General features: G+C 40.5%; 1 protein-coding gene across 3 annotated transcripts; it reads right to left on the bottom strand.

Annotated features, from left to right (window-relative positions):
• Window positions 1-47,887: 47,887 nt before the first annotated feature.
• Window positions 47,888-143,975, bottom strand: fgf13a (fibroblast growth factor 13a). Of its 3 annotated transcripts, none has more exons than XM_083914682.1 (7): window positions 143,734-143,975; window positions 141,671-141,833; window positions 99,752-99,919; window positions 72,252-72,362; window positions 65,542-65,645; window positions 52,916-53,114; window positions 47,888-49,785 (listed from the first exon to the last, which is right to left on the bottom strand). In XM_083914682.1, the coding sequence occupies exons 2-7, from the start codon at window positions 141,717-141,719 to the stop codon at window positions 49,649-49,651; spliced, it is 768 nt and encodes a 255-aa protein (XP_083770808.1). In that variant the 5' UTR covers window positions 141,720-141,833; window positions 143,734-143,975; the 3' UTR covers window positions 47,888-49,648. The 3 variants fall into 3 exon arrangements, with proteins under 3 accessions (XP_083770808.1, XP_083770809.1, XP_083770810.1); XM_083914683.1 differs by having other exon boundaries at window positions 143,793-143,975; XM_083914684.1 differs by lacking the exons at window positions 99,752-99,919; window positions 141,671-141,833; window positions 143,734-143,975 and adding an exon at window positions 75,084-75,276.
• Window positions 143,976-144,179: the final 204 nt, after the last annotated feature.

Raw genomic sequence — 144,179 nt, 5'->3', positions numbered from 1 at the left:
GCCCAGGCACCCTACACACCCACAAGACTTTTAATTAGGACAGACAACCACAGAGATTAGAGATCAGCCTGTAACAATGACTGTCCCTTTGAACGGGCCTCAGCCTCTGTCCCCACTGAGCCCATATGGAGAGCATAGTGCCATGATCACGCTAATAACGATCACCTCAGCAATAGCACACAGCAGTCGTCTCCACGCTGGACCGCATGCTCAGCAGATCCGGACGTCTCTCTTTGTTTAAATGCGAACATTGAAAAATATAGTGATAGCAGTCAGACACAACTAAACTTCCATTTGGGTAAAAGTAAAAAAAAGAAAAATCTAATTTTTTCCTTATCTAGATTTTCAAACGAGGATCAAAGCTACTTATGAGGTTTATGACAACCCAGAGTGGTTTCCTGTGAACTTTTCAGAATTCACTTTTTCTTTTCAGGTATATTTTCAGATGCTCAGACGTCTATCTGTGTGTCGAAGACAAAAACATCACGCCATATCTTGGCCTGTCAGGTACTGGTTTTCAACTAGTTCTGATGTCCGCTGATCTTTTTTTATTAGTTTCACACATCAAAACAGCGCAGTTTCCATGATTGCTGGACTCCAGATATAAGCTTTGATGCAGCCTTCCTCTAACTCTCCAAAGACCAACAGGAAAGAAGGCAGAGAGCAGCATCACAGCAACAATCCTCCTTAATTACAGTCAGAGCTATATCTAAAAATCCTGATGAAGGATACAAAGGCCTAAGTCTACAGAGGAGATTTCATTACTCGTTCCTCTCCTTACCTTTTCTGTGTTTGGAAAAGAAAAGGAACAAAGGAGGAACCCTACTGATTGAAAACTAGCAGAACAGTGAAACAACAGGACACAACTGATCGCTCATGCATGGCTGGGATTAGGATAAAAGTAGAAAGAGCATGGAGAAGAAAGAACACAACAAAAGGAACAGGGGACTGACAAACTTTTTTTTTCTTTTTCTTCTGTGGTGAAAAGGATGGAATGAAAGGTCTGGTCATATGAAAAGATAGAGATAGAACGATTACCAAACAGAGGCGGTCCTTTTTTAGCCTCTATACTACGCCTCCACTCTCGTTCCTTTTAACCAGCTACATGAAAGATGAAGCTCAGGTCTCTGGTGACCAATATGAGACAAACACACCAGATAAAAATGAATTGTTTATCACGATATTAGTATTAATTCATTCATTATTTCTTTACAGAGAAGGCGCTTACGTGCCAGCAATCTTCAATGTGAATTTCTAAGAGCACAAGAATGGAACATTGTGATTCCTATTGACCAACTGGCTTGTGAAAGTTGTTCATTACACACTAACTAACAAGACAGCACTCTTTTCAGCCCCTGCCTCCACTAAGTGGAGATCATCCAACAATACTTTGAGTGCCTCCCCTGCCTTTGGCCTCAGTTCAAATCGTATTCTATTCTTTATTTATCTCCCTCAACAAAAAAGGAGGGGAAGGCAAGTGATTAGAATTTCTGTCTTTGACTTCTTCTCATTTAAAGGGGTATTTGTGAATGTGGGGAGGTGATGGCTACGCCTCTGTTTCGGCTCGTTTTAAGTGGTGCACCACTCATCCTCCCTCAGTTTGGACCAAGGGTGAGTGGGGGGGCATAGTTAACTTGTCTGGAGGTGAATGAGGTCATGGTGAAAGTGTGAAGAGGAGCTCAGGCTTCCTAGATAGAGGATGAATAATTAACAGCCACTGTGTGCACAAAAGCAAATACTTAGCTCAGCTGAACACCTCATGTTGTTTGTGTTACATTCAGTGAAATGTTTTTATGCTAAATAATTGAGTTAAATTGTACTCTACAGTACACCAGATGCATCAGACACCTCTCCTTTTTTGTAAGATAATTCATTGTATTGTATAACTGATGAATTAAAATTTAATAAACACAAACTGGTGATCACAAGTCACAAAAAAAAAGTCACAGGTTCCCCACTCATAACTGAAGTATTTTAGGTGAAATTGCATAGCTACAGACATCTAATACGATGTAAGCGCATCATTGAAGTTTTTCAGAAGAGCCAACAGGGTAAACAATCCGTGTGTTGTGCTTACACACCACTGTGTGTGTGTGTGTGTGTGTGTGTGTGTGTGTGTGTGTGTGTGTGTGTGTGTGTGTGTGTGTGTGTGTGTGTGTGTGTGTGTGTGTGTGTGTGTGTGTGTGATAATAATAACAATGACTACAAATGTTTTCCTTTTTTCTGCCAGATACTTGTTTCTTTTTTTTCTGACCTTGTTAAAACCCAATATGTAGAAAAGTATTGAAGTGGTAACCCCTTGCCTTTAACACACACTGGCCTTGAGCAATTTTGAAGGTGCCAAAATACAGAAATGAACAAATATAAAAGCCTAATTATTACACCAAGTGATGAAAGATCTCATGTTTTACATATTTTATGGACTGTGTTTACTCAAATATATATATTTAGTTTGTTTGCTTAACAGAGATGTACAGGATTTTTTATCATAATTAATGATGTTATTTATGTTTGAGGTTGAGAGTTAGACTGTAACTTCCTCTTATGAGCAAACTGTTATAAAACATGCATAACAGAAATCCAAATACAGTTAATTGGGAGAGGGAGGGGTAGTTCTGTCAGCACCAATCACAGATATAGAGCAGATGAAAATCTATTGTATTTAACAATGTTTTACAGTTGAGGTCTCTGAGACCCAAAACAGAAGTAATGCGTCATTTTCTGTAGCGGGCTTCGGAAACATGTCATCGGTTCAAAATCAGGTTTATAAACAATTCTCATATAATTAGGAAATGTCATAAAGTGTTAAGCTGATATGTTTTCTGGGCAGTGACAGAGGGCCAGAGGTCTCCAGGTCCTCAGAACAGGGTTAAAATAATATGTTCATTATCACAGTAAATCCAGACAATGTAACGGCAGTGTGAGAAGCAACATTTAAGAATGACCATGGCTTGGATTTAGGTTATTGATGAGGTTATTGTGAGTGCTACATTTGGGTACAATCATAGTTGAATAGAATTAAGACAGCGGTTCACAATCCTTTTCTGTAAACTTATGACAAAATCTTTATTGGAATGATAAGGAAAATGGCAAAAACTAGGAGAACAAAGACTAGGCTGGAAATAACTACAAATGTCATTTAATTCTGTAAGTGTCTCTTGTGAGCATTGATGGATGTGGAAAAAGCCAACAATAGCTGAGAACTAAAACTCAGTTTGATAGATACTGTGTGCAGCCTCACATCAGCAAGCCTCTGGAGCACATAGAAATCCCAGAAATACAGTTCGGCATAAATGAGAGAGATGAGTTTTTAAGTGGTTGCTGAGAGAAAATAGTCTATCTCACTGGCCAGCTGTGCATGCACCAGCGAAAAATACACACAGGCGTATGAAAAGCAGTGTGTGGTTTCTATCTGCAAACTACAGGCTCACACTCTAAGACATTTACAAACATAAAAACATGATAATCGCAGAATGTTTTCTCAGCCCGACAACGACATTTTGTTAAAGAAATCATTAATTTTGTTCCAGATTATCCATGCGACTGTAAAGTGAACACCTGAATTACACAAAATGATTAATCAACTTTTTCTCCAGAAGTTGCAGTGTTGACATATCACTTTGTGCTGATGGCGTGGAACAAACATGCAGTATTAAACTAACAATCAACTCAAAAGTGAAGTACATAAAATCTCATGTCTCATGCAGCCACAAGGAAAATGTAGAATTACATCCCATTTAAATTCACGATCAAGTGTCACTGACTTGGAGCAAGTAAACCACACTAGAAACCACACTAAGCCCCTGTAAACAGCAAAAACAACACGCAGCCATGTGCACATACAGACGCAAACAAGAAACAATCAAAACACTTTCAGTGAACAGAACAGACATTGTCACATTATTCATGTGTTTGCTTAACTGCTTCTGTCTCTTTTGAGGGAGTCCTCGCTATTATCCTGAAATATAAACCATGCATGTCGTCAAAGTGGCTTTCTGGAAAACAATAGTGTCTGTCCTCGAATGCAGGGGTCCGTGGGGGGATATTTTGGTGCCACCCCCGATTCTCTCGTGTCTTGTAGATGGCTCCTCTAATCGCCATGACTGGCTGACCTTTAGGCCGGTCCCCTTCTGGGATTTACAGCTTTCACTGGCTTGACCTTTGCCACGCAACACTCCTACAGACACTCCCTTCACGTGAATCAAGCTCCGAAGCTGGACAAGAGAAGAGGTACTGCGGACCGGTGTGTAGGCTGCTACTGCTACCTCAGCATGTCAAAACCTCTCTAGGTGGTATGATTCAGTCGGTGGTTCATTAACCACTACGTCCGACCACCCCCTACCCCCTACCCCCTACCTTTATAAAGAAAGTTTCCCCTTTGGCCTGGAGCAAGGTAGACCTGCTTAAAGCTCGGCCTAATGACGTGTGCCATGGTAGGAGAGGCTAAATGCCACCACCACATGTGGGGATGATTACAGGAAGTGGAGCAGAGTTGCAGGGGACCTCAGGACTTTGGGGGTGGGTGTGGGGGACTCATTTGGGGCACAGAGGCAGTGAATTCCCAGAGGCCATTGTATGGGGCAACTCAGCAAAAGCCCCATCCTGGCCAGGTCACGCAAATTTAGGACCCAATGAAATTTAGGTCTGACGGGGGGTTGTGCTCTCTTAATCTTTAATTAAACAGCCCTCACACTTTGCCTCAGCAGATTTAAAACAAAACAATAAAAACAAAAAAATCAGTCTTCTTTTAATGATAAGTACATAAGTGGGGCGACACTGCAGTTTTTGGGCTTTTGAATAAATCCCACCGGGCTCAGTCTCAGGTCGGACTTCTTAGACTACAACTCAGCATAACACTCCCCTCTCGGAAACACAGTAGCTAAAGTAATACAGCATTTCCTCTTTGGGGGGCAGTTAATCACCCCTGAGCAAACGTGTGTACTGGTGCATGAAGGCACCATTTCTTGCACACTTCACAATGAACCTTGTTTTAGTACGCTGCTCCACCCAGCCAGCACAGCCAAACCAGAGATTGCTTTTCTGTTATTGCCTGCAATCATCAGAGGAAAAAAATGGTGCGGTTTAGATTATGATCAAAAAAAATAAGAATAACAGGTTTGCCCTTTGCCCAGCAAACTGTTTCAACAGGCTAAAGGAGCATCTTTGTCAGCTTATTAGACTTGTCAGAGTGAAGCTCACTCTTCCCGCTTCTCCGCCTGTAAGACTTCAAAGGTCACAAGTTATTATTTATTGCCTTGTTTGACTGTGGCTAATGAAATCCCCAATGCCTTGATAGAGCAAGTTGGTAACCTCCTACCCAATGAAGTGGTCTTTTCTCTCTTTTCTCACAGACAAACAAAAACAAAACAACAAAGAGAGGCGGTACATAAAGGAGCTTTGGTCAGATGGGTCACATGCTGTCCATTGAGTCTCTGGTCCATCAAGACCATTCAGCAGGCTCTATAAAACCGGCAGGCTGCTTAAATACCTGACAGTGAGAAAAGAAACAAAAACAAAGAGAAAGAGGGGGAACAACAGTTAAAATAAATAAGACAGCCCCTGTGACTGATGTGTATAGATGGTGCCGGAGAGTCACTGACAATTCAAGAAATGTGGCTGTTGCTACAAAAGGCGGCTGGAAAATAGTGAAGGAGCTTGCTGGGCACATTTTTTAGGCCTTTCCCACTTGGACCCCCTTTTGAGTCTTTGTCTGTGCTCTGGGTCCATGAGAAAAGTCAATCATAGACACTTGGCTGTGGATTCTTGGTTTCTTTCCTTACAGCAGTTAGTTCCCCAGTATTAAGCTGAAAGATACTCTATGTTTTGCGAAACTCATTACAGATGGAGATCTTTATTCCAGTGAAACAACAATTAAATTGAATGTAGAAATACTGTGCTTTTCCTGTCATACCCTGATTAAGATGTTACTCATATTTTAGCCTGAAAATATGGCAACATCAAAAGATGAGTGGAGAAGAAAGATAAATACTGGGCAGTGATTAAAAAACATATTTATGCAGCCCAATTTTCCTTGCAAGGGAATTCAGTGTGTTGGTTAGCTGGCTCCATTTGATCTGTGCAGAGAAAAGAGATGTCTGAACCTCGGGGGCCTGTGATCCCAGGCTAATGCATGGGCAAAAACAGTCAATTATATTATAAATTATGGGGAGAGGGGTGTCAAAATGTTTGAATGCTGCCGTTTTTTTATAGATAAAAAAAAATCTGTGGAACACAAAAATGCGAAAATAAACAGGTTGGATCAGCGAGCATTTGGAGAATCAGATTTATTTTTTTTACACTGACGTTTAATTACAGCGAGGTAATCACACAGTTCGTGCAACATGGAAGCTCTACGCAGGCAGACAAACAAACAAAAAAATGACATGGCCTTAAAATACCTCAAACCACACACACAGCACACAACAATGACATAGGATTTTTTTTCCGACACTATAAAAAAAAAAGGAAGTTTACATCAAAGCCTCTACAATCTACTTCTATGTCTGTGTTTCCTTTCCTGTCACAAAGAATAGGCTAAACCCTAAGATGTTGTTTAGATCTTTTATTTCCCAATTCCAGTCAAGTAATCCACCGAAGCATCGCCCCCTCCTTCTTTACCAGAGCCCCAGAAGATTTCAGGCTCTTCCACAACTCTGAGCAAAGATTTCACAGCATGCAAAAATAACAGTAGTAGCAAAGTTTACTCTTTATTTGAATGGGAAGTGTTTTCATGTTCAAGTCGAGGAATAGGAGTATAATTTCCCCATTGCCCCATTTTCTTGCAGTGTTTGCCATAAATCAGAGTGTATGTGCCCTTGGGCTGTGTGGAGAGTATTTACACTGAAATCCAGCTCAGCCCATGTCTGTAACCGCATGTTCATTCTGACCCAGCAGATATCCTGTAAATCAGAAATATTCACTTAATGCTACCAGTCTCCTGGGCATTTACGCTGCTTTCATCTGCATAGTCTGACCCTCCAATCCAGATTATTCAACAGTGAGACAAAAGCATCTCATTAATACTGTGCATGTTGGATGAGATGTTTTATGTTAGCTTTCACATCGATCATCAACACATGTTCGGTTAAAGCAATGCGTTTATCAATCAATCTCAGTGGTTATTGGTGGGAATTGTATTCTCACTCGTACATTATGTTAGAGGGAAGCATGTCTTTATGATTCCAATGACTGCAATGAAACACGAAATGATGCAAACAAACAAAATGATGCACAAGACAAAAAATAGCATGATGACAAGATATAATGCACAAGGTCTGCATCAACATTAGCCGCAACGAAGACAAATGATGATGTGTTCATACCTTCATGGCGCTATTTTGATTCCCTCATTCTGATGTGCATGCCAATATTGCAATTCCACTCTGTCACTGTGGGCAAAAACTAAACACCAGTTAATTCTCCGCTTGAAATAGCATATACATGCGTAATCATTTGTCGTAATCTTGGCAATGTTTTCCAGTAATGGAACAGATATTATGTTATTTCTTGCATGATGAAATGTGGTCGGCTCCCTCTTTGATCTTGTGCACTCGCCAGGAAGAGGTAGATTAAAAGGTTCATGGAATCCAAATAAAAGCTTGAATTGGTTTTTAGTGGGGCGCTTGCATACAAAAATTAGCTTTATGCAAAACATCGGGGGCATGTGCACACAGTGGCAATACCAACAGCTGTCTCATACTCATATAACCTGGTGTATTTCTGATGTCCCCATTTGAAATGCAGTGCCAGCAGCCAGCCGGGTGCAGTTTTATTAAGGGATCACGTGTAACCTGAAAATTCACACTTTTAGGTTATGCTTTTACATGTGCTCAGAGATCACAGTCTATAAAATAATAAGCATGTCTTTGGTCATATTGCTGTGTGGTCAGAGGAAAGATGAGGGCTCCTTTTAGTGCAGGGCTGAAGTCAGGAGGGTGGTTATTTGAAGTGAGCACAGAGAGCTGGGTTTGATTGGATAAATCTAGGGCTTCACAGATGAGCTGCCCCTGGTACAGGAGGGGGAGAGGAGATATATTTTCTTTTTTTCCTGTGGCATTTTTCACCATGCAAGAAAAAAAGATGGGCAATGGAGCTAGGCTGGAACGTGATCATAGGCCAGCACCAGACCAGAGAGCTCCCCATTAAGGTTTTGGGTTATAAACAGCATCTGTTTCAAATAGGGCTAAGAAGAGAAGAGTCCTCTCTCCCTCTTTCCCTCTGCCTGTGCCACAGATCTGGCACAAACTATCAAGTCTCTCTTCTCTCCCCTTGCTTCTCCCATCTCAACTCATTGCGTCTCTATTCTCCCTCTTCTTTAGAGTTTTATATGCCTCCTGCTCATTATGGCCCTAAAAGAAAAGGATTTATTTAGTGCATCAAGTAAAAGACTCAACACAGCATAGACGTGCATGCTATGTTTTGTTCAGTGCCATAACTTTCACATGCAGTGCTGCCTGCTGCTTATGGAGCCATAGAAGTGTCAACACAAACCACTAAATCACCAGTTTTCTTAACTGGTTTCTGTAGCCTTCTCCTTATTATCCCTGTAAGCACAAAATAAGACAGACCAGGGTATTTCAAGCACAACTGTAAATGACATGTGGCCCATTGATGAAAACAGTCCAGACAGGCTCTTTTAAAATCTTAGGTAAATAGCCTGATATTTCAGTATAAGCAGCTTTTCAATTGTCTTAAACTGAAAACAGTCTGACAGCTGAGGCTGCTTCTCTTGGAAACACTCTCAAAGAGGCTGTGTGCCGCCCTCTGCTGGACAAGATATAAAATGATGTTTGTCAGTGCTGTGAGATTTCACTTGAACATGAAGTAGACTGACTCCAATGTAATGGATAATCACATTTTTTCCCCCCATGATTTATATATTTATTTCCATTTCTTCTATCTATTTCTTTATGCATTTAGAGGGTCATTTACAAACAACTTCAAGTGAAAGAGCAGCATCTTTGTGTCAAGTATGTTGCATCCACCCTGAGACATTATAAAGCTCAAGGCAGGCTCAAGTAGCTTCTGCTCAGGATAAACAGGAAGTGTGTTATATTTACACCAAAACCCCACTAATCCTTTCTCTGCGGACTGGTATCATTAGGGACTAGCAAGAGAGTGTTCTTGGCAAGTTGCCTCTACAAATAACAGCTATTAGGGGGCTGCATCTTGCTTTTTTCCAACACAAATGGACATTCAGTGCTCAGTCTTTTTTTCCCAGAAAGAGCCATTTCAATTATTGTGTATTTAAATTTTCTGAAAAAATACTGCAGAGAAATGTAAATTTTAATAAACATTTTATTTAAATCCGGCTGCTCTTGTTGGTAACTGATAAGGTTTCTATTTGAAAGGCTGAGGAGAGGGTGAAGGTAGGTCTTTGTTCCCAGCTTGCTGAGTGTGTGTGCAGAGCTCTAAGCCGCACCTATCTGAACACTATGTATTAAAGTTTATAGCAGCTCGAAGCCCCTGTAGTGAGACAGAAAAGAGAGAGAGAGAGAAATGAAGAGTCTCCAGAAAAGAGAAGTCACAGCTTGTTCTATTCAGAAATGACATGACACAAAGTTGTTGCTTTGTTCCTCACCTTTCATGGTGTGACAGCTGAGCTGCAATGAGAAATTTGTATGTGGGAGTACATATGTACATTCAGCCACTCTCTCTGTCTGACACCCATGTCAAAATAAGCCCTTGCAAAACACATTTTTACCACTTTATTTCCCTTCAAATCATCCAAAAGAGTGAAAAATGAAAGCATGTCAAATGGTCCACTCTATGACTTAAAGGACTTTCTGACCAGACACGTCTACAGTGTGATAGATTGGCCATGCTGCTTGGCACGAAAGGTTGGGGGAGGACCGGCTTACACTATCACCGGACACTGTCTGGCCTGAAACTGGCCAACAGATGGTCACCTGGATTAATAGAGTCAATTAATTCATCCCATTATGTAATTAAGGATGGAGTCTGATGAGCAGAGAGGACCAGGCTTGGCTCTCCTTAAGCATCTGATTTATCTCCTAAAAATAGAAAACTGGCAGCAGTTATCTATCAAACAGCACCACAGTGTGGAAAACAACTCTGCAAAACATGAGCAAAAGTGATTTGGGGGAGGCCACCCCTTTATTTTTCCTCACACTTTGCTTGTATCTGCCATCGGGATGAAGATAGAAAAATATCATGAGTCCAGTTTAGTCAAAAATACACAAGTAACGTGAGACAGACGTATAGGCTCTTTGTGCCCTCCTTTAACCTCGCAGATAAGTCCGGTCTACCTGGCTGTTTTGTTCTTAAGAATAAGAAATTAAAACTTAAAAATAGACAATTTGCTTTGTCTTAATATGGCGTTTCAGTGCATTTCTTTGTATCCTACACAGTGATTGTCCAGAGCAAAGATTAAACACGATCACACATGCCTGTTTGCAGTGACGTCCCTTTATCCACTAGAGGGAGCTCCAGTGTAACAGCATCATCTCCACTTCAACTCTCTGATCTCCTCCACTGCATACATTGGCTTGATGTGAGTTGCAGAGTGGATCTGAGGTGAAAAAAGGGTTTTAGGGCACAGCTGATGTAATGTTGGATCACAGTGAGGAAAGGGATGACATGAAAGTCGTAATACTGTTCACCTCCTGTCTTCCTTCCCTCTGAAATCTGTGAGCACATCCATTACATCTGGATTCAGACAGAATTAAGTAATCCTCATTATGAGGCTTCCTGTATTGTTGCAAGTGCTTTTTTCAAGTGTGCGCAAGTCTGTCTGTGTGTTACATTGTTTAATAAATGCTGTATTTACTCACCTGGAAAAAGATTTATGATGAGCATCAGTCATGCAACAGTCAGTGTGAATGATTTCCTGTCAGGATCAATACATTTGATCTCAAGCTGTCACCACTTACCTCATGTTTCAATTATGAACCTTACTTCTACTCTGATGAAAGCTCTCCAACAACATGGGTTCTGAAATGGAGGATGAAAGCAAAGGAACACAAACATTCATAGAGAGAATAAAAGCTTACCTGCTGTAGCTTTATGTCACTCATAATAACAGTTCATTTCAAACAGAACAAAATGTTTTATAAGCCGAAACATGCACCGTACCAAGCGGAACATTTTAATCCTACAATTTATATCTACAGAAGTGTTATCGTGTTAATTTTGTTAAAGGGGCTATGATACAGAATAGCAGGAAACCACTCAAATAGGGACTTTGGCTAGACGACTCCCTGTAGGGAGCATGGCCAGTGGGGGGTATGTCCGGCTGAAGACCTCCTGTGAGCTTGAGGGTCACACACACATACACACACAGATACAATAATTTTGTAATCTCAGCTACTCCTATTAATTACCACTCTTTAATCTCCCAAGGTTTTCACACATATCAAGAGCTGGCCCTGTGCTCATTTAATTTAATGTAGGTTAGTACAAGAGGATAAGAGGCAGGACAGTTAAGCTCATCTCTCTTGCCCCCCACACCCCCCTCCCTTAGCATCCTATTGAAAACCCAGCCCAGCCAGAAAAGAGGATGCTGTCTAAGACAGGACTAATCTTGGCGCAAACTGTAAGTCTAGCCCGCTTATAAACTGTTTAATGTCTAAGAACAATGTTGCATCTGACTCTCCACTGACCTTTCTTTGTTTCTGCCCTAAAACACGGCCCTTTGGGACCTGGTGGATTAGTCTCTTTATGGGTCCATGGAGCCTCGAGGTCTGAGTGATGGAAGGAAATAGCTTGGCCCTCAGTGTGGCCGGTAGGGTGTGTCTCACTGCCCTTTGCTGGATTGCATTTGCTACATCAAAGAGCCTTACATTCTCCGTGCTTATCCAAAGAGCAAAGCTCTCCAGTATGGAGTTTAGTTCTCACTGGGGAGAATGGGGAAATGAGGTTAGTGCCGCACACTTTAGAGGTTAGAGGGGTGGGGGAGAGTAGAGGAGAGAGGAGAAGAGGAGACAATGTGCCAATAGGGTGACATCAAATTTACACTTTCACAAATTTTAGCTCCCACTGCTCAAAGCCAGTCTGTGAGATGCTGTAATTCAACATTTCAAACTTCAGTTGGCACTTTTTATTCCTAAAATAGAAACTTAACAGCAGCACAAAAAGCTTTTACTCACCTAAGTGGAACAGTTGAAAGTCAAACCTGTCTTCTTGTTTGTTTTGATCCTAGTGGGATGTGACAGCCATGAGTAGAGATGTATCTTTCAGCTTCCAACTTCCATGATGCCCTGTCGTACAGTACATATATATTCTGCACCAGGGGAGATAAAACACCTCACATTTCATTGTGTATTAATGTATATTTATCTACATTAACAGAAAGACACATGTTTCTGCATTTTCTTCTTTTTACTCGCACATCTTTTTGTTTGCATGGTAAAGGATGTTCCAACATAAATCAATTCCTTGTTTTTTTCAGCAGGTGGCAGCATTGCACATCAAATGCAATACACCGAAATAGGGACAAAAATCAGTAACGTGTCACAGGGGCCATAATTAATTCCATCTATCCCCTTGATGTATTTATATCTACTGCATTTTTGTTGTCGTCAGGCGACAAATGGCACAGGTTTCTTTTTTGGCAGCCAGATAATTTTTCATGTTCATGTAACAATGACAGAATTCAAGTGAACATGTTTTGACAAGAGTCTCATGGGATTGTTGTACCTCTGTCCCCTTATCATCTCCCTGTGCTAACATCTTTCTGAGAAATGCCTGCGAGCTGAAGCATTTATGTAAGATATTTAAATAAATAAATATTTTTAAAGTTGAAGTGCAGATGTGTTTGAGATCCCCTGCTGCATAAAAAATAACAGAAAAAAAGTTTTGGGCGTAGTCAGTTGTCCTCATATTATCTTCCCACTTGAAGTAAGTTGAGGCTTTGGTCTTGGAGCCAAATAGTCATAGGAGCCTTTACTTGCTCTTGTGTCTTATCACACAGGGCTGGTTGGTTATTGACTCTTCTGTGTGAATGTCTCAGTCTGATAGGCCGTAAAGCTACAGGGAACATTTCCACTTGTGAGGGCTAACCTCTGGATCCACTTTGTGAAAGCACTAATACAGGCTGTGGCTGGATATCTGCGGACGCCTAATGCACCAAAAAGGAAATGGGGGCTGAGCAAAATCAGGAAGTTGGTGCAAAAATGAGATGATGCGATGTGGCTGAGGAGGAGGACAACTGGCGCACTGAGCTAGTGGAGGAGGTGTGAAGCTGTTAAGAGAAACATGACCCCAGGGCATTTTCGAACTGCAAAGAACAGGGTAAAGTGAGATTACAGGGGGCATTAACATTAGAGTCTATGGTGTCAGCAGGTGATTGACCACGGTTAAGCCCAGAGAATATCACAAGATAATACTAAACATACATGGATCATCTCAGATAACCTCGAAGTGGCTTTCTGTTTCCTCTAGGTTCAAAACGTGAATCAAATTAGTCAGTGTTTCTGCTTTGGAGCATCTTGGCTCGATATTTGCGGATATTGTGGTTACAGCAGCTTATCAAAACATGGTTCATTTGAGCTAAAATACACATCATAACTTTTTGCTTTTAGTTAGGCACTGCATAAGTTGCGCATGCATGTGTGAATCCATAGCAATGTGCGTGCACAGTATGCTCAGACACTTGCACAGACATGGCTTGTTGCTGGCTACGGTACAGTATGGATTTAGTCTACCATGTAAGGTTAATTGCAAATGACAAGGCTTTGAGCATCTCCTGCGTGTACACTATCTTCATTTCTCCTGTGTCACAATTCATTCTGCCCTGGATGAAGATGAAAAGTACTGTAGCATCAAACACACTGCCTTTCTCCAGCCACCCACCCACCCACTGTGGCCACTTAGTTACAAGACTGAACTTCTATCTTCTCTGACAAAATCATTCACAGTGTGCACTAAAGGAAGTGCTGTTTCACATCAGCTCTTCTCTCTCATTTCTCTTTATCTTGACCCATTGCTCCGACCTTAGTCCACTTCCTTTGCTACCTGAGCTGTTATGCATCCCATGCCATTGACCTTAGATTGTTTTCTTGCTATTGAACTGTCAGAAATGAGCATTTGATCAGTACGTGGCATGATGTATACCCCCACCCTCCTCACACTTGCATCTCCAGAGATATTCCTGACTGATCTAAATGACCAACCTAATTTAGAACAAGGTGTAGACTGCTCTCAAGAGCTCAAGGAGGCTTTCAGGTTTATAAAAGATATATCTATATCCGCAGCCTAACATCCAACGCTGTCAGCCTCCACAGACCGAGCATGCTGTCATTACATAACCAGAATCTGAATATGGGAAAAAAGACAGGAAGGAGCAGACAAACTGTACAATAATAATTATCTAGCACTCCATCCCAGCACGTAAACAGCCTCTGATAATACTGGCTGTAATAGATCAGAGACACACACTTTAGATTTAGATTTCTTCCTTTGAAAGGTGAATAGATATGATATCGTTTGATGGTGACTCTAATACTAAAAGAGTCTCTCTGCCAGTGACAGTTAGCACATCTGCATCCTTTTTTAATAAAGGCTAATCTAATGATGATCATTATGCTATCTGACGGCACTATCAGTTATAATGAATGTGTAGTTATTGTAATAATAACAATGGGCGGATGATTCAAATCACAATATGAAGATAAGTCTTCATTTGTGTGAAACTCCCAAAAACCTCAGTGTCAAGTCAAATTCAGACAGTTGTACTTAAGCACAAAGTTGAGATGTAACCTTGACATCAAAGAGGAAGAAGTATCTTGATGAATCCTACATATATTTTCAATCCCCATCTATATAAAAAAAAAAGAAGATAGGGGCACTATTGATTTCTGAAGTTGAGTTTTCTCATTTCTGTTAGGAGCAGTTCATGTTTTCAGTTGTTTTTACTCTCTATTGATTCAGTATCTAGCTTTGTCACTTCGCTGAAGTAAAAATCAGCTTGCGATGCTGTTGTGGGAGATAATTTCACAACAGTTCAATTCCAAAGGTTTATAATGTGTGAACAAATGAGAATACAAGCTACTTAAACTAAGTTATTTCCATGCTCCAGAGCCGAAAGAATATAAACTTCATGCCTTTGGAGTTTTACACAAGGCAGAGTTTATGACACATTTGCCCCTCCAGGAGTCTTGTTTATAGGCCTAACTCTGTCTGATTATGATGTTGTGTCCTCCTGGGAGCAGGGAGGTCAGGGTTAAGTGCTGTCAGAGGTTAGGTTGGGGTTAAGGCCAGAGTTACATGACTGCACTTGTAAATCACAAGAAGGAAGCAGTGAGACAGAAAGAAAGTGAATACCAATCTGTGTGGAAGGGAGTCAAGCATTTTATGCCTCCTCTGCTAAGTGTAAAACTCTGTGACCAAAGGCTTATCGGTGCTGCAAAAGCTTAGAGGACCAGATGGAGGGAGAGGAAAGAACGGCTGCCCTCTGATGTGTCACTGAGGAGTGGACAGCACTGACATGGACCCCTGGTACATTCCCTGTGGAACTTAAAAGGCCTCGAAGTCAGTTTCAGTGCCATTAATCTCCATCTATAAAGCTGTAAGTATTGTAGGCTACTTGAACTGAAATTTGACTCTTGTTTAAAGTCAAAGGCATTGAACATGTATATACTGTACAGTGTTAGAACATACAATACAGATCTAATGCTTGTGGAAATGCAGGTGCAAATTGGAAATAATGTCAAATACATACATGAACAATTTGATTAAGACTACATGGTGACTGTTACTCATGTTGGCTCCAACACAACCATAGTGATGTCTTCCGTCCTACCTCTTGGCTCTCTGGCTAATGGTTGCATTCCATATTTAGCTGTTAAATTTTGTATGTGTCTGAGCATGCACTTAAACATGTTTGTGGTTGCAATAGTTGTGGCTCAGAATATTTTGTTAGTTGCCTCTCTGCAGACAGTAAACTGTAACCATTGTCAACCTTGCTCTAAATACAATTGCTACTGTCTGCAAAGAATGAAACACTGTTACTGAGTTATAGTAATCAGAAAGAATCCTTTAGTTTATTGCTTTTGTTTAGTAACTGTTGTCCCCCAACATGATCAGTCTGCAGTAACAAAGGCATCACACCACTGAAGCTAATTTTAAAACATTTCCCTTGTGACATCCTGGTTTCGGTTAAAAATACAGCTACGGAAAGAAAGTACTTCCATAATTTGTCACAGAACATTAGACGTGTTATTAAAGATTTAGCGCACTGCGGTGAAGAAGAACAAAAAGGTTTCAGGTCATCCACATGATGTCATGTTATTCTGTCACATGTGCTAATTTTAACAGTGTAACTGAACCAGAAAGGGTAGAGGTAATATCAGTTTAGGTATTATACGTTTCAAAATATACTTTCTTGTCACAGCTCTGTATTCTGTCTTTGTGTTTGTCTGGTATTTTGACTATAGGAACATTTTCTCTCCTACCACGCCCAATTCTCAATCTCCTACTGTCCCCCCCAACCCTCCATCCTCTATGCCGCCTGATCCTCCCACAGGATCAACCTCCTTCTCGGTGTCTCCAACAGTGGCTCCTCAGTTCCTGTGCATGTTGTCCTGGGTGACATGAATTAATGATAACAGCAGAGGCTTCACAGACCAGGCTCATCCATTACATAACCCTGGCAGGTCTGCTGCAGATCCACTCAGTTTTAGGCACTTAATGCACAGTATTGTACCGCACCTTCCACAGCTGACCCTTTTTACCCTCCTCTCTCATCCCCTCTGTGTTTGCTTCTGCACATGACATATGGTGCAGTGAGTATGCAGCCAGATGGCAAATGTCACAAGTATTTATCCATAACCTGTGCAGTGGTAGGTATATTTTTGAACACGATTCTTGGCTAGTCGAGCACTGCAGTATAGAAATAGATAACCTGATTTGATTTGTGAGCATTGAAGACTTTAGAGAGGTTTTTTCCCACACCAACTTTTCCCTAAGTGATAAGCAAAACTTCCACAAACAGGATATACTTTTCTGCAGTTACAGAAAAGGAGGCTCAATTGCTAATTAAAGGGATGGCAATCTGCAAGTCATCTCCCCAGTGTCACTACACAGCAGAAGTCTGTCGTGCGTGATCATTAATAGAAATTCATCTGCCTCAACACCCTAGGGAAGCCTGGATGCCATGGGTCCCCTCTGCACCTGGATGTACCTCATTACATATTATCTGTAAAGCCACACAGGAGATGGTAACTAGGCAATAAGCTCCTTTGCTAGAAACCACTGTATAGAAAAAAACAATTAATCTGGAAAATTCTTGATAACATCTTCCCTCAGATGTATTTTATTCAGAGGTGCTCACCCCCGCAGGAGGTGGGATTCGAGTATTCAGAACTTTGCTCATTCTCAATAATAAAATTCTTACTTTAACTGTTCACAGTTGTCCCAGTAAGATAACTGACATGATATACTGAGAATCCCTCCTTTGAAGAAATACTGTTTGTGAAGTTGTTAGTTTGCTTCATGAGAGCCATGGCTGAGGTGTTTGGTCTAACAGTTCAAATTAAGCTTTGTTTTCAAAGCTGCACCACTAGAGTTTTACCCAAAACCATTGTTTCTGTTCATCCGACTTGGACGTTCTGCACAACCTTATGAAATATTAAGTAACTCCTTGCAGAATAACAAACCTACATACTGCCTCTCTTTTGTTTGTTGCACTCTTTCCTTGTTTCTCACATGTCGGACAGAGCCAGTGCACTTCTATTGGGGATTACAAAAAGCATTCTGGATGTACTTTCCTAGAGGTTTAATGAACAGAATGGTGTTGGTTGCCTCACTGAGAATTATTCAGGAAACTGCTGTTAGCTAGAGAAGAAGGTATCAGCATCTCTAGGATATCACTTGTGTCAGTGTCAGGACTGTTAAAACGTCCCATCTCAATATATGATTTTTATGTCACATTACATGACAGTGACTCAGTGTAATATCTTAAATTATAAGGCACAGAATACAGTAAATTTCACAAATAAAGCACCATGCAGTGCTGAACCACTTCCCCACAGATTACTGCTTGAAGAGAAGCGGTCAAAAAATGCATCTGTCTCCTGTCTTTGTTTCTTTGATTGCAAGAAAGTCCGCTTGATAAAGTCTCACTGTCCCCCCACCCCAACACCACCTCTCTCTCTCTCTCTCTCTCTCTCTCTCTCTCTCTCTCTCTCTCCATCCAGCGCCACAGTTAAAAACTGCCATTAAAGCTGTGGAAAACCAGTGATAGGCCATTACTGTAACAATGGATTTACCATAACAATTCCATTTCCTCTTCCCCTGTGTGTAGTTATCACACTGTCAAATGCTCCAAACTCTCAAATGCTCTAATTATATGCTGTTTGAGTCATTGTCTCTGGACAAAGGGATGGGCTGAATCAACTGAATGCCATTGTCACAATGTCTGCAAATTACAATTTCATGTTCAGGGTACTGTACTGTATATTGTTACAATACTTAGAGCACCTAAATTGAGTAAAATGCAGAGTGGAATGCTAGTAGGTGTTGACACATTATATGTACTACTTTTTTATATTAATCTTTTTCAGGATTTAGTGTAAAGTTCTACACTGGGACCTAGGTAATCACAATCCAGAAGGCTTAGCTTTGAATATACACTCTCTCTCCCTCTCTCTCTCTCTCTCTCTCTCTCTCTCTCTCTCTCTCTCTCTCTCTCTCTCTCTCTCTCTCTCTCTCTCTCTCTCTCTCTCTCTCTCTCACTCTCTCTCTCTCTCTCTCTCTCTCTCTCTCTCTCTCTCTCACACACACACGCACACGCAAACTGATGGCAAAAAATGATCTTAATCACTTCTGAACTCTGCCATGATGGCAACTTTGCACAGCTGTTGAAAAAAGTAGGAAAAGCATGAAGGAGCACTGTGGCTGTAATGGAAGTGTCATAAATAGTTCATATCAGTTTTCCTGCAGGCAGCAGCACACCTTGAATCCTCTGAATTGCTGTTTGGTTTTACAGTGGGAACTCCTCCAGACTTACATAATGCAGCAGAAGTGTGTTTTGTTTGCCAATATGGTGGCACACATTGTGAGTGGTGCTAGTATTGCCTGGAATTAGTGCTCTCTTTCTCACTCTTAGACACAAAAACACACACACATTGTATACATATACACTACAAATAGTCTCTTTCCTTGCAGCTTTGCCCATTTAAGCTGTAAAAGGATATTTTCTTGCAACGATATGCCCTGCTCCCTGCAGGTCAGTCCCTCTGTCCATGCTGTCCAAAGTACAAAAAACATATCTGCGTTTGTTTGTGACAGCAAAGGAAGGTTATCTGGATTTATCTTTCCAATAAAATCTGATTTGTGAGATAGATATGCGAGTTATCCCAGCTGAAGTGCCCACTTCACTGTAAATGTCATCTCTGTGTATGCTGCGAAGGCATTCCAGAATCTAAGCTGATTATGCGGTAGACAACAAACTTCAAATGTAGCAGGAAGCTCCAGTGGAGGCTGAGCAGGAACACAACTGGTGAGCATGTAACCTCTAAATATTTCCATTAAACAAGCCCTTATTTAGAAATCACTTGGGAGGTGCTTTTTAAATGTTTGCCTGAAGGCTTCTTGTAAAGTTGAATCACAACTGAGCGTGAAAGAAGTTAATTGAAAAGTAGAGGGTTGTTGGGAAATAGACTGCATTGCCTCTGTCACCACCTATGGTCACCGCACACTGCTTCCCCCTCTTTGGAGGCTCCTCCCCGTTGCTGCCAGCACTGAATTGCCACAAACAGCTGGCTATTGAGATTCTGCTGAGAGTCTGGAAACCAGGATAGTAATATGAAACCAGTCTAGTCAAAGGCAGATCAAATTTGATTTAAAGTGACCAATCCTCAACATTTACTTTTGCAGGCTTGTTCAGACTGTGACCTCCAGCAGATTGGTGAAGAAAGGAGCTTTGGCATCTCCTGTTTACAATTGTTGGTGTGCCAGGCTGTCTTGTAGAAGACAGTGCTGAGTCTAAAGCACATAATTAATCTGTTTATCCATGCTCCAACCCTGCAAGTGCAAAATACAGTGAGTCTTCTTTGCAAGGAAACAGGGGGAGAAGCGCAGATATCCACAAGAAGCTTCAAGTAGATTGGCTGCTCCTTGACATTGACAAGCACCAAATTTCCCATCTGGTCTGCAAATTCCTTGGGATCCTCCGTGAATCACTTGAAATGATTTGGGGAGAAAGACATCCAGGCTACTTGACTTTTTTCCGCTGCCAACTCAACCCCCAGTCACAAATAAGCAGCATAAGACGTATGAATAGACAGATAGACAAACAGTAATCTATTATAAAATAAAAGTCACACTTATTTCTATAACACATTGTATATGACAAGTGTAGACTCAATGTGCCTTATTATAATGGACTTTAAGTTCAACATTTCTGAAAGATACTCTAGTACAGACATATACCACAAGACTGAATCTAAAGCATGTAAGCACTCTGATTTCTCCAGCTCTTCCTCAGCACCTTGCTATAAAAACTGAGGTGCATGATAATTCTCACCAACCCGCAAACTCTGGGATCAATACAGCTGGACTCATGCTTCGTGCATAAGGTTGAGCAAAAAACTGTACATTAGCAATATGAAAGAGAAAAAAAGCAAACAGTAGATTTGTGCTCTGGTTTTAGAGCTGGTTTTCAAAGGGCTGCCTGATAAATGAAAGAAAAAAGAGGTTAATAAGAAATTGCCCATTTCCATGTCAGCATTTCATCCCGAAACACTCTGGTCATTGATTTCCACATTAAGCAGACCTTTACACTAACATTGTTCCCAGACACTGCTCAGAGAGCTTATTGATTGTGGTGGACAGCCAGACACTACAGATGCATCCTCAATCACCAATAGCAAAATTAAAGATGTCCGTACGATAGCTGGATATCTAATACTAGTCTGAATTTGGAGGAGGTGTGAGCATTACTGAGAAGAGAAACGGAGAGAGAAGCCGATTAGAGAGGCAGATAGACCCTCCGGACTCCCATTGCTAGATAATGAGGTGAATTCCTCATTTATGCAGAGAGGGCACTGCAGTAATTCTGTGTGAAACGATAAATGGTTTCAAGCATCTAATGTAAAGATGGTGTAAAATCACTGATAAGAATTATGATACTCCAAACATAGGTAAATTAAAATAAACATCAGAGTTACATGCTATTCATAGTATAGCATGCATCCTCATTGTAATATCAATATAGAATTCCATCAGACATTAACATATTCTCGAGATACAGTACAGTATGTCAAGACTAGAAAAAAAAGTGTGAGGAGTCAACCATAGTCTCCATGTCTCCATGACAGCGAGATACGAAGGTGGGTGTTGAACTATTCACCAGGGGCCGGCCCCCGCAGTGTGACCCTGATCAGTGGAATCAGAGGAACTGAGCTACTCGCCTCCGTTGCCTTGGACCCGGAGCCAGGCTCTGGGATTCACGCTCTCCTGCTCCAGGCTACAGCCTTCTCAAAGGCATATTAAATCTTGAGTTGCTTTATTAGGGAAAACAGTCAACACACAATTATAGGCTCTTGCACGGTGTTTGGTGCGTAACGGAGAAGCCAGTGGGCAGAATGAGTGGGACTGGATCTGCATACTGTACTTGGCTCTCTGTGTGTGAGCATGATGTGGTTGAAATTGCTCTACATATAAAATATGCATTTGTGTAGAAGTAGGTCATGAAATGTGCAAAAAAATTTGATGGGCTTGCGGATGTATTCACTGTATGCATTTACTGTATGTATGTATGTGTGTATGTATGTATGTATGTGTGTATGTATGTATGGATGTATGTATGGATGTATGTGTGTATGTATGTATGTATGTATGTATGTATGTATGTATGTGTGTGTGTGTGTATGTATGTATGTATGTATGTATTTCATATATTAAACAATACAGATACAGTAACAGTTACACAGATACATGTACATACATGTACCTATCTATCTATCTATCTATCTATCTATCTATCTATCTATCTATCTGTATCATTTTAATGTATGTAGGTTAAACCATCGTAATGTAGTTTACAGTTACATGTCCAAATGACCTGCACTACTTATACATTATTTATATATTACATTTGCATTCATGTACTGCAGGATCACTTGATTTCGAATAGTGACGGCCAGGCTGTTCTACCAAAGTGAGGTGATCGACAGGGGTGCATTTCGACCCCCTGTTGAGGCGCAGCAGGAGGGTATGTAAAGGTGAAGTTCTGGGTCTCAGGGCCCACAAAGCAGACCCCCTGGGGAGGGTAATCACCATGAGGCCAGCAACAGTCAGCACAGCAGTGGCCCCTTGTCACAAAGACACTTCTCTCCAGAGACATGACTGCGCCTTTGTGCTCCCCCACACTCTGAGTGTGTCCCACTCCAGGGGGCTTGAGAGGCACCACAGGGTGCCCATTAAACCATTAGGAGTGGAGGACAGCCCTGACTGACTGATACACAAATACGCGCACACACACCCGTACAAATACACACATGCCTTTGAGATCCTAGACATGTACTGTACGTACGCAAATGCCCTGAGATGACGGAAGCAAAGCCTTAACTTCGCTTTCAGATGTTTAGAGCTTGAATGGCAGAACAATCTGTCACTTTTGTTTGTTTGCTTACTCACTCACTCACTCGCTCACTCACTCACTCACTCACTCACTCACTTCCTGGCTCAATAACTCAGTCACTCACTTACTGACTAACTGTTCAAGTTCAATATATTTATCTCTGTGTCACACTTGCACTAAGAACAACGACCATAAAAGGTTAACTATACAGACTATACAAGAATGATGATTGTTAACTTTAAGCGTACAGTGTATGGTTCTGTATAGTTCTGTAGGTTCTGCCTCGCAGTGAGAAGTTCAGTGTTTCTTGCTCCTTCGCATCTTGCCTGATGGGAAAAGGTCCCAGTAGAGTTGTTTCTGAATGGGACTTTGTTTTCTTCCTCGATATTCTTCTTTTGAAATGTGGAAAAAAGTAATAATGGAAGCGATTTGCACACTTTTTTATTGAGGAAACAGAATTTCGACAACTTGTTTCCTGTTAGATCAGCAGTTCGGGATACAAAGACTCAGTGATATCAACATCTAGCGACTGCAGCATGTCGGGCCCGTAACAAGAACAATAGTGGTCAACTCTGAACTGAAATCTTACACATGTGTGGAATTCCTTGTGTAGAAGAACTGAATGTATCTCACACAGGGCTAGTTACTTTAATGCAAACTAGCCAAGGACAACACTAGAGAGACGTTTACTGTACTAACCAACATGTGTCTTCTCATTACGGTGAAGAAAGTGGTGATGTTATTCTTCCTCAGGCACTCAAATAAGAACCTATACTTAGAGCAAGCAAGGACCTTGGAGGGTTGTATTGACCAATTAAAAAATTGTAGTGAGTTCATTAGCACAGTGCTTGGGGGTGGCTGTAACACACCGGCCCTGTAGCCATGGTGTTTCTGGCATTTGACAGAGAAGACTTCTGACTTCCTTTACTAAGATAGTATAACGTTGGTTGCCATTAACAAGAAAGGGGGCGTGGCTGGTGGTTTACATCTGTTCTAAATTTGCAGTAGAATCCATGAAAACAGTCGAGGAAAGAAGCATAGCATTTTAAACTAGGCTATGGTGCTTGGTACTGTGGTCTGTGATGTCTGTAATACTCGGCACCCTTGACATATTTGCCCTGAAGCTTATTCTCTAATTTGTCTTTGTAGCAAGCTTAAGATTTTTTTTCCCCCACAGCCTTTTGAAATTCATAGTTCAGAGGTTTGTACTGAACTATGATGTTGTTCTTAAAGGCTTCATGTTTTCCTCCCTGAGCCAGAGCTTGTTGTTGCTAAAAACAGTAAGAATGTGTGCGCTTTCGGAGACCTTTAAGTAAAAATATTAGTTTCACTTAATTATTAGTATTACACTATCATTGTCAACATCAATATCGCCCTCTCCGTCAGCCCTTTCCAGTCTGTGCTGTCTTGCATGTCAGGGTAGCTGTTTCCATCTAACATCGTACTCAGCTTCTATCATTCACCCTCATCAGTTTCACCAAATATGAGATGGTTTGTGTAAATTCAGTTCAATTATATCTGGATGCCTTTGGCTCCTCATGTTAATAAGTCGTGGTCAGAGACATAGTTTTGTCTCCTTGCAAACACAGATGGAGGGTTGTTTTGATTAAATATGGTTGATATTTAATTTCCTCCGTGTAATTATATTACAAGATTAAGGGCATTTACAGCATGAATCAGGATAAACAGTGTAGAAAATAATGGTTCTTGATTCAAGAATGGAAAATCTTTAATTTCATTTTGATAATGAGACAATTTAATGGTTGAATTTTACTGTATTTGGATGTAAAGATAATAGGTCTACAGCTTATAGTGTGGCTGGGTGTTGGCTCTGCACTTGTTAACTTTTTACATTGCTGTCAAAATGTCAACATAATGGATAGAAACCGGTGTTGTGCCGTATTCAGCACCCCTGCCGCGAAAAGCACCTCCTCACATTATAGGTGATATTCTGGATCAGAAGGCTGTTGTTTCCACCTATATGAGCAGCTTATACACAGGTAACCACATTAAAAGCACACACTTTTGAACCTATGAATTGCAAGAAAAGCTGGGATTATATTTAGGAAACGCTGAGTCAAATACATTCAACTTGCTCAAAAGATCCATTTAATTCATTGTGTAATTATGGCTGCAGTGTATTTCCACAGAACATGCAAAAAGGTGTTGTTTTGTGCTCGCTATTATCAAAGTTTGTGATTTTAAACTCTTTAAAATAGTTTAAAGACTAAGTAACAAATGTTCTGACCGCTGTGGGTTACCTGTACCTGTATATATATAAACTAATCCTATAGGTCGAAACAACAGCCTTCTGATCCAGAATATCAGCTATAATGGGAGAGGGTGCATTTCATAATGGGAGGGGGTGCATTTCACGGCAAGGGGTGCTGAAGTGTTATACAGCACCCCTGCTGTGAAATGCACCCCCCCCCCCCCCCATTATAGGTGATATTCTGGATTAGAAGGCTGTTGTTTCGACCTATAGGAATAATTTATATATAACGGTAACCCACAACGGTCAGAACATTGGTTACTTACAGTCTTTAAACTATTTTAAAGAGTTTAAAATCCCAAACTTGGATAATAGCGAACCCAAAACAACACCTTTTTGCATGTTCTGTGGAAATACACTGCAGCCATAATTACACAATGAATTAAATGGATCTTTTGAGCAAGTTGAATGTATTTGACTCAGCGTTTCCTAAATATAATCCCAGCTTTTTTGCAATTCATAGGTTCAAAAGTGTGTGTTTTTAATGTGGTTACCTGTGTATAAGCTCATATAGGAGGAAACAACAGCCTTCTGATCCAGAATATCACCTATAATGCGAGGGGGTGCATTTCACGGCAGGGGTGCTGAATACGGCACAGCACCGGGAATGAAATGCCGTAAAATCGTCGGTTGTCACGTTGTCAAGCAACTAGACGCACCTTGTCAAGCATCCCTTTGCTGAAGCGTTTTTTTTCCTCCCACACTGGTTGGATATAAAAAAAACTTTTCTCAGGATAATGGCTCGCGTTCAAAACCGCAACAGTGTTTGTTTACCGACCTTCCACGTTTTCAAAGTAAAATGTAACTTATTGACTTATTTTACAGCCTGACGGTAAAAAAGAAAAAGAAAAGTGGCTAACGTTAAAGGCTACTAACTTTAAAAAAAGGACTGGTTAACCTCAGCGTAACCAATGTGTGGAAACATAATGTTACAGTGGTACTGGACACAAGGATGCGTGTGAGCTGAGGCCAGTGCTACCACGACCTAAACCTACAAACAGTAAGTGTAAATATTGTTTGTGTATAGTTGTGTTTATTTGGCCGCCGTGCCACCAGCTCATTGTGTTAGGCCTTAACCCTGCAGCTTGTTTTTATGTGGCTGTCACTCACACTGTTGGGTTAGGCCTACATTAACTGAGTCTGTTTTAATGCATATGGAATAATACTCTGGACCCTCACAGTAGAACTGTTATATTTAGCTTATTATAGCTGCAATCCCATTATAAAACCTGCCTGTGACTTTATGTTTGTCCTAAAGATTCATAAAACTGAATGTTGAGCTGAGGTTTGTTGAGATTTGGTGGTTGGAGAGGACTTGTGGCAACAAAAGTAAACATGCTCTGAATATTGACATGTTTAGTCTCACTGTTTGTTTCACTGCCAAGTAGAGTGGCATAGAAAGATACACAATGGTTTTCAAAATAAAGCAAAAATAGATACATGGATTTTACCTGTGTCCCTTTTATAAATTGAAAGAAATACTGAGTTGAGAGGTAAATGTCTTCAGTTTTAGATTTTTTTGTGTTGGTGGAAAAAAAAGAGCCTAAATCATTCCTGACGATGACTGATAGATTTGAGTGGTTGAAATCTTTGCTTACAGACTCAGAATCAAGCGTTTTTATTGTATCATTTCAAATATATTCCAGAGGAAATGTCCCATACGCTTATCTTGAAATAGATACATTTCTGAATGCTTGAGATGCTATAAAAACACATTGCTCCGTAATTCCTTACGATGGCTGATACATTTGATTTCAGAACATATCCGACTACATACATGCTGAAAAAAACACAAAACGTCACCCTGTTTGTTTCACTGCCAAGTAGAGTGGCATAGTCCTGCCTTATTTGCACATTGCAGTGTTTGTGACATTTTGGCCATTAAAGATGACAGGGAGCGATGCTTATTTTTTGGGTACTGATATGACTATGATAGTTCCTGTTGTAAACTACTGCAGATTATGCAAAAGTTTTACACAGCTTTGTTCTGGTGGTCCGATGTTCAATGTGAATAATATGCGTCATGAATATTTAATTCCACAAATCCATTCCTTTTAGTTATGTGTATGAGGCCTGTCGAGAAAAAAAGTGCACAAAACATAAGAATGAAAGGGCAAGAGGCTGAGATTAAACTTTCATGGCTGTAAGTTTGAGAAGCTTTACTGCATTTTTTAGTATCGCTCTCTCTGTTTGTGTTCCACACACATCCATACATAATTTGTTCTTTTGGTCTTTCTTTATGCTTTGATTACATTTGGTTCGACTCTATTTGATAGATTTGACAGAAATTAAACAGAATTAAAATGCTGGGAATCAGACTGAAGCCACGATTTGTTTCACTTCATTATTCATAGAAGTCATTGGCCCTAAATGCTACTTGGAGAGGCAAACACACTAACATCCTGACACTTACTCTTCTTTTACACTTTATTCTTGTGTTAGGTTAAAATGTTTTTTTGTATAATTGCACTGTCGTGATTTGCTGCTCTGTGTGCCCTGAATTGCCCCCCGGGGACAAATAAAGTTTTTTGAATTGAATTGAATTGAATTGAAACAACAACAACAACAATGCAATCTTTTAGAGCTTTCATGTTTGTTTGTAACTGCTTTTAGTAAATATTGTGTACTGATTTCCAACTCCATAGTATTGGACAAAATGAAGGAAAGACGAGAACTGGGTCATCTAACACTATATAAGGTGTCAGTTGTGGATAAATAACAAAAATGTGGCAAAGTGGCTCTGCTGAAGTCATGAATGATGAAAGGTGTGGCTAACGTTGGTTCAAACGCTCAAAGTCACACAGCAGCTACTCTCTATCCCCCTAACACTTATAGTCTGTTTTTTCTATAGTCATACAAAGGTGCAATCATTAACATACACCTCCACCCATGTACTTCATTTGCTGGATTAGCCATTGGGCATTACTACGAGGGAAACCATTTCAGTCATGTAGGGATCGACCGATATGGATCTTTTTAGGGCCGATGCCGGCACAGATTTGTTTCGTTCGCCTCAGCTGATAACTGATACAGACTGCTGATTTTCTTGAGCCGATACTTGCAGCCGATACAACTTTTGCTCCCTCAATTTGAAAAAAAAAGGAACATTTCTTGAACTTAAAAAGGCTTCTCTGGCAATATGGAACTGCCTGTGGACGCCTGTCTGTGAATAATGCTGGGAGAAAACTATCGCCGAATGCAGCAGTCCGCATTGACCGATAAGATACACCTAAAAAACTATCAGCTGATCATATCGGCCGGCTGATGTATTGGTCTATCAATACTGTCTCGTAAATGATTGGCTGCATCTATATGACATGTGATACATTTCACAAGTTCAGTTTAGTTCAGTTCAGTTTATTTTCAAACATTTCAGACAAAGACATTTCATAACAAACACAAAAAATAAATGTATAAGGTCTGAAAAAAGGGAATAGGCAGAAGCTAAAGCTTATAACGCCGACCCTTTAAAATACATAAACTTGGGTAGCAGCTTCACACAGGTCAAAAGAAAATGTCTAATAATTAATGTATTGCTGCTGTCAGCATACACAATCAACATATGTTTGAATAATGTTCCTCTTGAGAACAGTTTTAAAGTAAATTAATGTTCTGCAGTCTTTTAAATCTATGGCCAAATCATTCCAAACATTCACTCCAACAACAGAAATACAATGCATTTTTGCATTTGTTCTAACACTGGGCTTTATTAGCATGTCTTGCCCTCTCAGCAGATGCATATAATGCCTACTAAATCAATTTTAATATTGGCCATTCTCAAGTATTTTAGTGTTCACTCGTGACACTACCATAATAGAAAATATGACGCTTATAACCTGTCAAACAAACATGTTGCTGTGTGTTTTTCAGGTTATAACCAAGGGGTGGAATATTTTACATATAATTATTCACACAATGCTTATGCAGATAAATACATGTACATAAGAGTGAAACACTTCAGTATAATAAGCCCTGTAATCTAAAGTATATCACCAAGTCATGCTCAGTGAATCACTAGGCAAGTTGAATATATTTGTTCTTTTATCAAGACATACATATGCTGCTGTGAGGAAATTAGGAATAGGTGTTCACACAGTGTTTGGAGATGAATGATTCTCAAGCATTGTGCCAAAGAGACTGAGAAAAGCTGTAAATGCTGGCCAAGCTGGATAAACCATTTAGATACACAAAAAGTCTTTACCTCGTTTTTCACAGTTTTACTGGTGTGTTATTGTGCCTGAGTTGAGTGTTTTCATATCAGTGAATGGATAATGTTGTGTCCTGTCAGTCATCTGACACCCACAGAAAAATCAAGGACTAATTGCTTGAAACATGCTGCCACGCACATAAATATTGCCACATTCATGTCCCGTATTTTGGCCTTTTAAATGGCAGATAACCCAGAAGAATTCCACCCAAACCATCATAATTTGATTAATTTATTAAATTGCTGTCAGAGTACATGTAGCTGGGACCTTTTTCAAATGGATGATTGTTTGTTTTGTAACACATCTCTGCAGATTCTCATAACTATGAATGATGACATTGTATGTTGGCCGGTCTTGTTCATCTGTTGGACAATAAGCATTAGTTTGCATGCACGTGTGACTGTGTGTGTGTGTGTGTGTGTGTGTGTGTGTGTGTGTGTGTGTGTGTGTGTGTGTGTGTGTGTGTGTGTGTGTGTGTGTGTGTGTGTGTGTGTGTGTGTGTGTGTGTGTGTGTGTGTGTGTGTGTGTGTGTGTGTGTGTGTGTGTGTGTGTGTGTGTGTGTGTGTGTGTGTGTGTGTGTGTGTGTGTGTGTGTGTGTGTGTTTTCAGATGTGATGGGTGTGGCCGGTCACTTAGGTCATAACATAGGATTAGTTTTAACTGTCCACAGTACACAGGACAGTTTGGCTTATTGTGCATTACATTTGGTAGGGGCGTGAAACGATTAACTTAAATATCGCCATTCTTAATAAAGTAGCAATTTAAAATAGCAATTTTATGCCTGAATAGATTCAATTGCTTCATTTTGGTGTGTATTGTAGGAGGAAGTTACGCTTTTATTGTTGTAGTCTATGAGTAACATGATGTTACATCAGAAGGGAGAAAGCAGAAAATAGCGGATTATTTCAAAGTTTGGTAAACACTACACATACGGTAAAGTATGGAAACACTTTGGGTTCACACATTGCAAGGAAAAGCACAGCTAGACACTAAGCTGTAAACTAAATAAATTAAAATGAATTAATTGATTACTCTAAGAATTGCCCTTAAGTGTGAATGGTTGTCTGTCTCTGTTCGTCTCTATGTGTCCTGTGATAGACTGGCGTCCTGTCCAGGGTGGACCCCGCCTCACGCCCGATGTCAGCTGGGATCGGCTCCAGCCCCCCCGCGACCCGACCCCGGCATAAGCGGTTGAAGATGAATGAATGAAACTCTATCATGAATTATGACTCTATCGTCAATTATGAATCTTTCTGTAATGAACTTTTAATCTTTGAAGTTTTTATATTTGTAAAACTTTCCTCAAGCGAAGAAAAGCGATTTAAAAACCTATGATGTCATCTGGTAACCCATGGGAGGGGCCAGCAGGACAAATGCTATCACGCATATTCAGTGCGCTGAATATCACATAAGTAAATTCGGAATCCCAGACACTTTTTTTTGCATATGCGCCTGCCAACAAATCTCAATGAAGGGCATAGGCTCTATTTTGGGAACCAGTATCCAGTTCTAATAAAACATCCGTGGTTCTGACAGGGAGCGCTAGCAAGACATGGCGAAATTAGCAGAAAGATACACGTGTGACTACTTATGGTTTTCAAAATAAAGCAAAAATAGATACATGGATTTTACCTGTGTCCCTTTTATAAATTAAAAGAAGATACTAAGTTGAGAGGGAAATGTCTTCAGTTTTACATTTTTTTGTGTTGGTGGAAAAAAAAAAGCCTAAATCATTCCTGACGATGACTGATTGATTTGAGTTGTTGAAATCTTTGCTTACAGACACAGAATCAAGGGTTTTTATTGTATCATTTCAGATATATTCCAGAGTAAATGTCCCATACGCTTATCTTGAAATAGATACATTTCTGAATGCTTGAGATGCTATTGTTGTGGAAATAGATTCTTCAATAAAGATCAAAAACAGGATCAGCTTTTTCTCCGTGGTTTATTTTGCCAAAGCATTTTCCTCTGCAGACAAAAATACGTTCATCCCTACATCCTCACAAGTTAGAGTCTAGTAGGGAATGACGATGTGCCAAATCTCGCAGTCTTTTAGGGAGAGGGACAGGACGCGAATAGCCTTGGTTGGGTGACGCCTTAGACATTATAATTCTGAATATTCTGAACCTCTCTCATCACACGGTCTCTAACACAGGGTACAGATGCACAAATATGCCAATATATCATCATGAGTTAGTTATTTGCATTATCCATTAAGAAGGTGAGACAGAGGAGACACTGAACTGTGTCTGACCTGACAAAACTATGATTATGAATTACAAATATCCAAAATTCCCACAACACTATAAAAACACATTGCTCCGTAATTCCTTACAATGACTGATACATTTGATTTCAGAACATATCTGACTACATACATGATGAAAAAAACACAAAAATCTTTATTTCATCAATTTAGAAATTTTCCAAAGGAAAAGTCTATAAAATGATTGACTGTTCAAAAATGGCAATAAATCGTAATGGGTGGATGATGCAGGCTTTTGGGTGTGCTTATCATGTTGCTACTGTAACTTAAAATGTCTGTGTGTATGTGCTGAATAAATAGTCATGAAAACTATTGTTACTGTAGCTCACTTATCATGGAACATAGAGTGCATCAATTCCTTCTCCTTAAAAAAAAAAACATATAAAAGGGGCTGTTGAAATGCTGAGTTATTACTGGAGATCTATGGTAAAAAGTCGAGGGAATTCCTTCTCTGTCACAGAAACAGAAAAACACGGGTATAAATCAATGCTTATGAACATATTCTGTCAGCTAGTATTGTAGGTGATGTAAAAAAATCCTGCTGTGGGCAATTACAGACCATGATTTATAGCTGTGTGAGAAATACATAGCACTCTATAGAAATGATGAATTGCCGACTGTATCCTTGGGATTGAATCAATACATCGAGTTCATACATTGGTGTCATAGTGCACTACACGTATTCAGAACAAGTGAATAATGCGTGTAGAGTTATATACTTCATACAAAATCTTTGGGACTCTGGTCCTGCTCATTGGTAAAGTTCAGCATGGCTTAGCAGCAGCCTGACGCCTGCGGTGAATTTCTCAGCTTAATTTGACGGCCCTCCTCCATCTTTGTCATCGGAGGGCTGTTTTTGGACCTGGCTACCCCATTATAAATAACGCTGATACATTCTCATTTGGCCCGCCTTAGGAAATTAATTATTCTAATAGGCAAAATTATACTGTCGCTCCATATCCCCCTGCTTAGCATGTGGGGGGAAATGGATGAGATGTGTGATTGAGGGGAACAGTGACATGGATGCAGCAAATAAATGTTCTTCAGATGAGCTGACCGTGACTCAAGGGTCTGTACTGAATGTGCTGCACAGGAAAACACTTTCAGCAGAGATTCACCCAAGCGAGCGCATTGTGGGGGATGGGGGATCTGTTCAATGAGTAATAATGTCATCATCTCATGATTAGCTGATATTAATAGGGTCCCCTCTGGCCAAACAATCTTTTGACTGCCCATCTGTGGGAGGTTAGCCAAGCCAGTGCTGTCCAAACAGGAAGGTGGCTGTTTGTTTATCATGATGACTACTCCATTTCCACTATCGCACTCACATTTGGTTCAATGCTTTGGCCATATTACCCTCTCTCTCTGTTTCTATCTCTCTCTCTCTCCCTCGCTTTCTCTCGATGTCTCTCCCATAGTAGCTCCCCGCCCTTTTGTACTTCATTTTGGTCCAACTCTGCTCTTCTACATACTCTGCTTTGCTTTGATGAATGTTCTGTCCGTGATGTACAGTATGATAAAATCCAGCAACCAGTTGGCATTGCTCGATTTGGTAGAGAGCCATGCTCTAATTGGAAACAGTGCCATCATGCTGGACTTTAATTATGGTTTCCATAGCAACTGCACAAAAAAGGATCCTTCTGTAGAGTGAGTCACGATATAGTAAGGGGAAATATATCAAGAGCAAGGTATGGTACGCTTTCATTTGTTCTTTTCCCGCTCTCATACCTGCGCTTACATCAAATCCGTATTAATGATTTGATGTCATCCAGCCAAGGTGTATGACAAAGAATTACAGTAGATATAGAAGTTATTACATGTGTTTCATATCATGCTGCCTAGCTATTATTAGACGTATCTTACCCAGGGTGAATTCACAGGTCTGTGAAGTTATTAAAGTTCAGAGTCGTGGGTTCAGTCATCCTCTGGTTATTGTTTTCAGCTACCTCCTCTGCTTATCTCTCTTCCTCAACTTTAATACAACACCATGCACGAAGAAACACACAAGCACACATGAACATGCACTTCACCAAAGTACATTCAACTGTTTTGTTAGGGGCTTCAGCAAAAAACCTACTACTGCTAGCCAACACTGAAGCACAGAAGACGCTTGGTACTACTTGGGTCTCTACTGTGTGTGGGTGTGCATATTTTTTTTGCCAAAAACTTGCTTACTGAAATTTAGTTCAGAGTACTTTCGATGGTTTTTAAGTTATTATGTCAGGTCAAATTATAAACTGATTATTTATGATCCTATAACATGATCAGATAGAGATGGGGCCACTTGTAAGCTGCATTCAAACAAAATAATACCGCTGATCATTTGTAATTCCACACTTAATGGGTTTCAACATTCCCTTTCATGACAAGAGAGTTTAGAGGATACTTTTTGTTTAATCCGTCCATGTTCGAGTCTGTACTCTTTGTTTGACATTCATTCAATTTAGTTCAAACACTGTATTTGTAAATCCAGTAGCATACTTCTCAGTCTCTCCTTAAAGACAGCTGATGGCATGATGCTTTGTTCTGTTTTCTGGTGGTGAAAGTGATGCTGCCACATAAAAGGCTAAAAGCCTGCTGAAGCCCAATCTGCAGGCCAGTCCAGACTCGTGTGTGTGTGTGTGTGTGTGTGTGTGTGTGTGTGTGTGTGTGTGTGTGTGTGTGTGTGTGTGTGTGTGTGTGTGTGTGTGTGTGTGTGTGTGTGTGTGTGTGTGTGTGTGTGTGTGTGTGTGTGTGTGTGTGTGTGTGTGTGTGTGTGTGTGTGTGTGTGTGTGTGTGTGTGTGTGTGTGTGTGTGTGTGTGTGTGTGTGTGTGTGTGGTGACAGGAATGGTATGACACATGTAGGCGAGGGACAGTGTCTGTGTGTTCTTGGAAACCTGCGTTGCTCCATCTGCTGCTGTTAGGCAACCAGCTGCCTGCCTCCCATCGGCCCAGCAACACCAGCCACAACTACTCTGAAACCATGGCAACCGGCTCCTTTCTGTGGGCTGCCCAGAATGACTGACCCACCTCCTCCTTCTCCTTCCCTTCTTCTCTTCCTCTTTTTGTAAATGATGTCAAGGGTCTTTTATATCTGAGATGTTCGAGCTCTGCTTTTCAAATGTTGCAAAGACAACTGTAATCCAGTACCACGCAGTGTACTGTAAATGAAACGTATGTACTATGTCAATACAATGCGGCACTGAGAATAAACATTCACTAACCAAGCTCAGCCAAATTACACACCCACACATCACAGTGTCGCGCTTTCACACAGGCTCCCCCACTTGCAGACGCATAAATTCCAGCCATGCACATTAACTTTGACCCAAACTGTCATCCTCTCTCCCTCAGCCTGAAATATACACAACCAGAGAGGATCCCTTCCATTCAGTGAGGGCCTCTCCTTTCCAAATGTCCTGTTGAAAGATTGATTATCAGCACTCAGCTTCAGGGACCCCCACCCACAACCGCCACCACCTCAATCCTCATCACAAACAGAGCTTTCACGTTCCCTACTTTAGTCAACAGGCATCCACACAAAACTAGCACACTCAAAACTTTAGAAAATGCTCCAAGCAGATGCCCAAAATTCATGAAATTCTATTTATAAATTGTAATTATGTTTATACTATCTCTATACCTTTAACCTTACCAGTGATTAAGAGAGATAATGTTTTTTGCATATTGGTATGAATGATTTTGACATTGTGTGTTCCTTATTAAAGGGACTTAACAAGGGAGTACTTAGAAATTATGACAGAGAAATACATGATTTGCTCTTGCTTATTAAACCAGCAGGAAGCTGACATGAACAGGATTAAGGTGCATTTAATAAGCTGTATGTAAAAACAAGAGCAAGGCAATTCTGGCAACCTCTTTGACAGATTAATCATCATCCATTTTAAGTGACTACAGAGCCTTGAGGCAATATGTCCATTCAACATAGAATGCAATAAGCTATAATCTGTAATGACAAATGCAACAAGACGACGCACACGCACACCACTTGCACTTGCACAAGCACACATACAATCTTGTATTGCCTTGACAGCAATCGCTTGCCTGGCTAGGCAATAAGGCAGAAGACATACAGTATGTACGAATGCAACCAGCAACATCCGCTTTTCACATGCTGCTGATCTATCACCATTCTCAGCACATGCAACATAAAGCTGCCTGCTCCACCAATAGACAGACTTGTTGATGAAAACAATGGTTAAGAAGTTCAGTTTTACTGACTGTATGGCATTTGCAAGGCTGTCCAGCAGTGCCAGAGAAGCTGTCATTACGCACAACCATTAAGTACAATTGTGGTCATTTTTAGGCTTTGGCGGTATCAAGGTATTATGGTATACCGGGCTATTACAAATCCCAATACCACAAAAAAACAGACACACTTTCTTTTAAACTTATACAGAGGTGGAAAGGAGGAAGGAGAGTGTGAATAAGGGATGGTAAGGAGGAGGGCAAAGTGTTGTTGGGGGGTTGTCATTTTATTTACTTATTTATTTTTTCATTTCATTGTGTTTGTAAAGATTTAAGGTTATGCTGTACTTGTTTCATGCTTTGAACAGATGTAGCCCGTTGTAGTGCACTGCACCACTGCACCTACAGTATACACCCAGCAGCCACCTAGCTTTCTTCATTTTATTTTATTATTTTACGGCATGCATAAGTATTTACACCAACCAAGACCTTCGTAAGTAGGCTAATTGCATATCAAACACACAGCATGTCATACATGCTACACTGACTTATATCATCATTGGCCTAAGTCTTTTTTTTTGTTTTCACAATAATAATCATCATACTGTATAACCCAAGTGAAATGTCAAGACTGTATGCAGGCATGAAATGATTAATTCCACTATGATTAATTTATAGTGGAATTAAAAAAATAATTACAGTCAGAAATGGATAGACAACCTAAAGAAAAAATGTTTTGTAATTTGCGTTCTGTCTCTTACTTTATATTCAATCTCCACCTCTATCATTTCACCTGCATCTGGCCTAGGAAAACTATGTTAATGCCTGGACTGAAGTATGCATGAGGTGCAAATATCCTCACCGCTCAATTTTCTCTTATAAATACCACTTCATGTATGATGATGTATGCATGGTTTTTGTGCATACGCAGCGTTGGGACATCTGGCCCCGGGTCTTGATGTCTAGTGTTGGCTGTGGTCGGCCATGCCACTAAGCAGGCCCACAGCAGTGTGGCTATCCCTGCTGCGAGGCAGTAGTGGAAATGCATGCCACGGCAGAAATATTTGATCACAGTGATGTCAGAGCTGTTTTTGTCCCAACAGCTGCCAATGGCAAAACATGCTGTTACTTCACTGATTAGTGTGTAGCCAGAATTGCAATATGCTTCAAATTTTAAACCCTGCATTGCAGTATAATCTTTCTACCATCCGGACTCAATGTTGAATTGCTTTTTTTAACACACCAAGAGAAAAAAACAACCACTTTCTATCAACTTGGCAGAACATAATAATAATCAGATCTTTTCAGACAGAGATGTTATAGCTTTATACATACATATCCTATATTTCTAAAGTATATGCATTGGTTTTTGTGTGTCTTAATTCTTGAAGGGGTTTTGCTAAATAACCGGCCACTGGCGTTGCTGGGCAGTCTTGTTTTTCTGTGTAGGCCTTTGTACGCAAACGTACATATGTGTTGCTGATTAACAGTGGGTGGCGGAGATGCTGTCTTCTTGCCAGCTCACAGTGTGACTGGCTGACTCTACTGTTTCTTGTTGAAACAAGCTAAACTCTCTGCTTCCCTCATTATTCTATTCACACAGATAAATGTGTCCGTATTATTAGAGTAGTGCTAAGGATGAAGCCATTTCAGGTAAGATCATGACTTCAGCAAATATGAGATAATAAACAATTATTGTTTTTCAGTCAACTCTGAAAACTAAAACTCTAGAAGAGTACAAACAGATTTCATAAAACACTCTTTTACAAAAAAGGAGTCACTGTACATAGGTGATAAATGTCCTATGTAAATTGTACTGCAAAGTATACACAGTTACTGTCATAGTAAAATGTCGTACAACGTGGAATTGGTTGTTCCCCTGACATGAGATTTCATAATTATTATTAACAATCGCAGTCTTTTTCATGGTGATAGTGGTAACACTGTGGAGGTTCTGTGAATTTCATTGAATACTGATACCAAATGCAGTTGTTTAGGCTTCTTTAGGCTACTGGCTCCAGCTCCACTTAGAGAGCTGATAGACAGCTGGCCAAGATATCGACACCCTGGTACATTTGAGCTCAGAGACTGAGCTGTTAATTGGGATTTAAGCCACAGATCTCCGGCCATGCACATTATTCGTCCTAACCACAAGTCCCCCAATTGATAAGTGGAATCAACAGAAAATGATCGGGAAGGGGATGGTGTACTAGATGAAAGCAATTTCCATAGCAGTACGTTACTTGTGTGAAGCACAAAGACAACAATCACTCATAGATAGAGACTGAAGATATGATACACTGGCAAAAAGCATAAGAAAGCTGCAGCCAGAGGGAGAAGGAAAGTGATGAGCACAGGAGATAAGACCTGGAGATAGCAAAAAAGAAATCCATGAGAGAAACTGGGAAAAGGAGTTGTAATGATGTGGAAAAGGAGGGGAGACAGATGTGTGATATACGGGGAGAGAAAGATCTGAAAGGGAGCCTGCAGCTTGGTGTGTTAAGATGGACACACATTATAATTGTATGTCCTATACAGATAATCCAGCTAGACTGAATCTGTTCTGATTCCAGCTAGTTATTACTGACATTTGAAGGATAAACCTGTACACTGGAAATAATGCAAATAACTTACGTGGACAGCAATTCATTTCTATGAGTGAAGAGGTACTGAAGCTTTTTTCCAAAGGTCTGAGAATATTTCCTTAGCTCAATGTCCTTTTTTTAAAGGCAATAAGATAAATAACAGTAATGAGAACAGCTGCAATACAGAAACGAGTTTTGTTCTTCCCGACAATATCTGTCGATCGGACAAGATGCTGATTTGCATATTTTTTCTGCTGACATTTGTGCAGTGAATAAGATTCTTCAGCTATGTCAGACTACATAGTAGAGCTGCAAATAACAATTATTTTCATTATTGATTAATCTGTTGATTATTTACTTGATTAATCCACTAGTTTCTGCCTACAAAATGTCGGGAAATTGTGAAAAATGTCAATCTTTGTTCCCCGAAGCCCAAGAAGCCTTAAATGTCTTCTTTTCTTCACAAATTAGAAATATTCAGTCTACTGTGATAGACTAAATTTGGACATGTTTTTCTTTAAAGATGGCTCAAAACGATGAATCAATTAATACAATAGTTATAGATTAATTTAATACTTGACAATTAATCAATTAATAGACTTATCGTTGCAGCTCTACCACAAAGTAACCTGCTACATCCATGCTCCTTTACAAATCCTTCAGTTACTGCAAGCAGTCAACCTATGACGAAATAGAGTGCTTTCCTGCAGGGAGCTTGATATTTTTCCCTATTTTTCTGTTTATTTCATAATCTGTTTCTTCTCCCTTGATCCTTTTCCTCTGGCTCTCACACGTTTTAAGTTGTTTTCATTAGCTCCTGTTTGCTCACTCCTTTCCGCCGTCGCTTGTTTAATATCCATTTGTGTGCGCATGTTACTGGTATGCATATGTAGAGGAGGAAATGGGCTTCACGACCTGCCATGTTTTCTCAGCAGGGCAAATCCTCAAATATCAGATCAGTGAATCACCCCATCCCATCAATACGATATATGGCGACAGTATCGATTTCATTCCCGGACCTCGGCTTGTGGCGGTGATTCAAGGAGGATATTAAAGCTGCTCTTGTTGTTGTGACAGGGATAGACATCAAAGACTGCATCTTTAACACATTCCGATTGAATAATGCTTTTTACCAATGAGACACATTCAACGTAATATCTAAATGCTACGATACATTTATTATGTGATCTTAGTAACCAATTTTATCAGATATTCTGAAGAGTTTCACATCTACTCGCTCAGTTCTACACATAGTTCTGGTTAAACGGATTCCAGGTCTCATTATGTTCCTTTAGCCTCTCTTGTTTCTTGTATCTGTGTAAGTAATACTGAGATGGTTGTTGAAGTGAATGATGCAGGATGGAGGACCGGAGGCAAAATGTTTTCCCATGCAGCAATTTACCAAGTGCTGTCTACTGTACTATAGCAAGGCACGGGAAGAATGCATTTGTGCTGCAGAGGCTTCATAAATATTCAATATGGCTCCTGCCTGCCTGATTCTCACTGCCCGCCTTATTGCTTCTGCATGCAGAGGATAGCGCTGGCTGTCTGGCAAATTCGCTCCACGTTACATAATGCCTGGCCTCATCCACTGCAGTGAGGCAAGAGTTGGGATTCCCTCCTGCACATGGAAATGAGCTGTGGGGAGATGGAGGAGAGGGAGGGAGCGAGGGAGAACACCGTGTAGCACAAAGAAAAAATGGGTTGGTTTTTAACCATAAGAGTCGTGAAAGGCAGAATAGAAGGAAATTGCTAAATGAAATGTATTTGGACGTTGGAAGGATAGGATGCTAACACAAAACAAGAATGACAGCAAGTAAGATCAGATTCCATATAAACATGTATTTTAAAAGATCCAGAGACCTACACAATAAGAAGCTAAACTAAAAACATGTCCTATGTACTGTTAAAAGTTAATTGATTGACCCTAGACCCGTCTCTAAAGCATGCAAGAGGCAGAACATGACTCAGATTTCTCTGTGGTCACATAATGTTAGCTGGTAATTTGGTTTGGCTGGGCTCAATCAGACATTTATAGTTTAGAGTCATTTAGGGAGAAGCAGCCCTACAGTAGGACCATTAACTGCATATAAAGATGCAGGACTCATCTCCACTTACTCCCACTGAACAATAGTGAATCCAAAATATCCCGGATATGGGCGCTGCCACAATTTCGTCTCCAGAGTCTGAACTAGGGCTGAAACAATTACCGTGTCCACTGCAAACTAGAACTGTTATACCACAACAGCACGACATCGATGATTCAGCGCCTGAGCCAAAAGCAGGCCATTGTTTATGCCACTTCACAGAGCGCCGCTGTTCCGGTTTAAAGAGGGCAATTGCTGTAGTTACGGAGAAACAGGAATATAATGCGTAACGCTAGCTGTCCTCGTGAATGCAAACACCAAGTGTTTCCTCTAGTCCTGAGGGAATTACCTGACCTGTACCTTTGCAGGACTGAGATTTGAATGAATTGAGGTTAGTGCTAAAGTTAATCCAGTTGTAACACATAATGGAGTTCTGTAGTAAAACAAAACATGGAAGCAGTATTGAAATGAACTGCAGTTGCATAACACACAACTGTTTGTTTGGACATCTCTTGAATGAATCTAATTTCAAAAGCAAAATTAATTGGTGACATTCATTTATTTAACAATGTGGATGAAAAGTGTTGAAGACTGCAGAGAATGATGATAACGGAGAATAAATATTTAAATATAATATATATGATTGGTGCGCCTCACTCAAAATCAGTTCATAGTATCTGATGAAAAAAAACCCTCTCAAAAACATTCCTCAATAGGTGCCATAATGAATGAAATGTAATTTTCTTCTTTTAAATCGTGTGGTGAAGAGTGACTGAAACGATAGCAGAGAGTGAGGTTATGACCTCAGACAGTGGTTGCTATTTGAACCCACAACATCAAAGTAAAAGAAACATTTCTGAACCTCTTCTCTGAAGTAAAATGCACAGACATACAGTCCCTCTCAGCTGATGAATGTGTTTTCACCAAGAAACATTACATTAAGTACCGTAGAACACAAAGTCATATACAGCACAGTGAAATCTCACTCTATTACAGATAACAATACTATATTAAATGAAAGCACTAAACCCACATTTGGAGGCCAATTCAGTGTGGTATACAGTTTCTCCTTCCAATGTCATACCAAGACATTTTAGGAGAGCTACAGTGTTAAGTGGTTGCACAAAACACTTCAAACATCTCTGTCATTAAGTATCCGGCTTTGGTGTCAGTCCCTCTGATTCAAAGAGGGAGAGCTTCTTGCCAGATAACATTTTCCACTGACATTTAATAATCCTTCAGGGAGAAATGCATCATTAATGAACCAGAGATACAGACTCCAGTCTTTAACCTCACTGGACCAGAATACAATATGGCCACAAGAATATATTATAATTTGTTGTCATTTTGTTTGTTTTGGGCAAAATAACTCCTGGCATTTGGTGTAGCATGCAGTAACTGCATAATCTAGCAGATTAAATATAAATATCTACACGTTTTTCAAGTATATGACATATTCTACCTAAACACATTGAAAGCGCTGTTACAATGTCAAAATTAAAAAAAATCAAAGTGCATTTTCCTGTCTCCTTTTGCCTGAAACTGTACACTTGTAGTAAAAATAGTGAGACTTTGAATCTCTAAATGCTTTGCAGCGGGTTCGCACCTGAACCACACCTGAGCTGCACCTGAGCACCATGGGTGCTGAAAAAAGAAACAGGTTATGTGATGTACACATGCTGCGCACGTAGGTAATACTGTACTGTACCTTGAGCAGACAATATAAAGATCAGCAGTTGAGTAAAACTTGTAAAGCTAAGCAATAAAGATACTGCTGCATCCCCTGTTGAAACTCCCCATGCCCCTCTCAAGTGACTAAGCAACTAAAGCTGGATTACAACAGGATGTTTTTTGGTCACATAATAAAAACTATAACGAGAACAGCTGCCATACGCAACAGAAAAACAAATTCCTCCTTACATTATCCATAATTTGCATCTAAAACCAAATTAACTAGGGATTATTCATTAAAGTAATGGGTTGTTCTCTTTGTCTGGATTATAGTAATGTTAATCTGACTCTCCTTGCTGAGACGGGGTTGGTTGATCAAAAACTCGTCAGACTTTCATTGTGTTGTATCTCCAACTATTGGTCTCCATTCAGTCTAATTGCTCCACATGTATTTATTTATGTAATATATGACACAATGGGTCTTGTGTGAAACGGTCACTGCATATATTATCTCAGATAGAGCATCCAGAAGGGCCAGATGTACAGCAGACCTATGACAGATGTTCAAATAATACGCCATTACTGGATTTAGCAAAAGTTGCACGAACCAGACAAAAGGCTTTAAATAATGGATTTTCTCCCAGCTTATGTCTAATTTGTTATACCGTGTCATCTAATTCTGTTATCTAACACACAGCAAATCCTGTGTTGTAACTAATGTCTTCCACGATGATGCAGTTAACCTCTCCAGCCAGAGGTCCTTGGATGTCCAAATGGTTTCAGGCAAAAAATCAGCAACTTGATTTCCTCTCTTGAGAAGTGACACCTTACTGGACTGCGAGTGCTGTTACAAGTCTTTGAATAGAGTCAACCCGCCCACAGCATTGTACTCTGACCACACAAGCATTCATTTGCATTCAATTTGAACTATTTCCACTCTACACTGATCTGATGCAAATACATGGGCCATCAATGGTAGATGAGATGAATGGACGGTTATTCACACATACATATAGCTTAGTCAGAAAGTATTAGGTGAGGTTGAAGTCCTGACTTTTTTAATCATGCTAGCAGCAAAGTTGGTCGGTCCAATGTTTGATCCATCACTTTGTCCAGACATTTATGGTCCTTAGGATTATTACCGGTTGTAAAAGCAGGTGTTGTTTTCACCTTGTGGGTCTGTGTGTGTGGCTAAATGTGGTCCTAGAGACACCTGCTGTAGTGGGAACTACCACGGAAACTTGAGCATTTTGCTAGGTGTTTATATTTCTGTTTGTCTGCGGACAGATTTTGTCACCGTGATAGCATCACAACCGTGCAAGATGCAGTCACAAAACTGCAAAAGTGTGTAGTATAGATCAAGTTTGAAGATGGGTGTGAACGGAGCTAGGCCACCGGACATAGGGAGTAGGAAGTAGGGGAGATGCCATTGGCCCGCTCACTTTTTGCTCCTGGCTAGATCTGGTATTGTGGCTGGATCTGACATTGACCCATTCCAAGGTTGTCTCTAGTTTCCAATAACTTTTCAAGTACAGCCTTATAGAGTCAGAAGGAAACTGGTAGCAAGACTTGAAAGACGAGAAAGCTGAAAATAAGATAAGGGACAAGGTGTGGAATTACATGCAGCAACGGTTACCAGCTGTACCCGAACAAGAGATGTTGCAATCACAAAGCCAGCCACCTAAACCCCTATGCCACCTGAAGCGCTGACTTTTTAAGGACGTTTGAGGGCATTCATTTATATCAGACCAGTGATTTGTATAGGACTGCCAGCTTTTTATACATAGCCCCAGTGTAGCTGATGTAGAATGCCAAATATTCTAAAAGTATATTATTGCCAAACTGGAACCAAATTTTCTTTTTGTTTGTTTCTCAGTATTCGCAAAAGTCACGCTTCCATCTCTGATAAAAAAAATCTACATTAAATCCAACTATAGCCTGAAGAATACAAGACGGAGGCAACAGCTCAGCTGTACTGCACCTATAATGGGTGAAGCAGTGATGTCTTGCTGTAGGCTATTTGTGGTGGATGTTATCAATGTGCATTCTCTTGCCAGGGTGTCTTACCCATCTTTTCCGCCTGTCCTCGGTGCTCTGATGTGCTGGTAGGGCTGATAAGCAGAGGTGTGAGACACTCTCTGCTAAGGGTAATCTGGTGAGGATGAAGCTACTGTCTTTTCTGTGCCAGCCAGGGGAACATGGGGAGGATGATGGGTGTTAGAGGGATAAATAGCAGCAGACTCTATTTTGATTCTCGGCTCTCACGGGGCACCGGGTGTTGTGGGATTCAGAGGCTGGGAACTTTCAGGGTTAGCAGTGATGCATTTCATTCAATTTCATCTTTTTTTTCACCTCACATTTTTTGCTTGTATGAGCCGAAAGCCCTAAAGAATGTTAGTCAGTGTGTGTTTTTGACTGCTTTCACCTGATAAGCTTATTTCGTGGGTTTGTTTGTTTTTCATGTGAAAGCTCAGGCATGTCTTTCTAACCTATTTCTTCTCCTTTATCACATTTTGCTTCAATTCCTCCTCCCCTTTGTTCGTTTTGGTATAGTCAATTTTCAAAGATTGGGAAACTGTTAAAAAATGACAATAAAGCTTAAGCTTCATGTTCAAATAGAGCAGTTTTTGCTAACGTCTAATTTTAATTTAGCTCTTTCATTTGCAAAAAAATGTAAAAAGAGAAAATCATAAAGGAGGAGACTGAGAAGGAGCAGATGAAGAGAAGTAAATAAGAGCTCCAGCTGCCTCTCGTGGGAGGTTTCTGTGTCAGCCAGTCAATTAAATTAAGTTGTCTTTGCTTCTTCCGAGGTTTGTTAAAGCATCAATATTTCTGGGAAGTGGCATTTGACTCTGTTTGCTGTACATTAAATTGGGTGCAAACTGTTGGAAGGAAATCACTCCAGCTTGTTTTTATAATTTCATGCATTGACTTCTTGACTGGAGGTGGAAAATGGTCTTCTTTTTAACACGCCTCTTGTGACGATACTGTCAGAAATAAATAATAAAAGGCAACAAGACACATCTGTAACGTCAACATTGTAAGTGAGGAAGGACTAATCCCAATTAAATATTAAAGAATGTTACAATATATGAAATTAAAAAGGATTTGTTTGTTTTTTTTAGCTTTGACTGTATGGCTTCATCTTACACCCGGTGACACTACTGTCACTGCAATATAGCAACTGTAAAGGGGGAGCAAAACCAAAAAACAAACATGCAGTGAGCCATTCAATTTTCCATATAAAGCAAATTATAGTAACATTAACATTACATTTAAGGAATGTTTCACTGAAAATTACAGCAAAACAAAAGTGAGACTGGAGGGAGAGAGAGAGGGAGGGAGAGAGCGAGAGAGAGAGAGAGCAGTGATAAAGGGCAATGAGTTATAGCATTCACAGGTACACAGTGCTCACATATATCACAGTTCCATCAGCTCAGCCTGAATCGTGACAGATTATTGCAGACTGACACTGGAGTGGCAATGGCTTGGCTTTGTGTGTGTATGAGACGTCACACACCCTTGCATCTTTTCTTTTTGGGGGCTCCATGAAGACTCATTAGTCTGTCCAAGTGAGGGGCGGAATAACTGATTGGTCAGTGAGCAAGAGAAAGACGGAGAGAGAGAGAGAGGGAAAGGGAGAAAGAGATACCACAGAGTGAAAGTGTCCGCTCCTCACATCACCATCTCTGAATAAGGCAGACAGCCTCTGTTAATGAATTGGACTGCCCCATGCTAATGAATGGAGTCTAGAGATGGGCGAAAGAAAATGAAGGGAGTAGGGGGATGTCAAATTACATGAACGATGAAGTAGCTCATATCGGGGCCTATATTACAGAGGCCTATTAGTTCTCCTGTCTCTGCTGGCAAGGGGCGTAATGAGGCAGTCTCGATAGACCAAATTGATGCCTACTCTATCTTACACTCCAAGGAGAGAGAGCTTATTGTATTGAGTTGTGCAGTAGGCTCTAATTAAAGTCTCTTTTGCTCTTATACTATTGTACAATTAGAAAACTCAGATGTATATGTGTATTATAACACTATTTTAAGTTCCTTCTGAGTTTGTTTGCTATTTGTCAAATTCAGATTCAGAATTCAGTGGGAATTTGTCTTTGATGTGTACTTTGATACATAATGTATGGAGTTTATAGAGGTGCTCTCTTCAGTTGTTCGCTCAAACTCTTTCTTTGAGACTTTATAAATTTATGAACAACCACGTAAACATAAAGACATACATGAGCTAGTTTGCATGTCTCAACTTTGTTGCAACTGTACCAAGGAATTCCTGTGCAGACTGTGTTGCACCTTGTGTGAACTGTTATTCAAATGTTTCAGAACCCATACGCAGCATAAATTGAGGAGCGTGTCTTTTATTTCCTAGATTTTCAAACTAATTGATATTATTGGAAAATTGAAGGTTGAGTGTCCTTGATTCACATAATCAATGAAATACCTTTTATTCAGAAAATGACTTCAGAAGTCCGAACCAGAGCAAGTGTTCTTGTATTTTCCACTGCACTACTTCTTGTGCTCAACAAAAGGATTTGCAGTCAATTTATTTTTTTTCTTACAGATCTTCTTCTTTGTGTCACATTTTGACACCCTTTACCCTTATCATTGCTGACATGTACTGTGGGCGACAATCAGCCTGGAGTGATCATGGACCAAACCCCTCATTTAAGAAAGTGCTTCTTCCTAAGATGACAGAAGCAGTCAGGAAGGGGGCTGACCTTAATAACAAAGCCTACAGGTTAACACAGTGCCATGCAATTATTCTTTCCCAGCTTGTTTTAGCAGCGACTGACTCGGCAGGTAATTACTGCCTCGTGTCACTTCCTCTCTGATGTGTGCTGATTTTTTTACCATCAAATGGTTTGTATTTTTCTTTTTGGACTGGCCTTATAATGTAAGGCTTGTTTGATCATGCACAGCCTGCAGTTGCACTCAATAGGAAAGAAATCTGAGATGGATGGGTAGAGATGTGTGATCTTGTGCCATTGGCCCAAGGATTCATCTTTTTAGAAGAGATAGATATTTTATTATTTTAACCGAAATCCAATCTCAATATCAACCTTAAGGGAAAACAGTAAAATTGATCTTGCTAACTTAGCAACCACTGACTGTATAAAATATGGGCGTAGTCCCCCATATGTTTATCAACCACTGTGAAGCACGGTGTGGGCGTCTCCGACCGTTGCTTTCTTAGCAGTGCCTGACTCCGCCTGCTCCCAGATAATCCAAAATGGGAGGTGGAGCGTAGGTGGAGCTGAGGTGGGCCAAATGGTTCCTGGTTGCTAAAACAGGCCACCTCACGCTACGACACTCAGTGTGGTCATGCCCTTAATTTTGCATAGCTTTAAGCCGTAGATTCACCCCCTGTAACATTGTCATAAATGAAAAAAATTGGCTATAGAGACCAAAACTGTTTTTTTGTACCTGGCTGTTTATTTCTGCTGTAAAGTTGGGCAGTTTAACAATGGGGTCTGTGGGGTTTTACTCACTTTTGGAGCCAGCCTCAAGTTGACATTCAAAGAACTGTAGTTTTTTGGCACTTCTGGCTCCATTTTTTCAGACCCTGAGGTTGCTATTTGTTAGAAACTTTACTGAGCCAAGGCAGCACTCGTGCAGTACAGACACCGGGAAAAGCCAAAGCATTGGATCCAGTTTCAGGTTTCCTGTTTTCAGTCTTGTTAAGCCAAAAAATATTAATCATATAGAACAAGCCTGGTAATTATAGACTTAAGCCTGTCCTCCTCAACTCTGGTGCCATTCAAGGCATATACTGTATGTGATACCTTGGTCTTCATAGATAGGAAAGATTGTATGATTGTGTGTTCATGGAAAAATGCAGCACAGATGTCTTCCTATTCTAAAACACCGATCATTACAGATCCTGACAACTAAAATTCCCACAACCAAGCTTCTCTGTAATTACAATGGCCGGATGGTGGAATACATAGATGATGTTGTGTACAGTACATAAATAAGACAATTGATGAGACAAAAAAGAAAGCCTGACACATTTTAAAAGTATATCTTAATATAAACATTTTATTCAGTGCATTTTTGTGTATACAACAAATAATAAACAACTGGAAGTTATCAGGCAGCCACAATGTCTACCTGTAAATGTTGTTTTATCAGATTAAGCCTGGTAATTTGGAACACATGATCCAACATGGGTTAATACACATAGCCTATATCATGCAGCTTTAGACCAGAATTTCCCTCCTTCTCCCATGCAACAGATAGGTTCACCTAATACAAACCACCTCCGGAGGAAACCAAGAAAAGAAAGCCTCCCAGAAGCATGTACCAGAAAGAAGTTATGTAGCTGAAGGGAAGAGTACCTAGCCCACAAAAAGGGTCATTTTTGTACATAATTGTGTTTGTACATGCCCTGTGCAAGAAAGGGATGATGTTCATTTTTGTATGTTTTTTTTTTTGTTCCACTTTTACAAATATGACGTGTCCTATAAAATGTCAAGCCACCTAAAAGTCCACAGTATTCTTTTTTTAAATATAGAAAATATTGTCACCACAATAAGTTATTCAAACACATAACAAGCATCCTGGGAAGGGGCTTGCACCACATTTCTATGGTGAACTGTATCCGTCGATAGAAGTCGACAAAAGGGGATGGCGGGATAGTCGAAGTATGACACAAGCACAGAAGGAGGAAACAGATCACAGGGACAAGAGACGGAGACATTGTGACACAGTGGTAACAGAAGGGAATGGAAATACAGAATAGTCGCTTAATACCTCATCGAGCATATCAGCAAAAAGCACAACATCAAGCACGCTGCCAACTCCAAAGTGTTTCAAATCACTTCCTTTGTCCACAGTTTCTTTTCACAAAATCTTAGCTTTCTTTCATCAAAAATGTACAATGAAAAAAAAAGTTCCAGCTTTGCCTTTTATACTGACTTGGTTTTCAGCGGCTTAAAGGGACACTCTTCCATTCTGTCTTTGGTTTGCTGGAACCCCTTTCAATGATGAAATAGCAACACAAATACAAATACTGAACGATGGTAAGGGAAGAGAACAAGAGGGGACAAACGTAAAACCAGTTATCAAATAAAAAGCTCTCGGCTAATTCAAAAAATTAGCAAAAACCAAGGTGCAGCTGTGGCATTTCTGAAATTAAAACAAAAACTGCAAGAGAGCCACACTGTCACTTATATTTCAGGTCAGCTGAACATAGGCTTCATTTTCCCATGCTAGAGAGCTCAGTCTCTGAGCGTGTGCACTAGGACGCGGGAGAGCTACCGTCTGGCTGGCCACAGTCCTAGCTGCACTAGGCTGTGCCACACCAGGGAGTTTATAGGCTTTGTATTCACAGAAGCATGGATGAGACAGAGATCAGGGCTTGTACTGTACCACTGCAGCCTTGTAGACCAGCACTATTACTGGCTGCCCTGAATGCCTACATGTCTAACTTCCTGTCCCTTTTTGACAGATGCACAAGTGCATTATGTCTAAATGACAAAAGAAATGTTATTGTTCACAGGAAATAACAAAAAAAGATATAGATGAGCTTACCAGTATGTGATCATCGCCAAAAGAGTGATCAAGGTAACAGATAAATCTCAAAACCAAAAACAAAAATTGAATATATGTGCCGTGAATTTTCTGACTATTGATGATTTTTTGGACGATGATTGACCAGGATGATACAGTTTGTTAATGATGGTGTCTCTGTGTGGTTTGTTTTCGTAGCTAGTCCTGAACCGCTGATCGGTGAGAGTAGTCTGCCTGGATTCACGCTCTGCAGGAGGTAAGGTTTCGTGGTTCGGCCCCAGGCCTGGGTTCGGCTACCAGGCTACGTCGATTCATTCTGGCTCACGGCTTTGCCTCCGTTGAGCACAGCCGAGGCACTCCGACTCTTGGTGGGTGTGCCGCTGCCGGAGCGGGAGAACTCTGTCAAGTCATGCAGGGATGGCTCTCTGTACATTGCCACTGTGGAAACACAACAGAAAACAAGAACTGTGATTTATACTATAGCAAAAAAGTGGTACTGCACCCTTTTTTGTGATGGTGTAATAGGATATTTTACATATAGTTTCCTGCAAACTGCAAAATCGAGATCACAGAAGACCAAGTTGCTGCTGAAGTGAAAAATTATAAATGCACATCATGTCATTATATATTCAGGAGTTGCTAGTGCTTGAGTTTTGCTGTGTGTGCAGCACTGGCCCAATATGCATCTCAGCAGCCACTTTTCAGAAGAAATATCAGTAATCTGAGTCTTTGGTTTCAGGATGTTGTCGACATCCTTCTGCCTAGAATGCTATTTGATGTTCATTCCTAAGGGAGTGTGTGGCTGAAACAGCAAAAGCAGTCCTTCAGACACTTCACTTAGCCCAGCATTTTTTCTTACAGCGGCAATCTAGAGACCATCTTTATACACATCAATCAATGGCATGGTTTCACAGCAAATGATTGGTTCCAGTCTTGTTAGTGACAGTATTGCATGATTATAATGGTGGGTGACTGACCTCGGGATTACAGAATCACGGCAAACCCACTGCTGCTGTTCATTTTTAAACATTAATCCCCAATAACAACCGCCCAGCTTGTCATTTTTCACATGCCTTTACGAATCTCCCTATGTTTTAGTGTCAGACGCCACTTGAAAGACTACAGTACACTTTTTCCCTGCCGATACAGGCAACTCTTGTGTCCTGCATCAAGAATCGCTGTAAGAATTGTTAGAGGATTGTCCTGTTTGGGTTTGAATGATGTGAGCTGAACTTGCTTCATCCAGAGGAAGGCAGAATGAGAGGATGAGAGGCTGTGGGCTGAGACTCACAGACTGGAACCAGAAGAGTGGTGAGTAATGGCTGGAGGAGATGCCATTTCCAATGCACAGGCAGCTTTTTAATTGGTGCCCTGTAACACCACTGCCTCTAAACCTTTATGAGCTGCTGGAACAAATTCTCCTCTATTTCTCTCCCTCGCTTTCCAAGCCACTTGCTACATCTGGAATTTTAATTATGTACAAGATTTAGTAAATATTGAACATTAATAGATAATTCAAAGTGTGTACACAATGAGGAGAATTAGTTATTTTTCTCATTTTGAATTCGCTCTTGGAGCTCAAAAATAATATTTCTCCTTGTAGATAAACCACCTCAAGGTTCAGCAACCACGTGGTAGCTTAATTAATGCCACACTAGCAATACATGTGCAAGAGAGTCTTTTGGAAATTGTGAAGTCATTTATTCCTCACATCTGCATGCTAAATGACATCTTTCACAGTCCTTGGAAGGTGTGCAGCCTGTTATTCATGGTATTTTTATTGACTTTTTCCCCATCTGCATTCGCTTAAGACCGGCCTTGAACTGCCTCTGGTTGGTTAGTACTCATTGCCTTCTTCACAGAATACGGTGCAGGTGGGGGAAAATTAGAATGAGCCTTGAGCAGGCTCGATAGATGATAGCACACCAATTAACGAGAACATTTTAAAAAGGCACTTCATATCACAAAGGTTGCTGACCCCTGAAATACACAAAAGGATTTAATGTCTCATCCAGCTCATATCTATCATCGTTATTTTCTTTCTCTCAGTATTTTTCTTTAAGCATCAAGCGAGGCGATCACTCTCTGCTTATTGCTATTACCTGTGTTTGAGACCCCTGGGTCGCCCTTTTTAAATGGAAGTGAAACACTATTATAGTGATCTCAGAGGGAAGACATCGATTCTTAATAAGATACTCACTGGAGGAGCCCTACCAAAGATGCACCAAGGGGCAGGATCACATTTGCAAATTGAAGAAATGAATACGGTAACCCCAAGCTGGAATACCCTGCGCTGAAATCACTGCTGGTTATCTGAACGAAAATCCATAGTTCTTAGAAAGTTTATACACAAATGTATAACATCTACAACTTTTAAACATATATATTTGTGTGCGTGCGTGCGTGTGTGTGTGTGCATACGTGCATACGTGCGTGGATGCGTGCGTGCGTGCGTGCGTGCGTGCGTGCGTGCGTGCGTGCATGGTCACAAAATAATAGAGTGAAAATACATAATAGAGTGAAAATACAATCTAACTTCCCTCTTTTGTCATTGTTTGGGCTTTTTGTGCTGCAAGCCTTTTATTCGTTGTGGAGAAAAAAAATTCTCCTTTTATCCCACTGAAGTGAAAACAGACTCTCTCGCTCTGTCTCCTCTGTTGACAGGTAAATCTGTGTCTTGTTGAAGATGAAAGGAAACTGTGGCCTTTTCAACAGAGAGAACAATTTCTCCCTCTACCCTCAGTTTCCACTGTTCTCTAAATTTGCCACACTACCACACACATAGCCTGGATGAGTGTTTTTTTGGGGGGACTTTACTGTACTGAAAATAAAGCCCTTATTGCTGGTATTCATATAGTTTCTGTTTCTTCTGGTCATAGACAACGGCTCAGCATCGTAGCAGCGGAATGTGACCAGCTAGAGGAAACTAGGTCTACACCAGCATCTCTAAGGAGAATGCTAAATGGCAGAGGGTCATGTAGAAAGCAGCTCATTTAGTCTTTAGTAAAAGAATATCCACATTGATTGGAGTATAAAGAAAATGGGGGCGTTTTAATTAGAGAAAGCTTTATGGTTCTCAGGGATGGTCTCTTATTGTTGAAAAACAACCCCTTTGCCAACTAGAAATTCACACTGTTGAATAATTTAGAAACTTTCTAAATACATTAAGTAGTTAGAGCAGCTTTATCTCTGATGCCAAGCATCATGCGTAAACTTGAAGTAGCCTATACTCCGTCAGTTCTGCTTGTTGGATGGTTGAAAAGCTTCAGAACCCCCTCCCCCCATAACTTTTCAAAATCGGATAACCATATCTGTAACTATCCAAAACTGCCAACCTGACAGTCTGAAAATGTTCACCATTGTTCCCATTTCAAACTATGTCACGCCTCCTACAGGTCTATGATGGTCTGCTTTTCGCTCAGTCTTTGAGTGAAGGTGTTCCGAACAAGGACAAACACTTTTAATTTAAGATCGCGGACCAGGCATCCTATGAACTAGTTCTGCTCGGCATTACCCAACCTTTAATGGTGTAACAGTAAAATGTGAAAGAAGGTGTGGGCAGGCTTACCTTTTAGAGGTTTGGGAAGGAAGTGGGCTGCTGGCTTGTTCTTCTTGACATGGTTCCCCTTCATGATTTCTCCTTCCTTATTCAGACCGAGGTACCAGCCCCTGCCCGACTGCTGCTGTCGGTATATCATGGAGGAGTATGTCACATAATAGTTCTCAAACACCGACTCCTTGAATTTACACTCAGGTGTAAAATGTTCCTGGGGGAAAAGGAGAAGCAGATACAGATACAGTATAGCAGTTGTTGGACGGTAATTCACATGGTCTCAAGAGTCTTTGACATCGTTGTAGGAACAGAAGCAGCTGAAACGCAACAGTTCATTACTTGAGTGCCACTTAATAACGGTACATTGCGCGCCATCTTAAACTTGCACTGGGGCACGAAATGAGGTAAAAAGCTATCTCAAGTCTCAAACCCCTGCTTTAAAATTTTGTCTCCAGAGAATGTTTTAAAACTATTCATTCCATTTACTGTAGTGAATAATGTAGCACTTTATGCCATAGATAATGGTGATATGAGAGATACAGAGGAGCATCAATAAAACATACAGGCTAGATGAAGATGTATTATCATTTTGCTTCTAGCTGTTAATTATGTATGGGCAGTAAATTATCTTTTAAGAGTATTGTCCGCTGTATGTAAGGTTTTGTTGGACACAGTCATTTAGTAATACTATTTAACTTATTATATTAAATATTTAAGTACTAACTTGCTTTTTAACTACACAACTATTATTAAAATGCTTTCACAAGGTGGCTTTTTTGTGTGCACCTGGTAGTGCATCCAAGGTGTGTCTACCTATCTTTTTGTGTTATCCAGGTACTACTTTATCTCTTTCACTAATGAATTGCTGTGGGAAGACTCCCTAGAGACAGTCAGATGATCTTGCTGTTCATCCTCCTGACTCCATACTGTGCAAGACTTCCCTCCCTGTTTCTGTTTGCTTTAGATGCTTATGCAGGATTTGGCCATTAATGCTGCAACAGTGTGGCTGAGGTTTATTTCCTCAGAGGCAAGGATTTTGTGTGTATATGTGTATGGGCAATTCGGTCTATGAGAGTGTGTGTTTGCCCAATTTGTAGAGCTGCTTGGGCAGTGAGTCTACAAAACAGAGTCTAATCAGTTGGAAGACAATTCCCTCTGAGGGAGATCGAGGGACATTCTGTGCTAGTCATCAGTGAATCGTTCCTGCTATACTTTTCTTCTTAGAACACTTTGTCCACAAAATAAACTATGTACAAAGAGCAACACAAATGTACACACAGATGGAATAGCCAATGGGTCAAACTCACCACGGGCTACAAAATGAGTTCTCAGAAACAGAAGGAGGGATACCTCTTTCAGACCGAAGCAGGTCTGCCCAGCATCAGTCCTATCCCAGCTATGAAAACATCACTTTGGCTCTGGGGACATGTCATCATTCTCACCATTGACACCCACCAAAGACCCACTGTGAGATTATGACAAACAACATGGCTCTACCAGACAGAGAGTCATCTGCAGTATATCAGCCTCTAAATGCGGTTCATGCCTGCTGATGCTCTTTGCTCTGATATTGGAGTATTTTGTATACAATGCCGTTAAGTCATAAAAAAACTTTGTAACATAAGCTGTGAACTGTGTTGATGTTAATTTCACTTGTAGAGCAACCTAGTATACTACCGTCTTGTGTTGTGTCGATTCCAGACACAAAACCCAGACTTACCTACAGTAACTGACAACCTAACTCATTAATCATCCCCTCTTACTGATCTAGCCACTAGACAAAATTCTCAAGTCACAGTAAGCTTGTGACATATTACCTCAATATAATACACCCTGTTGGATCAGGGGTGCCTAACACTCTATTTGAATAAATGCTAAACCCACTAGGAGGGCTACAGAACCAGCTGGGAGCTTACAGTGTTGGAGTCAGTCAGCTTAACTGAACTTACTTAAAACTTAAAAATGTTTCCCAAATATGTACCATATTAAACAGCTGTACAGTGACAATAACATGGTCCCTAAATGGCTTCCCACAAAGTGTTCAAAGCCATGCCAATCTCCCCCAGATGCTCCCTAAAGAGCCTTTAACAAGGCAAGATGGATAATCAGATGTGCTGCCCAACAGATAATAGTACTCAAACTACATTTTAGAAACTTAATATTCTAATGATAATTATAAGTCCAATCCAATCTCTGCTGCTGGGAGTGTTGTAATGTCAAATTTCTATCATGTTAGGATTCTTTTAGCATAAACAACCATAACCCGAGCCCACACAAGCATCTGTTTAGTCAAAATGGGAATGTAGGAATGAAACAAAACTCTTGACCCAACCACTGCAACTCCAAAGTTACAAAGATACTAAAAGCTGTATAGCATGTCCGTCTCTCATGGTCTTCAAGACCACATAGTTAACCTACCAGTTTACTGTGAAGTACAGCTAAGTAGTGATTGGGGATGACTGGCCGTTACCCCCCACTGTGGGGATGCATTGTAAATAAAAATGTGCTTTGGTAATACAATTTCATGTCAAAGGATGCCATTTCATGCCAGTTGGAAAAGACCCAACAGTGATGTACTCGACATATCACTGTGACTGTATACAGCATGATATATTTGACACAAACATATTAAGTGGAAGCTTACACGGAATAGAGAATAATGCTAAATGTATAAAAAAGCAAAAATATGTTCCAAGGTTACCAATTTAAGTACTGTCTACATAAAGGATAACACAAGAGCTTATTTTAAAGAACATTGACTCAGAGTGCACATCTGTAATGTGCTTGTTTTTCAATAGTTGAGGCTCTAAGCTGAGGCCAAAAAAATCAATATCTGTTTGAGGCCATGATTGCACTAAGTTTGGCTTTGATCTCAGGCTCAGTCCTGGACTAGATAGGGATTTACAGTGGATTGCTTTTGTGTCTTGGTTTGTGTCTTCCATTTGCTGCTTGGTACCTCAAGGATAAAGGTTTACATTCAAGTCTATATTAAAACAATACTTGTATGCATATACAGTATGTTCTTTGAATGAGTTAATGTATTGGTTGCTTGAATTGTTCCTCCTGTCTATACAGCCTTATTAAGCTGCTTCCAGGGCATGTAATGGACAAAATCCACAATCGCTTAGTCTGTTCAAAACACCAAATGTATCCCTTGAGTTTGTGTATACGTTTATTGTTATCTTTTTGTGTTATTTGAGATGTAAGAAAGAAAGTGAGGAAGGAATGAATGGAGGAAGGAAAGGAAAAATAATCGCTTTACAAAGTGGTCTCTGCAGGAAGTAAAGGAGGGATAATTGCAGCGATCAACAACTCTTTCAGTATACATATGAGCATGCTAGCATTGCTTTAAGACAGACTTTAACTGTGCTTCTGTAAGTGTGTATTCTGGCATGTCATTTTCTATATACTGTATATGGCTACAGTGTGACTGTAGGGCTGGACCCGACTATTTGACTATTGTGATACCAGCCTTTTAGGCAGTATTTGAGGCATTTCTGATACTGGTATCGGGACAACTCTAATATTTGACATGTTTTTTAACCCCATTAACAAGGCAAATGATGGCAATTCATGTCTACTCTCTGCTGACCTCGATACAATCAATCTGTAGGCTAGTTTATGTAGGTAAAGGACTTATTTAAGGGGTTATGTAAATCCTTAACCCAAATACAGTAGTTGGATAACTGAAAGATTTCTTCTATCACTACTAGATCTTGGAGGGGGAAAAAAACAAAACGTGCAGTATCCTCCTCTCCAAACTGTTAACAGCTTCAGACTAGTTTGAGCACCAACACAGTGTTTTTGATAAGTGTATTCAGTTTGTTTGCATTGCCAGCTCTGTTGCTTCTACCCCAGCAGATTGTAGTAATATCGCATGCACAACAGCAGAGTGGTTAAAGATTTGCTTTTGCTGCACATAATTAAGAAACTAAGCTTCCATAAAAATAAATACTGCCTTGGCTCTTTCCATAGGCAGATCGCCATGGTCTTTGCAGCATCCTTCAAGTATTAGACTGCTAATTTCTATGTATACTAAAATGTTTATTTGTGAAAACATGATGGATACAATGACAACAGTGTAAGCAGGAACAAGGAGAACAGCATTTCATGTTGCAAATGTGCTGCACTTCTTTGGCCACACATTCCACTTACTGTTAGCTGAGGCTTTTGTCTAGACTGTTAAAGTAGCCTATCCTAGATTTCCTCCCTCCTATCATCTGTACTTACTCATTTAATTTGGAGGTTTAACCTTCTATTGCTTTCTTAATCCTTCTCTTACATTCTAAATTTTGACTCTTCTCCTCCGTCAATACTTCAGTGTCTTCTCTCTTTCCATCAGACTCTGATTAGCAGCAGCAAGCTGGGCAGCATCCATCGCTTTTATGCAGCAAGTGAAAGCCAAACAACGGGCTGCTCGACTCTCAAGCCAGGAGTTCTGTTCTACCTCTAATAATGAGCTTATGTGGATTTGGCTGGTTACACTCGCCCTGGAGAAGAATAAGAGTCTATTGATAAACAGACGCATACAGATACAGGCACATTAAGAGCCAAGATGGAGGAGAGGCTGCTGGCTGGTACTGCTGTATTGGAGTGGGTCTATGGACAACAGGCTCACTCAGACTGACACAAGGAGGGGCCAAAATGGCAGGGGATCCCCATTTCTATTCTAACAGGGCTGTGATAGACGGAACCATTGAGATTCTTTTGAATGGGCTCCAGTAGCATCGCCTTCAGTCAACAGCATAATCTATTGTTCACTGAAACCAATCTCCCGGTGAAAAAAATCTCACATCACTTTAATCATGACTCCAGTGCCAGATGGAGCAAGGGGAAAATCACTTTAGGAATAAAAAGCAGGACACTATCTGCATAGAAGTAATATCAGCTGTGTCATCTCCCTCCCCCCACATCTCTGTGGTGGTTTAGCTAAATGGACTTTTAATGACTCTTTTGCAATACACAGGCTTTTCCATGTAATATGTAACTATGACAAGTAATTTTTGCCAAATGATACACAGCTGGCAACCTTACTTACACAATGTCCAGGCAAGAGTTTTTGGAGAAAAATATTATAGCATTTTCTGAAAATGAGATGAAGGCTCTGATGTGTTTGTACAATTGAGATTTAGATTAGCTGCATAACCCTGTTGTATAAGTCTGTCAGCTGTTGCGCTCGCCTATTTCTGTAGCTGTGAGAAAATGTGTTTAATAGTTGTGTTGCTGGGAGCTCTGCGATACATTCCTCCACATTTTATAAGAGTGGAGCAGAAAAATGTCCGTCCCTATTCATTCCTCTTTTCTAAAGCATCTGTGTGGGGGATGAGAAGGGTTTTCATTTAACTTGACAGACCTCTGTTTTAACCTGCGCTGCCAGATCTGCCTGGTAGATAGGAGAAAGAAAGTGAACATGAGACAGGGGATTGAAAGCTTCAGGGTCTTCTATTCATGTTCCATAGCATCTTCAGTTTTTAAAATCTAACGCAGTGTTAAGGAAGGCATCTCGTTCCACCTCCTCCTGCGCATTATTTACAGTACATATCAATTATAAGCTTTGTTATGTGTGTATCCGGAGTGGGTTTTTTTCACTCTGATTGTGGGCCAGTTATTTTAGAACTTTAATTTTTTTTTATCAAAATGAAAACTACACTGGAGATCAAAATTAGAAAACAAATTCTGAAATACTGTTATTTTTTATTTTTCAGATTATGATAGAATATCAGTTACGACTATACCACTGCTGTGCATGTTTTTTTGTTTGTTTTTCTAAACAAAGGCCCTTCAACAAAAACCTTTATTTTGTGAACCCCATAGAGAATCTCTGGAAAATACTTGGCAACAAAGTGATGTCTAAGAAACCAACTACAGCTACCGAACTTTGGAAGAGAATGCAAGAAGAATGAACCAAGGTCAAACCAGAGCAGTGTAAGAAACTAGTGATGTCCTGTGGGCGCAAATGTGCTGAAGTCATTCAGAGAAAGGGCCTCTACACTTCCTATTCATTCACTGACACAATGGTTACTGTTCTCTAATTTTACTGACTGTTTATTTTTCACAAAATCAAGTTTTTTGTTGAAGTGCTTCGGTTATTTAAAGAAACATGCTAGTACAGCAGTGGTATAACCACAGCGGATGTTCGATCAGATTCTGAACGATAAAAACACAGTATATAGTAGTATAAAACAGTATTTCAGAATAAATCAAGTATTTATAATGCGTTCTCTATTTTGATCTCCAATGTATAGTCACAGTATATTCCCTAACTTTAATTAATTTAAACCCTAACTCCATAAAACTTTGATAACAGGACATATATTTTCAACATTTTGGATTGATTTTTGTTAGAAGAAAGGAAGGTTTGCCTAAGATCATTCCATTTTTTTCTTCTCTATCATCCCTCCTTTCTTTTGAAAGTGTCTGTATCAATTACTGACATGCAAATCTCATTGCAGATCAGTGTAGTTAAATTCAAACCATAACATACAAATGGACATGTAAACAGCCTGTACATTTGTATTTGTTCGCGCATACAGACATTTCTCATACACCAGTTTTTTTACTCTTTCTAAATGAAGGGGATTTTATGTCATGGGCAAAGGGCAGAGAATGGTCTTATGTTTTACAGTGAAGGGAGGCAGTATTGCCTGAGCTCTTTATGATCTAATGAATGCTTTATAGGAAGGAGAGATTTAAAAGTTGTTGCAAGTATTGAGCGTAACATACTGATGGATGTATCCCTGCAAAAGTTTGTATATCCATGAATGTAGAACACATTGTCCATCTGGGGTAGCTCTCGTACTCTAACACATAATTACACAAGTCCGCAGTGGTAAGGGTGACTGTGAGATGAATATTGCATTAGCTAGTCAGTCATGTCAAGAAAACACAATCAATTATGATGCACTCTCAAACAGCATTCTGTTGGCTTCACGAGAGTAATTACGCCCCAATAGTGTTTTCCTGCTCCAATCAGTAGGAAGAGAAATACTAACATAATTAATCTGATCTCCTCTGTAAACATATTGACTGGGTGCAAGTATTTTACAAGCCGAGCCAAATCAATGCTGCGCACTGCCCCATGTGTATTCAGCTGCCATATCGAAACTAATATGACACCAATTATGCCCATAGACTCAGGGTTAAGTGCTGTTATAGTTTCTCTGCGGACACATCAGTGCTCTCAAGTCTCAAAAAAGCTAATTCTATGGCTGGGCAAAGAAGACAAATCTTCCTAAATCCGTCTTTTCAGTGTCATGGTCTTTTCAGTGTCATGGTCTTTTCAGTAGAGTGGAAGTGGATTAAAAGGCACCTTTTTCTTTCACTAAAGATAAAGTACACTCGTTTGTTGGGGAATAAATTGGAGAGGTTTAAGCTAGTGGAAAAGACCCTTGCAAATACATAACATAAATAGACACACCCACACAGGGTACACGTTCAAGCCAGTAGCACATACACACACAACTCAAACTAGTTAATGACACAGCTCAGTGGAGTGAAACCTCAGAGCAGTGGTTATTTACCAAAGGCATTGTGCTTGCTAAATGGTTGAAAAGGCATGGGTGTGAGCCAACTCCATATCTAACAAGGGTATGCTCAAAGCAAACGCACAATGTACAAACACAACAATATAGAGACTTCTTTGCTGTTTGTCTTTTTCTATTTTTAATCATACTACATACATACAAATATGATTTTATTGTAACACTAAAATGTGCTCTTTAAAAACCTCTGCATCCCTTATACGAGGATTCATTGACCCTACCTGAAGCACCCTTTGGAAGTCAGGTGTAACTAAACCTTGACTAAAATGGGATGAAAATACTCATTGTGGTGCTGTATATCTGGTGTCATATTCATCTTTTTCTTTTTACTTAAGCATCATCATCGTCATCATTCCTTTGTCTTCTCCTGTGCATTCAGATGACCTTACTTTTAATTTTAGACATTTAGCTGGCACATAACATATTGAGAGTGTGTTTATAAATGAGTAGGAATGATGGCTTTAATGTCTTGTGCAGGAACTCTTTCACCGGAGGCATGACTATGGCCAACTGGCCCGATAATTTAGGTTAAAAAAGAGTGCTCAGTGCTAACCTGATAAATATCTTCTCCACCCAAAGAGCTCTGAACTCTCCATTTCACACACACTTGCAGAGAACAGTCTAGACGGAACTCAACTGGAGCCTCAGTGACTAATTCAAATATGACCCACCAGGAAATTAATAACACCACTTCAACGGCACCTTTGTGCGATATGTGGACACCACTTAGCTCACAATCCCAAATTATACTCACACATAGAAAAACATGTCATGTTTCTTTCATATTTAGTAGAATTTTGATTGCATTCTTACATATTTATTTTCGATTCTGTTGACAACACTTCTTCACTTTCTACCTGTGTAATTGAGGACACTTCTGCAGTTCGGATGCTAAACTTGCTCCACCGCTTTTGCAAAAGTAGAGGGGCAAACCGTTCAAGAGAGGATAGTAAAGTAAAATACATATTAATTGGTTCTTCCTCTCCCACACATTGAACTGATGGATGAATATATTTTCACTGTTACATCCTGCCTCACCCACACATGTGCACTCTTTTTTCTCATTTCTCTCACTCTTTTTTACTTGGTCTATGATTCTATACGCACAGAACACACAGTTATATACAAACAGTTGTAGATGATGCATATGTGAGGCAAATCAGTCTATGCTCTAAAATCTGCTCAAATGAATCGGCTATCAAAGGAAATACATACAATCTTGTTAAACCTAAATATACATATACATTTATAAGTAAGTATGCATTAGAATGCGTGTCAAACATGTACATTTCATATACATGTAAATCAAATATATCCTATTTATTATATTCACTCGTGTTTCCATTCATGCATGCACTTTTGCACACATGTAGAATAATGGGAGGCATCCACATTTGAGCTTCAGCAATTCATCCCCCCACCCAGAATATATCATTTGATGACTCTTCACTGGTGATTAGGAATCTCCCTTTCGACGCTGACCTGCTATTGGCTGGTTTAATGTGTGGCTGCAAGGCAGCACTTTACCAAAGCAGCAATCCCAGCAAGACAGGCACTATTAGGCAGCCAGCTACACATTCAATTCAATTCCCTCTCTAATGTAGCTGAAATGGAGAGCTCTACAACCCATCCCCCAACTTCTTTCTGTCAACTTGACACACTTGCTTGTGGTTAACGAGGGTATGTTTTCAGTCAGAAAAAAAGACAGAGACCATCTACTGATGATCAATAATGTTTGTTACCAATAGAAAGCTCTTAAGATGATCAAGGGGATTCTTTCATTCTGATTTTGATGAGGATACTGTGTAAATAAATCAAGATATGTGTTAGATTAGAGCCTATTTTTAGGTAAAAGTGCGCAAACAGTATCATTGATATCATCTGTATAACAGTGATAAGATATACCTTTTAAACTATGTATTATCTATTCAGGCGTTAGCATATTAAAGACAAACTAAATAAGATCCAGATCCAGCTGCCTGTGGACGCCTGTCTGTAAATAATGCTGGGAAAAAGTGAACAGTGAACGCAGCAGCCCGCATAGGGCCGATACCGATATACCTAAAAAACACAAATATAGACCTATAATAACGGCTGGCTGATGTATCGGTCTATCACTACTAAATAGCCTAATGTTATTTATCTTATTTGCACGACAGCATGTAAATTCTGTCCCTACATGGTTACGTGTTTGCAATTCTCAAAAAACTCCGACAGAGTTTGAGATTCACTTGTTCAAAGACTGTTTGGGAAGAGGCTCCACTCCAAACAGGAAAACAAAACTGAAACTTAACAGAGATCCTTTTATTATTTTGCTTGAGAAAATGATTCACTACTACAAAAACAACTCAAACAGAATTAAACAAACTGAAATTATTATAAATTATTTCTTTATAGAATAGAATAGAAATACTTTATTGATCCGAAGCTGGGAAATTGCAGTGTAACAGCAGCATTACACACAGACGCATCAAAGCAGTAATATAGGAATACAATATAACAGATACCTAAAAAACAAAATGTATAAATAAGCGGACTAATTAATTGTAGTGCAAATGTAAACATATAATAATCTAAGGTGCAGTGGGCAGATTATGAGAAAAACATCAGGTGCTTCGGATTGTATTGTTCAATTGTTTATTTTGTTGTGCTTGAAACTGAAAAGGGTGTTTGAATTTATCTTTGGACTGTTTCTGTTGGAGAACATTATTTTTGACCTTTTGGACACTTATTTAAAATACATTTTCTGATGCAGAGTGTAGCTCATTGTGTAATACACTGATTAAAAGTGAGTTTGTGGCTCTGATTATTGCTTGTATTATTGTGATCCTACTATCTGCTGATCCCCCCTCCCCCATGCTGTAAACCTGGGGAAACACTGGGCCAGTATTTCTGCCTCTCTCTGTTGGTAGAGCCTTTGCCAGCAGGATCCATCTTTATTAAATTAAACTCTCCAGCTTTCCGCATATGTTAATTACTGACAGCCAAGCTCATATCATTAAAATCACTCACTGGGAGCTGTGGACTGCCTCGGAGCCATGTTAAATACAGTACATGAATGTGAGTGTTGCAATGGGTTGAATAACTATGTTTCCTAATTATTCCTGTATATTCCCCTCAGGCATGCTTAGCTGGGGCAACTCCCATGGACATGTTGTCAAACAATTGTCAGGACTCATTAAAATGTAATTATAGGCAGACCATGCAAAAAGGCTATAGTGATTAAGTCGTCACTCTCTCTTTTGGGCTAAAAATGACTACATTGAATGAGACCTTTTTTTCTTAGCATAATTATTAACTAAATCGGAAAGTTATTTTCAATTGATGAAAAAAATTCACTTTTGTTAAGAACATAATATTTCTATGTACCGAGGCTGAATTGATTGTAAATAGTATTAAATGCCGAATGACGACACACCGTCTTATTTTTTCTTTAGTATCTTTACTATTGCTTAATTAATCAAAAGTATTTCTTATAAGATTATTTAATGCAATAATCAGGAGCAAGCTTTATTACTAAAATAACTGATAGTTGCAGCCCTAATAAATGTAACTCTATTGATCCCTTGCAGAAATATCAACTATACTTCATTCCTCCAATGAGAGGTCAGAGTAGATCAAGAACAACAGAATAATATTCTCAGTTAGAGGTCTGCAAGTGTGTGTGTATTTTGATGAATTGACTTGAAGTGATTTGAGACAGTCAATGATTATGTAACACTGGGTGATTGAAGTATTTCACTTACATTATTAATTAGGAAATCTATATATTTTAGGACCCCCTCGAAAATGAGAGGATCCATCTCAAGGGGCTATGCTGAATAAATGAATACTAATTCTAAATGATTTAAATTGAAATTAAATAGCATTGTGTTAGTCCATACAAAGAAACTGAAGTTTACATGATTGCCTATAAGGTTTGCTTTGCATACCTCTGGTACGATCCAATCATATTTATATGGGTGTACAAGTGAAGCTTTACATCCTGATAGTTCTCTTACTCTGCTCATAGCTTAAGAATGATGCTTGCTGTGGAGCTTTCCCCAACACCTCAATCTCCTATTTAGTATGTGTTGAACCTTGTGGTGCTGTTGTCTCTGTGTTTGTTATTTAGGTTGTTAGTCCTTTCAGCAGTATCCTTGTTGCTTCTTGGATTCCTTGATAGCTCCCTCAAAGAGCAGAGCCTCTTTCACCAAATCTAACTGAATAACCATCTCCAAGTCCTTGACGTAAGTGTCTCGGACTGAACTAATGCCTGGTGAGAGCTATCACATTAACTCTGTTTATGAATGCATTTGTTTGTTTGTGTATAAGACAAGAGAGGGGAAAGATAGGAGCCAGAAGGCCTGTTTTCCTTCATCCCATTACTGTCCAATGATTTAATAGGTCATCTGTCAGCAGCTGCTGCCAAATAGAAGGCTACAAGATCATTAGGTTTACTTTGCTGTTTCTAAGCTTGTTTTCATCAATCAACATTGTCTGCCTACTGAGACCTTTACTAAGCAGAACAATCTTTACTAATTTGACTATGTGGATTGTCTGTTAAATGTGTGTCTGTACGCCCTCTGGGTGCACATCCAACCATCCTGTCAGTCTTCTCAGTGACGCCTGCCACACAATGGCCTGCCGTTGAATTATTCATAACCTTGAACATTTAATCAAAGATGAAGAGCCAACTGCGATGTTCTGATATGTCACTGCCCCACCTGCTTACACTTTCCTTGAACCCTTTATTTACCTTTTATTTTATTTACACTGAATTCCATCAGAAAATCATGCTGCTCTTTCGTCAGATTTAGGATGATGTCCACAAATAATATAAATGAAATAAAAATCAGATAAAATGTACACACTTAAAGCCAAATCACTGCTTTGCCTTTAACGTATCTACTGTATCGTCTCTCTCTCTCATGTTTATTGTTTCTTCCAGTAGCTCTTTTCACCATAGTAATTTAGATGTCTGCCAGAGACCTAACAGTCTCTCTACATACGGCTGGACTCGAAGGTCAGACACTAGGACAGAGGCCAGAGCCCCTTCATATATATATATATGCACACACACAAACAAACAATCACACATACATTAAGTGAGACACTTACTGATGTGTACAGGAAGCCCTCACTGTTCATAGCCAGGTAGAGTTTGGTCTGCACCCCCTGGATGGCCACGACTCGCAGCCCCACTGGAATAAGGTTGAACATTGCTGGAAAGAGAGGGACAACAAAAACAAATGATAAAGTGTGCACGTCTGTCTTCATTTAATACAAGGACATTAAAGCAATAAATTAATTTTTAAAATCCAACATGATTTTATTGGATACTTGAGGTATATGGGATATAGTACATATTACAGGACTTAAGTAATTTGGTGAGCAATAAAAGTAGCTAAGCTTGACCGAGGCAGAATAAACATTGCTGTTTAACACAAGCCAGAAAGTGGACGAATGTCACTCAAAGAAATAAAAATTTTAGAGCAGGCAACACAGCCTGGTAGAATTCACCATTAGGGGTTAAAAATATTGTTAATATTGTTTCCTATTGCTGTCGGGATGGACAAGTGAGTTGTCAAAACCAAACCACAAATAGAGGTACAACATAAGCTCAGGGACTCAGCCACTCTCTCCCAAGGGGGTTTCAAAAAGCAAATGAACCAAATTAGAAACAAGACACAGACACAGAGAAATTGTTGAAATGACAAAGCAGCTCACACTGCTGTGTATTTACACACAAGTATTGCAAAGAACAGTATGTTAAATCCTTTATGATCCTTTAAGATGAATATAAATCAACTATAAAAAACAAAACGGGCAAAATGTAAATTATCTGACAATGCTGCTCTCTCCATAATGCATTTACGTAGCTATGGTTTAGGTGAAATACAGCAATTGCATAGATGTGTGATAAAAAGAACAAAATCACTTGCACTCCTCTGTAAATTCATATAGACCTGTAACCAGCGGACTGAGCTCGGGTCGTGAGGCTGAGAGAGCTTGCGGCAGCTCAGCTGGTCAATGAGATACAGTTCTACCTAATGAATGTGAGCCTGTACTGTCTACAGGTCTGTCTGTGTTAGTTTCATAAGATGCTGGCAGGGAACCCGCGGGCTGAATAGAGGAAAGCACATGTGCATCCACCTGAAAGTCTGTAATTAGGTTCCATCCCAAAAAAGGAAACACGGCTTTTTGTTCTGAATATTGTTGGACATACTGCTGTCTCCCTTGCTGTGGGTTTTTGTTTGACCCTTTTGATAGTACTTAATACAGTTAATCATATCCACAGTATCATAATGTTCATCTCAAGTTTTCCTTTTTCATTAGTGAGACACACAAGGACAGGGGCTTGTGGCTTAGACGCATGACAGGAGAACATCAGTTAAGCCGTGAGACAGTGTGCCCTCACTATAGTTCCTCTTGTCCTTAGCAGATCCCTATTTGCAAACTCCCTTGAGCGAAGTGCACTATGGAGGCTTTTTGATGGGCTATTTCATCTGCCCTTATCTCTTTAACACTGCAGACCCACCTCACTCCAGGCTTTCATTGTAAACAGCAGCCACAGGAATGCATAATGCATTTACTTGGTAGAGTAAACAGGCTTTTCTAGCATATTCCTGGTTCAGTGGAAAGGCGTTTAAGTCCCAGAACCACTCGCTTTGTGGTTTTCTGTCTCCCCTTTATCTCTGCTTCTCCTTCTCTAACTCTCTGTCTGCCCTTATTGTTATCGTTGTCTCTTCAAATGCCACATTCTCAACATACTGTCTGCTGTCATTTCCCCAGTGACACGTATGAAATTATTAAACGGTCAGAGTATATCAACAATAACAACAAAAGAATGTCAGGCTTTTGGACAGATAAAGGTCCCATGAGTCACTTTAAGAATGAAGGATACATTGGATGGTGACTTGGCTGGTCGGAAACAATATTTCCAAAACCGCTGCCACAAAAATATCATGCCTGTGAAACAGTTCTCAACAGTTGTCTTGTTTTTGTTTTCATGTATTTATATGATAATCATAATTCCTGTATATCTCACCTGAAACTGACTTCTCCTTACTGATACGGATGCTGTTTTCTGCATGGTGGAGGGTCCTCCTCTTAAAGGGATAGTTTGGCTATTTTGAAGTGGGGTTGTATGAGGCATCAGTCGATAGTCAGTGTGTTACATACAGAAGGTGACGGTTAGCATGCTGCCAGTTTGGAGAAGCAGCAGGGGTACAGACATGGAAGGTAAGCAATACTGCTGTGGCATGTGTATAGCACTCATATAACATATTTTAGCCACCTCATAAAGGAATACCTAAAAGCTAAAATGTACTCTATATTTATGATACATTTGCTGCTTTACCTTGCGGTCAGATGACACTTTCCTCCAGTTTCCACAAAGGTTTCCCTCTCTCTCTCGACCGTTGTAAAAAGTCTTCTGTATACTCAGATTCATTAATATATCCCCATGTCTCATGGAATTTCGCTGATCGAGAAATATTATAATCACTCATTTTCATTGTCTCGTATTTATTCCATAAGCGGTGGAAAGTCAGACTCGCACAGCTCATCTGCGGTGTAATACTGTGAGAAATTGTAATGCCAAAGGAAAGGGCTCTCTGATGGCAAATATGTTAATATATAGCTACTGCTATTGATTTTTTTTTAAAGTAGGCCTTTTATTTAAGGTGACAAAAGTATGTTTTGCGGCAGCTGTTGCCCCAGTCAGTGTCAGTACTCCTGCCTGCTCCTCCAAACTGGCGCAGCTAACTGTCATCAACTGTAGGTACCACACTGACTATGGATACAGTAAATACCACTTTGAGAAAAACTATCCCTTTAAATTCCCCCTTTAGAGGGTTTAGTTACTTTGTTATGTAACTGAAGCTCACTTTTAAATCGCCCAGCTTTTCAAACACAGTGTTAGTGACAGTCCCATAATGGTACAGCAATCAACTGCTCCTGAAGGAAAAACACACCACTTTCTATGACAGATTGGTGTTTTTCTATTTTTTTTGTAATGCCTGCTTTGGCAGATTTTTACAGGAGATGCTGCCAGTAAAATGTAGATCTTGAACAGATAGGACCTAATGTTTACAACTTCAATATCAGCAGTATTTTATGCGCGCTCTACAGTCATCTTGTGCATATTTTAAGCTTACAAACCAATGATAGATCTGATTGCCAAATTTGAATTTACTGAAGCTGTCAAGCAAAGACATAAACTAGGACTTGAAATCTTGCAATCATGGGTTGAACATGAGCCGCACTGAGATACACTAAGAACAGCATCGTCTCTCAACCTTGACATATTAGTGTATGACCATAATTACTTTACTAGTTGACAGTAAATCACATCCAACATTTTAGGTAGCTTTCATTCATTTTAACAAACTGCTTTTTGGAGCATTCTGCAATAGTGCAGTGCAGAGGCTCAATGTTTCCTTTACAAAAATTCCTGGTTGCAAGTCACAGATCACAGTATCAGTAAACTTTCTCCACAACTATTTTTTAGATTGATCCATTTTGGCTTTGCTAGGGGGGATGTCAGTAGTGAGGAGAGATGTCTAATGAAAGCTTTTCCTTTGTCAACCGACTCGATTTACAGACTTATTCAGGCATAGACTAGACACATTTGGATCTGTGTAAATATAATTCAATTCAATTCAATTTTATTTACAGTGCCAAATCATAACAAATGTTATCTCAGGACACTTTACAAACTAGGTAAAGACCACACTCTATGATAAACATAGACCCAACAATTCCCCCGTAGAGTACGGTGGCAATGAAAACCTTCCCTATTACAGGCAGGAACGTCAGACAGACCCAGCTCTGTGGAGGACGGACATCTGTCTTGGGGTATATACAGGGTATATACAGGTATGTGTCCCTTTTTCTTGTCTGTCGCTTAGATTTGATGATGTATTTCTTCCTCTCATGAAACATCTTATTACCTGAGCAGTTCTTGTCTTTATAATTGCACTGTTTTCACTCTGCGTCGCTCACTGATTTTTTTTCTCCCCCTTTGTACTCCCATCACGACCTACACATACACATCTGCAGTCTACTTCATTTCAGAAGGATTACCAGCTGGTGTACTGATGGAGATTTTCAGGATGGGGAACTCAATTACTTCCTTGCTCCTAGAAACACCTGAGCACACTGAAGAGGATGACAGGGCCACCACCCACTCACAGACCTTTCCAAGTGAAGAGCGGCACATGGAATAAGATGGGTGAGGAGGCCTGAGGGACAGTTTTCATGATTACTTGCAGGCTTTCTGCGTTCAGTTTGACAATAAGCCTAAATGTTTTCAGCAATGGCTAATCCAGTTTTAACTACGTATCTATCATTCTGCGAACAACATGCCTGCAGTTAGAGCTGCCTAAATATTCAGACAGAACCACCACTGATGTGACAACATTACATTGAACTTCTGTGGTCTAATTACTGTTCAACTGCAGTAGGTCTTTGGATGATGCAAACTGGGTTAAAAAAAACATGTAATGTTGGATTAAGTAAATTATTAAATACTTGTTTTCAGCAGCAATCCCTTGATTTAATTGCATTTAAGAGTGTAGTGCTTTGCATGACAGTTGGTACTATTTTTATACTATTGTTTGGTCCGGATGCTCAAAAGGGACATTAGTTGTACATTAGTGAGAAACAAGACAACGTCTCTTAATTAAAGTCAGAACACAGAAATGTGTTCACTGTTAGGGAAAGGATATTAAAGATAAAGTAACATTTGATGACAGGAGACAAGCTTGATTTCTTAAAAAAATGGCAATGGAATTGACACTTATCTGATACTACATGTCAGAAGACAAATGTATTTGGCTAAGTGTGGGATCCAAAGGGTCTCCAATCTTGCTGACAATAAATTGGAAAATTGGACATTTTTACACAATTTTTAATCCCAATTGTCTTTTTTTTTTTTTTTTTTTTACAAAGATATGGGTTGAAAGTGAAACATTCAGGACAAGAGTTGGAATGGACTGTATTTTGAACACTGTGACAGCACCTTGCCTTACACTTCTATCTTTTTTTTTCTCTAGATACCCAGTGGGTTTGCTCAGTTGAGATGCAACACGAGAGAATGGCTGAAACTGTCTTGGATTTGTTATTTCTAACACTGTTTGCCTTTTTAATGAAAATGTCACATCAGAAATATCAAACTTAGTTATTATTAGAAATATCAAACGTATTTATTATTACAGCCAAGTCAATCTTTGCTACAGTAGCAAAGATCGTGTGTGTGTGTGTGTGTGTGTGTGTGTGTGTGTGTGTGTGTGTGTGTGTGTGTGTGTGTGTGTGTGTGTGTGTGTGTGTGTGTGTGTGTGTGTGTGTGTGTGTGTGTGTGTGTGTGTGTGTGTGTGTGTGTGTGTGTGTGTGTGTGTGTGTGTGTGTGTGTGTGTGTGTGTGTGTGTGTGTGTGTGTGTGTGTGTGTGTGTGTGTGTGCGCATATATTCGAGTAGGTCCTCTCCCACCATCACAAGACACCAGTAGCTCCAAGAGGACTGTGCTCTCCGTCACCATGGAGACAAGCGCACCCAGCGCCTAACAACGCTATTTTTGGAGCAGTGCAAAGAGCTCTTTCTCGTTTTCCTATTCAGCAGCACTCTTTAATTTTCTCTTCAAAAACTATTTTCGAGCCAATGCGGGCCAGTTGTTATGTAAGTCAACAGAAAAGTGAGTCCATGCAGACATGATGGGTGGGGTGGTCGATGTGTGAAGGGTAATTGTGCGTGCTCCTGCACAGTCTGCTCTGCGTAGTGTTTAACTTATCAAGCCATTTCCCCCAGGGGAGTAATTGAATACAGAGGTCCTAATTCAGAGCTCCAGAAGTGTTTACATCCGCTTAGTGTTGGGATTACACATCAAAGCTGTTTCAGTGTGCCATGCAGATCTTTTTCTCAACAATACTGTTTTGGTGTGGGTGGGGGGAAAAGTGGAGATCACGTAGGTCACTAACTGCTGTACTGTTATAATCTTCAAAAGCATGTAGTGTCCAATGCACTTTCTAATTATAAGGTGGTCTGTTTGTGCTGTATTGTTACCAGACAAGTGGCTATGCTGTTACTCTTGCTCTACTTGATCTCCCGATTAATCTGTCTATTGCAAAACAGAGAGCTGGTGGGCTTAATGGCAATGATGGGGATTTTTCAATGCCATATGAGACAAAACTGTCTCTCACAAAAGAGACAGTCATCAGTGGTCAGGTTCCCATAGGATAAGTTTGATTGGATAAAATGAAACTCTGTACTAAGCAGTAGCACTTAAATGCACTGGCAAAGAAAAAGTGTTTTTCTTGGTATATGAACCAATTCTGTTGTAGAGATGCAAATAATCCATTAGTGGTCAACTATTACATTAAGCGCCAACCAGTCTGCTAATTAATACATCAGTTTGAGTGATTTTTATTAAAAGGAAAAAAATGTCTTATTCCAGCTTCTAAAATCTGAATATTTTCTGGTTTTGTTACTCTTACTTATGACAGTAAACTGAATATCTTTGAGTTGTGGAAAAACAAGATGTTTGATGGCAACATCTTGGGCTTTTGGAAAAACTGCAATTCAGCATTTATGATGAAACCTCAGAAGAGAAAAGCTAAACTCTACTCTTAAACTAATTCAAAGGGTGTGAATTTGATGTTGAAGTTGCCATAATGTTGATACTCCGTTATTACTCATTGTGTATAGCTAATGCAGCTCTCTGTCTGTAGCATATGGCATTGACAGTAGCTAGGTAAAATGCTCTCCCTGACCTACGGCATTGGATGTATGGTTAAAAAAATTAGGCAAACGAATGATAAGAGTGAAACTTACTGTAACCATTGTCCTCCTCCTTCGTTCCATCAATGGTTCCATCTGCCTGCAGCTGCAGGTGGAAACCTTGTCGACTGTACAGCTTCGTCACAATCCCCTTCAGCTGGGGCTCTATGGAAGCAGAGGGGACACAGAGATAATGGATTAAACCACAGACTGCAATGAGATGTCACCATAGCCTTTCTAAAGGGACATTTTGATGCTTTAGTTTGGGTTTACAGCTCGCTGCCATTTTGGAAGCTCCGACTGACTGTGTCAATCAAGCACACACAGTCAACACAAAGAACCTGTCAGAAGAAATGGATTTAAAGGAATCCTGTGTTGTTTAATAGTTTGGGAGACAGATTGTGGCCGCCGTTAGAGGAACTGCATTTTAGGATACTTTCACATTCACTTGACCACTCACTCATGGTGGTTGCCAATTTATGAAACGAGAGAACTAGTAAAGGCTCTGGCCTTGCTGATATCCAATATACAGATCCCTCCTGATCCTGTAGCCACTTTACGAGTACTATTTCACTTTTAATGTCCAGGGGGTGTATAAGCAAAATTTCAAGACATTTGATGGATTAAAACAATTTAAATAGTATAGTATTAATAGTATTGAAATGTAGCAAAAGAAGCACATGGGGCAGCAGTAGCTCAGTCTGTATGGACTTGGCTTGGGAACCAGCGGGTTAACACCAACCAAGTACCCAACAACAAACGGTGAAAAATTCCCCCAAGAGGGATTAATAAAGTATACATCAGTATTATTATATTGAAATGGTCAGAATTACAGTTTTCTCAATGTTGCTGTGTCCAAAATCCATGATCTGTTAATCTGTCTTTCTCTGCGGCTTAACTGATGTGACTAAAAGGCAGATGGACAAGAACAAATAATATAACATTTAAAAATGGCTTTGTGGTGTGGGTTGGTTCAGTGGTCTAAGATGGCTGAGGGCATTTCTTGTTTGTCACCCCATCTTTCTCTCTCCGTCCTTCCCACCCTTCCCTGCTGCATGTGAACGGTCCAATAGATAAGCGTTATAACTTACTAGAATTTGAGCAAATTACATTTAAAATGAAAGTACACCGATATGTGCAAATTCTATCACTCGTGATAAATATAGTGCTCAACATTTCAACACATTTTTTTTTTAACATTGTGAACAAGAACAAAGTAGGACTTAGATCGTTTTATTAATCAAAGGGACAAAGGTGTATGCTATCACTATGTAAAATGAGCCCCAATTAGACCAAAAGACAATAGTTTGAAGTGGAAGATCATTTACTTTTGAAGTGGCTGGGCAGCCTGTCTGTGTTACATCAGTGTAATGACTGATAAGAGCTAAGCGCTCTCCAGTCCCTGCTACTGTCCCTGGTGGAGTGTCCTTTACTGTGGTCTACCACACCTTTCATCTATCCTTTCATCTCACTTACCTTTCTGCCAATTCTGGGCTTACTAAGGTTACTTTAGCTCCAGAGAGGGTTTATTCAGTGTAAACCGGAAATATTGTCATAATTTGTTTTTAAACTGTGTACTTTTCATTATGAAGTAATAGCATGTCATTGGAGAATTTTCACATAAGGACATACACTGAGAAATGTACAATTTTCAACACGTACTATAAACACCTAAGAATCTGACCATGTGCACACACTGCTTTACCAGATACATCAAACACGGTCCACACCGTATTTCCAAAAGATGCCAGTTCTTTGTGTTTGGTGTAAGTCACACTCAGACAACGCCTCCTTCTTGGCATTCATTGCTTCCTCCACAGGATGTAAATGGACATTGAAAGTGAGAAAGGTGCAAAAACTGTATGGTAGTTATGATGTGTAAAAATACAGCCTAACCTCCAGGTGCATCATATACAGAGTTAGAAAATGGATTGGAAATTAACTAAGTGGATGGGAATGAATAAAGTTTGGGAGAAAACATGTTGCTGTTGTCGTCCTCATCATTGATGTTGTTGTCGTCCACAGACATGGAGAAACTGAGCCAACTAAGAAAAGGTGAGCTTTGGGCCTGAGTAAGATAGGATCAGACCAGATATGCAGCCTTTGTGACTTTTGTGCTGAATCTGTAAGGGAGCAGGTGCTTTAGGTTACAAAGACACATTTCTGTCATTGCAGTCAGAGCGCTTTAAGAGCCACCTGAGCCGTGACTCACACCAGGCTACACCTGATATAAGTGTATAAGTACATCCTTATGATAGTTTTCATTTTAGTTATGACAAGCAACTGCCATTTACTTATTCTTAGCTGTTGCATACATTTCAGACAAATAACTTGGCCAACAGTTCATAGGGAAATATAACATATGAGCTATTTGTGAGGGCTGCTTAAAGTTCTATATAAAAGTGAAGGGGTGCTCATTTAAATCTGTGTCTCTATTATATTTAAATCATAGTCTACCCAAGGGTAGCATGCATTAAGACATTCTGCAAACTGGTAATACAGTTTTTTTAATTGCCTATGATTAACTGATTATCCAATTTAATTTGAACAGTGGTCAGTGACAGATTGTGAAGTCTAATAAGCACTTTTGTATATCTTGTCCAGTGTGGCCTGAATCAGTGGATGGCGAATGATGAAGTATGAGTTTAATATATTCCTCTGCACTCTGAGATGCGAAAGGTGACTTCTCTGAGGACAAACTTCATAAAGGAGCTCTCTCATTCTCCCACCAACTTTGCCATCAATTATTCTTTTGGAATTTGCATATAGAAATCGAGCAGTGCTCAGTAAATTTTACATTATATGCCATATGGAATGTAATGGCACCCTACAGGTGAAAAATAATTAGTGAGGCTGAGGATAATCTGATGAAATTGCACAACAGACCTGGTCGTCTCCTTCGTCTCTTCTTGGAGCCAAAGAGTTTGACCCGGGAGAAAACGTTCAGTCGATTTGGTTTTTCACAGGTTCCTTTGGCTTTACTGGGGCTGCTAACGCAACGGCAGGCATTAGACTTCTCCCGCTCCCTCGCCTGCCTTTTCTGCCTTATGAGGGAGCTGGCAATTGCTGCAGCCATGGCCAGTTTGGCTGCGTTTTGGAAGAAAAACTTCCGAAGAAGCTGAAAATAATCACCCAGAAAACTGGATTCCGAAGGTAAACGTCCAGGCGCAGCAGTGATAATCTGAGGCAACTATAATGATTCGTCAAATAACCAAAAAAAAAAAAAAAAAGCCAAGTGTACTATGAAGAGTAGAAAATGAGAACAGTCCCAGTAGTGCGGTTAGATAATGTCCAAATGAATCATTGTTTCGTGAATTTGGGCGTTATTCAGGAATCGCCCGTTGTATCTCCGTGAAAAAGAGTGACACAAATAAAAACCCACACGTTCCACCTTGAAGCTGCACAAATACTTTCACATGTTCCTCCAACTGTATCATGTTCTCTGCACCACAACAAAAACGCACACACCCAGTCCCTTTAAGCGCATATCATATCACTACATAGCGGCGCACATGGTATTCGAGCAGCGGATCAGTCTTGAATGAATCTCACTGCGCAGCCAAAGGATGGAAACACCTGTTTGCAGACCCCGGGAGTGTTTGCAGTGCTCTTAATCGGTTTCCTCTAATCTCTGACTAAAGCTGCTGCTGTTAGAGACTTGCACTGCGTTTTAGAAAGGCAACGCAGAGGATGTGAACGACTCACTAAAGACATTCCATCTGTTTTTCTGTATTTTGTCGAAGCGAAGTAACGCAAAGCAATAGCGGAAGGCGCATCTTTCTGAATGTCCGAGAACAGCGCAAAGCACAGACTCAGCTGCTGCTGCTCAGAGCATCCCACCGTCCTGGAGAATGAGCAGTGGGGAGGAGGGAGAGGACAGGGAGTCTAACTAGTGAGACACGAATCCAGTCAATGTACACAGTGGAGGAAATCTCCATATGGGATAATTCATGTTACATATCACGGGGAAGGGGCGTAGATAGCGTGGGGGCGGGGAGTTGGAGGAGAAAGAGGACAGATTTTCTTGAACAAGAGTGGACAGAAAGTCACAGGAACGAGTAAAGAACTGCTGAAAGTCTTGAGCTCGGCTGACTATTTCAAGTCCCATGGTCCTAACTTGTGTGAGGGCGAGAGTCCAACCGTAGACTATGGGCCGTAAAAAGATGACTAACTATATATATATGTATATATGCATATGTATAATTGCTCACTTTTTCGTGCAAGATAACTGGGGCTAAAACAGCAGGTAGCCATCATCAGACCCTGATATTAATTATTCTTTTAAATGAAATGGACTGAGCGGTGGATTAGTGGGAGGAAATACGATCGAAACAGCCACAAGCCGGCATCATACATTCCCATATAATATGAGAATATAATGTGAAATATTTCACTTCAAAATTTGAATGCCACTCTTACCTTTGGCCGTCTCTTCATGAGCAAATACTGGTAAATTATAAATGTAAATAATAAAAATGCCAACGGACAAGACTGTGGTCTATACTGTTAAAGTAACTATAATGTCCAGACAAAAGTGACACATGTCCTGTCACTCTGTCACTTTCACCCCTACCCCATCTCTCATTTCCGCCCAGTCTGGATAGAGCACAACTAACGTCCTAACCGATGGTGCCATCTACAGTCCTCAACCAAAACTACCGTAGATGGTTTATTTTTTATTATTTATTTATTTCCTCTGATTAATAATAAACACCAGTAACACACCTCAAGAGTGGGCAATGCATTTGTTGGTTAAATATGAGGCGTCGCTCAGTCTGAAGAAAATGGAAGTGAAACAGAAGTAAATACAGTAAACAACTCTCTCAAAACTAAACATTACAGGTAAAATATGAACCCGCTCCTAAACACGTGTCGTGAATAAACACACAAGCTCTAATCAAACAGCATCAAAACTCCAGAGATGATATAAAATGCTTTAAGCGTTGATTGCTGCAGGCACCTCCGCTTCAGCACCACGGACAGCTCCAAGGCGCTTAAATTGCGCACAGTACAAAGAAAACCACCATTTATCAATAGAATAAAATACTACTAAACATTATTACTAGCATCCCTAAAGCCATGAACATTTTTTTTTAACTTTGGAAGCTTTGACTCAATAAAACTTAACAAACATGATTTGATTATAAAAAAAAGGCAAAACAAGTGTAGGTAAAGTCGAAAACAGAAACAGCAGCCTACCTGAAACCGATTTTCTCAATGGAAAAGTCATGATTCTCTACAGCGCAGTCAAATCGGAGACTCGGATACATGCAGTCGTTGGGTGGTGAAGGGAAGAGAAGTCTACATCCAGCAAAGTTCAAACCATTGTCAGACAACTGTCAGAGGCGTAATGGAAGAGAAAGCGTCGAGGCGTGGCCATCGACAGGAAGATCATTACAGGACATTAGCGACATACCATTATGACTTCTAAAATGCTCATTAAACATTCATTTAGAGGTCTTGTTTATCCGGAAAACACTGGCGCTCGCTGTACTGCGGGGCTGGATTGAAGAAAAGTGATCGAAAATGATGCAGGCTGAGATTGTACTTCCTTCTTGGAGAAGAGGAGACTTTGATCTCATATTACAAAAAATGATGTAAAATGATCCGATAATGCGTTGACTAAACCGGTTATACAGGCCTGTCCGCTTTGGAGTGAAAAATATCGATGTACAATCAACTGAGACAACATACATTAGGGAAAGTGTTTTTACAAATACAATTCCCTTTTCTCCGAAACTTTAGAGGCAGTTTAATATATATATTTATATATATAGTCAGCTAATACTGACATTGACCAAATATGGCATTATTTTTATCAGCATCACAGCTTATTGTCAATGAAATGCATGACTTTTCTTGGTTTCTTTGCAGCTCTAGTCTGTATTAGTACGATTATGTAAATCATGATATTGCATATTTTCTCACGATTTAGAAACCTAATTTTATGTAATTGACAACATTTTAGTCATTAAAATGTGTCTGAGTAGTAAAAAATGTAATGTGACGAACTCGGACCACATTTATTTTGCTTTACCCCGACTGTAAATGTAGAACATATTTTAAAAGACGTGATTACAGAAGTGAAATCAGATTTATTGATGTCCTGTATGTAATGACAGACTAAACAATGAGATACAATGGGTCTTACAGAGATATAATGGGTCTTACAGTAGTTACTTTTGAGGGACGCTGGTACCCACTGACTATGCACAGCTTTGACCACTAGATGGAGCAAATAGACAGGCTATAGGGAGCAGTAGGTTCACCCTAAAGAGAAAATCCTCCTCAAAACTAAACTCAAGTCATTTATTTAGACATGCACCTCTCCATGCAGATCATCAGGACCCAAATTAATCATTTAATCAAAATTTTTGACTTCGGTGTATTCACAACTGACTTGACAAACATCACATTAACATGCAGATGTGTTTTATTTAATATAAAGTGAATCGTTTTGAAGCAGAAAATATCTTTATATCCCCACTATTCATTGAGTAGTATCAGGATTTGTCTCTAAATGATCATATGCACAACTAACTAATATTTATTTACAGTTACAAATGCTTACTAATACATATTTCAATTCTAGACTGACTAATAACGCAAGATGCTGACCAGAGAGCCACATGGAAGACATTTTTGTGGTAATGTACTTGAACTAGATACAGTAGCAATATAAATAGAGCATGGATCAATGTCCAAACGCCTTGTATTGATTTACATGGGATGTGGCTTAAATGACATGAAACAGAGATGAAATGGCATTGATGTTCTCCATAATGGCATAGAGGCACTCTAACCTTTAACCCCACACTAGGCTAAACTGGGCTTTATGGATTCAGCATCTAAAGAGCAGGCGGTTACTTAATATATAGCAGCAATGTGATCCATATAGGCCATCTTTAGTATAATTAGAATTCCTACAAAGCAAGATAAAGCAAAGCTCTTACATCAAGAAATACAAATTACAACATTTTCAATGAGCAAAACATAAATGTTCCTCTTTGTGAGGTATTATTATGCAGGAATCGCAAATGTGTATTAGTCTGGGCCCTCTTACTTAATTTTTCAATTTAAAGGGGGCAATGGTGAATGTCTTCTGGAAACAATTGGATAGACTTCAAATCACAGCTAAACAGTGCACTAAGATGTGTTTCTGAAAACCTTTTATGTGAGAAAATAGGCAACACAGTAACAGAATATCAAGTGATATTTGATCAGCACTGACTAGTTTGACAGTTTGATCAGAGTTTTTTGAGCCTGAAAGACACTGTAAATCTGCCTTTAAGGGAGAGGGGCCAGACCAAAACAGCAGGAATGTGGCAGATTTATCTTCCTGTCTACTGTCTATCATATGTGCCATATACTGTAAGTCCTCGTAAAATGTGACCTTTCCTACAGTAGGCATACTGTGGTCCTACCCTGTGATATATGTGACTACTGCACTCAGGACGAGGTACATATTGAATCTCTATACAACCAGATTTAAACTGCAGCAGTATCCATGCCCTGTGATATCTAATACCTCTAGTTCTGCCATGAGCAAACAGAAGCAAATCCCAGGTTTTGCTTCAGTCATCTCAATACTGATAAACCTGGGTCATCAATCAAGCAGAGAGTGTGGCCCTTCAAGAAGATGACTGATTTTATCACTGACAGTTAGACGGACTGAAAGAGGTTGGGCTGCATTGTACAACAGCGACAGTAATCAAACAACTAAGATGATACTAAACAAAGTGCAAATGTGTCCAGGCCTGATAAGGTCTGTCAAGCTGTTGGTGCTTTTCTTAGCAGCAATGATAAAGGAGGAAAAATACAAAATAGGATACAGCAGCAGAAGTGGAACTGGTGAGATAAATACAGGAGAGAGACGTTTTATGTTTTAAATAGAGAATGTGTTAAAATAAAAATAGAATAAATCATACACATTTGATTTATCCTAATTTTGTCAGTGTCATTTTTATTCAGAAGCCTCTGAAGAAAATATAGATTTTGTCTTTTTGTAAGACAAAAGTGGACTATGGCTATATTTGACTCATTTGAAGTCTAGCAGACTTAAAGCATGCTTAACTGCAAGTTGGCCACTGAAGAGAGATGCATTTATGAGTATGCTAAAAGAAAAATCAAGAAAATCAAACCTAGCAGATGAGAGATAACGCACCAGCCTCTGGTTTTATCCAAATGCATTACATAGTGTATACACAAGTGGCCTCTAAAACCTACACCTGTAGACACTAAATAAGACAAGCAAGAAAGACACACACACACAGACACACACACACACACACACACACACACACACACACACACACACACACACACACACACACACACACACTGTGTATGCTTTGGTTGCTTGTGTAGCATATTAATTACTATAGTGCCCCAGAATACCAGTCTGCTGTGGCCTCCCGGGGGCACCTTCACTGTACTGCTTTCACACACATACACAGCTAGAGAGTGGGGAAATAACTGGCATAATGTGATCATAGTATGCGTAATGCTAAACTCTGATTGTAGCACAAGAGTATAGCGTCCTACAATGCACGCAGATTTGTAATGTACAGTACTATAATGTATAACATTTTTAACAGTACAAGATTAGATTTGAATTCTGTACACTACAGACCGCTCGGCTAGAAGTACACTCTGGTTGTGCAGACCTTGCATGCTCTCGCAGTCTCGTAATGTTGATGAAAGTAAACAATAATTTGTGCCTCATGATTTGGATCCACTCAAAAATCGAATGACTTGTTGGGCCCATGCTACAGCCTTCCACTAAGTTTCATGAAAATCGGGCCAGTGGTTTTCCCCGTAATCCCATAGACAAACACACTAACCGAAAACTTAACCTCCTTGCGGAGGTAAAGATGCGTTGAGGCGCCAGAACTATGCAAGCGTACTGCAGAAACTGCCGTTATAGAAATGGGCTGCAGGAAGTGTTTACACTTTCTTACACAGTTTTCAAACATAGTCCTACTGAAAGCACCACTCAACTGTGCAAGGACTGCATGACTTCACACAGACCCAAAATGTCCAAGCCCCCTGCTGCTCTTGCCATCACTGGCCACTAGAGAGCAGAGCTCCAAAATAAAACTGAAAGAGGCCTGTGCTGCCAAGGTTGAGCACAGTGTTGACCTTTGTATTATTAAATATAGTTGAACAATTAAAGCTATCTATTCTTATTAATAACCTGAGGCTTTCATGATAACACTAAGGGTTTAATGAATTTAAAATTCATAGAAAAAAGTGGCCTCAAAGGGCAAACACTGAATAAATGGGGAGGTTAACCTTGCTTGTGGTGTATAATAGAGGGCAAAGTTGCATACTAGGATAGGGCCACTTATTATATATAGATAGTAACTGTCCTTGTAAATAATATCATAACATACCATTGGAATCTGCAATAGCAGTATTTTTAGTCGAACCTCTTCAGAGTGAGGGAATAAAATATTATCAGGGGAAAAGGAATGATCTCTGATAAGCTCAGAGGGTTGCTGTTCAAACCATTCAGCCCTTTGGCAGCATTGTGCTGGCTGTCTGCTCTTTGTGCGTGCACTGGTACAGTAAATCCACTACAACAGCAGCTTATAGCATGCTAGGCCACCAGTGCCATAGTGATACCTCGCGTTACCATGGAGACTGCACATACGTAAGAAGCTGTGTGTGTGAAAGAGGGAGTGAGAATGGGGGGTTGGATATTAAAGAACAGGGAAACCATAACTCAAGGTTCCCGTAGTGGAGGGTAGAGAATACAGTCATGGCTGACTGCCAGAGTCATGGCGATGATTGTGTGATCCATCCCATCCCCTTTAGAACCAGAGGGCTGTGTGCACAGTATGAACGCAAGGAGTCAGTAGGAGGAGCTAACCATCAGTGAGGAACGTTATATATTTGAATATGCAGGAACTCTTAGATGTACCTAGCAAGGGTCAGCAACTCTGCTTCGTTATTCAGTGTTTTATTCTGTGCCTAAAGTGCCAGAAAGATTTTTTAAATATATTTTATGAACAGGATAAATCTTGTTTTAAGTCGTAGTGGAAAAAACACATCTATTTTTAAACATCAATACTGTAAGATGATGTCTGAGCTGTGTGCCAGCCCATTCCTCATTAAACCACCACCAGTTCTATCTCCATCTCACTTTAAAACACCTAAACTAATTAGGAGCAGACAAAAGCAATGCCTGGCATTTTCCATCTAACCTCTCACCTTTTGTATAACAACCGGCTTCAAAGTCTTTGTCTGCTGATCAGTACTGCCATATTTTCCTCTCACATGAGAGAATAACTCTGTCACCCGAGAGAAATGAGCACAATTCTATTTTATACATAAATAAAATGGCACTGAAACATAGAATTGAAATGATTTTAGGAGCAGAGCATCTGCCAGACACTTTGCGTCTGTCTGCTTGACAATGATACGAATACATACAAATGTGCACTGCTGAATAATGTTCATGCATTAGATGTTTGGTAAATGCAAGAGTCATAAAGTGGAAGAAGAGGTTATGATCTTCTCAGAAGATGACATTTCAGTGCATCTTCACTCATGTGTACCTTAACCCGTTGCATAATATATAAGGCAAATTTCGACCACTTATTAAAATACTTGTGATTGTAATGTGTTACTAAAATCGGGGACATTACAATCCTTAGCACATTACAAGAGTAGATTGGTCCATCTTTCTATCTATGCTCAGTTGACTGTTTTGATATTTGATTCTCTAGTTTTCATAAGCAGAGATTTGACATTCAAATTTAAGTGGCTCAATTGTGAAAACAGAAATTTTACTCTCTATAATCTGTACCAGAAATAACAGTTTCCATGCTTAGTAGATGTTTGGATTAGATCAAATGAGCTGTTCCATTGGGTGGCCAGTGGCTCAGTGGTTAGAGCTTTGACACATGTAAAGGCTGGGTCCTCAAGGCAGCGGTCGCAGGTTTGACTCTGAACTGCTGCTCTTTGCTGCATGCTTCCCCCTCTCTCACTTTTTCCTGTCTGTCCTATATATAACAAAGGCTTGAAAAACTGACAAAAAATAATCTTGAATAATAAAAAAAAGGGCTGTTCCTTGCAGGTACTTGGTATACATTTTTAATTTAAATCAGTGAATAAAACACAGCAAATACACTTTTGAAGCTGTCAGTTGTTAATTTCACTGCATGTGAAGTGCATAAAGTGGCCGGGAAGTAAGCATACTATGGACTTTGACTTGCTAGGGCTTCTGTGCTGTTTGTGTCTTTATATGTGTGTGTCTGTATATGAGCGTGTGTGTAAGGCTGTAATGACATGGAGAAATCTCAATCAGAGGCACCAACCGATGTGTGAAATGGCCAGAGTTCAGACAGCAGCCTGCTTGGAATGAATAATGTCACACCAGCAATGTGCTCTCATTACCCCCGACAAGATTATTAACTACAGGCCACAGAGGTTCCCTATTTCTCTTGTCCTCTAACCAGCTGACCCTTATCTAAAAAAAACATGTAAATGGTTGGCAATACTTTACTAAAAAGCTCCAGGCCAACGACCCTGAAGCTGATTCTCTTTGATAATAACAAAGTCTGGCATATCTTCCTTGGAACCCGGGTGCCCTGAGCAGGAATATGGAAAAGAGGCAGGTTTATTTACCGCTCAGGATCAGTTATGAAACATCAATGAGATGATGTCGGCAGCCTACGTTTTTGATGGGCCACTAATGGATATTTAAATGTAATATCTCTGTGTGTACGTGGACGCAGTGTGTGTGGATTTGTCTTCCAATTGCATGACCCTGTGGTTCTCAGGGCCCCTGCGGGATTGAGGGTGAATCATAGCCATGGTGTTGTAGAGCAGAGGAAGGTGAGTAAAAGTCCCTGTGACTGATTGCTGTGTGTGGAGTCCTAGACAGTGCAAATGCTTTAAGAAGCAACAGAACTAAATCCACATTCTAAGGTTGATTCAATAAACAAGACTCAGTTCAGATTATATGGAACGTAGTTTAGCTGCACGAAAGGCAGAGGACAAAGTTCAAAGCTACTTCCAGGCTTATAATGCTATAATGTACTATACAGAATCAGCTTTGTGCATATGATGCCTGTTTCTAGGTTAGCGATAGCACACAATCTCTAATGCCCCATTACGTTTCCATCATCTAGCTGAAGCAGAGTGAGTGGAAGATAAGATCATACAGCATGATGTATGCACACATGGACTTGTGTGTATAGATAATTCAACAAGCGCACATAACATACATGCATTATAGACGTAGACACACACACACACACACAGGCAGCCAGGCCACAAAATCTAATAGGAGTCTCTAAATGTCTGTTATCAGAACAACATCCAGTATCTATCATTGCCAGCATCACAACAGGAGGTAGCCGGAGGAGGAAATCATGCGGGAGATTTGGCTCCCTGGCCAAAATGGATGACTGAACAGTAACATGTGAATCATACATGGTGAGTCAATGGAAGTCCTTTGGCAATATCACGGTGGCAAAGCTACAGAGAGAAGGCATTTAGGAGTTCAAAAACCATAAACAACAAAATCACTTTTATTCTTGTTCAAGTTATAGCTCCTCCATTAACCAAAACGCACCCAGAAAATGGGCTCTCGTTACCGTGAAGAGGGACATCTGGTATCAAAGAGAAACCAAGGAAGTGTGCTGCAGCCAGAATACAGACGCTCAGACTTTTTGAAAGTTTGTATTAATAACTCCATGCTAATTATATCCCGTCTAGCAAGAGCAGTCTTAGTCCCAGAATACAGTCAGTGAAGTGATGTTGTCCTACATATCCCTTCCAGTATGACACATCAAGGAAGGGAATGGAGTGAGATTAAAGGTATCATCTCAGACACCAGCTGGCTTAAACTGTCTACTTACTGATGGAGACACAAAGGAAAGCTCTGAGACTGGCATGAGAGCACAAGGTCATGCTCGCTTCTTTCTTAAGAGTTGCTAACTTAGGACACATTGTTGTCTCAGATGATGGACACTTCTTAGCGAGGATGTTGAAAGCGCAAACTATGCTATTCCTTAAACTAAAACGGTCGCTAACATGGCGTCTTGATTTAGAAATGGCAACTACACAAGGTCTTAAGAGAGATTAAACGTTTTGCCTCCTTGTGCTCATTTGGTGAGAAGAAGCGCTGACTGTCCTCAAAATAACCCCATTGCATCCCTTGTCTGGCCTCAAGAATAACTTTGAATATTATGCAACAAGGCCTAATGTGCAGTGCAGTGAACTGGGTGTGAACATTAATGAAGCTCATTTAGTTTGGCCACACACTCTTTATTTCCCCTGCCACTGATGTATTTCCTCGAGGAAGGTACTGGGGGGTTTCATTCCCCCGACTGCAGATCTGAGAGACAGGGAAGCTTCATGGAGGAGAATGGTTCTTCATACTGTACAGCAAGTGATGAATGGTTGTATATGAGTTCTACATTTCTGGCACTATACACTTCAGGTTAAAATGATTACCTATATTTAAAAAAATATCATGCCAGTGTGATTGCATGGTTCAGATTGGCATGGATTATTTCTGTGAACTTAAAAACCCAATGTGTTAGGTGGAACAAATCAACTAAGCTGGAAATGACACGACAGGAGACATGACTCAACTTATGGGAGTGGGTGGGTAAATAGGTCATGTTCCCTACCCGACATAGAGTATCCCACTTTTCACTTTCAACCCCTGTGCTTGTTAGAGAAGTCAGCACACAGGGAAATCAATAGAAACATAATGACCATGGATGGTAGTAGTCCATTGTCTGGAATATAACAGGTGGGAGGAGCTGTGCAGAGCTGATGGAGAACCCTACAGATGTATGAAAAAGTAGGCCAAAACACAGCAAGCAGCAATGGCTCTCTGTGGTCTGTAGTAGGCATTTAATATGAAATGCAGCATTATTACAAAATAGCATTGGACTTGTTAATCATTATGAAGCATGCAGTAATAACATAATGTTATCTAATCCTTTGTGGAAATGATGTCGTGCCAAGGTATTAACACCAGCCAAATGCCGTAAAATAGCCTACTGTGCCGCACACTTAGAGTGTTTTTAAGGACTTAAAAAATAATAATAAATATACTAAAAGTAAAACTACTTACTTTAAAAAAAACCTCTTTGTTTCTCTGTCCTTGTAGTGAAATTTCTGCCTTTTCCCCTTATTTTGATAGACTTCACAGATATTACCCTACTTTTAACATATTAAAAGTGTATAGCAAAAATCTAATTTTGGTGCTAATGTCAACCAAAGACTACTAAATTATTGTAATACCATTCTTTGTCAGTGTATACCCTTAAATGCATACCCTTTCTATGTGTAAACAAGTGTCATTAACCAAGGAAAATGCTGACAAAGAAAATTACGAAAACCTGACCTCTGAGTCGGCGTATATTATTTATTGTGCACTGATTTATTTCTATTAAAGACTGCAGCAAACTTTATTCAGCCACAAAACGATGCAGTGGCTGTTATTAAGTGAAAACTTAAAAATAGAGATCATTTTGATCATTATGTGGTGCATTCAAGTGCAGGTGAGAGCATTTGACATTTGATAGCTTAGAGTAAGCTGCTGAGCGTTATTGCATTTTTTGAGCTGGATTTGTTTTTGGAAATCCAACTAGGTGTATAAACATGACAAATGTCAATCAAAAGAAAAAACTTAGAGCTGCAGATGCTGTCCACAGCAAGAAAAAAGATAACACAAGAATTGTGTTGGCTTTAAAGTTATACAACAAATATACAGCACATGTCAAGACATGTTTAACAATGTTGCCGTTGTACAGCATTTTAGCTGTTGTAAATACAAACACTGTTTTACTAAAGGGGCTAATAAAAACAGATTGACAGTTATGTTACGGATATCCATCTCCCTCTGTGGGTGGCTGATTCCTAAAATCAGAAATCTGACCATTCTCAAAAGCAGCATTAGCATCTTATATTTCTTCTTCTCTTTGATTTGGGCTGCAAACAGTTAAATAAGAATGAGCTTTGTGCAATATTCATGCACTCTCCAATCCTGCTGTCTTTATGAACCCATCAAAAAGGATGAAGAAGGATCCAAAAAATTCAAAGGCAGCGCAGCAGAGTCCTTGGTGCAGTGCATGCTGTGTGTGTAATGTATGTATGCATGCGTGTGTGGTGCAACCCTGGTGAGTGAAGCGATCTGGGGGTATTATGAGGTAGTTCTGCCTTTATGACTCACCTGTTTATAGGCAAAACAGAGGATTGGCTGTGTGTATAGAATGTACTGTATCTCTGTGCTTGTATTGATATCTTCATCAGGACCAAAATCAGTTTTATACCATCATTGTGAGGGCATTTCTGTATTAGAAGTCCATTTTGGACAGATTGATTTTAAAGTTAGGGTTTGGGTGAAGGTTGGGATTAAGCATTTAGTTGTGAGGGTAAGGGGCTAGGGAATGCATTATGAGGTGTATGGTGTTTTATGTGGCTGTGTATGCATGCAGATGTGTGTGGAAGTACAACTTCATGTGTCTTGCGCTGCAGAGTAGAAAACAGATTTTCCTTTTTTCTTTTTTTTACTGGTCTAGTCTTTGATACAACCATGGGTCCCTTGCAAACCACCGCAACATTCACCTCTCCACTGTCAATCCATTTTTACTCAGTATATTTGAAGCAGTCAGAATCTTTATTAAACATCAACTATGATGTATAGAGTTAGTCCTCAATCATTGCATTCCAGTTCCTGCTTGTCTACAGTAACATTATCCAGACCACATGTATTACATTACCCAATAATTCATTATTTCATTCATATGCTTGTTAGTTTATGCATTCTAAGAAGGAAGAAGCTGTATGTTTAGTGGTAGTTTTTAATGATTGTTATAGAGTCTTTCAATGTATATGCTTTACAATGTTTGTTACCAAAGACCTTATGGGATCTTATGGGCTTTGAACTGGACTTTAAAGGTTTTGAACTCGCTCATTAGAGAAATTCAACCATTTTCTGGAATCCTGCCAAACCGCTGACTGGGCTTTAGTGTGTTCTTTGAATGACAGATAGGAGAATAATTACACAATAATAATGTCCCTCGTTCTCTCCGTACTACTCCTTCTATCAAGCCCCATAGCCAGATCAAGCCATGTGGCATGCAATGAGTCAAAGGTCATGCTTTAACATGATTGAATGATGAGTCTTCTGCTACCGATTGAAGGATCAGTGCAAATGACTGGAGCCCATATCATATTACTAAGACTAAGTTCCCCAGGCAGTACAGCTGCTGCGGTATTTTGTGTCTGACACTCTTTCAGTTTACAATAGTAGCTGCTACAAACATGCACATGCAACAACAAGCCGGAACAAGTTTTCTACAGTACTTATGGATCAGATTTATACCACAGACTGTTGTAAAAACACATTCCTGAATGTCTAGGCATGACCTGTGACATGAACCATCATCCAAGGTCAATCTGTGTTTTTGCAATTGAGGATATACCATGGGGAGATTAGGACATATTAACAAATGCTTTGGCAGTCGGAAGGCACAGATTAGAGATGGCAGGCTGCGTGATACTGGCCTGTTGTGATGAGGTTTACGTGTGATCATCTGTACTGCTAAAGGACTGCCGCCCTGCCTGCCTGATTGCTACCCATTACATCATACTGAACATGCGTCTGAGGCTTATGACATCCTATTCACACACACCAACAGAACAGAGCAAAGAGCTATTAGTATTTTCACCATTACATTGAGAAGGAACAAGACACTGAGATACTTGAACTTCTTTGCTTGGGGCCGTTAAACTCCCTAACAACCCAAAGAGATCAATCAACAGTTTTCTGGAACCATGGCCTCAGACTTGGTGGTAATCACTCTAATCTTGACTGCTTCACAACTGGCTGCAAACCACCCAAGTGCATGCTCGAGATAATGGTTAAATGAAGCCAACAAGACCATAGCATCTGCAAAGAGTAGAGATTAATCCTGAGGTGTGCAAACCAGACACTCTCCTTCCCCAAGCTGCACCTTGAGATGTTGTCCATGGAAAACACAAACAGAATTGGCGCAAGGGACAACCCTGGCAGAGGCCAACACCCACTGGGCATGTGGTTGACTTTTTGCCGAGTATACAGACAAAGCTCTCACTTTAGTGTGTAAGTCAGACTTTGGTTTAGTCAGGATGGAATCCACATTGCTTTGACTGGATCTGAATCCTACAAACGGTTGGAGATTCTTTTCAATTTCATCCACCCATGGCACCTAGCCACTGAGGAGCTTTTTGACTGCCTCAGGGACCCCTGCCAGGGATATGGATAAATCTTGCCCTGTGTCTTCAAACTCCACAGATGACGTGTTCCTCAGGTTCCTCTCAGTGCTCTTACCCACTGCTCACTACTATCCCCAGTCCTTCTCCCAAGCTGAACACAGACTGAGCAAAGCCCTGCTGTGCCTTCCTGAGCCGTCTTAAGGTTTGCTTGAATTTTGGTTTGATATCGCAACCCTTCTGGTCAACCGGTACTTGTCTGCTGTAAATGTAGGCCAGGCCTGATGAGATGTGCAATGTCACATTATCTCTCCAGACAGTGGATTAGTGAGCTAACACTAATGGCTGACATAAGGTCCCGGAGAACACAGACTTACCAACATGCACACACTCACATAAAGCTCATAAATGTGGATCAGACAGACAAGTGCCACAAGAAAATTCTCCTCATACAAAGAGGACAGATGTGCTGTGTTTGCCTTGTTGCTATATGATGGTCAATGAGGCAAAAGCGGAAGGCACTGAGACCAGGAGGGAGCTTTTTGGAGGACATTTAGCTGAGAGGGCCTATGAAGTTATCTAGGTTGGATAATGCATGGTTTCATTAGTAGTGGTATAATTTTGCTATGTTCCAAAGCATTACTGCATATGTGTGCATGTGCACTTGCATGTGTGCATCCTGCCATGTCTCCTCTGAGCTTGACAGCTGAGGTTCACCACAAATGCAACACCTCTATGTTGTTTATTCACTCCAATGCCCCAGCCCGAGCCTGTCCCGCTTGGTTGCTTGTACGCATGCTGTAAAATTAGATTTGGGTCTAAGTTAATGACTCGCGGGCCTCATGTTCACAGCATGCTGATGTAAGTCAACCAACTGAGGGTGTGTGTTTGTGTGTAGTGAGAGCGACACAGAACAACAGCGCGGTACGACAAGGGAGCACTACGCTCTTCTGGAGCTTGTTGTAGGTGAAGGGCATGTCATACAGGTCAATTCACTTAAACTCCTGTAGAGGCTAACAGAGGTGTAGTATTCACCTTTATTAACTGAAATGCATGCTAGAGGGAGCTGATAAAAGGGAGCAGACTGCCAACTAAGAAAGCAAAGAGAGAGAGCAATCTATGACAGTTGAAGAATTATCATTTCATTAACAGTATGCATTATTTATGTCTAACCCATCTATTGTTCTGGCACATCGATTCACATTGACCTTGAGCGATAACACTGGGCTACTAATGATGTAGAGAATATGATATGATGTTTGAGAAGATTGCTCTACATTTAAGTACCATCAAGCTCAAGTGTTTTCATTAAATATTAATTAAATATTTCTCCTATTTGATATATATCTTTAAACATAGATTTCCATTTATTTAACAAAAGATCCTTGAGATGATACTTAGTTAGAGTAAAAGGTCTGTGTATCTGACCTATGACGCACATGCACACATGTGCCTATATTACACTTATTGTCACTATTGCATACTAAATGCATTATTGCGACTTTGATGTACAAAGCTGTGGAGTAGTAAGTTAAGAAAACAGATCACAAGGGTGAAACACAAGACTCTGCCAGCATAAGTGCGAGATACCAATATAAACAGCCAAATATAATACGTCATCATAATGATTAAATATAGAACTTGGAAGCTTTAGCTGGGTTTCTATTACAGTAGCTACTGTTCCAAAGTTGGGGAGGAGATTGCATAGCACAAAGATCACTGAGTCGACATCAAATTGACTAAGGCAACTGTGGAATACCCTGGACAGCTCCACAATTGAAAAGGAAGTAAACAAACAATCTGAGTCTAGTATAGCACTCAAAAATACAATCTAAGAAAGCGAGACAGGGGTAGAAGAAATAACACTCTCTGACAACCCGCCTGGTGTTGCAAGTCTCATCCCATTCTTGACTAAAAGTTCTTGAATGTAAGTTGACCAACTTTTCTCCAAAATCTGGCAATGTCACTGTACAGTATATCCTTGGGTTTCATCAGGCTCTCTGGCAGAGCCAAGACATTTTAGGGGCTGGAAGGCAACATGGTGGCAGAATGTGGGTGTGTGTATGACTCCTAGCCAACATCAGCCCTGACCAGCAGGCACATTACTTGGTGGCCTCTGACATGTCCCTCAACCTGTCTGTATGTGTCAGCCAAACCAGCCTGTTGTTCTCTCAGCCTCTGCTATTGTTGTGCTTAGGCAGTTCTGGTGCCCCCTGCTCAGAAATGAGAAATTAGGAAAACTATGGATCTTTTAAGGTCTTAAATAGTCACAGTGCGATCATTAACGTCCTTTTTTGACAGTCTTTAAGGTTAGGGTGGCATAATTGAGCACTTTTTATTCAATTATTTGAATTCACTATTCACTATTTTACAAATACTATCACAGAGACACCAGTGTGATTACTGACAGGTTGGTGTGCATTATTTCTGGATACTTTACAGACCACAATGCTCGGTGGAACAGAATATCCATCCTGACAACATCTCGGCAGGAAACATGACCCCGCTAACGGTAGTGGTTTGGGTACAATGGAAAAGAAATATGGATCAATGTAGGATTGATTTTGGCAATACTGACAAGACATTATTATCAAATGTATCTAAGTTTACAAATGCTTTGACATGAAAAAAAAAATTACCCATAGGAGCGTTACAGGATGGTCCTCTTTCCATTCAATTACGATTGACCATACACTCAGGAACAACTCAAGTATACCTTGGATCACGACCCACCATAAGGGAGCCTTTGAGGAAATGAATAATAGTGGGACATTGAAGGCCTTGTCTGTTCATCCATCAACTGTTATTAGGTCTATTAAGACAAGCGCTCGTAGAGAGCGCACGAGGGTCTGTGTCGCAGCCGTCTCTGAGTGTAGGAAGGATATTGTAGTTGATGGGTAAAGGGGGTAGAACGTTGTGTTACAGGAGCCATTGCAATGGAGAGTATATACAAGGCAAGGATATATGGGTAACATGTTATTCTACCTAAACAGGGGTTAAATATTTGTTCATATTTAATATATTACATCTTCTCAATGTCTTCAATACTTTGTGGGTATCTGTAATCTCTATCCCGGCAGCTGTCTGGAGCCACTTTGCTAGACTCCCATTAATGTGGTGCTGACTCAGCAGTGTGCCTCATTGCCCCAATTAAATAGTTTAACGCTTGTTCACTCTGGGGAAAATTTACACACTTGCTTGTGTCACAGTTACTATAACGTGACTACTCTACCGATTGTTCCTGTTTAGATTAGATTTAGAGCTGGCCTGTAGTTAAACAGGAATTCTACTGAATCAAACAATAATCATTATATCCATTAGTGACATAATCTGGGATTTAAGGGTCAAGCATTTTCAAGGTTTGTCATATCCTAGTCAGGCAGTGGGAGTGGTGGGGAGTAAAGCTGCGAATGTGGACATGGAGATAAATACACATGCTGCATTTGGCTACAGCATATTAATAATGTAGTGTACCTGCATCTTTTTATTCACTGGTAAATTCACAGTAAATATTAATGTATGCATTTATAAAAGTCAGCCTCAAAGCATGAAATATTAAAATATTACATATAATACGGTCTGATGCAACAGATGTGGAATGTAGAGATAAAGCCTCCCACAGGTCGACTTCTACATTCTGCTTCCTCCAACTCTTATATTTTGCCACATAGACTACTTTGATCATGGAGCACAGTGTAATTTACAACACAACATTCGTGATTCTGATTGGGTGATGACATTTGAAAGTATTATATGTTTAAATGATATGATGCAGTTGCCGGCACAGTGCAAAGGTAGAGTGAACATGAATTGAAACAGATGCACTGTATTCCTGAACAGAATAGTCCGGACCGTGTGTTTGGCTGTTGCTGCGTCTGCCATGAGGACAGGACCTGGGATGTGGAGGCGAATATGAGAGAAGTGCTAATTAAATAGACAATCATGGGATGTAATAGGCCTGGCAACTTTACTATGCTTCACTTCTCTGCTTGTCTCCAGAGTATTTTCACATTAGTGTTGTCATAAACACTCACTCCTGCTGCTTGTTTGTGCCTTTAGTTTAAGCCTGAAAGAAGCCAGAAATGAACAAAGTCAGCATTACTGCCTAACTGGGCGTTACTGTGCGGCAGTAGCTCAGTCCATAGGTGACTTGGCTGGGAACCGTAGGGCCGATGGTTCAAGTCCCTGTGTGGACCAGGTACGGAGCGTGGACTGGTGGCTGGAGAGGTGCCAGTTCATCTCCTGGGCACTGCCGAGGTGCTGTTGAGCAAGACACTGAATCCCCAACTGCCCGGGGGTGCCGGTCACTGGCAGCCCCCTCGCTCTAACATCTCTCCTTAATTGCATGTATAGGTCCTGTCTGTGCATGTGTGTATTTCGGGCCTGTGTGTGTAACATGATTAATAATAAGAGTGAAAAAATTCCATTTCCCTGTTGCGGGATAAATAAAGTAATTCTTCTTCTAAATCTGAAATAATTATTTAAAAAATATGTATATGTACATGTTCACGCAGTCAACTGTTTTGCACTTACAGTTGAAAACGCAATGCAGGGTATATCGTGCCAATGGAACACGCACTCTACCCTTTTCTATTTCACATTTTATAATGTCCACTTCTTGCTTTAGAAAGGCTGACATTTCATTTTCAATGTCCAGGATCTTACAAAGATAGACTATATGGTATTTGTAGTATTTTTTTAATGTGCCACACTAAGGCCATATGTTCAAATTTAAATTGCAGATCTTGCTTTTGATTTCCATAATTTAATTGGAAAGCTAATTTTTGATAGTTTTTCAATTTGTAATCATAAAGCGTGACACCCCCACTGTCCATCTGATTAAAAGTTGTTGTTTTTTTGCCAAATGCACACTTTCAGGTAAACAGAGAGGTCGGGTAAGAACAGCAGAACTGACTGTGCTGATGTGACATTGACACTCTTACCCCAGCCTTCTCTCTCCAGGCACCGAACCACATTATCATACACATTATTTATTCATGCACAGTCTATTTATGTATTGACTTAGACAAACAGTTTGTTGCTTTCATGCATAAAGACTGCGCAGGAAAGAAAGAAAATTAAACAAGTTGTTATTGGAGCATGAGTGCATCCCGGGGCTGCGTGTTTGTCTCTTGTCAACATTGCAGTAGTGTGCAGGACTCGGTGAGACACTGCAATGGGATACTCGGAAATGTAATTGCACTGTGTCGACTTTGTGGTGAATCACCTCCATGCATTTTACAGTGGGTATGGGAAATAGATGGGGCTACTATTCATTCCACTTGCTCTCCCGCTTACATTTTCTTGGCTGAATGGGCATCAGATGAGTTATTTTGTCAATAAGGCTGAAACAGATTGGATAGTGGCCTGAATGTCGAGCAACACAGGTGCAGGTTTTTATTCTGTATGTAAGCGACATATCACATTACTGATTTCATTACATGGTTTATGAAGCTTCATGGCATCCTAGAGTTCAAAAACACAAAGACTTATTATCTCATGCTGATGTAGCTTTTCAAATAAAGCTTTATATTGGCTTGATTTGTTTTTATTTTAGTTGAACCACTCTCTTCTCAGAATGTGCATACACTTCCTAGAGTTTAAACACTCCCTGTTCACAACTGCAATACCATCCAAATATAAATGCCACTAAAAGTTCATAATGCTGGATAAGCATTCAAGCAAGTTTCACATTTTTGCCAGCTATAGTGAAATGAACAGAAACAAAAGACTGCTTTGATGGTTGGAAGCCAATCTTGAAATTAATTGTACACTCTACCCAAAAGGTCAGCAGTAATGTGAAATGCTGTGTGTGTGATTTGTAGAAAAAAACATAAATTCTGCAAAACCAACGGTGTGCTACTTTTAAAGGTTAGGTTCACAATTTTAAAGTCTGTCTTAAAATAATATTTAAAGCTGGGGGAGGCAGTTTATCTTTGGCGTGTTTGGGCAAAAATTCCATAACTACTTTTCATCATTTTGTAATTCTGAGACCAAACTCAACTTCGGCACTCCCTCCTGGCTCTGTTTTCAGGCTTTAAAAAATCTAGCTGACATGGTAGACTTTGGCCAATCATAGGTCCTTTCAGAGAGAGGGCTGGCTCAACTGTAACACTTACAGATAAAATCCTGACAACCTGTTGAAATATGAGTTTCCAACCTTTTTAATACTTCCGAAATCTTGATAGTATGCTGACTGTAAATGTTTAGAAATTTGAAAAATGTAGCCTAGCACTGGGGAGATGGAGAAGGTATTAATGCTTGTGAGACCTAGAGCCCAAGAATGTCTCTGTGTGTGTGAGACAAACAGCTTGAGGACACATTTTAAATAGGAAAAAAAGCTGAAGGGGGTAAATTAACTTTTTAATACGATGCAATGAATTTTCCAACTTGTTTGGCATTTTAAAATTCCTGGAACCTGTTGTGGGAATTTTGGATATTTGTAATTCATAATCATAGTTTTGTCAGGTCAGACACAGTTCAGTGTCTCCTCTGTCTCACCTTCTTAATGGATAAAGCAAATAACTAACTCATGATGATATATTGGCATATTTGTGCATCTGTACCCTGTGTTAGACATCTTGTGATGAGAGAGGTTCAGAATGTTCAGAATTGTAATGTCTAAGGCATGTTTTTGTTTGGTCTAAAGACGTCACCCAACCAAGGCTATTCGCGTCCTGTCCCTCTCCCTAAAAGACTGTGCGAGATTTGGCACATCGTCATTTCTACTAGACTCTAACTTAGTGAGGATGTAGGGATGAACGTATTTTTGTCTGCAGAGGAAAATGCTTTGGCAAAATAAACCATGGAGAAAAAGCTGATCCTGTTTGTTGATCTTTATTGAAGAATCCATTTCCACAACAAACCTAAACCCAGCCAACCTGAGCCAAAACTCCTCTTGTGTCAGTAAAGGACAGGACAGCCTAAGTCAGTGCAGAGGAAAGGGGGAATATGTCTAATGAACAGTGAATATTCCAATTCTGGGACTAAATACTGCCTAATTCAACGAGAAAACACTCTGTATTTACATCTCTATATGCATATACGTATGTCTGTGTATATATGGCATAGCCTGGAACTATAAACACAAAGTCTTGCCATCGTCTGAATTATGGATGGGATATTTACACAGATTGTTCCCCTCGGGCACCATCTTTTGTTGTTGCTGAAGAGAAACGGAACAGAGCCAATGAGAGAAACAGAAGCTGAGGAAACACGAGAGAATAATTTGAGAATGAATCGAGAGCTGGTGACACAGAAAGAGCTAAAGAGAGTGTCATGTGAATATCAAGATAGAGACCAACTGTCTAATTCACAGCCGGAAGCACACGCAGACCCGAGGAGGGAGAAGGCAAGTCCAGTGCTCTCTGTCTGTGTTGTTATGCTCCCTGCAGCTCAACAGAGATGAACTGATATGATTTGAACTCATCCTCCTGGGTGCCACAGTCTAAGCCTGTGCTGCTGATGTATTCTGTCAAGCATGTCTCCAGTGACTGGTGAAACCAATAGTCTCTGTATCGGCCACCTCAGTGCAGTGCCTGGATCATAATGCATCAGAGGAATTAAACTAGGCAATGATACTGCAGATAACTGACCCCGTCAAAGCCTCGTTTGCTCTTATCTTAATACTTTTTACCTTTCAGAGCATATGTCAGTGTCAGTGACTCACATACAGCGCACTTCAGCATCTTAACAAACACCAGTATAATCTTAGGAACACTGTCTTTTACGACTCAAAGTATGATAGCCAACTGTAGTACAATCTAGCCAGGTGTCCCTGACTGAACAAGCTGTGCTGCAATCCACTTTGGCTTACAAACTGCATTTAACACATAGCTAAGCAATTACAATTCAATGCTGGATACCAAGTGGGGATGGGTGTAGAGGATCGATTCCTCAAGTAGTTCTCGTTTCAAATAAACTTGATTACTAAAAAACGGCACTCAAGTTTTGTTTTTTGTGCCCCTCTTGCTTCTGTGCTTGACCTGAGACCCCCAAAGCAATTTCAGTCAAAAGCAAATGGACTTGGTTATTTGTCTAGGAAGACGTTTCACCTCTCAGGCTTCATCAGTTCATGTATGCATCTGACCAGGCTGGGACAGGCTGCAGCCTGGTCAAGTCCAGTTGCTTTTGACTGAAATTGCTTTGGGGAAAACGATGACCTGGAAAAATGAGAACATTCACAGGCTTGACCTGAGACACAAACATCTTTGATTTTTGGAACCAGCGCTTCGCCTCACCATCCGAGAGAAGTGGTCTGTCCTACATGACGGGGTTACTGTGCAAGACCCAGACACCATGAAGGGGGAAAGTAGTGACGCTCGGGGCTGCAACGTTGCAAGCACAGAGGCACTGGACATCCTCTTCAGGGAGGACTAGTTTGAAAACATGGATGTCAACGAGCTAGAAATTTATTTCAGTGAGCCATGCATTCATCCTTAGCAAAACCCACTCGAGTCCGACAAGTACCGGCACACAGTGTGTGTGTGTGTGTGTGTGTGTGTGTGTGTGTGTGTGTGTGTGTGTGTGTGTGTGTGTGTGTGTGTGTGTGTGTGTGTGTGTGTGTGTGTGTGTGTGTGTGTGTGTGTGTGTGTGTGTGTGTGTGTGTGTGTGTGTGTGTGTGTGTGTGTGTGTGTGTGTGTGTGTGTGTGTGTGTGTGTGTGTGTGTGTGTGTGTGTGTGTGCGGCCTGCTTCATGCGCAGTTAAACATATTTTCATACATGTTACAACATATTTTTGCATCAACACTAATGACGTTATTATGAACAGCTTACGTAACAGCTTTAGTCTCTCCTCCTTCCTTTGTAAATTCAGTCACGTCCAACTGGAGCTGCAGCCAAACTGAATAATACATCTGTACTTTTCTAGCCAGACCTCCGCTAGTATTCCACTTCTTTGTCTGTCTGTCTGTCTGTCTCTCTCCCTCCCTCTCTCCCTCTCTCCCTCTCCCTCTCTCTCTCTCTCTCTCTCTCTCTCTCTCTCTCTCTCTCTCTCTTTCTCTCCCTCTCTCTCTCTCTCGCTCTCTCTCTCTCTTTCTGACAAGGATAAGTGCATGTGCTTGAGTCCTTCAATAGGCACACAGACAACCATCAACAGGTTAACTGATATCTAAGTGCAGCACTACTGCTCCTCTTTTTCACACAACAGAAGACATAGCAATACTTTGCAAAAAAAACCCAAAACATATCAAGAGCGACATAACTCATTTCTTACCTATTAGGAAATCTGCAAAGGAAAGCAATTTCTACAAACTTAGCACTCTACTGAGGGATAGATAGATGATAAATGAGGCAGTAAAAGAGCCAAAGTGCCAAACAGTGCAGGGTATGGAAACATGCTTAGATCACAAAGGGATTTTTTTGTTTTAATTTACTGTGGTTGCGTACTGTACAAATGTACAAAGGAATTAAGTAATTCGAAATAAAGGTAAGGGTAAAGGGGAAGAAGTTTGCAGTAGGGGGGGGGGGGTAAATATTAGGGAAGGTAGGGTGGAGGGAAAGAAGGATTGAGAGGGTAGGATGCAGCCACCAAGACCAGAGAGCCACAGACAGAAGCATAGGAAGCACAGGGAACAAGAGGATGGGGGGAGACTTGCTGACTTGCAGTCTGTAGCTGAATAGATTACTATTTAGTCATGTATATGAGAAATTTCAATCTCACATAGTCTTCAAGACAGGAAGATAAAACAGTTTCACCGTGTTTGTTCTATGAGGCCAGTTGGAGTGGAAGCACATACTGAAATTGCCCAGTCATTGAACTCATTAGGGCAGCAGCTGCCTCCATCTATTACCCGTTTTCTTTTTTGCACTTTGTTTTGGTCTGTGCATGAGCCTCAGGGTGGTAATGACCGAGTTAATGGTTTGGGGTAGGGAGGGGTGGAAAGGAGCTGCAGATGCTGTGCTCCTCACTAAGTCCAACATAAGAGGTGTGCAGGCAGATGCATATGCACACACAACCATACACACACACTCATAAAGTACAAACACACCACACTGGAGGAGAGGAGGGGGGCCCAGGGAGAGATGCCCTCCTACAGGTCCTCTGCAAGCGAACAAGCATTCAGTCCTATACTATATGCTCAAACACACTCTCATACTTCTGGGTGCTCACACACGCATTCATGCACAAACACACACATGCTAGAAAGGGGCAGAGGCACACCAGATGCTCTCGAAAAATGGGACAGGAATGAAAGAGAACTTAAGTTTGAAGGGGCGGGGAACTATCAGTTCACACAGAATATGAGAGAGAGGGGAAAGCAAGATGGGAGTGGGCAGGAGATACGAGGAGCATCAGCAAATCAAAACAAGGAGGGGGTGCGAACAAACCTTCGGGCTCTGAGCTCTCTTTGTTGACGACTTGCTTCAGCGGGCAGCAGAAGATTTCGTGACACTTAGCACGAAAGGGGGACCCTTTACTCCTTATATCCGCAGAGTGGATGGAGTCCTGCCGTAACATAATGTACTCCTGGGTACCTGGGGCAGCATCATCCTGGACTGCATTGGTGCCATAACAAAATGAACTGGGATTAGAAAGGGCACCACACCAGGAATGAAAGAAAACCACAACAACAGCAAAAACACAGGCAAATAAAAGTACATCACATATCATAACAGCAATATAGCTTTAAATAACAGTCATATAAGACACGGTGAAAGAAAGAGATGGAAGAGAGAGAGAAGCACAGGAGAGAATAAGAAAGAACAACTCAAATTAAAGACAACCAATAACAGTGGGCGCTGCGTTTAAATATATACTTAGTCGCTGAAAAGGAAAAGTAATAAAATAACACAAAGAAAGGGGTAAAACAAACAGTTTGATGTTCAGTGTTATGGCAGGCTTTTAGCAGGCACAGAACCATGAGCTGCTGCACTTAACTGGAGTGACTGTAGGGTCGGTACAAGGGTAAAGGGTAGTGGAATTGCAGGGCAAGTGTGCGGTATGTTACTGTGTAAACTTAGTCAGCATCCCTGAAACTGAGGTCAGGTGATGGGTGATCATGCCTCCCTTTCTCCCCCTCCCCTGTTCACCACATTCCCCATCGACTGAATGAGTAGGCAAGCAGATGCAAAGGCATGCACAGGCCTCCAGGTCACACTGAAGCGGCCAGATTTGCTTTAATGAAGTCATGCTTACTGTAAGTGATGTTCAAGAGCGCTTCTGTAACATCGCTCTGTATGTGTGTGAGATCCTGTGGAAAGCCCTGTGTTTCTGTCTGTATGTATTGGATCTATTGCATCTGTCCCCTTCTGGGCACAGTCCCTGGTTGGCTTCGATCATTGACCTATATTTTCCCGTGTTGATGGATTAGCTACAAGCGAATCAACCCAAATAAACTGAATCTTTTTTTTCCTAATGGATTTGAGGGCCATGCCTCTCAATGACACATTTATTACTTCATGAAAATGACTATAGAGAAGGCTATTAATCAGTGGCCACCATTGAACCACCATGATGCTTAATCCCCCCTTCCATTCATGACATGTGTGCCCATTATAATTATTCCCAGTTTAACTTAACTCAGCATAAAAAATGCCATCATGAATAGTGTTAAATAATCACACATAGAAGGAACTGATACCCATTTTCACACAGAGTTTGTTCTAGGTGACCCGATATCCACCCTTCTCATACTGTGATAATATCACTATCTTGTACGGCATGTAAACCTCAGCCAGCTTTATTCAGAAAGCTGAGACATGAATGAAATACAGTACCTACTCCCAGTAACAATACACAAAACCACTAAATATAATCCAAAAATATTATGTAGACAGACTCCCACACAGTGAATGTATTCTCACACAGAGTTCATCGTGTTTTCTACATAAAAATAAGATCAAGAAGCACACATTTCTCTCCCTTTGGGCCTCAAACAAAAACATAAACTCACAGGAAATGGCAAAAACACAAGACCAGAGCTCCATATGTCCAATTACTGTTGTTTTTAATAGCTACTTTAAAGGACAGGCAGAACTAGACGATACTGAACACTGTGGTAAGAAGTGGATACTAACTAGAATTTAAGGGCACAGTCCATGCCACCACCTTATGTGAAGGTTCATGTACTGTATGTAAACATAGTTTTATGAATGAATCCTGAAACTATTATACTATACTGCTCTACTGAGTAATAATCAGACCTGTGTGGGTGCAATGTTACCAGCAGCAAACTACAATGAATGTACGCTCTATATTCATAAACCCGGCACACTCACCCTTATTGGAACAAACTAGGAATAAAGAACCTTAACCATTTACTGTTGATAAGTGGCTGTAGGTTGGCTTTCATTCACAAATACCCGTTTACACGTAAACATTAAGTGAACTGTTCTCAATTTCAGTACAGTATGCCAAATTGGTTTCAATGGGAGTAAAGTGGCACATTTAACAGGAGAATGCAGAATCAATCATATCAAAAATAAATCGGTTAAGTAGGGGGAAATATCCCTAACCATACAACCTAATGTAGCCTAAAAACTTTAGGATTTAAAACATTTTATTGTAAGTATACAGTATGCATACCCGACATAACAACATCTTTTAACCAGGCTTTTAATTGATTTCTTTTAGGCAGTACTAATCAGAGCACTTTTTTATCCTTTTTTACTGCTTTTACTTTTTTTTAATTTATTTTATTTTTTTTATGGTCTCATGTCTTATGCTCTTATGCTGTCTGCCCGGGTCGGGGTGGTCTCTGTGGCAGTGCTCCCTGCGACCTTGGACTGGGATCTCTCCCAGTGAGGTTGCCCCCCCTAAGGTAGCTTCCTCTAGCCTCCTCTGTACCTCAGGTCTCGCTACCCGGCCATGTCTCTGTAGTGACAGCTAGTGTTTGTGTAGGTGTGAGTGTGTGTGTCAGCGTGGCTGTGTGTGTTTATGTGAATGTGTGAATGAACGTATATATATCTGTGTGTGTCTCTGTGCATGACTGTGGGAGGGTTGGGTTCTTTTAACTTTCTTCTCCTGATTTTATTTGATGTTTCTCTTTTTCTGTACATCTCTGTGAGGCACTTTGCAATACTTTCTGTATGAAAAGCGCCGTATAAATAAAGGTTGATTTGATTTGATTTGATAAGCCCTGTCTTAACAAAACAGGGGAACGCCTTGCCTTGACATACAAAAAAGAATTGGAGACTTTAATTTACAGTATAAATCGCCTCTCAGAGGCTCAAGAATCATTTTATTCTGGTTTGGCAGTGCCACAGATAAATCAAATTGAGAAAAAATGGTTATTGATGAAGATGTCGAGTAAACCGTACAAAACATGATGACAGTTACATCTTACACAGAATAAAAATTGACTCCCTACACCAGCTGTTATTGATCTTTGAATGTGAGTTTCATACTGAGACTGACTAGAAGAACCTGAAAAAGATAATGGCTGTGCAGAAACTTTTTCAAATCCCTCGAACTTTCTACCAATGTATTATTTATTAGTTTATGTTAAACTTAAATAGGAGAACTACCTTTCTGGATGTGTCGCTGTCCCTGTAAAGGAAAAATTCCACCTCAAAATGATCATTTGTATATAAATGATTCACTGTTCTTTGCAGAGAAAGGGGAAAAGGGACAGCGTGTAAATTTATTTATTTATCTACTCATCAATAATGTTTTCTAGATGGATAGATACTTTATTTATTTGCATGATACAGCAGCAGGACATGAATGAACTGAACGGTATACAAATGATCATTTTGAGGTGGAATTTTTCCTTTACAGGGACAGCGACACATCCACGGGTTCGTTGGCAAAGGGTCACACTTCAGACTACTTACTTGCACAAACATTAATGCACTCTGCATTTGTTTTCTCTCTTTCATCCATTCACGTTTAAGTTCTCCTATCTGAGCTCATAGCTGAGGTAGAAAATGTGTGTGTGAAAGATGGGGAGAATATACTCTCGAGAACTTCAACGAATGTCTAATTCCAGACGGAGTTTATTAATGAGCCTGCTAACTGCCGGCTCATCTGAGGTAATAAAAATGAGTTACTGTGGGGCTAAGAGGACGAACAGAGGAGGGGGTGTGCACCATCTTTTACAGCCTGTCTCCTTCATCCTTGCTCTAGCCTTGATGAAGAGCACATATTGGGATTGAAGGATGCATGATGAATGACGCAGCATGGCCTGGGACCTCACTCTCTATCACACCAGCCACTCAGAGTGAGCTGTCACCCGGGTTCACAATAGTGGGTGATCTACAGGCATCAGTGTTGCCACACTGGACCTTCAGCAAACTGCAATGGATGCCCTTGCCCCTCTGACAGGAATAAATCTTATAGTGACGAGAAATGGGTACAAATAGAAGGAGGGGGGAGATATATCTTGCTTCAGTTAGTTGCTCATCTATTTGAGGCCCCTAATGAATAACAAGGCATGTTCAGGCTTTACGGCAACAGTATGGTAGATGTGCTATCTGTGTGGGCACTGGGCAGTGTTTACCTTGTGGAGGATAAAGCAAGTGATATGCAGTGACCCTGCTGTGCTTGCTTATGCTCAGGTGTTAGAACAGAGGAGCAGGCTTAATGTGACAAAGTGTCATCAGTGACACCCAGGCCCATAAAAGCCACCTGCCTCATGTTAAAATGGGGTTCAAGGACGTGTGTAATCAACTGAAGCACTGTCAGGACCAGAGAAATGAACTACACTTCCATATATGAGGGGCAATCTGCACAATTTATTCAAGTGACTGCTTATATCCATCAGGAAGCTAGAACACATTCATCATGACGTGACAAATGGCATACTCACGAAATTAGAATCAGAATTAAGCACAGAAACAGGTCTTTAGCCAGAGGTTTGTGATTCAAAAATAGCCTGGCCTCAATATGGTTTTACAAGGAACCAAATCTAGCACATTGTCTTCTGGGATGCCTTCAGTTCAGTGTGGCTCCATCTCAAGAAAGAATAGTTTTATTTTGGTTGTAAGTCACCTTGCAGGCAGCAGAGGAAGTGAGTCGAGTTGAGCTTGAGGTTTTTTCTTTGAAACACAGAATGAGCTTGCATTTTTATTTATGCTCTGTCATAACTCCATAAGCCCATTGTTTGTCTTTCTCCCTCTCTCTCTCTCTTTCTTTGTCTCTTTCTCCCTTTGCCTTTTCTTTCTAACCAGATGCTCTATAATCTTGCTTGGGACAACTATTTTAGCCTTTTGTAATCACTGAGCATATTAAGCTTAAGCATAATCACTGGGCAACTAGAGTGATAACATTTCAAATCTGTGAAGGCGTTAGTATACCTACGTTGTTATCTCTCATAATGACTGTTTAGCCATATGATACTGTATAACATAGTGCCATTAAAGTGTATCAAAATGTAAAATAAAGTACCTTTTTAAATATATTTGTGCATGCTCCATTGGTAATATATTGGAACTATTTTATAAGTAGTACAGAAAACAATTTTCACGATGGCTGGCAATTACTCAAATGCAATACAATATTGCCATGGCTCTAGTCATGCTCTCAGCGCAAAAGTTATCAATTTTACGACTATATGCAGTATGTAAAAAAGCTATGAATATGCCTCTAAGGGAAGTCTTCCAAGTTATTCTATTTATTAAACGGGACAATTGTTGTCTGTAGTGGTCTCATCTTCCTCTCATTCTCACTTATGAATGTGCATCATGACATTGGGAACCTCAAACATAAGTAAGGTCTCCGAATTTAGACGTGATCGCAAAGGAACGATAACTAACTTAAATCCCAACTAAACTTAAAGCTGCAATATGTAAAACGAATTTGAAGCAGAGTGAGAACTCTACTTACAGCTCTCCCTCTACCCTCTCTGTCCTGATCCAATAGCAACGCTCTCTCTCGCTCTCTAAAATGACCTATGATTGGCCGAAGTCGGAAAACAGAGCCGAGAGGAGGTGCAAAAGGCTTTATTACCCCATGTTTAAGCCTATGGTCAGATTTTATGAGTTTTTCAGAATGTGAGATATGTTGAGAAGCATAGAGCAGACCTGTGAGGCACCTGATAAAGCACACAACCATATAGAATAGAGTCACTTCTACTCACATGCAGTGCAGTGCAAGCCCCATCAAAATTTGGTTGCTATGTTTTTGTCAGTGAGTAATGTGTTATACTACCGCCTATGAGTATTGCAGGTCTGCAGAGATCAATGTGATAAAAGTGTTGATTGCTCAATCATATACACATACAGAGCTCATGTGAAAAAGTATTGCTCCTGCATCAAAGAGTGGCCGAGCAGAGAGCCCATTTTACCTCACTATGACAGCTTCCATGCACACACTCATGCGACTCCCACTTGATGAGTCAGAGATACACTGTATGTTACATGGTATTTGTTTATGAGCATGTTTGTGTGTGGTGGTAGGTGGTGGGGCAGAGTATGGAATATCACACTGATTAAAAATAGGTTCGCCTGAACATCTCTCCAAAAAACATCCAACATTTCGGACACAATAACCGAAGTGGCTTCCATCTGTTTAATCTATGTTCTCAGAAAGTATGTAACCATATACAAAAGCATTCACTTAACATCTTTTAAAGGCTGAGTTCTCTCAAGCTGTAAAAGAGTGATTTCAGTTGCTTCTAACCTTTTTGGATGTGAGCCATTAAAAACGCAGCAGTACAGTCTTGAACACCGTGTTTCCACCGATTAACTAGAGGCTTTGAGCCCACAGTAGTCAGAAAAACAAACCAAAAGTAGCACAACAATTATTTCTCCCAATCCTCCTAACAGCTGAGTCAGGCTGCATGCATGAGCAGAGTGTGGCAGCTGCCTCACTGAAACTGCTGTAGCCTGCATGCACGTGTGTCCATACAGTGCTGCCTGTCTTTCTACATTTAGTCTGCCTATGATAATGGCCATAAATAATTCAGTGTTTCATTTACTTTCCTTACTAATGTCATTTATATTTGTTTTAGACAGTAGGTTGAGATTCTGTCCACGGATACTAGTGTCAATATGACTGTCAAAAGACCATTCACTGTTTCTTTTTGCTGCAGACTGTGTGCATGTTCGGTAAAAATCGGTCAGATCTCTAATCTCTAGATGTTCTGTAGCTGACATGAAGCTTTGCCACGCTGATCAAGCTGACAGTTTGGCTTGAGCCACAGGTTCAGCAATGCTGACATGTGCAGCGTGGCTCAGCCGTAACTTGATAGAGACTAGAGGTGGGGGGAAAAGAAACTGGTTCTTAGGTGCATCGTGATTCTCTCTTGAAAGATTATGCTCACATGCAGAAACTCCATAATGGGAAATCTAACCATATGCATTCAACCTTTTCTCATTCCCAACTTGTCAAATGCAGACACTTGGTCACGACCCATCACAGTCTGGTGCATTTTAGTCCGTTGTATTTCCGATTTTGATTCTGAAGCTGCAGATCAGGAGATGTGGACAGGTCAGAGTCTCATGATGGAGCATTCTGACATTTGTGTTATTCATTTTATTTATTCATTTTTATTGACAAAATGCCAATATTTAACTGCCTTAACTTTCAGTGAGAACTATGGCCAATAAGTTTACATTTTTCAAAATAAATGTTGTGTCATACTAAACTAAAATATTGGTTGGTTTTAATTATGGATCATTCCAAATATGCTATGTTTTCAAAGTAGCCCGCAGAAATTTTGTTGCATCGATAAGCATTTTATAACTGTATCTTAGCCCTGCTGTTTCTCACTACCGACGTATCCCTTTTGGACAGTCAAAGTCTCATCTTAAAAATCGTACACTTCACTGTTGTAATGTTTAGACAAATATGAGAAACTGCCCTTTTGACCTGGGGTTTCGTCTTTCCAGATATTAAGTTTGTAGTTGTAGCATTTATCATTCTGATCTACTCCTCATCGATTGTTCTGGTTCACTCAGATTATGCAATTACAATGAAAAAATACTCCTCCTTTGTTCTTTAAGTCGATTATAAGAGACAGACATCAATATGATGTTTATTAAAAAAAACAGCTTTTCTTATTTAACCTTTCCACCCTGAAAACTTTCTTCCACACCCAGTAGTGTTATAATGGAGGTTTAAATCCCTGGAATGCATCAGTTGGCTTGAAAATATGCCAACTTGAGAAAAATCAATGTGGAGAGACTATTTGGGTCTAAACTCTCTCACTCTTTCTGTATATCTGCCATACACGCACACACACACACACACACACACACACACACACGCACACAAACACACACACACACACACAGATTCTCTAACCTTTTTAGTGTTACTTGGATATTCTGCTTTGGATGGTAGAGTGACAGCAGATACAGTACAGGACACTAACATACAACTTCTTTAAAATCGTGAAAACGACATCTAATTTATGTTATTATAGAGTCAAACTCAATATCAATTTGGACATAGAAGAATGTGTCCATGGATGGCTAGTGCAGGATAATAAAATGCTGTCACGCTTCTTTAAAAGTGTATTTCAGTAAAACTATTGTATTGTATGTTCTGTATGTCCTGCTGATAAACAACAACCTTGCAATATAGCAAATGAGCAGGTAAACGCACAAATCCACGAATGATGGAATAAAATACTGTCACACACAACCTCCAACGCTATTATGGTGTTAACAGACAGGGATCAAACTCACACTCCTACTAAAGCAGATTAATGCTACGGATCCCTTTCACGGCAATTACCGGCTGACAAGAGCAAATAGGATTGTAAAGCATATACTCTACGACTGCCTGACGATCATTAGGCCCTTGAGATCGGGAAGACTGAAACATTGTGGGTGGTCCTTCAAGTCAAATAGGATAAACAGAGCCTGACACCAAGTAGCTTATGATTTATCACATGTCAAATGCGCTCCAAAGTCACATGTGATACATATGTGTTCTTTTCACACCAATGTGTGCTTATAACACCAAACAATGATGTTATAAGGATGTAGAGGACGCCTTGCCTGTCCATCTCACTATGGTTTTTTAGCACCTTATGTTGTGTTTTATGGGGTGTGGTTTGGTTTGGTTTTCCCGTGGCCAAATAGCAGAGATTTGTAACAACTTTTATCTGCGGTGATATTGGTGTTTTTTATTTGTTGGTGATGTGACGACATCCCTGACCAACTCTTCCACGTTCATAATGCCATCTCCATTAAGGACATACCTTATTGAAAGCTCCCTTTCATATAATCTCTCCAAAATGTTGCTACTTTTAGCGCTAAAATGTTTTGTGATTTACACGTGTCTTAAAAAGTTAGGAGTCCTAAAATTAGGAGTGAAACACCCCTTATTTAGTTACTCCTAAATCAGCAAGTTCGGACCTACTCTTAGCCTCAAGATGTTTTGTGAATACGGCCCTTGAGGATTAGCACAGTGCCGACTAACTCCACAGAATAATCATGAACTAGTGAACTAAGCACACCAGTGCTCAATTCACTGATGTTTCACAGTGTATGTTTAGTTTAGAGCAAATTAAAAATACATGACCCCCAATAACCATAAAGTCACCATAAAAGCAGTTAGGGTTAGCATGTTTTATATATATATATATATATATATATATATATATATATATATATATATAATCTTTGTTTTTAGGCTTTTAAAGACTTAAAAACATTTAGAGCAGACTTAGAACATTTTATTATTGGCAGCCTTCAGAATGTGAAATCAAAGAATCTGAAATTGACTTGTTCCTTTGGCCTCTACATTTTATCTGTAAAAGTAATGAATAAGTCACTACAAGCCCACAAAACAGAAAGCCAAACATTTGCTTTTTAGAACATGTGGTTTATAAAAGGTGAAATTACAGTCTGTAGCAGCAGAGTGACTGTATTTCGCTCCAAGCAGCACATTTGTTGCTTCATGCTGAAGAAAGCATTTGCTGTATACACAGCTTTGCAGACATCTTGTATATTCCTAGCCAAGGTATAAAGACTGATACATGCATTATAAATCCCTTTGGGATACGGTATCAGACAAGATGTTGATCTGTGTGTTGAATCACACGGGCTCCTGTCTTTTTGAAAGCATAGGCTCACAGTATACGACCTGAGTCAACAAATGGAGAGCAATGTACCTTTACAGTTTCCATAAAGACTGCCCTGTGCTATAGTAATAACTGCTTTTTAAGTGAGCAAAAGTCACAGATGTCTCCTTTATTGTCCCAGTAGCCATAAATGCTCAACACAGAAAGAAGCCCAGAAAATGCTCACTGCCAATGTAACGCTGTCGTCTAGTGAGTCGCATTACAGGGGGCCTTCTCAGTGTGAGTCCTGCAGCAAGAGAAACAAAGAGTTCGAGCTGCTGGATCATGAAGCCCAGTCTGCAGCATATCAGATAGAAATCTTCAATGCAAATCAAAATGCAAAGAGAAACCAACCTGTTGACTATTAACAAGGTGTGGATGAGCATCGAACACTGTCAAATCAGCTTTTTAACCCACTGAGGGCTACGTCACATATCATTTTTGTCAGAGTAAAAAACATAATGGGAACAATAAACTTGCTATTTATTTCTCAGGTGCAGTATTGACGGCCCTCAACCTTCTGTACTGCCCCTGCCCTCACTGCACTTACCCATGCCTCAATGCATGACTGACTAAGTGCACAGGCACATTCCACATCCATCCATCACCATCCAAGTTAATTTGGGGTTGACCGGTCCTGGCTCCCCTCAGCTCTTTCAAACGCAGAAAACCTTATTTCTCTCTACCAGCATCCCTCTCTCTGACATCCTCTCCATCCAGATCTCAGTCTCTTTAAACAAAACACTGCTGGGCTCAAATCAAATTGAGCTAAAGAACAACAGAGACACAAAAGATACGGCAATCCCAAACATTAAATCATTAAATTCAATCCAACAGTTGTGCATTGATTGCTAGCACCATATGATCATATCACCACTAAACCGTCGCAAGTTGTGACAAGCCTCTTTATTAATTACTTCACCAAAAAAACCTCAAGTGTCTCTGCCAAGAACACACTCCTTGGCAGAGCAGATATGAAGGGCAGCATCTTCCTCTGCCCTCTGCCAGCCAGCTCAGATCCCAGATGGGCATCGAAACCACACACACTTTACGCGGTTTATTAATACATATTTGCAGCCTTTCCGGTTCATTAGAGGAGGAAAAGTAGCAAAGGGAGAAGGGGAGGAGAAGTAAAAAGGAGGAGTAAATGCATGTGTACAGTTTTAAGGAACTTGAGTAAGAGGTGGAGCAGAGCAAAGGAGGGTGATCTTAAAAGAGCATCAGTGTGAGTCTCAGCACTACAGAGAGATTACTGAACGTTTGCAGCAAACAGTCTTAACCTCTGTCATTAATTATAAATCAATATTTAACTTAAAGAGAAACAGCAGGGGCGAGAGACAGTTAGAATTTAAGTTGCTGGACAACAACAGAAACAGCTATGTTGCCACCTATGAGCATTGAGACTTTAAAGCTACAATAATCACTTATGGTGATAAGCGGTACCTGGAGGTGTGTTTTTTTGTTTTTACTTGTTTTTGAAGTTTAATTGTCTATAGTCGATGCTCCTGTATTTGTTTGTTCATCCATACAGTGCTAACCATTTGCTCGCAACTTGAGCAGAGACCAGAAAAAACATCACGCTGCCTCACACACAAGTGAGATGAAGAGCGTGCCTGTTGTGTTAGCTCTGCCTAACCTCTCCGATGAACCAACCACTGCTTGGTAATGGAAATGGTCACTAACTTGAAAATGCAGGGGTTCTGATCAGTGGGCTATAGACTCAGTAGTCATCATGTTACCTTGTTTAGAAATAGATAATACCTTAACAGACATTTAATTAAAGGAGGATCTTCCAGATTATTACCTCTGTCATTTTTCTGCATGTTCCTACACAGAGCCGTTTTGTTGTGTTTAAACTTATTGTACTTGATAAGCCCAGAACTTATAACATAAGTTGTGAATGTTTGTGTTTCTGTTTGTGAATGCTTGGGTAAAGGTGTACTCCAAAATGTCATACTTTATGGCGTATTAACTGCAAGATTATAATCATTTGGTGTCAGATGAGGATCAATTTCAATGAACAAAAAAACCTTAATGATGAACCACTAATAACCACCGGGGATTAGCGCACCTAAAACTCTTGACAAGCTGCTGGATTGATTAGATACTGAGTTTATGGCGCTTGAACACTTCAGGTTTGAAACCGTAATAAAGCTTAATGGTTTTCCAGTTGTTTCTATTGTTCATCCAGTTCTTAAATATGAGAGTTTTGATAGCAGAAAAAATGTGATTGTCTAAAATACTTTGTTTTATAATTAGTTTGTTGTGACAGTGTTGCTATGGGTTACAGAGAACATTGTTCCATGTATATCTTGGCTTAGCATGTTGTGCATATTACTCATTTGCAGTCATTTAGAGGGAATCTATTTATGAGGAGATCAGTTCACAGCAAATAGAAGGTGATTAGGGGTTTGGATGTATTGTAGAGTTGCATGTAACCCATCAGTCCTAAAAGTGAGTTGTACGTGATGCTTTGTGAATATTTTGATAATGTTTTCATAAAACAAATTACTTTATCTAGATTATCTATTATCATGTTCCTGTGTCACTGATATACTGCAGAGGTCAGACTAAATCATGTGAATGTTACTAGAGGAGGAGGGGGGAACAAAGAGGACTGGCCCAAATAAAAATGAGAACAACAGCAAGAGGATTGAACAATAGCTTTTGACATTTACAGCCTAAGTAAATAAAATAGAAGATGCACCATCAGAGAAAAGGATTATGCTGGTATTATGGCTAACCCTTTCGCTATAATAACAAGTGAAGAACACACTGTCAATTCCAATTGACCCAAGAGTCTCAACTAGCTCGACCATGATGTAGGATTACATAAAGGATTCAAATCCAGGCATTCAGAGAGAGGAGATTTGGGAACAGCTAACGCCAACGCTATCTGAATCATCAAAAATATGGGATTACGTAGTGTTTAATGGCTCAGTTTTCTGATGATGCATTTTAAGAGGGACACAATCCAACACACACACACACACACACACACACACACACACACACACACTAGTTTTGCCAGGGAAACATCCAGGCATTTGTTATTAGGCTTTGTGATGGGAACCACAGCAAGAAATGAGCTGAACTGGAACAAACAAGGTTATTCCGGAACAATGGTCCTTGTTTGGAGACAGCAGTCCTTCTGAACGCAAGTGACAGGAGAGCTCACCAATCAGGCAAATGGTTTCTTGTCCCATCCCATCCCATGTGCTTCATGCATGCAGAGTGACGTTTTAATTTATGAGTGTCCACTAAGTCTAAATGTCACAACCAATATCACATATACTGCAAAACTGTTTTCACTGTAAGTTAAGATGCTAATCCTTCATACATTTTATAAAATTACTGTAACATGGGGAAATGTGCTGAGTTCAAGCAAGGGCTTGAAAATAACCCAAAATTCTGTTAATCTGACCCAGAAAGCTGTAGAAATAGATCCATGCAGTACTTTGGAAAGTTTGGCTAAACTAGAAATAGAGATTATGTTGTTGTGTATGTTGTTTTTTGCAGATTTATAGAATGACCCTGTCTGCACCATGTTATAAAGCTAAAACAGGCAAGGCAAGTTTATTTATAGAGCACCATTCAGACACAAGGCAATCCAAAGGGCTTTTACAGGGCATAGGAATACATGAATGAAAAAACGTTAAGAAAACATTAAAAAATTAATTTGAAAGAAAATAAAAACAAAAAGGGGGAACAAGCAAATAAAGTTTTAGATTATAAGAAATGCATTTAAAAGACGACTAAACAAAAAGCAACCAAATAGTTACAGACTAAAACAAGTTATGTATCTAATTTATTGGAAAACTGCAGTAAACAATAGTGACTTAAGCCCTGCTTTAAATCAGCTTTAGCAGACCTCAAATATTGATGGTGCTTGTTTCACATTAGATGTCATCAGGCCTGAGACCATTCAGTGCTTCATAGACAAGGCATAGGATTTTTTAATCTACCCTGTGACACTCAGGTTAAATGTATCTCATAGAACAAACCACCAAACAGTACACTGGGTCCCTCATTGGCATTGTAGCGCACTATTTAGAATATGAATTGACAAATATTTTCCAAGTCTTGTGGTCTGCCTACGGGCGGATCCTGTTTACTCGCAGCTGTTCCCTAGCATGAACATTTCCTACGACATCAGCCAAGTCATCCCAGCTGTTAACCTATCATATGGTCAACACACTCCTATACGCACGCACACACATACTCAACAGGGAAACCAGGAAAAAAACAGGTTTGCAGGGACAATGAAGCGTGGTGTTGGTGGCGGTCATCCGTCAGTGATAGTAATGCCAGAACAGTTGTGTAAAGGTGACTGTTTAGCATCTGTTAGCATCTGTTTATTTGCTGATACATTCAACTGCACAGAAGTAGGATCCAGATATGTGTGTGTGTGTGTGTGTGTGTGTGTGTGTGTGTGTGTGTGTGTGTGTGTGTGTGTGTGTGTGTGTGTGTGTGTATGTGTGTATGTGTGTATGTGTGTATGTGTGTATGTGTGTATGTGTATGTGTGTGTGTGTGTGTGTGTGTGTGTGTGTGTGCGTGCGTGTGTGCGTGTGCGTGCGTGCGTGGAGGCATTAGTTGATGCAACCCAGCGTTTTATGACTAAACAGAACCCATTACACAGAAAGGGGTACAGCAGAGGAAGATTTAGCAATACACCAAGACATGAATTATGCAGTCGGGCCATCCAGACATGTAGCTGTGTATCTTTTATAAATGCCTTACACAGGCAAAGCAAGTTTAGCTAACATTTCCTCCCGCCATTCTGTGCTACCCGTTGAGTGTCAAGTGAGCAAGTGAGCAAGCGAGAGAGAGAGAGAGAGAGAGAGAGAGAGAGAGAGAGAGAGGAAGCAAAAATAAAAAGACGGGATGGGTATCTCAGCAGAAGCTTCTGACACCAGCCGTGATAAAAGCTGACATCCGAGAGCGATGCAGCAAAGAGTTCTTTCTATCTGTCTGCATGCTGCACTTGAATGATTTTAAAGTTCTCTCTCGCTCTCACTTTGATCCCCATGGGTGTTTAAAAGAATCGTACCGCGGAGATTTTCAAGGGGCCTTCATGTTAGCCCTGTTGACGGTGACCAATCAAAAACTAAAGTGCTAAAAGTGGCCACTCAGATTTTCAAGCATTAAACCCTGTGACTTTCAGGACAATTCCCATCTTGGAGCGCCATAAAGGACCAAGAGGCTGTGTGTGTGTGTGTGTGTGTGTGTGTGTGTGTGTGTGTGTGTGTGTGTGTGTGTGTGTGTGTGTGTGTGTGTGTGTGTGTGTGTGTGTGTGTGTGTGTGTGTGTGTGTGTGTGTGTGTGTGTGTGTGCGTGTGTGCGTGTGTGCGTGCGTGCGTGCGTGCGTGCGTGCGTGCGTGCGTGCGTGCGTGCGTGCGTGCGTGCGCTCTATAAGCCCAGGTGTCTTCGTACAGGCATGCCAGTAAGTGTATGTGAAAATGACAGGAAGAGAGATAAAAAAAAGGAAGTGTGTGTGTGTGTCCAACGCTGAGTTGAGCTCAAGGCTAGGTTTACTATCTGGTGTTTACAGAGCGCCTGATCAGAGGGATTACAATTACACAGGAACTGCTTAAGACAGCTGCTTTACTCAGCGTTATCAAACCACCCACACTCGCTATACACTGACACTTAACAACACACACACAACAAGTGGTAAATGGAAATCTACACCATTCACGGTATTTACGAGCACTTTTTAATAGCAACAGGTGACTATCCAGGATGCTGGTAGTTTTTATTGACAACATATCTCACACATAGTGTTTCCATTGGTGCCGTTCCAAATGTCCATGTGTCCTGGAAGATTTCAGTATCCTGGACGTTGTTTATTGAGCTTATAACAATTGAGAGGTAGGCTGTATAAAGAATGACACCATAGTGGTATTAAGATTTATAATATTTTGTATTGAAATGTCTAATACTTTTGTTTTTATTACTTTCCAAATAGGATCAGTCCTGTCGATAGACTAATGTGCATAATGGCGCTATTTTAAAAATAAACCCCTGGGGAGCTCCATGTGCTGCGGCCCTGGGAAGCAGGGGGGTCCGTGATGACTGGTGTGCGGTCGGAGCCGCGAGCCACCTCCTGGCCTTGGCCTTTCCAAGCCAAACTGGCAGCGCACCGCTATGACCCACCGAGTTGAATCCGCCTCATAATCTCATTATGAAACTGTGGTGTCCCTCAACCTTTTTTAGCAGCAGTGAAGCGTGCAGTTCAGTAATTTGTACGACGGGGCCCATTGATTAGAAACATAAAGCTAGATTTATAATGATTCAAGAGATTACCGCGCTCCTGCGGTAGATATGTTTGCTGCCCGTTTTGATTTATATCGTTTAGCATCTGATTTCATCCATTAATAGCACCACTGCAACCCGAGGTGGATGGATTAAAAGTGTGTTTACATTCCTTTGTTTATGTTGTTACTTTGGGTAACATACTCATAGAACTGGAGTAAATCCAGGTAACTCTATTCTGCTTCCTCTCATTACTGTAGAGCAGATAACTACGGTTCAATCACTGTGTTTACATTCTATAAATCACCGTGATTGACAGCATCGATCAAGGCGAGCTTAAGGGTATGCAGTGGGAAGAGCTGAGAATAGATGTGTGTGACTGAGAAGCTGCAGAACTTCCTTAAAGGTGACTTCAATAACATCTGCTGGCATCGGAAAGCAGAAAACAGACTCAAACTGCCAATCGACCAATCACAGTTCTTGCAGTCTCCATGTAGAATCATCAAATCTGCTCCAATGAATAGTTACGTTATTTAAAGAGGTGCATGTGCAGCTACATACATCCTGCAGGCACTGTAGCTCTGCTGTAACCCCTTAACTTTCAAACTCACTTAAATCCAGCTTAAGTCGGCTTAAACAAACCATGAAAAACTGTTTTTCAATGAAAGAATTATGGTGTGCACACGTGAGCAGTGAGCCTTAAAGGGCTTTCTGGCAAAAGAGGTTTATTTCATCCCAAACCAATACTGTGTCCTCTACTAAACTTAAACAAGTAGTTTTGTTGCCTAGAGAGAAAGAGAGAGCCAACTTCTCCCATGTGCTTACGGTGCACTCTGAACAGTTTGGATGTAAACTGCAACTCGACTGTTTCGTGGAGGCATTCAATGGCAAGGCGCTAATTCTAGTTGTTGATGTCATGTTTGGTCTTGATGCAGCAATTTCTGTATCTCCAAGACATTTTATTACTATGAGAGACAATAAAGTAACCTCAACCTTCTCCAGTAAATAAAATGTGTTCATTTTGGCCAAGATGGGGATGATCTGCTTTTAAAACCCTTGCCCAAACCACTGAAAAAAATCTGGTGATATAATTTGGCATGACAGAATAAAACTACATTAGTGAGGTGTCAGGTTGTTCCAGCAACTATCTTTAACACAACTCAACTTAATCCTTAACACCTGGAACGAGAGCCACCAAAATAGTTATTGATAGACAGCTACAGGGAGGGACAGCGTGACATGAAGGAAAGGGACAGTTGTTGCTGATGATCCTCGTGTGAAATTGGTTCTGTAACCGAACACCGCTTCTTACCCTGCCACACTTTTCCAGAACAGTCTACAACGCGATGCCAGGGGGTCAGCTGGTGAACCACACCAAAATGCTCTGTCTCAGGTTCAGCTCCAGTTTAATTTTTTGTATGACTTCACTTATGTCATTCAATTAATCACTCATTGATTGATTACTGGTGGAGGACTGAATAGCTGAAAGGACTTGCATTATCTTCCACCTGCACAGAGAGATTATTGTGTTCTCCCCTCATAAATGGTGTTTGGGTGTTTGTGTGGCTGAACAGCCAACACTGATGAACAGGAGCCAAGGCCACAAAACACTCAACCGCTTCACAATGTTGCAGATAATTACCATGACAACATCCACAGCTTGAAAGGAGAAACGAGACTGAATGGTTGGAGTAGAGACACTGCAATGTTACTGAAATCTATCAAATAAGGCTGTATTTCTCATGGGATCGGAGCTATTAGTGTGGTCGATACCTGTTTAATGAGGAACAATTGTAACAATTAAGCATTAATGGCTACATCATACTTATCTTGATGCCTACGTTGTTGAGTAAATTGTGAGTGGGCTTCACCTGCTGATTCGTGTCAGAGTTGGTTCTCTTCAAAACACAGCCACCCATCATTCAAAAGAAGCAGTGGTGAATCAGGATCCATGCTGTCAACATGAGCAAAGTGTATATGTTCTTGTCTAACTTGGATTTTTCACTGTTGTTCCGAACAAAACAAATCGTAGATGTCACTTCACTCCTCAAATAAAAGACGTGTTTGTCTACAGCTCCTCTGCAGTAGATCTCCTTGTCAACTACACTATGGTATGTTAAATATTTAATGGCCATATATATGCAGCAAATGGCTATTTACAGCAAGCAAAGCTAGCTTTGGTTAAGTCACTGCAAAGTGCATTTGTGCTATGTGTTATTTGCACTAGATTGCAGTGACAGCAGAAATTGTATTAATGCTATCTTGAAATTGTAGATAAGCATGCGTAGGCCTATACAGTTTGTGGTAGAATATACAATACTGGAAAAATCCTCCTGCTTCCTCGCTTTTAAATAAACACTGAGAATTACTGTACCATCTAAAAGCAATGCACTTTATTATAAACTAATGGCACCGATTGTATGTATCTGGGCAGCAATTTGGGGAAGATAATGAGCTTTCTCGTCACTTTCATAGGTCAGTTTGTACTAACAGCCCTCCCCATTTCTTTTAACACAAACCCAAGCAGCACACTGAAAACAAATGCCACACTGCTGCACTAAACCGAAGAAAATGGAACTGAGCGAGGGATTCTTGATACCCCATCCATTTCCTCATGTTATTATGGTTGTATTGCTACAGGGCCAGATGTCCTATTCAACTGAGATGAAGAGATACCAAGAATAAACCCAATATCCTCAGTGCTTTATAATATTACAGCACGCAAACACATGAAGGAGTGCAGCAGTAGAAATCATGCAGCATGGCTCACACCACATGTGATGATCAATAGCAGCAGCTTTTGTCTTGAATCACAGCCAGATTTTGACCTCATCCATGAAACATTATGCAGATCAGTAAGTATCCATTCCAGGTCCATCATGATCACGTTATGCCTCCTTTTTGGATTAAGGCTTCAAGAACAACCTCCTTGGTCTTACAGATCTGTATAGCTACAGAAAGAGATACATACAACTGCTTTCACAAGCCGAGAAGTGCGCCTCATAACAAATAAACATATACAATTGGTGGAGTGCCTCTTTTCATATCATTGATAGATTTCATAGGATGACACATTTAAAACTTAGAAGGTCACATGCGTCTAATTTGGATTTCTGAGTTGTTAGGGCATACTCATGACTACAGGCACGTACTGGGTTATCATCACATAGTAATGATGGCTGCTGCCCACCAGTGTCCCAAATAACATTTCAGTTGCTTTTAAAGGAGAGAGAAAAGGCCAAGTGTCCCACTTTCACATCACAGATGTTTGCCGACAGTCTGGGTTCATTAAATTGTTTTGGTTTGTAGGTTGTTTTTTTCCCCCCTGTTCCCTATGTGGAGGCTTTGCATCACAGACCTTATTAATGTCAGAGCATTAGCCCTTAACCAGCAAACATAAACATGCTACCACTGGGGACATTTATCAAGGAGCTTACAACTGTTACACATTATGCTCACAGACTTACAACTGGTGCTCACAGTCAACCAGCTTTAAACCTAATGCAGACTGGACTAGCCTTCGTCCTTCATATGACCTGACCACAAACACTCCATGATGGCTTGAGGCCATAAAACCCAGAGGGACCATAGTTCAGTACATAAAGCACCTCTGGTCCAACACAATTCCCTTAACTGAACTTTCCAGCGTAACTCTGATTACCAGGGTATGTCAAAAAGCCATTAGGGTCAAGTAGCCGTTCTATGCAGTGTGCTTTTGTGTGCTTCTCATTCTGTCTAGTTTGCAGTGTCAGTCACTTTGCTTTCACTAGAGAAACCCGAAAGTTAGGGAAGGGAAAATGGAGGTGAAGTGGATTGTTACTATTATGATGTAACATGTACCATATAGCAGGATAACCTTAACAGCAAGGTTTATTGTAGCTTAGGAAAACTAATCAACAAAAGGGAGCAGCAGTGGTTTTCCATGACCTTTGCTGCTGTTGGCCTGCAGGTTCACTATCCACAGGGGATTGTGGGTAAAGCAGCTAGAGATGGTGGGAGGTGTCTTTCAGCATAGCACCATACAGAGAAGGAAGATGCTAAATGTGTAAAATGTCTATCTAAAAGTACCATTGATCCTTTTTGCTGCACCAAAACCAAATTCAAATTTGAAGAGCCTATTATTTAAATAGATTCCCAAAGGTCATATTTCTTATAAACAAATGACCTCTGGCTGTAAAGGAGATCTAAATATAGCACAATCAGGCTATGTAACCTCAATGACGTAATTCCTTTCCTGTCAAGACACATAACGCACTTCTTTATCCCTCCATCTGTCACACCTCGTCACCTCAGGGGTCACCCTGAAAAAAAAAAGCATCATGATCACAAAAAGCATAGGAGCAATCAGCACCACATCCGCCCATCCATCATCATTCTCTTCATCCTCTACATGCCTTTTATCCTACTCAGTGTCCTGACCCCTGACCTGTGCCATAAACCGGTGTAAGACACTATGTAGGAGCAAAACCGTGAACATGTCATCCCGAGGTTGAGAGAATGATGACAGCTTAGCGGCCAATCAATTCTTTAAAGAAATGTGGTTCTTAAGTACAACAACTGACTACATCCTTGGTTTTGACAACTTTAGAGGATGGTGTACTTTGACTGGTGGCACCCAGAGAGCTGAATTTTTACAACAGGCCCGAGGGAATATGTGAGCTGATGAGATTGCTGCAATTAGGCTTCTGACCTTGGGAAGGTGTTAATGTATAGAGAGCAGACATTATGTATGCGGTGCTTTTTATTAAAGGTGCTATACTCAAAATACTGAAAACAGAAGTGGGCTTGGATTTTCTGTTCCCCTACTCATCAAATACTGACATTTTGTCAAGGCTCTAATACGCACTTGTACCTGGACCGGCCAACCAATCATTTTGTGCATGACAACCACAACAATCATGTTTCATATACAGCTGGAATTGTGCATCAATTGCTTTGTTTCTCTTTTTCCATCCACTTCTATATAATTCACCTTGATAGACACAAAAATTGTGAGAAGATCGAAGTGATCAGGCCTCGAGTCTTCATCTAAATCCATGATCACACACTCAGTTTGTATTTTTTACCGTCTACATCAGCAATGGTAGAGATATGTGCATGTAAGCTTTGAACACCGGGGACTAAATTCACTAATACGAACTAACAAGGGCTACAATAAAACAAGTCAAGCACTTCTTTCAAACCCCTTTAAATTTGCTGTCTTTCTGATTATATGTTTGAAATTTGTCATACACAGAACAGCAGACACACAGGAAACACATTCAAATGTGACTTTCCAGAAATAGCTCATTGTCAGCTCCATCCAGTTTAGCTCTCACTCATGAATAATTCATTAAACATTTTACAGGTGAGAATGAGCTCATCCACACACACCCATACAGTGCTGCATCAGAGAAGACAAAGATGATGGAAAAGAACACACCATATATAGTCATGTGCATCCACAACTGTGCACAAAATCAAATACAAGCACTCATTCTCATGCATGTGCTATATTACATATGCTAGTGACACAGAGAGAGTGGGCCACTTCATACCGATCCCCCTTTTACAGACATGCATGCTGTGTATTACCGTACTTAGAATATACATAGGCTAGCCTATAGCCTACATTATGACCTAGATGGGAGAAAGGGGGGCAGCGAGGAGTCTTAAACACTTTTCTCTGTCTACTGTCTCAGTGGAAGTGTAAGGCCCTCCTTCTCCGACACACTTAGCCGCTTAATGGGACCTAGTCGGAGTGTTTGTGTGTGAGAGAGACAGACACGTTAATCCTACCTCCCCCGCCACTGGCACCACGACCACCTCACCCGCCACACTAGGCTCAGGCAGAAAGCTTTCTCATTAAAGTCAACTGCCCAACACTGGTTCCTGCAAAAGACAGGGCTTCATGGGAAATGCCTGCTGCACTCAGGCCTTTAAAAGATGGGCTTAACGGTGCAGGTTTCTAGGTAGAGAGGATGAGGCCATGTAAAGGCACAGTCCACTGGAATAACTTCTGCTTTGCGAGGTTGAATTTACTAGTTTTCAGAGCTTCAGTGGACTGAGTAACTGGGCTAGTCTGATCTGGTCTAATCTGGGCCGGGCTGTTCTGTGTCTTTCTGTTGACTGTCCCCTGCTCAGCTCTGCCAGTCTTTACCCAGAGGGCCTGTTATTTTGGGAGCTCAGCTGAGAAGAGATGACAACATCATGGACTGCTTAAGCTGCTTACATTTCCTCAAGCACTCCCAGTGCACCCTAGGATCGACACCCTCGTGTTTGCTACTGTCACCGTTGCTCCACCGTGCACTGATTGCATGTCAACAGAAATTGTGTTGCATGTGCACACGCAAAGGATCCAAATCTACACACATAATTCGAATTCGGGAAATAACCATGTGATGTCACAGGGAAGCAGGTGATTACCTGATGAATGTGTGCAGATCAAGTAGAGTGCAAAACATGAGGACAAGTCAGTGAAGCTTGAAGATGAGAGAATCCCAGAAGGCAATCGAGATGGGTGAGATGGGGTCACACAAAAGTGAAGTGATTGAGGTGTGTGTGTGTGCTTGCCTGCTTGCGTGCTTGCTTGCGTGCTTGCGTGCGTGCGTGCTTGTGTGCTTGCGTGTGTGTCTGTGTGAGTGTGTGTGGTCTCTGATGACTGAGGGCCCAAGTAGACTTTTCTACAAGTCCATAGGCATGGCGCTGATATCCAGTGTTTTATTTTATTGGTATAAAGCCAACCTATCAAATACCTTGCTTTTTGTGTTTCTCTTCATGCATTTCTCTTCATGCATTATTTTGCTTGAGTCCTGTGCAGCTGTTATTGCTCACTCTGCTCTCCAACAACCAGCCTCTGATGCAAACAGCCGAGACTGGCCGCTGTAAAACTTTTGGCCCAGGATATTACAAGCTCGTTGGCCAGCGACATAAAATCCGACTAATCTAATTGACGCTGAGGGAGGAAGAGGAGCAGTCAAGCGGCGTGTTTTTCTCAATCCAATGTTGAGAGAGTAAGTTCAAGTGGAAGTGATGAAAGGGAAGTAGAAAGGCAGAAAGATTAAAACCCTTTCTAAAAAAGGGAGCACTAATGTGCTGCTAGAAGTAGTCTGGAATGATGACGTTGAAGAAGTAAGTGATGTGAGTAGAAAGGGAAGGTGGTGACTAAAATTCTAGAGGAGTTCTGAGTGGTATAGAAGAGGCCTTGTTACTAAATCACTTATAGAAAAATCTTTGGATGGGAACACAAGTGATGATTCTGTTTCTTTCATTGGAATACACTTGAATACGTTATCAGCCCCAACTGCAGCTACTCCTTTGCCAAAACTGTGCTTGCTGTAGATCTGATAATGATATATTCCTTTTTTGACTTGCCTAGCTACACAGGGGTTAAATATGAGGGGAGTCAGGCATTGAGATCAGTCGCAGGTTATCTGTGCAGACATTCATCAGCATTCAGACTGCTGCTGGCTCAGACACATCCTACAGCACGGCACGCTTCAAAGTGGGAGAGACAGAGAGAAGCGGGAGGAGAGTGAGAGAGAGACAGAGAGAAACCCTCCAGCCAGAGGAGTCACTTGAAGTAACCTTGCAAGACCGCATGCATGCACCCCTGCCATGTTAACTCTGTACATTAGCAGTTGCACACCTCGTAAAGGAGGATAATCAGAAGTGTACAGAGAGTGGGTGCTACCCGCATGTGAACAATTGAGCATTTTTTCTTGTGAAAAAGACACTACCTAGCTTTAGCATTATCCTTTTACACACAGTTTACTGTCTTGCCCAGGAAACCTTCTCTTCAGCCTTCAAATGTAAGATATCCTTTCCACTGACTAAATTCTTAAATATTGAATCTCAGAAATCAGTGAAACGATCATTATTTGAAATCCTATTCTGTTTTGATGGTAGGTTACTATTCATAATCAGAAGGATGTCGCTGTACCTTGAATGAGAATGAGCGTGTGTAGATTATTTTGCGTGTAACCACACGCTGTGACTTCATTCACGCTAGAATATTCACGCTACAACACAAAAATGCATCTGCATGCGATTGTTCATTTATATATGCACCAAGACACTTGCTTACAGTACACCCACAGTCTTTACATACTGTGATTATGGATTCAAGCAGACATGTAATGTCTTCAGAATAAGCTAAAATTATCTGTCTACTCACTACCTCCATGTTGTGTATTAGATGACATGGAGGAGCACGGGGCCCCTCAACAGCCTCACACTACCCAGACACAGCAGATGGGAAAGACATTAGGTCTATACTAGCTCATACACCCCTGCCTTAGAGAGTTTGACCCTACAGCGCAGACTCTGGTTGCAAAATAACAATATTGCGGCCCCTGTATCCGTGATATTTTGGCTTCACTTTATTATAGTGGGAGGAAGTGGAGACGTGTCGTCCATCTTTATGTAGGCGACAGTGTATGGTCCAAATGCTTATCCTTCAAAAATAAAAGCTAGGACGTCACTTTTCCTAGGCATCATAGTCAGACTCAACACGTGGTCAGCAGGGATAAGCTACCTATTAGCTATTACTACGCACTTCCCCTTCCCCCCCTTGTCATTTTTAATAACAAAAGCAAACACTCAAGTAACAAATGATATGCTACAAAAACTTACTTCAGGGTTCAGGGCATTTAAACCATACAGAATATAGTCTATATGTGCTGGTGTGACACACACTTCAAAGTGTTTCTTCACTTAAAACCCTCATAGATTTAAAACACTGATTCTTTCTAGACTTTACAGTTGAGTTAAATCAATAATATGTGTGAAACAGTAAAACCATTAAACATGGCTTTATATAGTTTGGTTGTTCACTATAAACTGCAGCTGTGGTCAGCTTGAATTCAGTTAATTAGTTGGGGTAAAAAAATATCATATAAATGACTCCTGCAACACAATCCACTTTTTCATTGTCCATCTGTATGCTCAGTATGTTCCAGCCATTGTTTTGCCAAAATATGAGTAAATGCGGTTCTTTAAGTGTCGCTTTATTGGCCTCCTCAAGCCCCGCTAGCCATATTTTGGCATAACCATGAGTCTTTGCAACATACTGAGCACACAGATGGACAGCGAAGAAGAAGACATACTTTATTAATTAAAATTCAAGTTTTCACTTGTTATTATACACATTACACACACACATGCAAACAGGACCTATAAACATCCATTAAAAGGAACACGTCAGAGCAAGGACTGGCATTGACAGGTGAACTGACACCTCTCAGCTACCAGTCAACACTCTGTATTTGGTCGTCCCAGGGACTTGAACCATTGACCCTCTGGTTCCCAAGCCCAAGTCCCCATGGACTGAAAAACTGCCAGCCCAAAATAAATATATTATGCTTCAGATTTTATCAAAATTTCAGCATGCTTTGATCATTCTTCCACTGTGAAAACGTCAGACCACTTGACACAAATTCAAGCAGGCCACAGTTACTGAAGGTTTTTTTTCAAGCTTACAGGGCATTAGTGTTTTATAGTAAAAAGAAATATTTTGAGTAAAGTATCAGCATCTTACTTGTATCATTCTAATGAATAATACTTCAATATGCAACAGCGCAGCTCAGCTTCTCCTTAAACTTCAGTGTCTCTCAATTGAATTTATAACTTTCAAAGGAACCTTGAGAGCACCCACACAACTGCCTGTTAACAAGCCCAAACTGGTATGATTCAGTAACGTGTACGACAGCCTCAGCTCTGCCTGTTAGAAAAGCAGCCACCATCGGGTCATTTTTCTTCCATTTTCCTACTTTCATCTTCCCTTCAATCAGCAGGCAGGGTGCTGTGACTCAACTACTTATTAATAAGCAGCAGTGGGCACGTGGAGATCGCTTTGCAAAGACAAACAACTTAATTGGTGGCAACACAGCTTTAATAATTTCAACTTGGAAAAGCGTTGGAAAAGCATAACATCACCAGCACTGTAATTATGCCTGGGCTAGATTTGGATTTCACATTTATAGGGGAGCGCACAATTATTGTTTCCTGAAGCTTTGACTGTATTTATGGTTCTCTCCTGGATGTGGTGTCAACAAGCCAACAAGTGATGCAGCTGTTTATACTGTAATAACATGATATTTATGAGTTTTTAATAATATAACATCCTCCTATACTAACTGTGTGAAGTTAAGTGTGACTTAACTTTCTGAGAGTACAAATTGGCTATATATTGTAAATGTTTCGTATGCAATGACAAGACCTATCCTCTGTTTTTGTGTGTGTGCGTGCGTGCGTGTGTGTATTACATCCTGTGTGTGTGCATTAGTGTGTGAACTTTTGTGGATGCGTTCATCTGTTGGGAGCAAAGAGAGAAAAGCGCTGTGCTTCCTGCAGCTTTTTATCCGTCTCAAAATCTGCTACAAAGGAGAGCAAATACAGAGATGATTGAACAGAAAACATTTCTTCACCCTTACACACCTGCAGACACATGCAAATATATATAGCCGTCAGGGTTTTCAGTTATTCAGAGAAGGGTGAGCAGAGCTGGAGCAGCTGTCATCAAATCTACCAAAAGCTCAGGATCCCTTTTCTCATCTTTCCGCTGTCTCTACCTGTAAATTGTAGATTACTAGGGCTATTTTTACGCAGAGCAAGTTCACACTACATCTTTCATTCAATTTGCGCTCGCAATCTTCTGGTAATTAGTTCCTAATTATTAAGGTAGTGGCTAATTTACTTAATCAGGGACTGGGGCTGCCTTCTAACATGCAATTTCACTGTTTCACTCAGAATAGAAATTATAAAATAGTGATGGTGCAAAAGGATACTCATTTAGATTCCAACACTTTTACAAAGGCACATGATAGATGAATATTCAGACATTGATCACTCATAAAACTGTAGTGAAATGAATGCAGTAGCAGCAAGATATAAACATCTAAGACAAAGGTAAGAGACATGAGGCAAAGATAGAGCATGAGGTGAAAGGGACAGGTGAAGGTGTTCTAAAAACAACAGGAACTTATTAGTTATTAGTTTCTCCTGCTGAGTTTGCCTGCTCATTAACACAGTCAGCAGTCATAAGCAGCAGGAGTGGCTTTAACACATAGCTCACGGAGGCAATTAAGGTACTTTAAACCCTCAGTGACTGTCACTTCACTGTAAACTAAGGATCCATAATTCTGCTTAGAAATCATCGGAAAAAAAGCTCCTTATAATGCAGAACTTGCCTGAGAATTATCACATTTTTCAAGGTTCCTTCAGTATCAAAGTAATCCTGTGATGGTTGTCTGTATGTGCATTGGTACACTGCTACAAAAAGCTAATTTGTCATACATTTAATGGTGCTAATTTGCCAAAATGTCAACACATACAGGCTATAAAAAAGGGGGGCAGTCCACTTGATTGTACTACAGCAGTAATGAAGAGCAACTCGTAATGTGGACGCTTTTTAGTTAAAGTCATGTTAAAGTCGATTCCATAGATTTCCATGTGCTTGTAAAGTAATGTGGTGCTATTAAGTTTAATGAAAAAACCTGCTGAGCCAGTAGCCTGTCGCAGCGATTAGCTTGTTGCTTTAGATTGCAGAATGGGTCAGGTCACTTTCAGAGGCAGGGTTAGCGGTTATCGCAGAGTAGGCAGCCTGGTTAGCCTGCTGGGTAAAAGGAACTGTGTGTGTGTGTGTGTGTCTGTGTGTCTGTGTGTGTCTGTGTCTGTGTGTGTGCGTGGTTGGCTATAACTATGATGCCACGGCCAAGACAGGATAGAGACCAAGAGCCAAAGATGAGAGACCGGTAGAGCAACTCGCAATGAAACCGAGCAGCCATCTGTCCCTCAGAGCTTTACAGAGTGGAGCGCTGAGCACCCACCCACACAAACCCTCAACACACACATACTATACACAATCCATCAACACATTTAGCTGATGCATTTCTCGATTAACATGTTGTAAGCATTAAGCTTCAACACTTCTGGAATCTTCAGAATGTGTCGCTGCTCCGGGTCCTACTCCGAACATAAGCAGAAACTATGAATAAATGAATGGATACATTTGAAAAAACAACATCCACATTTTGTTTGGCTGATAAGAACTTTTGTCCATCTACTACCAAAGTAAAAGCATCTGCTTTGTTTACGCTTTAAAGCCATTTTCCTCTGCATCCAAAAAGTTGTGTGATGGGTGCAGGATGGATTTGAGCACCATAAGCTTGTTATGGAAAGTTCTCTATCCGCCAGAGGTTCAAAGAAATGAATAAAGTTCAATGACCCGACAGACAAAAATATTCTTTTTTACTTTCCAATGTCTCACGGCTAAGGAGCCATGCAAGTGTTTTTCTTTTTTTATGGTTGTGATGACTGATTTTAGAGCAAGTGTTAGGACTGCCTCCTCACAGTGTTAACAACACATTCTGCTCATCCTACCAAAAATGCCCACAGGATCCAAATACAGTTTCTAGTTCCCGAAATATGTGAAATCATACCAAAATGTGCTTTAAGCAGCAAGGATGTGTATAAGTAAGGACATTCAAGGGTTTGATACTTTTAGAGGTCTATCAATGTCTAGCTTTTTTTAAGAGGATGTGCATGTTTTCACTAGTGACATGAGCATGCACTATAATTGTGTGGAAATGTGTCTACAGATGTTCACATTTCACAAATTATTAATGCGCCAGTGTGAATATGTTATGTTTTAAGTGCATGAAACCGGATGTGGTAGGATTACAACGTATTATCTTTTAGGCAAGTCAGTTGACTAATTGATTAAGACTCACAATGCAAACAGATTGCATATAGATCCATATATGCACAGCGCAATACAAACGCCAAAGAAAAACAAACACCAGATGCCTCCCATTCTGATCTACAGAGTGCAGCCAAATACAAAGACAGCCCTGTAAATTTCTGGAGCTACACTGGCAGACCAGAGAGAAAACACACACACACACACACACACACACACACACAGACACACACACGCACACACACACACACACACACACACACACACACATAGATATTTATGAAGAGGCCATCATGTGAAAACAAGAGCCATCTCAGACTCTGCTGTTTGGGGGTTGCAGTATCTTTCCTTCACTGTTTGACATGTTTTAAAGGTTGCTAGGATACAAAGGTCTGTGGAAAGAAAGATTTAAAGGATGCCTCTGTTGTGTGAAGCAGGGAGAACAACTGACCATTCAAAAGATCAAACAAAAAGGAATAAAGATTAGAAACCCAAGAATTGGCTACAACTTTTGAGTTAATTACTTTATTTAGACCTGGTGTGCTGAAGCTCATCTGCTCCTGTGAAGTGAGACTTGCTGAAGAGTGGACTAGAATCCAACTGGAATCAGAAATCGGAAACTGTTATGGGTACTGTGGAAGGAACATGTCCCTATCTAAATTTTCCACTGTAACCTTTAAGCAAAGCTGAGGCGTTTTGCCATCATTGCGTGTAACCTTTTCATCTCGCCTACAGCACTGTTCATCTTCTTTATGGTAGCCAGTTCTGCTGTTATGGATTACTGTTAGATCACTGACTGCCATCTCACTCCCTCTCACACTCCCTCTCACACTCCCTCTCTCGTTGTCCCTTTGCTTCTCTCTCTCTCTCTCTCTCTCTCTCTCTCTCTCTCTCTCTCTCTCTCTCTCTCTCTCTCTCTCTCTCTCTCTCTCTCTCTCTCTCTCTCTCTCTCTCTCTCTCTCTCTCTCTCTCTCTCTCTCTCTTTCTCGCTCTCTCTCTCTCTCTACTGCAGTGTAGGCAGAGACTTGTCTCCTCTAATTACTTTGAAAATGATGTGATCATTCACCACGGCGAATCTCTGATGACATCTGACAAAACAAAGAGGAAAGTTTGTCAGGTGGGAAACTGGATCACACTGCAGTCAAGCTAAAGCTCTGCGTAAGTTTAGGCTTTTGTGGAACTACAGCAACAGCCTAAATCTTGCTGCAAATCGATCTGTGAAAAGTAGGTCCAACAAAAAAGAACATTACTACTGATCACGTAAAAAACATCTGAACCCAGTGAACAGCATACAGTTGAGTGGATCTACAATTGTAAGACCCTGTAAGCAATAAAGACTAATAAGACAAAGGAATAAGAGAATAAATTGAAAGACAAATAATTGTGCCAGAGTGCTGTCAAACACCTCATACACATCAGGTGTCAAAATACACCAAACCACAGATGTCTCTGTAATGTGCATACCACGTTTACTGTGCCCACAAACACACAAACACACACCTCCAACCCTTCTACTAACACCACCCCCATTTACACTTGCCTTCCAACCCTTTATTTTCTAATTCCTCTCTCTCAGGCTCCGAGCAAATGTTTGTACATGTGTGGCAGCGCCCACAACGCTGCAGCCTCCGGCGCATCAAGAGCGCATGCTAGGAAGGCACCTTGGTATCCATCCCCCCATGACTGACGACTCCCATGCTTATTGGGGCTTTGTTGCCGTGGCAGCGTCTCATTATGTAAATGATGTCTCCCTGATGAGAAGGAGGCAGGCGCAGCCGCGATGTTCACTGCTCCAGACTGTGTAAAATTGGCTTCAGGGACCAGTGAAGGATCGTTGCTATATTTAGCAGTCATGTTAACAATGTCTTTATTCCCCATTCTTTCTCACATCCTCGAAACAGAAGGCCCCTCGCATTTAACACTTGCTTCATCATTTTCACACAGTGAGTACTAAAATATTACAAAAAGAACACAAACACATATAAAGGCACACATCCACATTTCATTTGTGAGGCTGACATTGACTACTTCATATGCTGTATTTTAGCCCTCCACCATTTAATCTGAACTTCTTTTATCTTCTTCTCCCTGTTGAATATTGGGCTCAGAATGTATTAACCTTCTATCCTCTGTCCTCATCAATGCTGAATGAATGAGCTTTCTCTGAGGAATGGTACTAATGGCTTTCTGCTATATATCATCGTTCATATTCCAGCTCAAGAGAAGCCGATACTGAGTGCGTCGGTCATTCAACACATTAAACTTGGCCCAAAGATGTGAATCAAAGCGTATATATGACTTTAAAGTAGGTGCAGTTCTTTTGTCCCCTTCTTGGCGTCTATGTAATATTCCCAATAGCCTTTCAGCTGTCAAATGTCCATTTTCATTAGTCATCTGCGTCACACCTTTGTTTAGTTTGTGTTGACTCATCCTACCCGTCAGTCACGACACCTGGAATCTCGAACAAACACTCTCCTATTCCCTGAATCCTCTGCCTTCTCACTAGAGACTGCTCATACCTTCATTCTAATGAAACAGGTATTTTTGACTCACCCAGAGATCAATAAGGTCAAAAGTATTAACCTCCAGGTCAGTTCAGTCAAGGCCTTAATTAATGAGCAATGACTCAAATTGATTGCTCTTCCTCCGGCTTCCAACTACATCTTGTTGTCCACCCAAGTCACCAGCTGGTCACACAGTAAAGCTAAACCGGATTTCCTATACAAATGACTTTCATGAGCAACTATATACTTAACTTAATGTTGGTGTAAATGTTCACTGCCAGTGTTTTTCGGTTGGATATTCCTGCATTACTTGCATGTTAGTAAGGTTGAGTTTGAGGACTAAGGTATTCCATGTGCCCTTCACCCCAAGTGCTTTTGATATGCTAAATAGCCCAAAGCACTCTGGCTGCATTCGTCACACTTCCCTTGCTTACTTGCATATTTCCTCTCTTGTACATGTGTACTCCATTTCTCTGCCCTGCAGTATCTCTGTGATATATTGTGTTGTTGTGGGTCATTGATGTTGTTCTTTTTGTATTCTGTTTTTATGTGAACCCTGGCTCCAAAACACATTTCCCCTACTGGGCCAATAAAGATAACCTTGTGGCGACTAAGACCACTTGGTAAAGGTTGGAAAATCATAGTGGTCCTGGTTAAAACACTGAAATCAATGAACATCATACTGCTCCCACACATTTATGGCCAACATTTCTAATGCAAAATAGTTGCAAATGACTGTAATTTACAGAGGGGCTGCAATAAAAAAGGTGGCCCGAGCCATTCCAGCTCATATAAATTATGACTGCTTTAAGAATATATAGCTTTCATTTAACAGTGTCTATAATAAATATTAACTGCAGCACAAACTGAATACCGAAATTCAAATGCAGTTTCAGCTAACAGCCTGTGCACCGGCACAATGTCGTTAAAATTAGTGCAAAACAATTACATCTGTTAAGCGGTTGCTCTGCTCACTGTCAGTGTGGACATCATGAACCGAAACTCCTGGCTGCTATTTTGTTCCTGCTACCTTACACTTCACTCACACAATGATGTGCAACACTTTCCAGGGTTTTTTCTAAACTACAGTTGGACGTTTTTGACACGGCGCATACCCAGAGCATCATACGTTACAACAAACAATGGGTCAGGCCTCATAAAGCCATAAAAAGCCTATTAAAAAACACCATCATGAGGTCAGTTAAGGACTTCCTCCTTGCTTTCCACACTGACGTTTCTTCTCATAGGCAGTGAGACTGGCTGAGGAGGAACACTGATGCAAGCTGATGTGAGGCCCTGTTTGTAACTTGCTGGTGAAATGAGCTGCAGGATTGGGGAAGAGCATGAAGCAAGTAATCCTGTTAACCATTCTCTGCATGTGTGCAGAGGAGCTGATGGTTTGCTGTTCTGGTGTCTTCTTGGTGAATCATCACTACAGTGATTACAGCCTTGCTCAAAATTAAGACACTGCCAATCACTAATCTGCATTCTGCTCAAATGAGAGGCAGTCATTAGTTACCAGCATCGCAGGGGCCTGCTCGCCAGTTAGACGCAGTCTCCCAGATCTCTTCTGTTCCAGCCTGTAGCGCCTGTTTATTACCACTGGTCCAGTCTTATCGCCTCCCTTTCTTACGTCGCCTTAATCCCCTTTATAATTTTCACCAATTTTAATTAGTTCATGTCCAGAGCAACTATTAATCCCGAGCATGATTTAAAATATAGAATCCGGCAGGCCATAAACCTCTGTACACTACATGATTTTGAGACCATGACTGAAGTACTGTATATCATCGGTGAAACTCTTATCAGAAAACGACCCTCTCTTAAATCGTATACTCAACGTTATGGGTGCTTCAGACCCACCAGGCTCTGTGCAGTTTAGTTTGAATGACAACAGCAATTTGTAGCTTCTACGGTGACCTTGGAACACTGTAATTACTTCTCTAACCTTCCCTTTGTGCCCTCAAAACCTCCAATAGTTAATAAATCCGGGTTTAATTTCTAGGTTTTTGAAATATGTTTTGCAAAACATATTTTTCTAGTCTAGAGCACGATGTGACATTTTCTCAAAGGACAGTTAGAAAAATAACCACTTGAAATTGTTCAGACCTTCAGAGGTGAGATAAGAGAAGAAGACATCTGTGGTATTCAGCTCCAGTAGAAATGCATGTGTGCACATACTGTACACAATGTGAAAGTGAGCTCAGGGTGGTGTGAAGGCTCACAGACAAATGAGTCAGTGCTGCCACATGCTCAGTTGAACAGATGAGCTCTTTCCTTCGTCTCCGATGGACTAAAAGCATTTGATCTACGGTGAGCCCATTAGCACTCAGAGTTGGATTGTCACGCGCCTGGCGAAGGTATTCACTTTGCCATTTGTCATCTCCTGTATACGATTAAACCAGGCGACATCATTAAAGTGTGCTCCCTCTTCAGAGCAGCAGTGGAAAGCAGACGGGATAAAGAAACATTTTCTGATGTCATCTTTGTCCAAAATCCATGGTACAAATGTCATGTCCTCCTCTACCAGATGAAGCCTCAAACTTCTGCTTTTTAGGTATTAGCGTATTTAGGAAAGGGTTGCTCGGTGTACAGTAAAGCCTTATTTGGCATAGTTTTGAAAATATTATGAAACGCACAGTCAACCCTCTGTTCTGTGTGTTCAGTGTTCTGGCCATGTGGAGAGGCATTTAATGTTGTCTGGGCAGTTTGACACACAACCGCAATTACGAGGGATTATCTTAAAATGGAATTAACTAGAAAGTAAAATGTCAGTAATCCAAAATCCACAGGTTATAGTTAATGCCACACCTACTAGACAGAGTTGTGATCTGCACTCCATTATTTAGATGAAAGAATTCAAGTGCAGAAATTATATTTTCATCATGAGTAATGTTCAACATCAGTTGGCCTCAGGAAATTCTGAAACAAGCCTATAGAGAGAAAAGGATTAGATTACAGTGCCAAGTTAGTGTTTGGCTGCAATAAAATCCATTTTAGTGCTACACACTTAAAACTAAATCTATAAAACTCATTGTTGAAAGAAAATACATTGCATTCAATCGATTCAAAATTATGTTTTGTGAATCAGTTTGTTATAACATAGGGATCGGCATGGCATTATAGTGTCCCTCCCGGCTACACATTCACTAATGCACTCTTGAAAACACATTTTTAGATGGCTGGTTTGTAATATTACACATACCACATCTACTGCTGGGTCTGTGTAGTCCAATGTTTGCGAAAGAGCAGGGAGATTCAGCAGAGAGCCAGATGTTTTAACATTCATGGCCATTTTGTTAACGAGGATTAAACCCTTTAGTCCCTCTGAGTGACAACATTTAGAGAGGAAGCCAGATGACATGAGCAGTTTAATGCCTACCAAGGGGAGTATTACCACATCAAGAAATGACAAGAATAAAAATGATGGGTGAGAACAACCCTGAAGAAGAGAAACACTATGCAGGTAACCGGGCACCCCAGTGAATAGGGATAAACATCAGGAAGCGGTTCCAAATGTCCGATTCACTCGAATGATATGCCTCATAGTTTATGAATATCTTTTATCAATACAGGCACGTTTTTCTGATAGTTGTGCATTGAAAAAAAATGATGTCAAACTTCTGCTCAAACACTGCTGGAAACTTGCAACAATGAGTCATAGTGGAGACACAGAATTGGTCCAATGTGTGGCTCATTTCACAAAGAAAGATGACAACAGTGCAGCTTGTAAAGGTCTGTAAAATGATCATTTTACTTTGAGAGTGAGCATGGAGTGCAAGGATTTTTTATGGAGCGCAGAACTGATTTTTTAAAAAGTTGGGGTGTCCCCTATATCTCCTGCTCCAATTCGCTCTGGTGCTACTCAAACCATGAGATGGAAGCACGCCCGAACTGGTCTCTGTATTATTGCAGCACGGCAGTACATGCAGATCAACGGAGCTCCCTCGCATTAGGTGCTGTTCATCTGATAAATACAACACAGTTTTTTCTCTTTTTTTTCGAGGGAGTGGTGAGTGATTTGAGTTGAGCAGGGTGAAATCTAGTTCAGCATGGAGCGATATTGAGTAGAGCAGCTCAGAAATGCTTTGAGCTTCTCCCCACGCCACTCCGCTTGCATGCTCTGATTGACTGAATTGCTCAGGAATCAATCAGGGAATTGATAAAGAATCGGACAAATCAGCAGAATAGATAATGTCATGGGTATCAATAAAATCTATCTCTACCAGTGACATTTCTTTACTGGTTCGGTGGCCTGGCAAATTAAAACCAGAGTCATGCATGTCTCAGCAGGCGCTGAAGGGACACCTCTCAAAGCCATTCACCTCAGACGACATGAAGCTCTGCGGATTACTCGCAGCGAGCTGACTAATGCACCAGAACAGTCAGGTATTTAGAGATTTTAAGGACAGAATGCTTCTGGCAGTGATGACGAAAGACAGAGCGTGATTCCATTCCAAAGTCAAGAGAAATTAATAGGATTAGAAATGTGTTTTGCCTGACCATGTTAGCGGATATATATCACCGTTAATTGATGAATAACTGAGCACTTTAGACTTTGGCACAACCAACTCCAATGATGTGGTTGACTTACTTAAAAGAACACAACTTTGTTTTCAAACAAACAAATTGTACAAAATCCCAGAGAACACAGCAGACCGAGAATCAGAAACCAATGCACCAGACACAGGGCGCCCTGTGTCATTCAGAAATCTGAACTGACAGAGGAATTGAAGAGAGGGGCTCTCAACATTCCCAAACAGTGATCCGCCTGCAAGCCGGCGATGGAGAGTGGCAGATCTCTGATGTGAGGCGAATAAGTTTCCTCCAGGCAGTGTGACCAGATCTGCGTCAGTACCAAGAAATAAAGTGACAGGCAACAACTCCACCACACTGACACCACAAATACTTCCAGAGGAACGTGTCCTCACAAACCCCAGCAGTTTCATATGACAAAATGTTTTAGTTCACTTGAATAAATTGTAGGGAATATAAGAATGTCATTTAGTACTTTTACTTTTTATTTACTGTTGTGGGAATTTTGGATATTTGTAATTCATAATCATAGTTTTGTCAGGTCAGACACAGTTCAGTGTCTCTTCTGTCTCACCTTCTTAATGGATAATGCAAATAGCTAACTCATGATGATATATTGGCATATTTGTGCATCTGCACCCTGTGTTAGAGACCTTGTGATGATAGAGGTTCAGAATGTTCAGAATTGTAATAACTAAGGCATGTTTTTGTTTGGTCAAAAGACGTCACCCAACCAAGGCTATTCGTGTCCTGTCTCTTCCCCTGGGCATGATTTGGCTCGTGGTCATTCCTGCTAGACTCTAACTTTGTGAGGACGCAGGGATGAACATATTTTTGTCTGCAGAAGAAAATGCTTTGGCAAAATAAACCACGGAGAAAAAGCTGATCCTGTTTGTTGATCTTTATTGAAGAATCCACTTCCACAACATTACTTTTTGAAGTATTTTTCTGAATTGCATCTTTTCACTTTTCACTGAGTCAAATCAACACCTAAAGAGAAAGAGAACATACTCTCACAGCTTTCGTATTTGGAAATTTTGATGCACTGCACTGTGTTAAGATAGTCGTTGTGTCAAGTGGTAGTCCAAAAAGTTCACTATTTAGATTGTACAGTTACTAAGAAGGATAGAAATGAAGGGGGAAAAAACCTGAAATGGGTTTTGCAATAATATCTTGGAGAAAAAATATATGTTTAAGCTGGCCCTGTCAAATAGCAGGAAATCCTGTGAACTTGCTGTGGTTAAGATTTATTTGGAATCATTTTCCAAACCCTGGGATTAGAATTTGAGGACCCCCTGACACGAAAATCTACTGCATCGCAAGTTGAGCTCACAAACACCGACGTGAATGCACGTGTATCGCTGTAACCTGTCAAAGTATGCACTGTGGGATGTGCTCGTGTACTGCTGGTCACAGCTAAAAACAGAGACTTGGTAACTCTGCAAACATTTTTAATATATTTTATTATGCAGATATATTCTTGCACAAGTAACTTCTACTTAACAAAAATCCCATCACAGTGCATGCTCCATTCAGTGGAAGAGAACAACTAAAGCGGGCAGTGCAGGTATTGACTACATACGAAACATCATGATTAAACAATGGCCAAATACTCACTTGACTACATGCTATTCAAGGGGGCTTTTTCTGAGATCCAGTAATCATGTAGAAAGATTGCAACAACACTGTAGACGACACATAGTTTTGCTGATGAGCTTCGAGCAGGCGTCAGTGCCGTGGAGGACTGAGCTGCCTGCATTGTGATTAATGAAGCAGCTCCGAACTCCTCTCTGGGCATCTATTGATTCAGTTCTGTGGCTGGCCTCAAGCTGAATTAATCTGCCTGCAAATATGCAAGACTTATGCCTGCTGCCCGGCTCGGACCTGCAATATTAGGCGGATATGAATCTACTGGCTGACACTCACACCCAAGAGTGGAGTCTATCAATGTACTTCACTGTGATGAAGTGTGAGGGGAGTGACAGATGTGCGGTCGAAGTTCTTTGCGCACAGGATTTTTGGCATTTATGAAGTAAAAACGTGATCATAAAACTATACGTGTTGGCTTTATTAAACTGAACATGTAAAATATGATGGTGACTATGAGCAGAAGTAGAAATGTCTGCATAATCCATAATGGGTATAAACCAGGGTTTGTCTAGCTGAGTTTTCAGGCTATGGGAAGTTGTAAAGTTGAAGTGTGCATGTCGTGCTTTGACACATCACTTTGTCTGCACAGCTTAGCTTCACAAGGACAGGGGAAACCAACAACGTGAGTCACTGGTGTTGATTGGAGCCCCCCTCTACCCCACCATGTCTCTCTCTCCGTCTCTGCATACTCTGTGTTTTCACATGTGCTGCAACGGGATGAACTATGGCCTCTCTGACTGAGCCACAGAGGAGAGAAGAACAGATTACTGTCACAAAACTGAACTGAAGTGACAAAAAGGGGATTTTGTCCTGAGCTGCACAGTTTTAAAGGTATACTTACCCCCTCAGAATGACCATTTGTACAAAAAGGACTATCCTCATGTTACCTTGAATTATTTAAGAAACATTTGTTATTCTTGCATGCCACGATGAACAAAGAACTATGATTTCTTTCAGTTTTTGGATTCTTCGTTCACTGTGGATGTATGCAAGAAAAACATTTCCTCAGGAAAACACAGGGTAAGTAATTATTTTTAGATTATCTTCATGGCTTTTATGGCCTTTATTATAGATCAACTGGAGAATGACAGGAACAGGGGGAAAGACAGGGGATAACATGCAGCAAAGGGCCATGGGTTGGATTTGAACCCAGACCACTGCTAAGGACTTAGCCTACATGCAGCGCACGCTCTACCGGGTGAAACTGAAAGCACCATAGTAAGCTCATATAATAATGATTACATTACATTCATATGTAATTTTAGCAGCCTGGTTCATTAGCGGAAATAGCTAAGATGCTCTGGGAAAAAAGAAAAATGATGAGGGTAGATGAGAGGAAATGGGGGAATCTGGGGGAAACTTCAGTTCTGAATAAGCAGAGCAGTTAGAAGCTTCTGTCGGCCAACAGCTTGCGGTAAAAAAGCTGTGGAGATGGCAGGTGGTTCCGACTTTAATGGACTGTTTCCCTAAAATAATTTGTGGGACAGGTGGCTGCCAACGTTGGCAGGGTCAGTACTGATCTCCCCCCTGTGCAATTCCCCGCTCTTGTGCCATTCAAGTCTCTGATGGAGTGCGGCTGGCATCAAGTGACCCTCTCAGTGATGCGGATAATGAACCGCAGTTTTGTTTTTTTTGGAAGGCAGCAGAGCCACCCCAGCGTTTGGCTTGCTGCTTTGTATCTATACACCTAGACCACGCTCTGTTGAGCATTCTTGGTTAAAGTGAAAGATGTTTTTTTTTATCTCATCTGAGAGTTTGGGAGATGGTTCTGCCCTAGGGCTTAAATGAGTCAGCCATTCACACATGCCATTGATTTTCAGCGGGAGATGAGAGGGAAAGTTGCTGTGGAGGTTCATCTTGAAATCAATTCTTTTGAGCATATTTTGCCCGCTGTATTGTCAGCATGACATGCGTATCATATACCCTTTTCCTTTAACTGCCATTGTGTTTGTTTGGTTTTAGCTTTATAAGTTAGTTTTGTTCCATGTTAGGCACTAAGAACAATTAAGCATGAATAACATACTTTATAAAGAGAGGAGCGCTTGTGTTCCAGATTTAGAGATTCACTCTGCAGTCCCAGGGTAGGTAAAGTATTTTTCAAAATGATCATGATAGATTACACAAAATAACTGTTGTCATCTCTAAAATTGATGTTGAAGTCTGATGGACGGATTCATGTAGAGGTACAGTAGATGCATTAGAGATGGATCTTTCTACATAAATAATTGGGTGACCATCTCCGATCAGGTGTGTCTCAGGACTTAGTCATTATAAAAAAAAATAAAAAAATACAGCCATACAACCGCACTTCAGATTCACGCAGAAATTCCGCAACAGTGCCACAATGAAGAAACGCTGGCTTTTTGGTATTTTGCACGGACCCAGCGAGGCGGCATAAAACCAGATGTGATTTTACACAGAATGCCAGCATTCCTTAAGCAAAAGAGACGGCTGCATCTAGTGCATGTTATCTGTTCTCTACCATAAATCGACCGCGTGAAGCTGACCCGACCCACAAACTGCCAACTTTATATGTTATAGTAGCACAATTGTCAGTAGAGAGAAGGACAGAGATATACTGCAGCACCACAGCACCCATGTGTGTGTGTTTGAGAGAGGAATGGTGAGAAAAGTAGAGGGGAACAGACAGTGGACTATAGTACGCAATGTTTCTGTAAGATATTAATAACTTAGGCTACACTTTGTCACTTTGTGACCTACCTGTGGGTTGACTCGCGCATCTGTACTGTTACGCCCTGCTGGCTTTCCCAATCACACAGACATCGGCTCGACACTGTTGTGTCTCTGTGACTACCTCTGCTTTGCCCCCCCCCCCCCCCCCTTTTCTTCTCTGTGCCTTTCACACAGACATCAGGTAGTAATAAAGGCACAACGGCCCCACAATGAACAGGCTGTGTGAAAGAGGCTTTAGAAGGCAGGAAACGGCTGTAGCGCTGTCGTCGCCTGCCTTTAATTGACTAAAAACAAACCCATCTTGCATCTGGGTGACTGTTGCCAACTTTGGTTGATGCTGGACAGTATTAATCAGAAACAGAAATACTTTAATAATCCCAGGGGGAAATTATTAACTGTGAGTAGTAATCAAACACGGTTTTAATGATAATTTAAACGTAATACCGTTGGCAATTTTAACACTGTTTATCATTAAAATGGTTACCCTTCATCCCTAAAGTGCATCACCATTATCATTAAAAGGAAGATATACATCAAACTAAGGCTATTCTGTAAAGATATACATATAGCTGAAAAAACATGTTTCGGTCTTGCATTTTTTTAAAGCTATATGATCAACCAACAGGTTATATATTCCTACTGAGTGTAGTGCAGTATTTTCAGTATAGTAGGCTATGATGACGTAAATATTCATTATAGTTCATTGTTTATTAATAACTGGCCTCTAAGCTACTAGTAATTCGGGAGAAAATAACTCACAATGGCCTATGAATGAAATATGGGTAGGTCTCTGCATACAGGCTACTGTGTAAGGGTGTCACCATGACTGTATGTACCATTAATAGTAATAACAACGGGCCACGTCATCACTTGTTGTAGCAGTGCTGCCAAAATAAGCCAATTAGGTTTATTGATTTGTTGTGAGCATTAAACAGAGCGGGAACCTGAAACAAGGGTATCCAATTGAATTGCTATAGCTTCTGTAAATAAACAGACAGGCTGCAGCGGGCAAGCAGCCACGTGTTATTATATTATACTCAGGGAAAAAAAACATGTTTATTCATTGGCCATAATTCTAGGTTATAGAAAGTCATGGATGCTGCTTATTGCGTAGATCTGGAAATAAACTACATCTACTGACGCAATGAAACTACGTCATTGTTAACCATTGATTCATTTATTGATTTTTGTAATTGTTTATTAGAAATATGAGCACTGAGACAAGGGCGCAGTAATGTGTGTGCCAGTGCGTAAAGTGTAGTGCACATCCCCCGGTGATGGAGTGGTTACAATGATTAGTCCCGCCAGGTTTCTCTGGCAACCCTGTCTCCGCTCCGTGTCCATGGCAATGGAGGCAGTTTACTTCCTTTCATCTGAGATGAGATCATTTTTTTGCGCCACAGTCATAGGTGATAAACTCAGGCTACGAGACCTTTAAGGCTCCACACTTCACGGTTGCACAGATGTGATGGGAATGTGCGAATCAGTATGCGGATATGGCGCGAGCGAGAAACACAAAGGGACATTTCAACAGGATGCCAGTGACGCTACTAGGGTTTCTTCTGTCATCATTCCAGCGTCATAATGTTTACTTTTAATTCAAACATTTCTTTATTCTTATTCGCTTATTCGTCTGTGACACTGTCGCATGCAATGTCGCTTTTTGTCTCTTCGCTTTGCCTCATGTTGTCTCTCTGTACACACGATCACCAAGTCCATGCGAGTAAAGCATGTGATCTCAAAGACACACATTGTGCAGCGTGTAGGCCTATAGCGACTGCTCAGATCTCAGCAACATCCACATGCACCGTGCTGGGAATGTCAGGCTCACCATCCAGTGGTTGCTATTGTTCTCAGTCTAACCTTAAAGGGGGGATTGGAGCACCATGTAGGGGGTGGGATCGCTGCATGGTCGCGTTAAAACCTGTGAATTGGACGTAAAGCAGTGCGTGCATGGCAAGGCTCGCCTCTTACCCTTGGAAGCATCCTTGTCTTCTTTAGGCTTCGCCACTTTGCCGCTCATAGATCCCAGTTTGGATGTGTAATTCCCGATTTAGACAAGAACCGAAATCCTTCCAATTGCTGACTGTCCTCAATGAAACCCTTAGCCGAGGTTCCAGGTGCTGAGATAAGGCTTCTGTGAAGAGAGGCATATTCATCATCAGACAGCCTTCCATAACAGCAGCGTTTAGTGTTAAAGCGGGGCCATAAATAAGACAATGGACCATGGTCGCTACTGCAATTGTGTATCAGTGGAAACATCCAACTATTGATGATGTCTAAACACACTCACACAACAAAGAGATTTCAATAAACACCAAGCTTCTCGGTGAGTGTATCACAGCCTTCCCAGGGTCTTAAGCGCACGCTTTAACCTACCTTATCTCCTCCACGTTTTCTGCTACATCAATGCACATTGATGAAAGGAAATGCCCCCACCATGAATCCCGTTAGTTGGATACAAAAATCACGACCTGCTCTTCTGTGACAAAGGAGAGGAGCAAAAGGCTGAGAAATGACGCGCAGGTTGTTGTCTCTCCAGAGGTCTAAAATCAACGTTGGAAATAAAGAAATAGAGGTCAAAACACTGAATCGTCCATGTGCAAAGCTCCAGGGGGGAGTATGTCATCCAGTGTATCTTGAGCGACCAGGTTTTTCTTGTCTGAGGCTTTTTCCTACTGACGAGCTCTGCTCCTCTAAACGCTCGGCAGGCAGAATCAACAGGATACACAACGTGAGAGCGCTCCCCCCGTTACAGCGCCAATTCACACCGTGGACATTTGTTATTTTGACTTCAGTGGCACCGCTGAGATGAAAACGAGCCCCATCCGTGGACGCAGTCAGTGTGTGAGCTGTGTTGTCGACGTGGTGAAGAATTAAAGCAGGAGGTTGTGCTGCATGGTGCACACCATCTTGCTGTTGCTGCTCTCAATCAGCTGCCTTTGCGGAGCTATGCGTCATCCCATTCACATGCAGCTTGCGCATTTACCTCTTACATGATCTGAGGTCTTGGACTTTATAAAATGAGTGAGTCGTGTCATATAGAAAAAGGAGCATGGAAGTATAGAAAGAAATCGGAAGCTAATTAATGTAGAGGTTCGTAACGGGAAAACTTGCAGAAATTGCATTAGGATTGAAATACTTCAGTGAAATACTATCCAATAATGTTACTGTCCACAGGCCCAGTCTGTAAAACATGTGTTCTCCACTAAGTTTATAAGACATTTGTTGCATGTGATATCCACTAATAGCCTATAGTTGTGCAGAACAAGATCACTTAAATCACTGCATCTAAGTGAAAAGTTTTCCACTGACCATGGTGGGACAATTGATAGGGTTTACATGGCAATACCCACCTTAACAAAAGTGTGTTCACCTTTAAACATAACACATAGGCTACTCCATTTTACTCTTAAACTACATTTAAAAACGATAGAAATAACCATATGACAGGTGCATTATTATTATTGTTTTCAAAATAAATAAACAAACATTTTGTGACACCACAGAAGGTCCTCTTGTGCCTGTTTCTAAAACTTGACACCTCTTTAAGCCCAAGAATGAAAGACATGTTTATCACATTTTTTTTTTCATCTTGTTAAAAACAATCCTGACTTTATATTCCATAACAAGAGGGGTTCAGATCCTCCTGCACCAATCTGTTAGCTTGCAATTGGCCACTCTTTAAAGGGTTGGTTCACCAAATTCACAAAAAAATCATATTTTCATAATCAACCTTTGGTGCATTTCACCAGGCAAAAGAATTTACGTTTTATTTGCCCAAGTTTTGCAATATTTGGCCCAAAAGATTAATATCATCAGCCCAGTAACAGAGGTCAATTGAATTTCATTTGTGAGCTTTAAAAAAGTCAACAAAACATTGTGCTGTTTGCCATGGATTGTCTACAGATCTCACTGTGAACAGTTCTTATAGAAATGTCTGCACCGAACAAAAAGTTGTCTTTCGAAAACCTTTACTAATCCCGAAGACATTCTGTACACGTTGGTATAATCCGTTTCATTTCAAAGCTCCTTACCTTTAAAACCTGTAAAGATGAAGCCTAAAAGGTACACCTCATCCTTCACTTGGACTCACATTAAACGGTCCACTTCCAAATGGTAAATGAGCTTCGCTTACGGTCCAAAATCCAAATTGTTTTCAGGCCCTCCTTATCCACTCTTAGAGATCACTACAATAATTATAACTCTGATAATTAATTGTATCAGCTGTCATTCAGAAGTCCTGGTTTTGGCCGACTTTATGTCACATCTGCCCTGCAGGTCAGTAAGCACTCAGTGGCAGCAGAGGGGAAAAGACCTGCAGGTTGAGGGTCACAAGATCTATGTAGTGGCTATTTTTAGAAGAAACCGGACTCCTTTCAAACTTTTTTTCACATGCTCGAATCTTCCTGAGACACGTAAGGCACAGTGAAGCCTTTTTCAAATGGCTCTGTCTGGTCAAATCATTCCGGTTTAAAAACAC

This window comes from Echiichthys vipera (genome assembly GCF_963691815.1).
Source record: "Echiichthys vipera genome assembly, chromosome: 6".
Classification (NCBI taxonomy): domain Eukaryota; kingdom Metazoa; phylum Chordata; class Actinopteri; order Perciformes; family Trachinidae; genus Echiichthys; species Echiichthys vipera.
This window is presented reverse-complemented; position numbering and strand designations above follow the sequence as displayed.

What these genes read in the sequence shown, in the direction of transcription:
- fgf13a (XM_083914682.1), bottom strand. Translation starts at nt 141,719, where the DNA reads ATGAGCGGCAAAGTGGCGAAGCCTAAAGAAGACAAGGATGCTTCCAAG. An exon ending in AGACAAGGATGCTTCCAAGG is followed by an intron (nt 99,920 to 141,670) that starts GTAAGAGGCGAG and finishes GCACCAATGCAG; the next exon opens with TCCAGGATGATGCTGCCCCA. An exon ending in CCTTCCCAAACCTCTAAAAG is followed by an intron (nt 49,786 to 52,915) that starts GTAAGCCTGCCC and finishes GTGTTTCCACAG; the next exon opens with TGGCAATGTACAGAGAGCCA.